This window comes from Numenius arquata, chromosome 4 (genome assembly GCF_964106895.1).
Source record: "Numenius arquata chromosome 4, bNumArq3.hap1.1, whole genome shotgun sequence".
NCBI classification, from domain to species: Eukaryota; Metazoa; Chordata; class Aves; order Charadriiformes; family Scolopacidae; genus Numenius; species Numenius arquata.
Genome location: NC_133579.1, coordinates 356,349 through 498,829, shown reverse-complemented (window position 1 = coordinate 498,829; position 142,481 = coordinate 356,349). Strand labels below are relative to the sequence as shown.

General features: G+C 46.4%; 3 protein-coding genes across 4 annotated transcripts; 2 read left to right on the top strand and 1 right to left on the bottom strand.

The window, feature by feature from the left end:
- Positions 1 to 45,893: 45,893 nt before the first annotated feature.
- PKIA (cAMP-dependent protein kinase inhibitor alpha) lies at positions 45,894 to 54,876 on the top strand. Its single transcript, XM_074146548.1, has 2 exons — positions 45,894 to 46,065; positions 52,483 to 54,876. Exons 1-2 carry the CDS (start codon positions 45,915 to 45,917, stop codon positions 52,560 to 52,562), a joined length of 231 nt encoding a protein of 76 aa, XP_074002649.1. The 5' UTR covers positions 45,894 to 45,914; the 3' UTR covers positions 52,563 to 54,876.
- A 23,358-nt stretch (positions 54,877 to 78,234) lies between these two features.
- Positions 78,235 to 112,524, top strand: ZC2HC1A (zinc finger C2HC-type containing 1A). 2 transcript variants are annotated; one of them, XM_074146427.1, is made up of 10 exons: positions 78,238 to 78,284; positions 88,884 to 88,957; positions 89,687 to 89,803; positions 90,009 to 90,144; positions 94,434 to 94,582; positions 95,780 to 95,882; positions 96,794 to 96,902; positions 103,406 to 103,528; positions 108,088 to 108,195; positions 108,873 to 112,524. In XM_074146427.1, exons 1-10 carry the CDS (start codon positions 78,269 to 78,271, stop codon positions 109,048 to 109,050), a joined length of 1,113 nt encoding a protein of 370 aa, XP_074002528.1. In that variant the 5' UTR covers positions 78,238 to 78,268; the 3' UTR covers positions 109,051 to 112,524. The 2 variants fall into 2 exon arrangements, with proteins under 2 accessions (XP_074002529.1, XP_074002528.1); XM_074146428.1 differs by lacking the exon at positions 103,406 to 103,528 and having other exon boundaries at positions 78,235 to 78,284.
- A 5,017-nt stretch (positions 112,525 to 117,541) lies between these two features.
- Positions 117,542 to 130,256, bottom strand: IL7 (interleukin 7). Its single transcript, XM_074146814.1, has 5 exons — positions 130,076 to 130,256; positions 126,606 to 126,748; positions 121,525 to 121,611; positions 120,588 to 120,740; positions 117,542 to 118,671 (listed from the first exon to the last, which is right to left on the bottom strand). The coding sequence occupies exons 1-5, from the start codon at positions 130,083 to 130,085 to the stop codon at positions 118,519 to 118,521; spliced, it is 546 nt and encodes a 181-aa protein (XP_074002915.1). The 5' UTR covers positions 130,086 to 130,256; the 3' UTR covers positions 117,542 to 118,518.
- Positions 130,257 to 142,481: the final 12,225 nt, after the last annotated feature.

Sequence of the window (142,481 nt, the reverse complement as noted above, 5' to 3'; positions counted from 1 at the left end):
CAAAAAGGGAAGAAATTTAGTTGAGCAGTAGCTCTTAAACTTAACATTCAAGTGTCAGCAACAAAACCCCCCAAAATAACCTCGAATATAATATAAACATTTTATTGAAAAAGTATTTGGTATTTATTTTACTTCTAACAAGCCTGTTAGAATTATTATAGGGCTGGAGCCTCACAAAAGACTTACTATTATGGGTTATTTGCATAAGGAATGTTTTAAAGGAGATTCAGTAGAGTATGCAAATTAGGAAATTAATATTTTTTCTCTTTAAATCAGATTTTCTTAAGTTCTTAACAAGTTTAAAATGTACTATGTCTGTTCCTACCTCAAAGGCAGGGCTCAAAATAACTATTTTCCTAGTAAATAGTCTTGGAAAAATTGCAGAAACTTCCTTAATATTAATTCTGTTAACACTGAACATCAAAATAATTTCAACTACATAGGTAAGTTATTAAATGTTTTAGGGTTTTAAAGGTTTGAAATATATTAAAACTGGAAACCATTTGTAACAGGAATTTGAGACATGTTTGTTTGTGTATATAGGAGTAAGAAAAAAATAGATATGAAAGATAAAGTCATAATACACTGGAGGAAATGGTGGGTTTTCCATAATTACCTTTGAAATATGATCTATTTTTCAGTTTTCCTTGTATCTCTTTGCTTTTTCCCATCCCTGGAAGTCTCCCTGAGACCTCTACAAGCCCCCGGCAGCTCTGGCAGCAATTCCTAATCAGGCAGACAGCGATTTTCAGTGTTCTGTGAATTAAGAGTCAACGACACCTCTTTACTGCCGTATTGTAACCTAGCAAAGTTAATTATGGACCAGGAATCTCATTTTACACCTTTTTTTCTTCTTTACCACCAGTGTCCCCCAGATTATAGGTGATAGGGATGAGGATTTTAGTCCATTGCTCCTTTTGGCCAACACAAACCCACCACTTTGAACCCAGTTTCTCCCAAGGTGCCCCCAGCGCTGGCTGCCGGCTCTGCCGCAGTGACCTGGCATGACAGGCCTCCGGGGCCACTGGGCATGGGACGTGCTAATGAACAAATAAAACCAATTAATACTATGGTGTATTAGCTTTAGAACGTTTATAAATGTTTATTTAGCACATTTACAACCTAACTACTAAGAATGTTTTAGCATCAGTTTTCTGTATCAGCGGAGCTTGGCTGTATGTTCTGTAGTTTCCCCAAGGTACATTTCTGAAGACACCCCATGCGCAGTGACAAGGCCGCGTAAAACTGCATTTATCAACAGATTATTAAACGTGGGGCAGGACACATAACCAGTGACTGCAGTTTACAAATATCTACAGCAAGGAATTGCCTGAGAATAAGTTGGTATTTTAAGGGGTTAGTCAGAGAAGAAGGCGGTTTAAAAAGAGGCATTTCAGGATATGCCTAACCCACCAGAGAAAAATCTTGTGGTAGAAGAGCTGCTACGGCTTTTGCTTTGTTAGAAAGTAAATTCTAGTACAATAGTAAAATATGTAGTATTTTACACCTTGTTGTTTTATTGTGCAAGCAAATATTACCTCCTAGAATAACTCAGGAATTGTTTTTGTGGCGAATGTTACAAAGAATCAGGGAGCCTGTCTCTCTCTGTCTGTATTTAGCCTTCTCAAGCTGTCCTGTTCGTGAGACAAAATAGAGGGTGCCGTATTTTCATTCTAAAAGCTGGATTTCTCTACTTCTCCCCATCACAGAACTTCTTCAGTAAGTTTTTGCCCTATATTTTGGATATTACATTTATGCATATATTTTATTTAAACACTCCAATAATAGGTGTAACTAACACAGTAACAGGCACGACTTCACCACAGGAAACTACAAACGTATCTGCGTTGTGTTGGGTTTTTTCTTTTCCCGCACACGTTCTATCTTTCTGAGGCAAATAGGATTTTTGTAGCAACAGAGGCCCATTCATTAAATAAAAAAAATTTTAAAGCTAGTCTTCTAATTGGGTTTTGGTGCACTGGTGCTATTGCTCCCAAGGCCTCTCCTGAGCTGTCAATTCTCTTTGGTCCATAGCACATCCATCCTCTGCCTCTCGCAGTGGGAGCCATCCTTTGATCATGGCACCATTTGACAGACATCAGCACTGGCCCATCTGATGCGGATTGCTGTGATTTTGGCAACACAGCACTCACGGACTCCAAATTTGAGCTTTGCTTCCCTGTTTTGTTTCAGATTCTCTTTCCTATTTTGGGATTGGATTTTTTTCTTCTTTTTCTTTTTTGTGTTCTGTGATACTCAACGCTATCCAAGAACTTAGTAAGTTTTCACGTGGGTTGATAAATTTCCTTTGCTTGGCAAATTTTAGTTCCTTCAACAAAATTAGTTCTTTGTGTTTGAGATCTGGGACAAGTCACAACCTGATCCTTTATAAAACCCCCAGCATTCCTGCATCATTAGGTCAGCTGTATCCTCTTTTGCTATCTATCTCGCTTTTATACAGACTTTAAAAAGGTTCGCTTTTATGTATACCAGTCTAGTTTTTCAATTTACTGGAAAAAAAAAAAACCCAACAAAATCCTGCAGGCTGGGTGAGGGCTGCACCCACCCACGCTGGGTTCCAGCATCACTGGCCAGTGGTCCTGGCTGACACCAGCCCTGCTGGGCACACTCCGAGAGCTGAGGGGGCCACATCCTCTCAGCAAGGAAGGACTCCAGGCCGTGGCTCTTCAGGAGCTAATGAGGTACTTTAAGAAGGTAGAACATACTTTTAAAAAGGTAAAATATATTTTAGAAGGTCGAATCTCTCACTAGGTAAGAATAAAGAGCTGTAAAAAGGTCGGAAGGCCCTGTGAAAGCAGACACTTGGGATAAACAATAAATGCCTCGCTAATGAATACACCCTTGGAGAAGAACAGGAGGCTGATAATAAGGAACGTCCCACCACAGGAGGCGGCAAAACTGGCTGAAGACCAGCCAGCTGCTGGGTAAGGTATGAAGTCAACAAAGATCGCAGTAACTGGGGGAAATGTAAAGGTGGCAGTGGGAGATGGTGACCCCCAACTCAACTGGAGACTGAACTGGACTGACCCCCCCCACGGTACTGGAGCACACACACATCAATTAAAGGACATTGTAACTTTAAATGAAAGCGAGAGACTGTACTGCATAATAGAAACTGTTAACATAAGGTACTAACCACTAATTATAATTAAGGGTGTGTATTTCTGTGTTTTGAACCATATAAATATTCCTAAGGGTTTGTGGGCCGGGGGGCTGGCTTTGTGGCTCACCACCCAGCGCTGCAGCACCCAGGTCTTTGCTGGCTAAATCATCGTCTAATCACCCTCTAAATTATCATTTCCATCATTTAAATCATTGCCAAATCATCCTCAAATCACTGTTAAATCACTGTTTAATTAACATCCAATTATTGCTTAATCACCATTTGATTACCATTTGATTTTCATAGCATCATCAATTAATTACCATTTGATCATCTTTTGATCATTAATAAAACCCTTTTAGTTAACGCTGTAACAATGACTTCTCTTAGTAATTCACCTGCAACAGTCAAGACATGTTTTTGGAACAGGCTGATAATTCAGCTTTTCTTCCTTTACTAGATCTCCCAGAAAAAAAAGAAAAAAAAAAAGAAAAAAAAAAACAATCCACAACAAACTTTAGCCAAAATCTGAATTTACAGTGCATGTTGCTAGCAGACAGCAAGGTCTAGTTTGAGGCTCACACATGAGGTTAGCAATAAAATGGAGATTCTGCTGCAAGTAAAACCTTCACAAGGATAAAGCACTGGATCTACAGAGTTCAAGACAGACAAGGCCCCCGTTGTAAAAATATTCATGGGAAGTGCTGAGACAATGCACATAGTGTAAATCAGAGAAGGGAGGGAAGCAGTAGAGCTGCCCAGTCCATTCCGAGAGAAAAAGCCCCGCTATTGTTTCTCTGGGCGCTGTCAGGGACAGGGAATGCTGAGCCAGTGATAAACTCGGCGGCTGTGTGATGGAGTGCACCAGCTGGGCTTCCCAACTGCAACAGCCAACTGCAAGGTCTTCAGTAACCTCTGAAATTAAACATTTGCCCTCATTCTTCAATGATGTTCTCTCACGTAACGCAGATTTGACCAGCTGCACACAGCAGCTCCCTATTCTGGAACAAATGGGAGGTTTTTAACGTCGTGCTGCTTCGAATTAACACCATTTGAGATATCAGGCATCACTGGAATGATGCCTATGTGATATGACACATCATAAATTGGTGCAAAACAAGCTAAAACATCCCAGTGTTCTGAGTCTCTTCATGGCATGTTACTGGCGTTACCAGACAGGCTAGGACTTTCCTGTAATATCAGGAGAAACAGCCCATCCCAAAGGATGATTTCACCGAGCAGTAACCAAACAGAGCAGACAGAAGGAGACAAACCTGGCCACGCAGGAGAAATGACACTGGCAGGGAACGTTCCCCACACCAATGGGGTGTACAGATTATCGGTACATACACGCACACAAACACTGCACAATGTTCATTCTATCAAGACTATTGGTTTGCTTGCTCAGTTTTAGTTTCTCCAGTTGAAGATACTCCCTGACAAAGGGGAGATGCCACAGAGCTCCTGGTATCTCACAGGGAGAAACAACCTCTCACCCAGGGGAAGAATGGCAGCATTTAATTAGCGTGAGCCGTTCTGGTGCCAGGGCCTCTTTACCCCCCCAGGATCAGGAGAGATCCCTCCCCATAGCCCCCTTACAGAAATGTTTCCTTCCTGGGGCTGGGGCTGTACCCGATTCACAACAGGAATAAGGGTCACTAGAGGCCTGACAGGGACAGGCACACACGGGTAAATTCCTGCCCTGTCATTATTTTATTTTTGGTGAAGCTTTGAGAAAATTTTAGGAAAAGCTTTAAATTCACCCCTAGCCACAGTACCTCCCTAGAAGGGCCCGCTGGAGCACAGCCTTCCAGCAGCTCCCAGGCTTCTGGGGGCTGAACCCCGACCAGGAACACAGACACCACACAAATGCCGCTCATCTTTCCCAAAACCAGCGATGGAGTCAGGCTTGTCCCTGCTCCCTGGGACCCTAAACATCTGTGCAACGCCAAAGGGATGCACTTGTTGAAAAAAATCTTTGAATTACAGAAGAGACTTCATTAGCAAACCCAACAATTTGGAGGGGTGAAGGGAGGACCTTCCTTCTGATTTGCTGTGCCTTGAAATAACACGGTCACATCGTGTTTTATTGGAAGTTCATAACTTTGAATAAAATCAGACAATTACCTAATTCTTAAGATTTACTAACTAAAACTAAAACACTTCAGACACAATTGGATGACATAAGCTAAATAAAATGAAATAGTTTGGCAGATATTCAGGGTTGGTTGTTCTTTCCTTAAAATCAAGTTGATACAAAGCTACTCTGCTATTTTATCACATGCTGCAAGAGGGGATCTTGTTCATAGCAAGTCTCACCAACAGAGCAATTCGATGTGTGTTGAAAAAAGGGATTACAGGAGCCACAAAATTTAGGTTTTTAGTAGAAGATAATACAGCTCATAATTCTTCCCTCTTTTTGTGAATTGTTTGAAATTTGAGATAAGATTGGTTCGATACAACGTAAATTTCCTCTGTAAACCCCCTCCCAAAGCCACCCTCTCTCTCAGGATGCGGTTTGAACAGCTTTGATTGTCAGAAGGAACAAGCGCTCAACAATCTTTTGAAAGCTGCTCCATCTGGAAATGAAGACCAGCTCCACAATATTGCTTTTCATTGCTGCAAAAACAGCAGCTGTTGAAAAACTCAAATTTAAACAGTGATGCAAACAGAATTTAGGGTGAAGAAAAAAAAAAAAACAACAACAAGGAAACAGTCATCTTCTGATAGGCAATAGAGTGGGGAAACCACCACACACTGAAGAGAAAATAGGGTGCTTAAGGCACTCTAAATTCTCAGTTCCATTTCCAGTTTTGTCGAGACTTCTTGTTTAGCCTTGTTCAAATGTTAACGTGTTCCAGCTCTCCCTTCCAGCAACGACAGGCTCCTCTTTCCTTTCTTCTGTCCCCTGTGCATTAACGACTCGGACTATGAGACAGCAGAGATACACCTACACACCTATATAGACACCAACATGGGCAACATCCAAGGCAGAGTGGGGCCCAGGCTTCTTCTGAGAACTCCTCACGCTGCAAGAGGTCCAGTCTCGCTACCAAAGGTTACCAAAGTCTCTTTGCTTTCTGGTGCGGATTTCACCTCGCAGCGTGAATGTGTGCGGGGGGTTCCTGCACACCAGGGAATGGGATTTACAGCCTTGATCCAACAGAGAGATTGCCTGCTCCGACTTTCAGCCAATATCTCAAAGTTTGCCCAACAGAGCTCTCTCCCAAAGAAGACTGTAGCAATAATGACAAATCTCTTGAGCTATCAATTTTATCTCTTTTCAGATTAAAAGCACACCTAACCACCTAGCTTAATGAACTTTGCTGTACCTGCAAAATTAACAAAAGGGCATTACCTCTGCATTTTCTTTAATGTCTTGTTTTCTGATAAATTGATTGACATTTCACAACTAAGTATCACAAAGCCCATACTACAAAGATGTGCTCCATTTGGATGTAGTTTTAATTTAGAAATTTTTTTCTACAATAATTAAATGGAAGATTGCAGCCCAGTCTCTTAGAGATATTTGAAATAAAGTAAGTATAAAAATTGAGAGTTTATCCCCCATCTTAGTGACATGGTTTAGTGATGGTTTTTATCAGAGTTGATGGTTGGACTAGATGATCTTAAAGGACCCTTCCAACCTAGACAATTCTATGATTCTATGATCTAAGGACAACTTCCAGCTGAAAAGCCCTGCAATATAGTGGCAATCTATCTGCTAAATCCCTGAAAATTCATATTCTAGAGCAAGCTAAAAATTGAATGGCATTATTGCTGTATGCAGTAGGTGTTTTAAGAAACCAAAGGAAGGCAATTTTGGGGGGGGAAAAAAAGCTAGGAAAGACTGAGCTTCTGCTTTGTCCTCCCACCACTCTACCAAAATCTCAGAACCAGGAGTATTCCCTATTCCCCACTGACTTTTAACCTGCTGCCTGTGCAATTTTGTCCTTTCTTAACTGTTGTGAAGCAGTGTTCTTGGTCTCTGCCCACTTCTATCAGGGTGGCCTTTAAAGTAGCTTTCTTAACTCCTGTCTTTAGCTTCCCAGAGTTCTGTCCTTACTTTCCTTCTGGTGTTCTTCTATGCCGTCTATAACTTATTTCAACCATGGCTCCATGGCCTCTCTTCAAAAAATTTCTAAAATATCTTTGCTTTTTTTTTCCTATTTTGCCATGCAAATTTGCCATGCAAATCTCATTTTAGTTTTTCTGAATTGCCACAATGTCCTTATTTGGCTTTGGCACATGCCCTGCTTGTACAAACTCCGAGCACTGTTACAACAATGAACTTTCTGCCCCGTCCCTTTGACTGCAGAATTCATTTCTGTGCATTCCTCTAACTCCGTTCTTTACATCAAGCTGCTTTACCCACCGACAGAACGATCTTCACCAAGCGCTGTTCCTTACTCAAGAGCATGAGGTCTGCTCTCGCTCCTGTTGTGGTTCCACATCCAAAGCTTCTAGATGTGAGATGGGACACCTTCACAAGTCATCTCATCACCAGATGAGAAGAACAGACTCAACATAACACATCTAAAAATCTGGAAAACCTAAGGTTGATAAGTCAAGCACTAAGAAAACATTATGGCTAATGCCAGAACTGAGAATGCTAGTACCATCTTAATTTCTCCTGTTATGGCATATGCATTATAACAGCATTACATTATTATACGCTATTTTTCCCACTTGGAAGGATGTTTTCTCTTACAATGTTAGTAATGTATTTTTAAGCACAGAAAATGCTACTATGGGACTATTTTTCCTACAAAGTTTAGAAAACGTAAAACAAGCAGTGAAGCTGACAGTGGAAAATGAGAAAACCCAAGCAGGTTGGTGTTAAAGCATTAGGACAATAAGACTCCTTTGTACTAAGACAATGCTGGAAGCCCCAAGGGCGGGGGGGAAGAAGAACCCATCTGTTCCTATTGGCGTCAGGAGGCTACAGCCCGGCTCTGCTCCTGCACACACCACTTCTACTGCCTTCAGCTGAAACAGCGTGTGGCACAGGGTACAACTGGGTCTTTGCATAAAAGTCAAAGCGTTGTATTAGAGACACAGGGCCATAAATTATCACCAGTGCATTCCACAGGTGCCTGACAATGCTGTACAACTGACAGCCCCTGCTTTGAAAACCTGAGTATCCTGGTGTAAGGAAATACGCAACCAGCACTAAGAGGGGGATACTGGGAAACACTGGTGGAGGCTGTCTGCACCCAGAGTTGGGTTATTCTAAACTCTTCACAGCCAGATCATACTACTCAAAAATTCCTGTTGCTGAAGATTAGAAACTAATGTACTGAACACAGCATGACCTCTTTGCTTTTTAATTCAGATTATTTTGATAGAGTTATGAAGTAATCCATCAAAATTTACTTAAATAATTATTCCCTCCCAAATGGTTTGGAAATTATAGCAGACATATATCACTACTTTAAGCATATATTTCCTGATGATGGTTTTAGTTATATGATTTGGGGATTGGTGACGTTGCAGTTCCTCTTGCAATGTTCTTTATCACCATACTGGGTTTGTGTCACCATACTGCTTCTGAGTCACTGTTTCTGCCATACACACTACACCTCATCAGTACAACCAACTGAACAAAAGGTGTTCACTTACTAAATTTACTTCAAGGCCTATCTGTATGTAACAAGCTACAATGGCAATGAAAGAAGAAAGAAAGAAAGAGTAACGAATTGAAACAGTGGCCACGAAGAGACAGCTTAGACTATTTGCTTTTGAAAAATACCTGCTGAAACAACACTTCCAACATTATCGGTTTTAAGTACTGTTTCTTCTGAGTAGAAAGCCTATAGCAATTTTTATTTTGTGCATAATTTTATTTATGGGATCTGAAATTATTTCATCTAAACAGTGTCAGAAGCATCAGACGGACATTAACTTATTCATAGGGATAACTAAGTGTTCTTATGATGCATTCTCACATTGCGTGTCAAGATCATTAAGATTGTTTTGATGTCCAGTAGGGATACTGGGATATACTGACTAGGGATACACTTACTGTATTCTCCATGGGAATTGTGAAGTAATGTTCAGTATCTTATGCTGCACTGCTGGTGACATGTGACAGCTGGTTTTTCTGTTGTTTTTTGAATGCTTATGTAAATTTTTTGCCCAGATCTGTTATAAAAACTGGCAAAACTTCTAAGAGCTGTTTATTCATTGCCTTGCTTTCATTTAAAGAGTCTGAAGAAATCCAGGAAAAACCTCTTATCACAGGTGTAAAAATACTTTCAGTGTAAAAATTTTTCCTAATATCCAATCTGAACCTCCCCTGAGGTGGTGATGATGATGATGAACATCATCATCATCATCATTCTATTTTGCACAGATCAAGGATTTTCTAGTACACTACTGATGTAGTGGGGTGTGTTAGGAGCTGCTGAACCATGTAGCCCAGCAGAAGAGTGGCTGCCATGGCTGCCTTTCCCTCGGGGCTGGTCAGCAGTGAGTCTGAGCACATTCTCCTGACAGGCACACAGGGTGTGTATGGATACACAAATAAATATATAAATATGCACAGGGCCAACCACACCAATCAACACAGACACAAACACTCAGGCAAACACAGATGGCATGAGTGATGCAATCCTGTCCTCCTCTCTGGCACGGGTCCCTGTGACCTGAGGTGTGAGTCTCGTTGCTGGCACTTACACCCCCCACACACTCACCCCCACAGAGAACAGGGAGTCCTCTCACCCACTAAAAGAGTTAGAAACAGAGTTCAGTGCCAAGACAGGAGAGGCTGTGCTGCCCAGGCACAGGGGGTAGCCAGACAAGCGTACTGACCACAGCCTGCTCACACAGGACTCCGCACCCTACTGTTCTCCCACGCTCGCTCATTCCTGCAGCACCTTGATCCCTTCTATTCCCTGCTTTTGGTTCTTGCCCTAAACAAATAACAAGCCTTGTACAATCCCAAAATGCTCTTCCTATTATGCATCCCACAATGCGTTCTGTAATCCTAGGCAGTAACCCCGTCCATAGGGCCCTGTGGGGCTGAAGCTTCCCTGGGAGAGCACTGGAAGGGGCTGGGCAGGGGTCCCTTTCTCTGACCCAGTTATTGGGGCTCCCCTGCCTGCCCACGTGCGCCAGAGCTCCTCTGTGTATGTGAAGATGAGCCTTTCATCACCCAACCTAACACACTGTAAACAGAGATTAGGTCTCACTGCTGACATACTGCCAGCGCCGCACGCTCAGCTCTGCAATGCCAATTCACAGGAGAGCTTCAGGGCAAGGAGTAAACAGCAGCAGCCCCAAACTAGTGCAACTGCGGGGCTGCACAGGCACAGGGAACCAAGTCAGAGACACTGGCACGCTTGAAAGCCTTACCATAACCACTATAAACAACGAATTTCCGAAAGGGAACTCTGGCTCAGAGCCATGTGGGGTGAGATGGTGAGAAGCTCAACATGAGCCAGCAATGTGCACTTGCAGCCCAGAAAGCCCCCCACACCCTGGGCTGCATCCCCAGCAGCGTGGCCAGCAGGGCGAGAGGGGGAATCTGCCCATCTGGGGAGACCCCCCCCAGTGCTGCCTCCAGCTCTGGGGCCACCAACATCAGAAGGACAGGGACCTGTTGGAGCAGGGCCAGAGGAGGCCACGGAGATGCTGGGAGGGCTGGAGCCCATCTGCTGTGAGGACAGGCTGAGAGAGTTGGGGGGGTTCAGCCTGGAGAAGAGAAGGCTCCAGGGAGACCTTCGAGCCCCTTCCAGTCCCTAAAGGGGCTCCAGGAGAGATGGGGAGGGACTCTGGATCAGGGAGGGGAGCCATAGGAGGAGGAGGAAGGGTTTGACACTGAAAGAGGGGAGATTGAGATGAGATGTGGGGAAGAAATTCTTTGCTGTGAGGGTGGTGAGAGCCTGGCCCAGGTTGCCCAGAGAAGCTGTGGCTGCCCCATCCCTGGGGGGGTTCAAGGCCAGGTTGGAGGGGGCTTTGAGCAACCTGGTCTGGTGGGAGGTGTCCCTGCCCAGGGCAGGGGGTGGCACTGGTTGGTCTTTAAGGTCCCTTCCAGCTCAAACCATTCTATGATTCTATGACTCTTACCTTAATGAGATTCCTATCCCCTTTTCTGCTTTCCTCTCCCACAACAGCCACCCTTCCCATGTGCACCCAGGCCAATGAAGCAGCTCTTCTCCTGTTCAACATTTCCAACACAGGTCTACCCCAAATCCTTGCTGAGGCACCACTTGACTACGGGGTCAACAGAGCAGGCACATCACCTTGGAAACGCCTGTACTCACATTGGTGTTTTCCTGGGAGCTCATCCGGCAGGACTTTTCTTGACCAGACACATCCCTCCCTCGCTCGTGAAATACGAAGAGCTGTTGGACTACGGCGACTTGGTGACACGCGTTATCTATCCGAACCAGCCTGCCTGGTGTTATTTATGCAGCGACGCCGCCGTGCTCGTCCTGCACACGGGATGGGCTCCTGGGATCATGAACTGTGACAGGAATCCAGCCTCCTTTATGAGCCTGTCAGCTACCCAGTACGTGCACAGCGCTCTGTAAGTAACAAAAATAGACATGCTGCCTACTGGTGGATCTTAAAAATACCAGGACGCCCTTGGTAAAGGAGAAGCGCGTCCCGGTGACCTTGAACGCGGTGCCTCTCCTCTGCTCTCCCCCTCAAGGCACAGAGTGAGGACCACCGGCAAAGACACCCCCCTCCGCCCCCGAAAGCGCTGCATTTTGAGGGGCGCAGGCCGCGGAGCGCTGGCGCGCCCTGAGGCCGGTGGGGAGGGAGGGGGCGAGCCGGGCGCCCACACACGGGCAGGAGGGATTGCAGCGGGTTTTCCTCCCACACGGACACGTACACACAGGGCTCTCCCTTGGCCTTGCGGCGCGGCGGGATCCTGCCCTGCCCCGCTCGCTCGCCGCCTCAGCCCGGTACGGCCGGGATGGGCCGAGAGGGGAGGCCTCGGCGCCGGGCACAGGCAACGGCGGTTGAAGGCTGCCCTGGGGCGGGAACGCCGCGCGCCCGCCGCGGGGGGACTCCCGTGAGGGGAGGCGGAGCGGACCATCCTGCCGCCGCGCCCGGGGAGGGACCCCCGACCCGCCTCCGCGCCGCCGGGGCATCCTGCCGCCCCTGGCCGCCCTCCCGGGCGGCGGGGTGCGTATAGTACGGCGGGAGCGGCGGTCCCTCGGACGGAGGGGGGGGGGGCGTTAGGGCCCCGCGGGGCTAGGGCGGGCGGGCGCAGGGGGCCGTCTCCCCCTCCGCGGCGGGAGCGGAGTGCGGCGGCCCGGGGAAGGGGGCGGGGAGGATGACTTCATGCCGCCGGAGCGCCGTGAATTTAGGAGCAGCAGCTGCCGCCGCCGGCGGCGCGATGTGGGGGTGAGGCGCGAGCGGGAGCTGCCGCCGGCTGAGGGAGGGGCAGCGCCGGGCACCCCCGCTCCGCCGGGCCGAGGGGCTCTGGGCCGCCGCCAGCCGCCGGGAGGGAGGGAGGAAGATGCGCTGAGCCGGTCGCTGGAAAGGTGAGCGGGGCTGCGGGAGGGGGCGAGCGGCGGGGGCTGCGGTGCTGCCCGGCGGGGGAGCCGCGGCGCTGTCAGCCGCCCGGCTCCCGGGCAAGGCCGGGCTGGCGGCCGGGGAACGGGCTCTGGAGCCGTGCTCGGGGACGTAGCTTCTCCCGCGGGCGGCTGCGGCAGCAGGAAGGCTGCCCTCTCCCAGGCGTTGCGGTTTTTATCTGTCCTGGCCGGGCTGCGCGGTGGCCGGCCGCCAGCTGAGCTGGGCGGCCCGGGGCGCTGGCGGTGCCCCTGCCGGCGGGCGCTGAGGGGCGGGGGGGGGCGCGGAGCCCCGCGGCAGGTGCCGGGCCGCGCCCCGGGCTGCCCCCGCTCTCCCCGTGCCGCCCTCCGGCCCCGGGGAACGCGTCCCGGGGCAGGGGGTTCTCCGGGAACAGAAGCGGAAAAAATAAAAGGATGTTGTCTCATTTACCTTCCTGGATTTGGAAGCCGCCTCCCGGGGAGCTGAAGGGAACGCGGATGAAGCTGGAGAACCAGCCCTTACGCCAAAATGGATTCCGTTGACTTTCGGGGGGACTTCTGTTTGTGGGCTTCCTCCTTTTTCTGTTTTTGTCATCTAGCACGAGGTTTGTGACAAACGAAATAGCAAAATTCAAATGCCTTTGCTCGTTAAATGGCAGAATTGGTGAGTTGCTCTTCCATCCTATCTCCTTCAGAAGTGAAAAAGCGAGTACGTGCAGCAGCGTGGGTCGGCCGCTGGCATTGCACGTTGTGTGTGGTACATGCACAGGTCTCGGCGTTACAGGAACGGCCTTCTGGAATTGAGCGGAAGGGAGAAAACTGCCTGGCCTTTGGCTCTGTTTGATGGGTCGGTGATTTTGGGGTTTGTTTTTCCTTTGTTCTGCTTTAGAAAAGGCTGCTCTGAAGCAGGCATGTGGATACAGGAGGCTTGGGTTGGCGTGCAGAGGCAGATCATTAGAATGAGCACTGTCTGCATGTAGGAATGGCTAATGGCCTGATGTGGTTTGGTTGGGAAGAGAAAACAGTGATTGTGCCTCTGGAAAGAAAAGGACAGGGTATTTATCTGTTCTTAGTGAAAAAAGGAAGCGGGATACTGGCAGCTGAAGGTGATTTTTTTCAATGTCTATTTACTTGTATGTTGATCTTGAAGGATGCAGATATCCTGTGTGTTCACAGAGCGGCTCCCGCAGCCGTGGAACCCCAGTTGTGGCAGAAGCCTCTGGTCATGGTGATGGTGTGACAGAAGTCGTACCTGGGGAGGTCTCCTAGCTTGAGGGCACGACAGGAGGTGACAGGCAGTTCCTTGGTCTGTTGTCGTTATTTCTGGGAAAATGTATAACCCCATGTATTTGCCCCCGTGCTGTTGCTGGGTACGCAGAAGGCGAACGATGGGTACAGAGATGGGAAATGTGTAAAAAAGACAATTGAGGCTTCACAAAGCTGTAACAAAGAGTGACTGCTGAATTGCAGGGTCAGAAATCCGTTCAACAGACAAATCTTTGCTCTGAAGAACAGTTGTTAACTGTGACCCTGTCTAAGCTCGGGTCCTTTAAAGTACTCCATGGCACATACAATGTACGCATTTCAAAACAGGAAAAAAAGCTCATTCCATCAAACCAGTACCTTCTGTCTACAGGCGTTTACTTTGTTCCTGTAAAACTCTCGGGAGTCTGAGTGATGACATCTCTACTGCTTTTTCCTTTTCTAGAAAGGAGCATGGCTGGCTGCCTCAGCCATTGCAATGCTGTAGTCATTTGCTGATTGCACTTCTAATTGCCTGTAGCTGGAAAAGGAAACTAGCTCAAGTAGCTGAATTCAAATACTTCTCATATGAGTCCACCCAGTCTATATAAAGTCAGTTACTTCACTGAAGAAAGCATCCGGTAATGGTCTCCCATTTAGTTGTTGTAAATACAGGGGAGTACTGACACCGTGTTAGCACAGTAGATTTAGCTGTTTGTGCTTCCTGGCAAACCTAAATAACGTTTCAGAAGGCTGTTAGTTAACTTTTTTTTATGGATGTGGTGGCAGGGATGAAGAAGCAGTTGACCAAGAGCCATATGTTATTGTAGATGGGAATGTACGTCTGACTGGTTTGACACTGAAAACCTGAATCGCTTTTGTTTTTATCTTGTGTGTGCTCCTAAGACAGTACATTTTACTCATGTAAAATGGACACATGCACTCTGGCAGAGAAAAAACGTATGTCTAATTATTGGTGTGGATTTAGTTCAGTAGCGTAACTGATGTAAATCTGCTTCCTACAGACTCCTCTCTCAGAACTCCCCTTCCTCCTCCTGTTGCAGGAACTTCCACACCTCTGCTGAGCAAAGCAAGGCATCGCTGTTGTGGTGAATGTGGGGCAGCAGCCCCCTGGCCAGAGAGCCGCCCGCTGGGTGATGCCGGACAGCCTGGGCAGCAGCTGAGACCTAGCTGCCTTCTCAGAGGCTCTGCTATTTTGGAACTCTCCGTCTGGGTTAGTTCTTTACGTTTGTGCGAGCGTAATTGTCTTTGAGATTTCTAGGCCGCGGTCAGCCTTGGAACCAGCAAGTTCCTTGCACTGAATTTGAGAGTGGGGGCTGGATGGGTCTGTCTGTGTAAGGCTGGGTTCCTGGGGAGAGCAAACTGGGAAACCCAGGAACGTGCTTGAACCTGTAGAGGTTTGATTCCATCTGAGGTCCTTTCCAGGTGAAATGAAACAGTTCAGTTAAACAGTCTCATAATAACACAAGATATATTAAAGCTGATGTTTCTAAGTGCTGTTTGAACTAACTGACACAGCCATGTTCCAGAGCAAGCATGTCATTTTTCAGTTCGGTTGTTACCAGGCTTTCAGTTGGATTATTTTCCCCAAATTAAGAATTCCTTAAAGGAAGGCTTGAGCAGCGTGTGAGCAGACAGATATTATACAGTGAACTTAAGACTATGTACTTTAGCATGTGCAATCAACAGTACTTTAACAGTGGTGATAACACTTTTTCTTCTGAAGAGCAAACGTATTGACACTTTTGCCAAGGCATGCCCTTTACGTGCAGTAGCTAACATTTCTAGGTGAGAAAAAAGTTCCATCTGAGAAATAAATGCCAGCCATAAACTTAAACTTTGTCTCCAGTATGCAAATGGATTTCATGTTGGACTCTCTAATTATTGTCAATAGAAGATCTGTATGTGAGTGGTCAGTCAACTGCAAAGGAGAACTAGGAGTTTTATCCATGTATAATATATTACGGTGGGAACAAGACAGGCATTAAGTATCATATTATCTTGAATTAGACCTAATGAAGTAAGTGAGTGCTTCCCAAACCGTGGTAGTGGGCTGCTGAGTTTCATATCTGAACTATGGGGACAGAAGTGCGGGGTTCATGTATGCTTCTCACAAAAGCAAGGCGATGGAAGCCCTTCTCGTGAAGAGACCGCGTGTGAGAGCAACACAAGCGTGAATCCGTTTGTATGTATCAGCTCCATGATGCACTCAGACTAGTTTCAAGGAAGTTTTCGTATTGGATGGTCTTACAAAATGACTCTATTAAACCAACATCCCGCCTGGATGCAGTCCTGAGTAACGTGCTCTGACATGCTCTGGGCAATCCTGCTTCGGCAGGGGAGTTGGACTAGATGATCTTTATGGTCCCTTCCAACTCTAAAAATTCAGTGAAATTCAGTGAAACATTATAAAAGAAAGGATCTGATTGTACAAGAACTGTACACCTCAGTATACGTCCCTAGCTTTACATATAAACAGATCGGAGGAGAAAGTAACACAAAGTGGATGCCCTCATAGCAGAGTTGGTGTGAATGTCCCAGCCAAACACCAGATCAAATAGTTTCATTTTTCTTCCTGTAATTCTTATGGTAGAACCAATAAGATATAATAGAGTTTCTTGCCCTCCCTACCGTACTGGAGATACACTGCATTTCCGGGCTGGTCACATTTCTGTGGTGGCGAAATGATTCCAGGATATCGCTGCCCTTCTTCCCTGGATAAACCACGTATAAAACATGAACTCTGCAGAAAAGCTGTCGTGGAAGAATTTCTGTGTCAGCCAGGGTTCAGTTCCCTCCAGTAGAATTTGTTTTGTTTTCTAACCTTTATTAAAATGAGTTTTAAAATTGGCTACGTTGGTGTTCTTTGCCTTTACAGGACTTGTGGTCAGTCTGACCTGCCCTGTGCTCAGTAGTACTTTACAGCCACTGGCTGGTCTCTGCACAGTTGTGCATCCCTTTCTTCACTAACGTCCCAGTGATTCCTCAGACGCAATAGGCAAATAGGTCTAACTCCAGCCTAGAATTTCAGTTGCTCTTACTCTGACTGCTTTTTTTTTGTGTCTCATCTTTGTTCTAGCAACTCTTCCAGAAGACCCAAAGGTACATCAAAGTCATCTTGGTAGCTGTTAGCCAGCCTGTAAAATGTGCTGCAGCTTTAATGAGATCATATACATCTTAATATATCTATATAATTATATATATTATATAATATATATATTTGCTAACTAATCACTCATTTGCCTTCTACCTCCCACAGAATTTCCACTTACACATATGGTGAGCACATAACTGTGGAGAAACGATCTCACCACCTGTTGTTTTAAAATAGCACAGATGCTTATTAATGGGCCTTCCATGATGCTGTTTATAGCACATGCTAAAACTCACTCAAAATACTGCGGATCATCTTGGTAAAGGATATTGTTACTTCACCACAGCCTCAGATTGGGTCCTGTTCAGCATCTCCACTGGCCTGCTGATTGCTGGTGGGTAGGAGAGGTAAGCACCCCAACTGGGGGAGCCAGCCATGGGTGACTCCTGTCCCAGATGCTTGGTGGCTGTGACCGCCACCGTGCGGATGGCTGAGCCACCCCAGGGACTGCAGAAAGGACCTGTGCGCAGATTCTCAGCGCTCGCAAGTCTTCAACTCGCCTGATGTCAACTCCTTCAGGCCAAAGCTCAAAAGCAGCGTTTCCACACTTCAAAGCCATAATAGCACAACTTGAGCCTTGATCAAGAGTGGAAAAGTCAGTTCTAAACTGACTAAACTGAATTTAGGTAAACAAATGTTCCGTCAGTTCCCTTTTTTCTTTGTCCAATCTAATAAGTGACTTGGAATCTCAACTTTGCTTTCAAAAAATTTCTACATTTCTGCCTAATATTTCTGGTCTGTAACTCTCTAGATTTGCCTTTGAGTTTTTTATTTTTTTTGTCTAACCTGGTCAAAGTAGAAATTAGAAATGTGTTTCTACTTTGAAATCATCTGTCCTCAAGTGGACCAAGAAAAATTCTTGATGTTAGGTGACAGTTCACTATCATTCTCACTTTACTGAAATGTGAATTTGAGGGCAGTTGGGATAAACAGACTCTGCTACTTTCAGACCTCCCAAGGGACTTACCTGAGGCACAGGAAAGTTCTTGATGTCTCCATGTTGCTAGTGAATTCCAAGAAAGCACTATTATACACTGCAAAGAACATATAACAAAAAAAAAAAAAAAAGGAATGAAAGATGTGTATTAAGTTTAGCAAAAACTCTTGGGAACTTAGGATGAGTGTCTTTTGTGTGTGTGTGATTTTTTTGTTTTTTTTTTTTCTCCCCCCCCCCCCCCCCCCTCGTGGTACATGGCAGATGGCATTAGCCGGGTTTAGTATAGCTAGTAAATTAAAAAGTAGGTGTTCCCACTGGAATGGTGTCTGTCAGATGCCTGTTCAAACTGTATGGAATGGGCAAACCCCTCTTTTTATTCAGAAAAGCTGTGTGGCATGTCACTATAGACCTAGCCTGTAAGAATATACATCTGCTATCGAAATCGGACCGCTGGCAGAATTCCAGTGAAGAACGCTTACAGTTGCAATGCATGAATTAAATGCAGAAATCCTGTAGCGGTGCAGTGCCCCGGTGCTCGGCATCCATGAGGGGCTGGGGAGCACGAGGTGGTGTCTGCGCAGTCGTGTTCAGCGGCAGCGGGCGTTGTGGCCTCGCGGAATGCGCCTGGTTGAGCCGAGTTATAGTCCCTGTTCCCACCGGGTCCCTTGGCAGTTACACGATTCGCTGCATGTGGAGTGGAAAGAAGTAAATCTCTTTGTTTTGCCTTGAAATTTGTTGCCTAATGATTTCATTGGGGGCCCTTTTAGGTGTCATGATGGAGAAGAGTTAAACAATTGTTCCCTTTTCAGTTTCTCACGAGTCACGATTTCATGGATCTCTCACATTCCCTTTTTCCTCAAGAACAGAGTTGTCCTGGTCTATTTGCTCTTTCTGCATATATAAATTCTGTTCCATAGCTGATTGAGTCTTTGTCGCTTCTTTTATACACTTCCTGCAAATTTATTGCTGATGTGCAATGGTCAGAACTTACGGAACTCTGTCCAGTAGCATAATTTCCATTTCTGTTCCATTCCTTTCCCAGTTTCTTTACTATGCGTGTTTTTTTCTAGTTACTAATTATGTGTTTCATTTGGGTTCTCTCTTGTATCATCTTGTGTCAGGTTTGTTTTCATTGTAGGACCAGAACAATGATATGTTTGCAGTGGGACTGGAAGGAACTGGTGCCATTAGCAGGAGACAAAAGCTGATAGCTGGATAGCAAAATGTGTATTTTAAATGTAAGAAAGAACAAACTCTAGTATTTAGCTTTATAGAGCAAGAGAGATTCAGCCATAAACCCTTCCTTTGTTTTGTGTTTTAAAACAGTGGGATGATGGCAGCTTTACTGGTTTGGACTAATGGTTGTGAGCTCAGACATGGCAAGCAGAAAATAAAAAATTTGTTAATGCACATAAGAATTGGAGCGTGTGAAAATATTTCAGACTCTGAAAGGCAGGCATAATGTGAAATACTTTATTTCCAGGTGGGTTGTTTTTTTTCAGTAGGGTGCTGCATTTTAAGTAACAGTTACTTGTGAGGTCTCCTGGAGTCCAGGCGTGGTAAGGGATGGGAATGGAGCGTGTGTGAATCCGGAGCTGTGTGACTGGAGAAAGGGACATGGTTTATCAAACTGAGTGCCGCCCAGGGAAACCGCAGCCTTCTGCCATGTATGTGTTCATACACCCGCTGCTAATGGTTACATTCAGTTCTTGGACAAACACCGAGACCTTTTCCGAGCAGAATGTTCACCCTGAGCAGGGGGTGCCGTAAGTTACCCCGGACAGCCGGAGGCCTTGCTCAGCGCTTCGTGTGACGTGTGTGTCCGCCTGCAGGAGCTCAGGTGCTGATGTGGGATGGCAGCTGTAATTAATAGCGTAGGGCAATAAAGAACTGTGTAATGCCAGCGTCAGTCACTCCGAGTGACAGTGTGCAAAACCAATGCCACCGCCGTTCTGTGTCCTTTTAGAGGGTACTCTTTTATCGATACCTAATGTGGTACTACTAGGGCCCGGCAGGGGCAACGTTCTCTTCAATTTTACAAAAGCAAAAGCACCGATAAATGGTAAAAACCAGGTGCAAAGCCTTTGCCTGTCTGCAGCACACACACAGGGCATCCCCAAACAAATACAGTGAGACTGGGTAGTTACAGCAGACGACCACGACAGCCATACAGCCGCAGGAGCACAGGTACTGTGTCAGAGATGTAAGCCTGTAACATCACCTCCTCACTGACGCTTCAGTGTTCAGTAGATGTCATGTAACAATAGGCTTCTAATATATAGAAAGCCCATAATGGGGAATGATTTCATTAGCGTGCAAGGAAGGAATTGCATGATGGCACTTTGCATGGGATGATGCATCAGCTCACTGTCGTTCTGAAGGCAGGTACTTCTCCGTTGCACGCTCTGCCCATCTGTGTAATTGCTCTGCAGACCAACGAGCAAGAGGAAGCATTTCTGTTACCCTCTTTTTCTCAGCTACTGGGGAAATGTATTATTTATGTAGCACCTTTCATCGTGGAAGCACTTCCATTGTCAGTGACAACATTTGCAAGTAGGGGATGAAAGCTGTTATTTAAACATTGTTTTCCCACAATTGTATCGCTGATAAGACTGCGGATCAGGGAGTTATTTATGCTAATCTCCAGAAAAGGTACTGATTCCTGATGACTGCTGCAGCACACTCAACCGTGCTATTTCCTTCCAAGCAGAAAATTCTCTTTCCTATCACTTTTGTGCCTCATAGAAGCAATTTTTGAAGGCCATTCATCCGTTACGGACTGCAGCTCTGCTTCTTAAGCAGCGTTTCTAGTGGGACCACACACTATGCAAATGCATTCCATGTAAGTTTACTGGATTCTCCAAGTGCACTCGCTGTCAGCATTTCTGTTCCTCCTTCTCCTCTAGCTGCCATGGTCTGGCCAAGCCAGGCACCGAGACTCGTTTTGCAAGCTTGGCTTTTATTACTGAATTTTTGTTAATAAGTAAAATTTTTGAGTTTATGTTTGGGTCTGTCTTGCTGGCCCCAGATTTTATAAATAAATGTTCTTCACTGCTCTCTCATACGTTTATTTGGAGATGAACAGATTGCAGACCTTAAACGCCTGTGACATCCTAAGTGAACTACAAGGGAGAATTGTAGAAAGAAGAGAACTTTAGCAGCGTTCTGGGGTCAGCAGCTCTCCTCTCAGGGCTGCTCTTCACCATCTTCCTTCATAATTCTGTCCTTGTATGAATTTTGGTGACAAGTATGGGGTTTTGGGGGGTGGTTTTTTTCTATGGCACAGGTACCAGCGGGATCGGAGTTGCAGTCTGTGCTTAACGCTAAGCAGTGTCTGTGAGTACTGCTGAGCACCAGAACAGTTTCATATACAACTGGTGACTGTTGTCAAGGATGTGGGTACGTCTTTGGCTTGTTTCAACTTTTTCTTCCAAATGAGTCCAAAACTTGGTCTGGGAATTGGTGTGGGTTAGGAGCTATTTCCCAGTAGGTAATTTGAATGTTGTTTAGAAAATAAATTATCCTGTTAGAAGCCTTGTAGTTTACCTGACTTTCCCTTGGTGTGGTTGCTGTTGAGGCAGGGCAGATTTTCAGCTAATTTGTCTGGGGTTTCTCTGTTCAGACTGAGGAAAACGGTAGCAGCTTTCCATGCATCTTGGGAGATCTGTCTTTCAACTGGTGTTCCTTCTGTCACGTTCTTCTTGAACACTTGATCAGAGCTGCTGTTTGTTCTGTTGGAGAAATTTCAATTCTCTGTGTCCCTTTCCAACGCATTCTTGTTCTGCTCAGAGAGCAGTAATTCCAGTGCAGTGTTCTAATTTATCTCTATTCTCTGAACACATTTGGAGGCCTCGTCAAGGAAGGCAGATATACAGAAATAATTTGGAGTTATCATGGCTTTCATAGTAACAGTTGTAGAGACTTTCAATAGCTTTACTCTCTACATGTGTTAATTTTGTGTTAAGGTGTGATGTGAAAATCCAAGAAAAGTCACAGTTTAGCATCCCCGTTTCCTTGATTCTCCCCATGTAGTGGTAATTTATAAAAGTAATTACCATTCTGATAACAGTGGCCAGGATACTGGGCTTTTATTTTGAGCAAGGGTTGTCTCTCTTAAGAGATTCTTGTGTGCGTAAGGACATAAGTACGGACAGGCTGGAGAGGATAACATAAATAGGAGTTAACTGTCACCAGAAGTGTGGATCTAGTGAGGGTCTTTCTGGGTAAGTCAAATATAGGATGTAAAACTAATTATTTGTGTACACTAATGTTGATGTGTCAGTTGTTTGTCCCATGGTTGAGTCTTTCCCTCCTCTTCCACGCAAAGTACCTTCTCTGTGGAACTAGTGAGGGTGAGACCCAATATGAGGGAAGAGGCAGTTCCTTTTATAAAGATCACTAGTAGCAAAATGTGAGTAACCGAAAGTAAAGGTAGCTCTGAGCTCTGCTCTGTGAGCTCTACTCTCAACTTTTCCTCTCCTTTTTTTTTTGTTTGTTTTTTTTTCCCGTGTTTATATGCATTGGGGTGGTAGTCAGGTGCTTCTGTCTTAGAGTTTAGGCATAAAGACTTCTTACAAACTAAGGAAAAAAGGCTTCTGGGCTGGGTTGGGTTTTTTGTTTGTTTTTCTTTCAGGTTCCTACTTTTCTCTCCAACTAACCAGCTGATTCAAAGCTAAAAATCTTACACTTGGCATGGGGGCTGTTCATATTCAACCCAGCTCATGTAACAATAAATGAGAAAGTATTCAGGGAAGCATGAAAAGATCAGTAGGATTAAAAAGCAAAGCATAAGGGTTTTTTCCATGCAGGAGCAGCCTTTGAAAGCTAAAAGCAAGCTAAAGAAAGTGGCATGAATTGTGGGAAGTTAACATGGAAAATGGGAATCAGAAGAGAAGATTCTTCAAATCCTTTCAGCTGCTGAAAGCATGGAATCGGAGGTCTTCCGTTTACAAGTGATCAAGTATAAAGAGAGAAAGAAAAGAAGCCTATTAAGGACAAAGAAGAATTGTTGAAGTGGCTGTTACGCACCTCCCTATAATCAGCTGTCTGTGAAAAGGGTCTCTTTCTCCTGCCCTTGAGTGTGGTTTTAGACAGGTTTGACAAGAATTGTTGGTTGTTGAAGGTGGCATGTGTGACATTGGAGAGTGAGGTGCAGCTGAAGTCAGTACCTGTGTCTTCCATAGATAAGAAGTTTGCAAGGCCTTGCTAAGTGCTGGCTGGGCTGTTAGCCGGAAGGGCCAGCTAGTCACAATCTCATTCAGGTCGTCTTCCTTCAAGCACTTTGCTGTTCCAAACCCACCCAAAGCAGAGCAGAGGTCGCTTTCTCTTTGTGACTTCCCTTCCCTATGTACTTCAAGAACTTCATCTGGAACTTCATAAAACATTCTGGCTTTTTGCTTGGCTTCACCTGGGAAATCTGCACACAACTCTATCTGACAATTACCAGTTACTCCTGAAGGATCGTTTCTTGGCCTCTGAAAATCCCTTTGTCTCTGAACACAAGAGGAATAAACCAAGACTGGAATAAGCTCTAAAATGCAGAGCTGAGTGGGTTGGCCACAGCACACCTCCTTGGATTGGGCACAATGTCCCTTCCACGGAGACTGGGATGGTGATGCAGAACATGGGAATATCTAGGTCTCATCTTGACATTTAACCATCAAAGTCTGCAAAGTACTTATGAAACATGCAACTTTTAACAGAACCAGGATCTCTCTTTGGGTCTCCCAGACTGGCATGTTTTGCTGCTTTTTCCACAGACAAGCTTTTTCGGCATTTCTTCTCCTCTCAAAATGACAAGCTACTCTACTGCCTGCACCGAGCAATACTAAAACCTTTTATTTGCTGGAGCAGCTCCAGCAGCATCTGTCAGACAGTATGGCTTAGCCCTAGCTTTCTGATGAAAATACCTGTTTTGGGAAGTAATTTGTTTCCACAGTTGCTTAGAAGGGGATGTCCTTGGTGCTTTCTCGTTTAGCTGAAGCAGAAGTAGTACATACGTACATGTGAGGCTTGTCTCAACACGCAAACGCTCTCCCAGGTGCTTTGAGGGACCTAAACTGGCTTTACATCAAATAACCCATTCCAGAAAGAAAGTAGTTTACCGAGTTGTCATTTGTGGTCTTTACTATTTGAAGTGCCTTTCTGACAAGGTAATAACTGAAATAATTTTGACTCCTTCCTCAAGCTTCTTAGAAGACATAGGCAAGATCCAAGGAAGACTTTTCTACAAGCCTTTGAAGTCCCATTTATTTCTGTAGAACTTCCATGGCATCCCTCTACTCTTCTAATGACATCTGTGACCAATTTGCCAGTCTGTTCCTGTAACTATACTTACTTAAGCTACCAAAAAGAGTGGAATTTTTTGTCCCACATTTTTGGGTAAAACTTGCTCAAAAAAAAAAAAAAAAAAAAATGGTGCCACCTAAATTCAAGTTAAACTGTCCACCATTCCTTCTTCCATGCTCCTGTACTCTTCTCTTGGGTCTTTTGGAATAGCAAGGAAATTACAAGAGTCAAAAGAAAGTTAATATAAGGCCTTTTATCAAAAAGGATAAATATAATTATTTGATTACCAAGGTCTATTGATCTGATATGACTCCCAGGCAAAACAGTAGAAAAAGCGATATTCTATTTACTTATAGCTTTGAAGGACAGGATTATAATTAATGGAAATCACTGATGGTTAATGAAAAAAGATCCTGTCAAAGAGCTCTTGACGTGCTGGCTTTATATATGTTGGAGGTTACAAGTCTGGCTAAAGGAGATAAGAGTAAAATGCACTATTAAGCCCGTGAAAGCTGCAGTTGATGCTATTTTGTGGCTGCCAGCTGACGTGTCCCCTGCTGGTGTTGCTGGTTGGTGGTAGTGGCCGGGCAGGACAGCAGTGTGGTTCCAGCAGAAGAGGGGATGTGCTAAACACCAGTGTGGTACCCACTGAACTCTTTCCCACCTGCCATACAGGTGTGATGTTCAGCGCTGCCCCAGGCTGAGAGCGGCTGCCTCTGGGCTCACTCTAAAAACATTCTGAAAAGATGGAGTAGCTACAATGTGCTCAGAAAATGCCCACTGGTATTTATATGGTGACGAATATCTGGTTTTCCCTTTCTTGCTCAGTCTCTGCAATATTTGTGGGTGTTCCTGTACCTTGCTCTCTCCTTCCTGACCTCCACCCACACCAAGAAAGAAAAGTAAGAGGGAAGTTTTTCCTACGGCAGAATGTAGAAGCAGGACTGAGAAGTGCTCTAATGGAGCTGTGGGTAGCTGGAGAGCTGCATGATTTCATGCAGCTGCCATGTTTTACCTGCAGAAAAATCTGTTTTCCTGTTGCTAACTTGGACACACAAACATTCAGTCTTTCTCTCAAAATAAAAATGAAGACCTGTATGACTGGTGCTTTTTTGGCTGTTTATGTACAATGCATCTGTCTTCATGTTTATTGCAAATTTGTGTATTAAATCCACCAAAATGATCACTTTCTTGCTGGAAAGCTATGAAACTGTTGAAACACTGAACCGGGGCATTTCTGTTTCTTTCCATGTGACTCATCACTTTGCCTCATTTAAACGTTTTACGCCTCATTAATTCCTTGTAATTACATTGTGTATCTTGGTTCTTTCTACTTTGTTTGTACTGGACAATATGAACTGGGTTTTTTTACTTGTCCTTCTGCATTTTGAACTTCTGGTACGGACTGTTCTCCTTTACAGCTTCTCCTTCCGTATACAGCAGGGCAGGATGCTTCCTAGACAGCCAGCGTGTTGCCTAAAAACCAAGGGGGTGCTGGATGTCCCATTGTCCTCCTGCTTCTCTTACAGTAGCTGTAATGAAGACTTGCCCGCCGTGCAGACAGAAGGCTCCCGGCTGTGCCATATGCGTGTTATCTAGTAGCCTGAGGAGAACCTCTGCTGTAAGTTGCAGTCAGAGGATGCTGACTGGGTCTTTCAAATTAATTATTGAAAATGGCATGAGAAACACAACATGAAGAAATTAAAGTCACCGATTATAATGAAGAAGATCTTTTGAGGAGACTCTGAGAAGCAGCTTTTAAAAATATCAAACCACTCCAAAACAGCCCTCTCCACCGCCCAACTTACAGACTAGGTGTTTTCCAGTGCTGTGGCTAGAACTGCCTGTCGCCTTTGTAGAATCCTTTGTCTTTTCCAGCTCACCCTGTTCCCGTACCCCTCCTGATACTGTGAGGCTTCTCTCCGAGGACAGCTATGAAGCTCAACTCTGTACCCTGGACCGTATGTCTGAGTGGTGGCTTCAGACTATGTACATCTATGGCTTTTTTCCCTAGCTGCTCCTATAAACTCATATTTTAAAAACAAGCTCACTCAAAGGCTCCAACAGCTCATAATTGAAGTACACCAATGAGGAAACCGTGCTGCAAAAAGGCATTGTGAGGTAATTTGTTATAAATGCTGCTAACAGATGGGAATTCTTACTACTTTTTTATTTTACTACTTCAAAAACTGATTTTAAAATAAGATCTCATTCCGATGCCTGCTTGCCCTGTGTATTCCCAAGGCTTTCTCTTGTGTGGCAGTTTGAGGGAGCTGACTGTTCCCCCTCCTGCGGCGTGCTGCCTGGCCGCGGGTACCGTCTACCTGTGATGCTCATTAGAATATATAGTTAGTTAGTGCAAAACACAGAGCAGCAGTTCTCCTGCGGCTGTCATCAAGCTCAAGGCCAAAGAATGTGTTCTTGCAAATTTAGAAGTTAAATATGCAAATCCTCATCTTCTCTTGAGAAATTAAATATTTTTGACTGTATGGGTAGAATCTGAGAATTCAACCAGTGAAAATTCTCCAGTAAAGTTAATTAAAGCTGGTATCCTGAGAATGCTTTGCAGTAATTTTGTATCAGATTATACTTCTACTTTCTGCAACCTTAATTAATCAAATCTTAATGGTTACTCAATCTGTAGCACTGTTCTGGGCTTAAAAAATATCCAGGGGCATGTTCCTAATTGAATATTGGGATTTGGGGAGGGGATGATTAGATGTTGGTCCCTTTTTCCAAAGGGGAAATAGACTCTGGCATCTGAGCAGGTGGAAGAGGAAGAGGCAAAGGGCGGGTTGTCCTTCAGGACAAGGAGTGGCAGCAGGAGGCATACAGCAAAGTAATTAACAGGTCTTTCTCCAGAAGAGAAGGTTGCCCTTACTGTGCCTAATTACACAGCCGGTAATTGAGAACATGCCGCCTTGCCGTGCCCGGTTGGTGCAGGCAGCCTGCCTGAGGCCCGCGGGCAGGTATCTCTGTAGTCTGGGAGCAGGGGTTGCCTTGGGCACTGCTAGAGCTCTCATCCTTTGGGATTAGTGCTGTAAATGAATGGCTCTGGCCTGTAATGTGACTTTTTTGAATTGTATCGGGACACAAAGGAGGATCAACTTGGGTCTGAACCTGGGCTGTTACCCTCCAGTAAGCAGAGAGAGGAAATCTGATTTTATAAACTCCGTGCAGGTGTGTAATTTGAAGGAAAATATGTGGTTACTTCTATTAGGTATCAGGACAAGCAAGTCTAGACTAGACCGAGACGGAGTTGTGTGTGTAAGTTGAGGGCTGTATGTCACCTATGGCATGGTGATAGTGACAGCTTTTTAATGTCACTGATCGTGTATTAAACAATGTTTCTGCCAACCAGTACTCTTTGCTTCTACAGTGCTTTTAACAAGGCTGGGCTCTTGAGCCAAGAAAATGTCTGGGAACTACGTTTACCTTTTAGGAGACTGAATTCAAGACTGGAATCCTTCCTATTTTACATCTAGAGCTGCTGGCCAGACTCCTCCCGTGTGCGTACCATCCATCTCACCTGCGACTGCTGATGAGCTGGTAACTGGGACTCTCACCCTAAACTCATCACAGTCCCTTGGACCCGTGGGTACAAAAGGTGTATTGACATCCCAGTTCAGAGTTTAGTGGGGGCTACGGAAACCCGTGGGGCCAGAATACACGGTGTACGAGCAGGGCTGAGGAATGGGGGTGGTTCAGTCTGCAGAAGATACTACGAGAAGATGTCACTGCGCTACCCAAGGAGGGATTACGGAGATGATGTAGACTTTTCTTGGAGGCGTACAACAAAGGGTAGGGGGCAATGGTCACAAGTTGCAATGACAGAAATTCCAAACACGTGAAAGGAAAATCTTTCCCTGCGAGAATGGTGTAGCATTGGTACGGGTTCTCTGAAGTGCCCGGGGAACCTTCGTCCTACTCAAAATTCATCAGCAGTGCCTGAGCAACCAGACCGAAGTTTGGAGTTAGCCTGGCTTTGAGCAAGCAGTTTTTCAACTTGATGGCCTCCAGACGTGCCTTCCAGCCAGAGCTTTTCTATCATTCAGAGAGATGTCTTGGTCTCCTGGGTGTGCCTCTCCAGACCTGTCAGTCCTGACTCAGCGGCTGAGTCTAATTTAGTATTTTCTGTGTGGAGATAGGGAAGAATAGTCTCAGTGCTCATCTTCCATATAATAACCTCATGTTCTCATAGCCTGAGAACAGACAATTCTCACCTTCAAGGAACCTGAACTCATGTCCAAGCAGAGGACAGAACCCCCAGTATAAACTGGTCAAAACTGGTTCATTGTGTACAAGCACAATTGCTTCCCTTCTGGTCCTGTGTGTTTGCAGACGAGAGGGTGCCTGCCTCTGTGGTCTTATCATTTGTGTGCTGAAAAACAAGCAGCCTTCACTTCTGAATCATGCTCCTTAGATTATTTTTGTTGTTTTTAATTGACTCTGGAGTAAAATTCATGAGAGGTTCTGGAAGTCCTTCTGGCTCTAGGTATTATGCACAAGACAGGCTTTTCTGTCACTGAGAAAAGTTTTTTCACAGAAATAAGCTGGTCTAAGATTATGCAAGAGGCAGGGTTTCAGCTGGACCTGCCCCACAGGAGGTGTCCAAACGCAGCAGAACAACACTCCAGTGCCAGGATGGTGTGGTCTTCAAACTCCCGCATGAGGAACAGAGCTCTGGCAAGCTGGGGTTCCCAGTCTGTAAGACATGGCCACAGTGGTCCTGGTGAAGAGATCACTTTTGTTTTCCTTCTGCTCCCACAGAGTGAAATTCTCACTGACACAATGAGACACAATCTAAATAAGCAATTCCATATTTAGGTGTTAATGAGCTTGTCATTGTTTAATGTATCTCGCTCTGTGCAGAAAAACACAGATATGTGACATTACAAACTAAACTTATCTTTCCATCAGATCCACCCACACAGAAGATACTCAAGAAAAGCTCCATCACATGCTGAAATCTGTTAAAGTTAAAGCAACCCCAGGAGGTAAATGAATTTAAATGAATAGCTGCGTATTATACAAACAGCAGTGGTGTGGGACAAGAAACAACTGAAATCAAGCAGAGTGGAGAAGTTCATGACTTCTGTTGGGGCTTTTTTTATTGTGTTGGGTTTTTTATTGTGAGAGTTGCCAATGCTGTTCTAGGAGACCTTGCAGCTTCCTCTCCTGAAGTGGATTCACTTTCAACACTTGCCAAAGTCTTTTTGCAGAGGCCTGTTAGGGACAGCTAGTGGCAAATACTTGTTCTGGGTAGAGGAAACACTTTTTTTTTTTCCCTAAGAATCAGAAAAGATGATGTATTTGCCAATATGGTTCCTGGTGTAATAATATGAAATGATCATTTTATATAGAGCACAGGTTATTTTGTCCAGTTGTCGTGCACTATTATAGTTTATACTTGGCTTTTACCTATTTATAATTCTTGCTTTCTTATAACAAAACTAGCATAGGATTATAGCTACAAAATTCTGTGCTGATCTATTTGGTGTTAACCATGATCAACACAGTATTTTCAAGGCTTCTTCCCAGCAAATAGAAATAGCCTTGCAACAGGCATGGGTTTGTCTCTGGGCATTTTAAGGAAAAAAATACTCAGCCTTATAATAGTGTATTAAGAGTAATTTTCTTAATGAAGCACATGAGCTGACTTAAAGCTACTTACTCTTCTAGATGTGCCTACTCAGTCCTGTGCTAAGGGAGAACCTTCTCTCTGTCTGGTATCAGGCGGGGTTCTGTCTGAGCTCCTTTGCCCTGTGCTTGTTGGGTTAGAGTGCCCAGGATTGACAGGAAGGTAGGGGAAAGAGCCTAATGGGAAGCTGAACACAGCAAAAATTGTCTGAGTGGTAAGGTTTAGCTCTGAAATACTTGATTCCTGCTGTTGAGGCATCTGGAAGACCTAATGGTGTGCAGCTTCATGAAACCTTTATGTGGTAGCATTGGAGCTCACTGCAGTATTTGATTACAGGCTTAATAATCAGGCTAAACCAGCTTGCTCGTGTTGGCAACCTAATCCCCATCTCTGTTTAATCAAGTTAGAGGTGCTGGTTTGTGGTGGTGAGCTTGTCTGGTTTTGGAGGCGTTTTGTGGTGGTCTTTTTGGTTTTGTTTCTTTTTCCTTAAGTTACCACTTCACTGGAAGGTCCACTGGAAATGCTTCAAATAAGCTTGGCTGGGTAAGAAGCGTTTGCCTGGTGCTGTGTGCACGGAGGGGGACAGGGGTGGGTTGGTTGGTTTGTTTTTAAAACTAAACAACCCCCCTTCTTTCTGCTTGTATCCCTAAGGTGAATATGGTCCCTGCCTGTTTCTGTTGTGAGGATGGCATAGCTCTTCATTTTAGTCCTGTCTTCAAATAATACCCTCTTTCAGTTGTCAGACTTGGAGAATCTGCATACCTTTGCACTTTCTGCAGTCCAGTTGTATGGGGTTTTTTAAGAAAAGAAAAGAAAAATCCTTCTGTATTTATTTTGTGGGGAAAATTTGATTGTTTAGTTTTGCTTTCTGTTGAGCCCAGTAGCTTTGGTAGTCCCTTAAATGCTATAGAGAGGTATGCCATACAGGAGAATAATTTACTTAAAAATAGCTTTAATAGACCCCCATGTGATCCGGGGAAGGAGTTGTCCAGTACAATCAGCCTTCCAGGCATTTCAGTACTTTTTTTCCTTTCATTGTTTTGCATGTAAAAGTTTAATAATTAACAATTGAATTAAATCTGTAACGTTTTCCTTGATTTCAATATTTGAGTAGTAATACTTGAATAATCCCTGTAGGGGGTTAAGCAAGAAGAGTAGCAGAATAAAAAAGGGGGAAAATATTGCTTGATTCTGGAAGTCACACTTAAAAGATATTCCTGACCAAGCGTCACCATCCCTGGAGGTATTTAAGGAACATGTAGACGTGGCACTTCAGGGCATGCTCCAGTGCCCGAGGTTGTTGGTTTGTGTCTGTTTGTGGGGGGGTGTGGGGTGTGGTTGTGGGTGTTTGGTTTGGTTTTAGTGTTTGGTGTTGTGTGGTGGGTTTTTTTGTTTTGGTTTGGTTTTTTTTTGTTTTTGTTGGTTGGACTCAATGATCTCAAAGGTCCCTTCCAACCAAGAAGATTCTGTGATTCTCTTAATGAGCAAATTGCTTGGAGGAGGGGCATTTTGGGAAGAAAGATTTAAAAGAGGAAGACCCTGAGGCTGAGCAGGGTATACTTAATGTCTCTCTCATCCGAATGTTATTTCACTCGGACTGTGCTGAAAAGCTTCTCTGAAATGAAGGTACATCTCGTCTCTCCGTGTGTAGTTCAGCTCTGATTTCACTGGAGTCTGTGATGGGAACAAACATGGGCTATTATCTGTCACGCAAACGTCAGCACTATTTGTCTGAAAACACCGTGGCTGTTTCTGTTGAACCATGCGGAGACGGTAGGTATAAAGTAGCAATGGAAAACTTTGTTCAAGGGAAGGGTAGAAAAGGTAATTTTTGGTGGTCGGGATGGCAAATTTCAAAGACATGACGCTGAAAGTTAAAACTTCCTGCAGTGTTGCCTGTGAAGCACGTGTGAAGCCTTTAATCCAGTGCAAACAGTCCTGTTAGAAAATGCAGGCATTAATTACCGAGTAGTAGAAAGAAAAATGTCTTTTCTTCCCCACACACCCCCCCCTTCTTCCCTGAATGTTTTTTCCAGTATGGGTGAATTTCTGACTCGCCTGGAATCAAAGCAGCTTTTTCTTCTTCAGGTCTTGAAGTTTGCACCGTATCTTCAGATTTCATGGGGGTGTCCTTCATTTCAACAGTCCATGAAGTCACATTTTCAGAAGTGAGAAGATGGGTTCACTAGTTATTTCACTCCTTATTCCAAGATGCCTTTTAAAAAGTTTGGTTCTTACTAATTTCTGAAGCATCAGGTCCTTTGTACAATCTGGTGTTGGTCGTCTGAAACTGAAAGTAGGAGTCTCTACAGACTGTGCTCACTCACCCCGGTCTGGTGTGTCACTTGCACGTGGGAAAGTGGCCTCTTTTTACCTGGAGTTCTTGTGGAGCAGTTTTTAGACAAGCCGATCAATGCTTCAAGTTAACCTACAAGCAAACGTGTCACCACCTGCAACGTGCTTGCATCCTTGATGCTTCTTGGTCTTCTGAGAGGCATTGATTCAGCTGAACAATGCGGTGTGATCTGGAGAAAACTCGGAATTGTGTTTCTGTAGTGAATGCTTTCTTGGAAGTAACCTAAAGGCTTGAAAATCCAGTACATACTCTTCCTCTACCCTTCTTGGTACAGAAACCTAAAAATGTCAAAGCTAATCTCATATTTAAGTTACTTTAATAAAGAGAGAAAAGATTCCTTGTCCTGCCTTATGTAAAACAAGGACTCCAGTCTTGGGGAAAAGCACACTGCTTCTGGTGGCTATAAACACCATGGCTACAATCATCATGATCTTCTAGAGCGCTGGGATTTTCTTGGTCTCTGCGGGTAAGGACTGGCAAGTAGAGAACAGAGGTTTATTACCTCTCTCGTAGGGTATTAGCGTACTGGCCACGTGGCTTGGGAAGGGGCTGCCTCCTGTCAGCAGTGAGACACCAGGAGGTGGGACGGGTGAGATTGTCACCTGCCTCTGGTTTCCCAGCCTGAAGTGAAGTTGGAGGCAGACACTGGAAAGCACAGCAAGTACTTCTCATGGCCATTTATGTCCACTTAGGACAGGGAGTGGGAGAGCAGCTGGGGGGGCACCTGGTAGTCGGCCAAGGTCAGCCCACCCCAGGTGAGGCTCTACAGCTAATTATTGTAGGCACTAAAAAATAATATTTTAAAATAGACAAAGATTTGGAATATGAGGCAGTTCGTGTACAGCTTACAGAAAATCTACTCAGCTCACACAGACTCTACTGGTAAGTCCATCTAGATATAAGTACTTGTGCCAATGGAATGAGTATGTGACAGTACCCGTCTCGGCAGGTGTATCTAGGTATATTTACATGGATAGATGAGGTCACTTTCAAAGTTCCCTGAACACTCAAACTGCTGTATAGGAAGCATTCCTGGTATCTACTAATTCTCTCTAATGTTATGGTCCTTCCCACGTTCATCTAGGTCCAAAGGTGCCAGTTCTGGAGGCTCACAGCTAGTTGTCAGCAGCCCAAGGCCTTTGCCAGGAGGAATAATGGCTGTAGAGGAGGAGTCTTCCTCCCCTTTGCCAGGAGGCACTTGATGTTGATTGTTTCTTCCTGCTCAGTCTTAGAGTCCACTTGGGTTTATTTTTATGCACTTTCTTACCATGGTTTGCCTGTTATGTCTCTTCTCTTCATTGCTTCTCAATTACTCAATTCTTTTATTCTCTGTATTTCTAGTTTAGTTCTTACTAAAACTAAACCTTGCTGTAGATTTGGAGCAACATCTTTTATACTGTTATCTTCTTCCTCTTTGAAGTCTTACCTGCAGCTGCCTTTTATGGAGAAAATGATATCCAGAAACTCGCATCTGTGGGTGATTCTTACCCTTTAAGTGTTTTTTTCCCTTTTCGGGGGTTTCAGAAATGGAGGTCTTAGGGAATACTCTGCCCGCGTAGGCACTCCCACTGTAAACAGAGAGCCGGGGGTTCCCTTGCTGCCGGCAGAGGAAAGGAGTAGAAGGGACTGGGGGCTCTGCCCAGCCCCTCAGGGCTCAGGCCAAGCATGGCCCTACTGGTGGGGTCTCACAACAGGAATGCCCCCCAGGAACTGGGCACAGCAGTACGGGTTTCAGGGAGCTCTTATGTTTCCGCTCGTACCTGCGTGGTTATGCTCGTATCCAGAGAACACGGCTTGTACTTGATTGCATTTTGGTTTTACACGTGTAGGAAGGACTGTACGTTCAGATGAGTCTCAGGCTCTTTACCCATTTCTCGGTGCTCAGAGCTGCTGTGAGAGGTGTGACTGAATGAAGAGCCTGGGCTGCAGGAGATGGGGGAGTCTGGTGGGGTTACTCTTCCTGGCATGGGTGTAAAATGCCTGCTGTATGCGTTTGTAACAGGCCATCTCTTGAAGGGATTGAGCAATTGGTTATGGTTGGCTGAAACCAATGAGCTCTGCCAGAGGAAACACTACTGTCTTTATATGCTCCACCACCTCTCTCCTAAGTGATCTTAGGGAAGATAGGAATGGGAAGATACCCTGTTATCTTCCTCCATTTGGCCCTTTCTTTTAGGGGAATAATTCAGACATTAGAGGGATAAGAATTAAGTATTTGAGCTTTAGTTTGGCTTGCAATTGGGGATTCAAAGCTGTAACTCGCAGTGATGTTAAGTAGCTGAGCATGTGCAGGGCCTGGGTTGCTGCTGGTTACCATATTCCTCAGGGTACCTGGGTCTGCAGCTAGAAATGCATCTTAAAGCTGGCTTGAACAGATTGTGTAATGCAGCACAACTGCTAATTAAATATCGGTGTTTGCAGGCCATTTTGTAGTTTCCGTCTGGTACCAGCACATGGACGCTTGTCAGCATTGCCAAGGACAGCTCTCCAAAGTGCAGATTATTCCATCCCAAGTGTTCAGAATGATCCTAGGTCACAAAGGGTTATTCGGGAAGTAAGGGTTGTTGTTTGTTTTGCTTTTTTCCTCTTTGCTTAATTAGATTCTTTTTTTAAACATGGACGTGCAAAAGAGGTCGGTGAGGTTCCCGTCTCCAAACTGATGGCAAACACGAAGGCTTTCTGTTCTTTTCTTTTATGTTAGAAATTATTTGACCCGTCTTTTAAATGCCCATAAATGCAACATGTAAAATGCAAACTGAACGTACTGAAGGATTTCCCCGTTATAAAGGATTTCCTTATTCCTGCTTTTCTCTCCTCCAGCGGTTCATGCCTCACTCCCGGGTTTCAGACTGGTTGGTTACTGTCCCGCTCTGAGGTGAAGCAGAACCAACTTGCTGTTCAGTAATTTTACTTCTGGGCCAGGCCTCTTCTAACTCTCCGAAATTAACAGCGTATTGTGGAGAAAACTGGTTGCTTTTTGAGTGCTAAGACCGGTGTTTGTAGTTCCCTGGCGAGGAGCGGCCTGCAGAGAGGCCCCTGCCATACCGTGCTGTTGTTGCTGTAGCACCCGGGGTCAGGTCACTTCATCTGCCCCGCTGCAGGGCTGGGAATGGCGGAGCCGGGAGAGGGGACCCCAAACTGACCAAGGGGGTGTTCCGTCCCCTCTGCCCCACGCTCAGTGCAAAAGCCGAGGGATCGAAGGGGCAGCCTCTTTGCTTCGAAACCAGTATTGATACTGGTTTGAGACTAAGCTGAGCTTTTATGTGGTTTTAAAGAGTAGAGACTTGAATGCAATCCTGAGTAACATGCTCTAACATGCTCCGGGCAATCCTGCTTCAGCAGGGGAGTTGGACTAGATGATCTTTATGGTCCCTTCCAACTCTAAAAATTCAGTGAAATTCAGTGAAGTGCATCGCTGTGGGGGAGTCCCACTCGCTGAACCTTGGTAAGGCATGTTCTGGGCCAGCCTGGCCGCTCTGCGTGTGTACGGCTGTGCGGCTGGAGATGGAAAAGAACCCTTTGCACCACGTGTTTGGGTTTGGGAACCCATTCCTGTGTCTGCCACAGCCTGCTCTTTTTAAGAAAAGGTCATCTTTAAGACTTCAGATCTTGTAAACAGTATGAAATTGCTACTCTCTGCCCCCTCTCCCATTAAAAGACTGCAGGTCTCTGCAAGGGCCTTAACTTAAACCTGGTCCCTATCTCCCCTGGGTCCTTCCTCTCTCTCCCTCAGTTCTGGGCTGGCACACCGTTGCTCTCCACAGACAGAGCTGCTGCTGAGCATGTCCAGGGGGACAAGGAAAAGAAAAGAATGAGGTAAAACCTTTCCTTTCATTAAAATACCTTTTGTACGATTAGACCTCCTTCCTCTGGTCCCTCGGCCTGGTGCAGGGTAAGGCGTTTGGCCTCTGGAGCTGATCGATGCTGTAACAAGAGTTCCAGTGTTTATATTGCTCTACCTACTGTTAGAGAAATGAATTAACGTAAGATTCCCAAATAAGCCAGCGATAAGGAAGCAGGACGCTTGGGTCCAGCCTTGCAGCAGCAGCACTGCAGGGCTGCGACACGAAAAACGTGGTGCGAGGCTGGAGATGGTGAGTGTGTCACAGGACAGGTCCTCAAGGGCTGGCACAGGTACCTCAAAAAGCAAACGCAGCCCCAGTTCATGGCATCTGTAATGGGATTTTTAAAGCTTGGAACTTTGTCTTAACGAGGTCTGAAATCAAATTATTTTATAATGAATTTCAACATGGAATATTTGCGTATGTGTTCATTCTGTTGAGTTGATTAAACTTACAATAGACTTGATAGAAAGAGGGCTTGGGTTTTTTCTGACTGGTGACTTATTTTACGTTAAATAGGGAACTTTTTTTTTTCTTCCATGAATGAAATAAAGACAAACAACATCTAAGATTTATTTTTATTCTTTATAAATATACAGCTTTCACATACCTGGAGAACACAGGCACGCACACAGCAAGATGTGAGGTGTGTACCTCGCTGTGCCAGCGCAGGAGGTATGTCCTGGGTTTTGTAAGGAGTAACATTGGGGCTTTGTCATCGTAGAGAGCTGCCAGAGCTTCCCAGGTGACCACTGCCTCGTATTGTGGCAATAACATCAGTGGTCCATTATAAAGAACCAGTGCAGTATTCCTGCTGGAAACCAGTCTAAAAAAAGCAGGTTGGCAGGGATTATTTCGGGAAGGGCTAAGTAGGCTGAGCTGTTGCCTGGCGACGGAGCCGGAGCCCTTCCCTGCAGCCTGCGCACGGGGACGGGATGCAGAAAGGACGGGAACCTCTAGAAATGTAAGGCTGGGACTGAGGGGAAACTGAAGTGAAATGACAGGCGATATAAAACCTGAATTTATCGCCTGAGATATAATAAATGGAACTGCTTTTAAGTTGCAAAAGCTGAAACGCTGTCAGCCCCATTGTGCCTTTTTTGTGTAGCTTCTAGATAGTAATTAAAAGAACGGCAGAATGTCTGGTGGCTGGGGAAACTGATTCAAATGTAAAGTAGATGTTAAATGCCTGCCACAGGAAAAAAATTGCATGGAAAAGTTAATTTATTATTGATGAGCCAAAAAGTTGCCCAAATATGCCATGAATGAAATACAGATTAATGTATTGTGGCACAAAGAGGTTCCAATACTTGCACTATTAAAAAGCTGCGTCTCGTGTTCGTGGGTCGGCAGGCTGGCCCAGTGGTATTTATCTTTGCAAATACTGAAAAGGATGGTGTCACTGGGTAGATTCTTGGCAAGCTCCAAGCTTGCATGTGAAATGTGAGATCTTGGCAGAAGCAGATTATGCTACAGCAGCGTTGTTTTTGCAAGAGGTAATCTGATTTTAATCAAATCAAACACAGGAGCCAATAGTTAATATTTGGCAACATACAGTTGTGGACGATCTTGCTATCAAAAAAGGCAGATCCCTTCCTTCCAGTGCTGTTTGTGCCGCTGCCCAGGAAGCAGCTGTGATAAGATCCATCTCTTCTGCTGTGGATGCTGCAGGACGCACGTCCGTGGTGAGTCCCCAGATGTCACAGGGCAGTCACGCAGAGGGCTGTTGCACCAGAGCCTGCTGAGATGGTACGGGATACAGCAAATGCTGCATCTCCCTCAGAGCTTACAACGTCCTAAAGGTGTGAGGAGAGTGCCTTGGAGGGGGACGGTTGTGCCTTAAGTATTAAGGAAGAGTTCAAGGATCGGTAAGCGGTGGAGTATTGAGATATCTTGAACACTCGGTCGCTAGAGCTCATGTTGTACTGAAACACTGAAGAACCCTAGCAGATAGGTCTGGAAGCAATCTTAGGGAAGTGCTGGTGCATCCTGCTGTCCGCACAGGATAACGAATAGCCTGAGTTTCAAGTGCTGTCACAGTACTGTTACCTAGACATTTTCTTCTTGCTGTTCTGCCCGCACGCTTTGCCTTTGACATGCTTTGTTACCAGCACGCTGCTGCTGGAGATGCTGTAAACACATCCATCAAATGGGCAGAACGGCACAAAGTGCAGGCTTCAGTTAGCTTGGGAAGGGCAGCAGTGTCATCGGAAGGATAACTCTGTTAAGCCAAATCTCTTGCACCGAGATAAGAAGAAAGAAGGTCTTCTAAGAAAACTTCAGCTATTGCAACTTCAGGGGAAAATGGGTATTGTCATGATAGGAGCGTTGCCTGGAAACTAAGCATGCACCGTAATTGTATTAGGTCTTGGTCCAGCAGTAAGTAGTGGAAGTGGTGGAAACACTGTGCGTTCCAAGGATGAATAATTAAAATATTTAAGATGGAATCCTCCAGAAAGAGGAAAGTGCTATCCGTGTTCTTAGTAAATAGGATCCACAATGTTAAAAGCAGTCTTTTTGGTGATAGTAAATACAAGGATGCCATACAAAGAATTAGCATGAAATACTGAGCAACCTTGTCTGGTGGGAGGTGTCCCTGCCCAGGGCAGGGGGTTGGAACTGGATGATCTTTAAGGTCCCTTCCAACCCAAACCATTCTATGGTTCTGTGGTTGTTACACACCTGGCCAGGTTATCTGTCTATTGGAAAATGTCTGAGGCTTTCCTTACCTCCTATAAAATGTGTTTTCAGTGATCCAAACCCCTCACTCAAATCCATGGTCCTGTGTGAGGTCCTTGAGTCAGGTTAGCCCAGGGGCACCTCTTGGCAGAGCAGCTGGAGGGGTCCACCCCAGTGGGAGCTGCCTATCTGGTTGTACAGGTGGAACTGGTTTCTCTGAGCTCAGAGTTCTCTGTGGCAATTCCTGCTTCCTCCCCGTTCCCATCTGCTTTGCTTCCTTCCTGGTCTTGTCCTCCAGACAGAATACCTTGTTGGATATGTTCCCACCTCAAATCGGATTCTTCACACCTTGTTGTGGTTTTGCAGTTCCATGGCTCTCCTCTAACCCAGAAGATGAGCAGATGAGCCTGGGCAGCACTGGCTCGTACCTTCCTGCCAACCATTGCTTTACTGAAACAGTGAAGAGCAGAGCTCACATCAGCCCTCACCCCAGCACAACAAAGCCGTGGCTTACCAGATGGGGTGTACGTTAATATGGAAGGGATGGTCTAGGTTTCTTGGCTTGTAACTGGCTAAAGATCATTAACCTTGGCGGTTTCATGGTTCACTATTAGGAATTGCAGCAGCTGTAATAAATCCCTTAGAGCTGCTTAGCCATTCCAGTCTGTAGCGCAGCTGCGTATTTCAGCCCTTAGACATGAACGGAGGTTGCCTTGCACTGTGGAGCTGTTTCTTAAAAAACACAGCTGGTTCCCATTGAACTGGAGAAGTGCACAGCAATGTACTGCATGCTCTCTGTCTGCCACTTCTTGTGTGTTCTGGTTTGATTTTAATGACAATTAAGTCTGTCTTTTTTTTTTTTTTTTCCGCTTTGACCTCGAAAGCATTAGTGCAAGTAAAGAAATACCTAGCAAGATGTGTATCTGCAGGGGAAAAAAGATAGGTCTTACGTGGATAATCATTTTATAGATGCTAAATTTAAAAATGTAATGGACCGGAATCCTTTTAGGCCATCTAGAGTATGATTAATGTCACCCAACTCAACGCATGTATAATGAAGATCTCTGCTCTCCTTCTAGACTTTTTTTCCCTCCTCAGTAGGAAGAGATAAGCACAGTGAAGGTGCGAGCTGTCTTCATTCTGAAACAGATCCTTCGTATGGATCAGATGAATCACCTCATGTAGGTACCTACCTACATATGTGTACACAGGCATTTAAAATTAGTCTAACGAATCTCAGCCTCAGCCGCTTCCATAGTATTAAGCTTCTGCCCAGAACTGGAAATCTGTTTGATAGAAAATCCTTTATCTGAGTGGGTTCCACATTACAGCCTTTGCACTACTGCCACAGCATGAGAGGGCTCTCTGCTCCGTGGGTAGATCACACAACTATTTTGCTATCAGACCTTCGGGTGAAAGTTGGCTAAACCTGTCATTTTTTCAGCTGAAAGTTGTCTGTAAGGCTTAGAGGGCTCGCAGCAGCTGGGCCCAGAACACAGGCAGACTGACTGCCGATCCTGCCTCTGCAGTGGGTTGTGCTCTCTGTTGGGGTTTGCCCCCATGAAGCCCTACGTGGGCTGTTGTACCTAGAGTGCATAGAGGAGCCGTGGCTGCCGCAAAATCAGTCCCTGTAGTGCTTATAGCAAGTTCTCTAAAGAATAGACCTTGGAGACTCAGCTGTGTTCCCTAATGAGAAGCTTTATGGTGACAAGGTGCTATAGGAATGGTTTGGCTGTCCATAGAGACTGTGGGAGCATCCTGAGAAGTGATGCTTTAACGGCCTCCTTCCCTTCTGGAGCCGAGAGGTCCATTCACCAGCTGCAAGTGACGGTCACACGGCAAGAGGTGCCCTTTTCCCAAACACCTTCTGTTGGCCATCCAGTGCTCTCCTCGGGTGGGGAAGGGACTGGTGATGGTAGATGGCAGCTCGCCCGGTCCCATTCCCTGATGCAGAGGCCCCCTGTGGATACTGAAATGTTGGGGGTTGTTTGCTGCGTGGGGGGTGAATTTCAAAATACCAAAACATTTCTTGTTATTTATAATTACTTCCTATAACCTCAGTAGTGGTCTGTGGGACTGACGCTCCTGTACTGTATTCTCCCGTAGAGCCAGGGTCTCCGTAGTATTGCTTCACTCATTATATTTGGGGGTTTATTTGCTGCCGTTATTCAACTGCCCAATTTATGGAATAGTGCAAGATAAAGCTGAATTTGTAAACTGAAATTAAGTGGTAGATGAGAGACCAAGTCCTTCTGGTCATGGGCATCAGGAAATTTGCCTGAGAAAGGACACAGTAAGAATTTAACTATTTGGCTTTTAGTTCTGTATATCTCCTTAGGTAAAATATAACTTAGATAACGTAGAAGTAAAACCTATTGACTGTCTTAGGGAATGATCTCTTTGTACAGGTTAGGAGCTGCAGGATATCCAACTTCATAGTGTTTTTTTAATGCAGATTTAAAACAGCTGCTTCATTTTTTTTTCTGGTTATTTCCTTTCATTGGCTTTCCAGAGTTAGTGCTATTTTCTTGCTCACCTCTGTCTGTGCAAAAGCGATATTACTGTATAGCACGACAGATCCAATCTCTTGTGGAAGAAGTGTGCTCTTGTGAGATTGTCCCTCTGTTGCTGCTTCCAACACAGCAGCCCAAGCACGAGGTGGGAATCTGCGTCCAGGTTCCTGGGGAACAGAGCTGTCTCCTCCCTGGAAAGAGCCCTGTCTCTAAGCTAAGGCTGGATTTGGAACCAAAATTTATTTTAAAAGCATAATTATACACCTTCTCTAAAACAGACAAGCTATTAAATGACAAGTTATCTCTCTTTTTCTTTTTTTTTTTGTTCCCTTTTGAAAGCTGAATATAGATAATTATATTTAAATAATGTGCTGATCGTGATACAACATTTAGCAGCCAAAGCCTGGGAGAGTTTTATGTGAAAATCCCTTATTCAAGGCCATCATTAAGCATATCTGAAGGAAGAGGGGGATTAACTGATGAAGGGTTATATATGTGTATATATATATGTGTATATATGTATATATATGTGTGTGTGTGTATATATATATATGTATGTATATCTCTAGGGTCTCGGTCTTACACAGTGCTGGTTTGCCAGGAGCACGGCAGCTCCATGTGCCAGATCCCACGGACAAGCCATGCCTCAAGTGCCCCTTCTTACTCTGTCTGCCTTTCAAAATGGTAATAAATACAAATTAGTGAAGGTGCTTTAAATGTGTTTGGACTTCTTGTAGGTAGCTAGTCCCTTGAACAGGCTAAATTCAACAGCCCTGGGTACTTCTAGACCCCAAACTGTACAGACAGAGGTATTTAATTCATGCCGGTGTGCCCTGTGACTGCTGCGCTTTCCCCTCCAGCCTCCCGAGAACAGCGGCTCCGCGTAGCACTTGCTTTCACTGGATGGTTATGGAATGCCATCAAGTTGGGATTTCATTTGTGAAGCCATCGCCAACTTTTGAGGGATTTTTTTTAAAGAATTATTTCAATAAAACCAAAGTACGTACAAGAAGAAAAACGGTTGTAGAAATTTGACAGTTACCTTCAGAAACTTGGGGGATAAGATTCGTTATATATAGCGTGGGGATGGAAAATTTAACACAGAATTGGGTTGTGGAGATCAAGAAGTATTCTGGGAACCTCCTGAAAACACAAAGACTATTCTTTCTGTACCTATTAAATGACACTGCTCTTGTCATCCTTCTTTTCTCCCCTGGCATTCTCTGGATACTGGTTCTGCTCCTTATGGTGCTTACCCCTAAAACCTTCATCGGCACAGGGTATAGATGTAAGCTTTCTGCAGGTGTAGCAGTGTGTGTTATCCAGAATATTCATCAGTAGCTCTGAGATGTCTTGTTATGCTGGCTAAAGCTCCAAGAGAACAGCTCTGCCTGCCTACCTTCCTCAGCCTCCGGAATTCTTTAAGGACTTTCAACTGATTTTCAGCACACCTTTCTTTGGGAGGAAGGAGTTGGAGGGGGAAGAGACACAAGTCTCGGATACCCACATTCCTAAAGTTTTATGGAAGGAAGAAGCCGAGGAAAGGAACCCTGCCACCTGAAAACCCCCAGGGCTGTACTGCAAGCTCTAACCTGTGCTCAGGCAAAGTGATTTGGGGGGGAGGGAGCCAAAGCAGAGCTGGGGGGACCTCCGATGGGATATATCTTACAGCTGCCGAGGGATCCATCCTGCGTCAGCCTTGTGCTCACGGAAGGCTGTGCTTTGGTTGGAAGAAGTGAGGTGTGCAGCCTTGTTTCGGTCCCATACCCTGTCGCAGAGTACGGCCTTTGCTGCAACTCAAAAAGAAATTAAAAAAAAATAAATAATAAACAAAAAAGTACTAGAACTAGTGGGACTGTGACCACAATCTTTAATGCAGGAATGTCTGTTAATGCAAGTAGTTAGGAAATTCAAATTATGCTTCACAGAATTATTAGCCAATTCCACTCCTTCCACAGAGACTGAAGGAAAAAAGAAAGGGTTTTTGGAGTGAATGGTAATTCCTTAATGACTGGTTCAGTGAATAATTGCAGACTGCTGGGCATTGAGCCATTCACTGGAAGGGGAGCTCTTGGGTGATGTCAGTGGAGTGCCATATTTATGCAGTAATGTCTCAAGATAATGCCAATACAAAACAGAATGGTGTTTGACATTTAGGAGAAGACACAGGCAGGAAAACTTGGATGTGTTAATAAATGTATGTTTGGTAACATTCATTTTTGATCAGAATGTTGTTAGTAATGCCATATTGAGCCTATAGAAAATATACCTTTAAAATGAAGTTCTCCACGAGCACATTTTCCTTTCTAGCTTGTTTCATAGCTAAAATAAAACGAGCTTGAGATTTCCGCCAGTGCTCTCCGTGGCTTATGGGATGTTTCAAGAAGAATACAGTCTTAGAGAAGAGTGTTCTGTGGAGCGGGGTTTGTACGGTGCAGCCCTGCAGCCCCCTCCCTTGTCCTTCTCTGCCCACCCTCTTCCCCAGGCACTGAGAGGCAGCTTCCAAAGCAGCAAGAGGAGATGCTTTCCCGTGCTGTTTATTCTAGGCTAAAATGAGATGAGTGTCATGGCAGGAGCGATGGCTTTGGTGCCACACTAGTGACAGAACCCGAGCCTCTGCATCCATTGCGTTCGGGCTTTGCCCTCCCTCCCCACAGGCAGGAACAGACATCGCTCGTGTAGGTTACACTTAAAGTCTTTTATCTTCTGACCTTGCTGGGTGATACTCTGCAGTGAACAGGTCTGGCAAGGCTGGAAATTTATGCCGTTTTCTTACCTTATGGCAACTGTCCCGGCTGCTTCTCTTCCCCTTTGCACGTTACATGCTTTGTTAGTTTGTGGTGGTATTGGGTTTTTGGTTAGTTTAGGTTTTGGGGGCTTTTTTATTTGTTTGTTTGGATTGGGGTTTGGTTTTGGGTTTTTTTTAAGCAGTTTCCTGTTTCTTAGTGGTTGATCATGGGAGTAAAATTACCCTGTCAGCCCTTCAGCATTTGGCAGGGGACACCAAAGCCCGATAGCAACGCACTTCTTTTTAAGTCAGTCCGTCCTGCAGTGGCACTCGATACAGGTATATTAGAGTAAGTAAAATAGGGTGTGGAACCCTTTTCCGGCTGTGCAGACCCATGGTGTGTACCCCCCCGCAGCGCTGGCTGGGGCTGGGGGGGAGGGCGGAGGGGGTTTGTGCAGTTATTGGGAGCGGAAGGTGGGGAAGGGTCGGCCGATGGCTTCTCTGTGTCTATTTTTAAAATGAAAAGTGTTTATGAAAATGAGGTTTTTTTCTTTTTATTTAAAGAGAGAAAGCTGAATCTCGTGCTGCTGTTAGAGATGCCGTCAGGGGCTCTCCAGCCCCCAGCACCTCGGTGGGCACTGACTGTGGAGATGTGTGTCCTCTGCGGAGGTGACGTTGGGGATCCCTTGGTGACCAAAGCCTGAGCTGTCCCCGTGCGGGGACGGTGCTGCCGTGTCCCCTCCACGCAAACACCCCTCAGAAATTAAACTGGGGCTGGGGGTGCTGGGGCTGGCTAGCGGTTCCTTCCTCCGGACTACTGCTCTGGCAGAAGCCGGCCCCGGTTCCCGTCCAACACGAACCGTCAGGGAAGCCACACGTGAAGCAGGGCAGCCCAGCTCCCTGCAGAAAACCTTACAGATTGCAAGTGGGAGCTCTCTCTGTGATCAGCAAGAGAAAGTGCCTTCTCCACCCCCCTCCCCAGGCTCTGGTTACCATTATTTTACTAATTTTTTTTATAACGTATAGAATTGTAAGAGGTTGGGTCTATAGCGGATAGGGCAGATTCTCCAGCAGGGATGCAGATCTCTCTCTCACTGAGGTTGAACTGGGAGTTCCCTTGTGTGTTTGGCAGGTCTTACATTCACGCACATCGTCACGGTGTTCCGTAAGAACACGAGAAGTAATTCTTTTTGAAAGAAAAGGAGTTTCTGGGTTTATCTCCAGGTTCCCGAGCATAGTTTCTAAGCTGTGTTTAGAGTTTAGCTCTTCTCCTCGCTCTGTTGGCATGTCCCGGCTCCGTTTGGTGACTTTCCGGCGGTGCGCTCCCTTTGCTGCAGCTGCCGCAGGGAGAGATGAGGTGAGCTGGAGCGGTCTGTGCCCGGCGCCCCGACCCAGCCTGCTGCCAGAGGACGGCACACACCATAGCCGTGCCTGGGCGTCAGCATCAGCCGTTTGTTACTCCTTACACTCGGCTTTCTGTGCAGAAAAGAGCTTTCTGCCACCCCCTACCTACCTCCTACTTCCCAGCTAATATTAAAAGCAGAGACAGCTCTATAAAGAAATTATGTTGCTGAGGTCATTGCTTTTATAAAGTACTTACTAGCACTTTATGAAGTATGAAAAATGAAGTTGTTTAAAATACTGTTGAATAGAGATTGCATATAATCCACACACCTTTCTCACTTTCTCTTTCTTCTCCAGTTTCTCCAAATTTTGAGATTGAAGCGTCTCCTTTTGCTGCTTACTGCAGAGCCGATCTGCTCCATAAGGAGAACCCTCCAGTTCTCCTCTTCCCATTCCATAACATCATCTGGTTTTCTGGTGTTCTAAGCGTTGTTCTTGTTCCTCCGCTCCAGGTACTGCTATGTGGATATTTGTTAGCAATGACTGATGTGGAATCTACATATGCAGACTTTATTGCTTCGGGAAGAACGGGTAGAAGAAATGCGTTACATGACATCCTCGTGTCCTCTCCGGGTGGGAACTCCAGTGAACTAGCCTTAAAGTTATCAGAGCTTGACATCAACAAAGCGGGTGAGTACCTTTGGGGCTTTTATTATCTGTATTTAAAACCAAGGGTAGCACACCAAACGCACAGAACACGGTGTATGTGTGTGCGTTATTCCCTTGGCCCTCAGCAACAAAAGTAAGATGGGGGTTGCCTGCAGTATAACCCCCCCTTCCCATTGATGAAATCGGGGCTATTTGCAAGCACAGCAGATTACCGGAAAAAGGAAAATCATTCTGCAGTGAGCGCCGAGTGGCAGGGTCCACATCACGATGAATTTTACAGAAAATTGAGCATAAGGAAGAAAATAAGGAAGTCTTTATTGAAACCCAACTCTTAATAGCATGCTCTAAAGGAGACCTTTCTCGTTTGGAGCCTGTAGGAGAAGCCGCGTGTCTGCTTGAAGGTCATTGTGGAGATTGCTTTTGTTTCAGCTGCCGAGGGACAGAGTAATAGCAGCGCGTTGTTGTTTGCTTTGCTCGGGTCCCGCTTTCTGGGAAAATTGTCCCTTTCCCCTCCCTGCTGATGCTTTGTCTGTCTTTTGAGGTGATCAGTACTAACGCAATCCCCAACCTCACCTCACCACTAATGTTACCAGCGTTTCATCTGGGTGCGTGCCCGCAGTTGAGAGGCAGGAGGGACCGTGTGCGGTGAAGGCCATACATTAAATAAATATAGTAACCTGGCTGTGTCATTATTGGCGTGTTACGTGGGTGGGGGTTAACCAATGGATCGTGCAGATACTTGAAAGCCCTTTTCGGATCTTAGAAAAGAGGCCTCATGCTTGTTTTAATAACACTCTTTGTCACGTGCTTCTCTGCGAGACACCGGCCAGGGCTCTGGGGGCAGCCTCGTCCCTGGGAAAGGGGACATGGCAGCCTGACGTCTCGGGGGGCAGTGCTGTTTGGATGGGGGGGGACCTTTTCTTGGCTTTCAGACTAATGTACATCCTTAGTCATTCCTTCTGCAGCTGCCAGTCTGGGGCCTGTAGCTTCTAGATACACGCAGCTCTAGCTGGGCAGGGCCTTTCGTTTTTTTTCTATTTGAAAAGACAAGCTTGATTAGTCTGTGTGTAGGTGTGTCTACTTATTTTAATGTGGGGATACGTGCAAAATGTTGGAAAAATAGAAAGTAGGTGGCATTTGAAATGCATAATACCAGCCTTCCTGCTTGCTTTAATTTTTTTTCGGTCTCAAATTTACATTTATCAAAATTGATGTATCAAATCTTTGGTCTTGTCCATTTAGAAGATATAAGCGATCCCTGTTTTGAAGTGAAGCTGCTGGAGCAATCGTGAGCCAGAACTGTGTTCCTTTGTGGGTTACAGAAACCTGACTTAGTGCCTGTAGTGTATGTTGGTGTGCATGTGGTACATGCAGTTAGCTCTGTAGTGATGAGAACGGTTTAAATAACTGTTAGCCTAATTTTAATACAAAATTCAGCAGTCTGGTTTTTCTTGCAGGCTTTTTTTGCAGCTTAGGTAACCTAATCATTGCAGCAAAGTGTGTGCAGCTGCTCAGGAACCTGCCTGAGGGAGCAGATGCAGAACTGCCTGCAGGCTTCTGCAGCGGGCTCTGCACTTTGAATGGCATACAATGAAAATAAAGCTAAACTTAGTATTATTAGTACACTTAGATGCCGATAAAAGCCTCCAGACCACAAATATTGGAAAATGCATTGTATTGTCATTCATACAAGTATTAGTGTGTCATCCAGCATGTCTTTCCCAACCAAGGAGAGGCTCAAAAATACATTGCACCCCACATCCCAGATCAGACTGTCCCAGTGCTCGCCGGGGGGGATGTACATCCCACCGGACAGGATTCTGGGAAGAACACAGGCGTGGGGGTTACATCTGGTTGCTGTCAAGGTGTGTGTCAAACCATTTATGCTACATCTTACCTGGTTATGCAAATACAGACATACAGGTTTGATTCTTTTATCCTTATGACAGCGGTACGCGTTTGCGTGCGATAGTGCAATCCATTTGCTCTCAGCTGCAGGGAGCAACGGCAGAGTAGGGTAATGCAGGTTTAAAAAAAAAAAAAGGTTATTATAAACCCTATGTAAATGAAGCCACCCAAGCATATTTAGTGCACTCGCTTTGCAAAGCCTGTAGATATGTTTCTAGGAACAGCTTTGAGCAGCACTAGGCAGGGAGGCTTCGGTCAAGCCCACAACAGACAACCAAGAGTTTACTGCATAATTATTTAGAATACATATAATTCCTGTGTAGTACTCTCCCTTCAAAACAACTGTCCCAGTGTTCTGTGTCCATGATAAGCTAACAGCCTGCAAAGAGCTGTGGAAAGGACATATTTGCCAGATTTCAAAATAGAGGTTTCAGGTATCGGGCAAGCGAAAGCCCAGGCAGAACTAAATCTAGCCAGGGACATAAAAAACAATAAGAAAAGCTTCTACATATATGTCAGGGACAAAGGCAAGACTAGGGAAGTTGTGGGCCCAATCCGGAAGGAAACGGGAGATCTGGCCTCCCAGGATATGGACAAGGCTGAGCTACTGAACAACTTTTTTGCCTCAGTGTTCACCAGCAAGGGCTCTAACTACAGTGCCCAAGTCACGGAAGGCAAAAACAAGGGCTCTGCAAATGAACTGCCCACAGTAGGAGAAGATCAGGTTCGAGACCTATTAAGGAACCTGAAGGTGCATAAGTCCATGGGACCTGATGAAATCCACCCACGGGTCCTGAGGGAGCTGGCGGACAAAGTTGCTAAGCCGCTTTCCATCATATTTGAGAAATCGTGGCAATCTGGCAAAGTTCCCGCTGACTGGAAAAAGGGGAACATAACCCCAATATTCAAAAAAAGGAAAAAAGGAAGACCCAGGGAACTATAGGCCAGTCAGCTTCACCTCTGTGCCTGGCAAGATCATGGAGCAGATCCTCCTGGAATCTCTGCTAAGGCACATGGAAAATAAAGAGGTGATTGGAGACAGCCAGCATGGCTTCACCAAGGGCAACTCGTGCCTGACAAATTTGGTGGCCTTTTACGATACTGCCACAGGCTTGGTGGACAAGGGCAGAGCAACAGACGTCACCTACCTGGACTTATGCAAAGCGTTTGACACTGTCCCGCATGACATCCTGGTCTCAAAATTGGAAAGTCATGGCTTCGATGGATGGACCACTCGGTGGATCAGGAACTGGCTGAATGGCCGCACTCAAAGGGTTGTGGTCAACGGTTCAATGTCCAATTGGTGGCCAGTGACGAGTGGAGTTCCTCAGGGGTCGGTACTGGGACCGGTGCTGTTCAACATCTTTGTCGGAGACATGGACAATGGGATAGAGTGCACCCTCAGCAAGTTTGCCGACGACACCAAGCTCGGTGGCGCGGTCGACACGCTGGAGGGAAGGGATGCCATCCAGAGGGACCTGGACAGGCTTGAGAGGTGGGCTCGTGCAAATCGCATCAAGTTCAGCCAGGCCAAGAGCAGGGTCCTGCACCTGGGACGTGGCAATCCCAGGCACAAATACAGGTTGGGCGGAGAATGGCTGGAGAGAAGCCCTGAGGAGAAGGACTTGGAGGTGTTGGTGGATGAGAAGCTCAACGTGACCTGGCAATGTGCACTGGCAGCCCAGAAAGCCAACCGCATCCTGGGCTGCATCAAGAGAAGTGTGGCCAGCAGGTCGCGGGAGGTGATTCTACCCGCCTCTACTCTGCGCTCGTGAGACCCCACCTGGGATACTGTGTCCAGCTTTGGAGTCCTCAGCACAGGAAGGACGTGGACCTGTTGGAATGGGTCCAGCGGAGGGCCACGAAGATGATCAGAGGGATGGAGCACCTCCCCTATGAAGACAGGCTGAGAGAGCTGGGGTTGTTCAGCCTGGAGAAGAGAAGGCTCCGGGGAGACCTCATAGCAGCCTTCCAATATCTGAAGGGAGCCTACAGGAGAGCTGGAGAGGGACTCTTTGTCAGGAGATGTAGTGACAGGACAAGGGGCAATGGTTTTAAATTGGAAGAGGGGAGATTCAGACTAGATATTAGGAGGAAATTCTTTACCGTGAGGGTGGTGAGGCACTGGAACAGGTTGCCCGGGGAAGCTGTGGATGCCCCATCCCTGGAAGTGTTTAAGGCCAGGCTGGATGGGGCTTTGAGCAACCTGCTCTAGTGGAGGCGTCCCTGCCCAAGGCAGGGGGGCTGCAACACGATGATCTTGAAGGTCCCTTCCAATTCTAACCATTCTGTGATTCTGTGGTTCTGCTCTGTGGCAAGGCATTTCATCCCAGGTCAGTAAAAGCAACCCTGTGTGCATCTGGTAAGTAGGGAAGTGCCGCAGACATCACAGGAGAGAAGGCAAAAGGAAGCCGTTGGCAGGGAAATCGGGAGGTAGCTCACCCGCTCAGCGCTCCCTCAAGGGAGCCAGTGCAATTCCGAGAAACTTTATGGTCAGTCCATCTTACAGGAGAAAGACCAGTGAAGAACAAGGACCAGTCTCATCTCTAAACCAAAGAGCTGGGCATACAGGTGTCTGCGGATACGCCACGGAACACAAATCCAGTGCAGAAGTGGAGAGGAGACTTCTTGTGAACGTGGCAGTGTCCGACCATCCCGGCCATCTGCAGTAAACTCACACGGAGCTGGGAATGCTGCCGGAGTCTCAGCTCTGAAGAGTCGGTAGCCATCGCGTTCCCAAGGAAGGACAGTGCAGGGGTGTGCCTGGCCAACGCGGGGCCCCTGGAACCCAGGGCGCAGCTATTTCCTGCCGGTGTTGGAAGGCCCTGGGCAGAGAGCGCTGCCAGCAGCGAGGCAGAGGCCGTGGTACCAAGGCAGCTCGTTTTTATAGAGAGCTGAGAAAAATCTTTTAAGAAGTGGTATTTTAGAACCTTTGTGCTCTTTCTCTGACTGTGCTCTGTGTTCAACACTTAGGTAGTGAAGTGTTTGGACTTTGTGTCCGGGGTGATTTTTCTTTTAAAAACAAATACCTTGCAAGGCTTTTTCTCTCTTAAGTTTTGTCAGATTTGTTTGTTTTGTTTTTAAATAGGAATTCTTTCAGGAAGCATGGCTTGCCCAGATAGCATGAGGGATATTAAGACTCCCTAGTAGTCACAATGAATGGGGTACAGAGCAGGCAAAAAATGAATTACAGAAATCAGATTCCACTCGTCTGGATTTTGCAGTGTGGGAACCGAGGCAGGAGGCTTTGCAGAAAGTGGCCAGAGAACTTAGGCCAAAAGGGTTTCTGTCCCATAGGAAATAGTCGTGTGAGATCCATCCCGACGGAATCCTCGGTAACGTGGGAGATAAGACTGGGAAATAACGAGTTTTCTGAGACAGTGCCTCGCACAACAAGTTCTTATTTATTACTCAACCCATAATGAGCAGAACAAACCTCGCTGTTTAACAGGTTAATCAGCCTTTCGTACACCTTTTCATCAGGCCGAATTTGGTAATTACCAGTGCTCTCTGCAATGCAAAGAGCTTTTTTTCGCCATTAGCGATGTGCCATTTCTTCGGTATAGAAAAGAGAAGGTGTTTATGGTGCTTATTTCTATAAACAGAACTAAAGCTGCAGATGTACAGTGTGATTTGCAGTGGGGAAACAGTGACTATCCGTACTGAGAACCCTGCCTTTATTCTAAAGGCCCGTAGATTAGAGGCACTAGTACCTCTGCTTAGACCTCGGTACGGCTCAGTCCGTGGAATGGTTAACTACTGGATGGAGCCGGTTCCGTACAAATTACTCGGAATCCTGGCAAGATACAAGAGGCGACTTCCATCTTACCATTATTCCTTACCGTGTACCTGTAGCTAATTAGGGCAGCGTGCAGGGACTTCTGTCTGTCCCGCGCTCAGCTGCCGGCTCTCTGACCCCGCCAGGCCTGGAGCTGTTGGGGGAATCCAGCATTTGCATGTGCCTGCTGACGGCCCGCGGTCACTGCCCTTCTCGGCCTTCCTCAGGCGGGGGAGAGCTGCCTTACACCGTGCCCCACGAGGTGTTCCCCGAGCCGCAGAGGCCGGCCGTGGGACAGCCGGACCCGACACCATGGCTGTGGTACGGAAAATGGGCGCACGGAACCAGCACAGCCTTAACAAACTGTTGCTTTGATCGAAGGTGCAGCTCTTTGTAGCGAGCTCTGTTCAGGCTCAGTGCAACGAGGCTTTTTATCTTACGCTGTCATAGTATCACAGTGAATAAATTGTCAAAGATACCCTACTATTTCTGTTGAATTCTTTCACTTCTAGCTACTTTATGTCTATACTTAAAATGGTGGTGGTGGTTGCAGGTGTTTGGCTTTGAAGGTGTCTCTTGAGGTGCAAAGTAGGGCTCTCTTAGTAGTAAAAGGTTTCCTATTTAATGCGCGATTTCCGTTCCGGTTTCTTTTTCCTTTGCTTTTGACACGGGTGGATGGACAGTTGGGGTTGTGGGAGCAAACCCCCTTTGTTTCGGGGTGGATTCACTCATCCTGCTCTTGTCTGTTGCAGAGGGAGAAGGAGATGCGCAGCGCAAGCCCAGCGAGCAGAGCGGGGAGGCGCAGGGGGAGGCAGCCAAGCAGGAGAGCTGACGGCCGGCCCTGAGCGCCACCGTCCAGCCCGCGGGGACCGCTCCGTGCCCCTGAGCGAGCCGGGGGGAAGCACCCGCACGTGTCCTCGCTGCTGGAACCCCCGACGCAGCGCTAGCCATGGGGGCGGGAGCTGCGGCGGGAGCCAGGATGCCCTCTACCTCTGTCATCGGCAACGGCTGAACACGTAGAGACCCTTTGGGATGGCGTCACGGATCCCCTCCTGATGGCTACTTGATGGGAACGCTTTTAGAAAGCAGAACAGGTAAATCGTGTAGCAAATGGCCTGTGAGACGCCGGAGGATGTAGTTGTGTATCTTAAGAGAAGGCTCGTGTGATCCTCAGAGTTTAAGGTTCTCTGGCCAGAGTGTTCTCCCATGAAAGGACTGTAAGGAAAGCACTGTTTTTAGAACTCTGCCTGTTTTACAGCTCTGTTACTTACAACGGGGTTTGTATTGTCCCACTCCAGCGCTCCACACTGCCCCTTCTCGACTGCTTCTGAAGAATAGTTCTGGTACTGTGAATTTTTCTACCGCGCGTTTTGAAAGGGCTGGTTTTTTGCATAATGTGGTGATGTGCACACGATAGATTTACAACGTCAACCGCTAAATTGATTATGCCTAAACCTAACTGACTCAGCAACACCCTAATTTGTTACTAGATGAGCCTTCAAAACGATGTTAATGTGAATACTTGGGCGTGTTTTGTGTCCTTGGTAGGGTTCTGCCACTTGCCTGTAGTTAGTTGCGTATCAGAGACTCAAATTGAATCTTTTACGTTATTCTTCCCCATTTTTCTAATTTTGCTCCCAATTTCTTAATCTTTCTCTGAGATATTTTTTTAAAATGTTAGTCCAAGTATTTTATTGTTACGGTAGTTTTAAGAAAGCATTTATAACCTTACATGGGTTAAAATTCAAACAAATCCCGTGGTGCTAGAGGTGTTGCTGGTTCACGTTGTTGAGGACGGGCCTCGTTTGCCCCCGGCAGGGCAGCTGGCGTGGGTCAGTGCCACGTGTGTGCCCTGGAAGGAGGTTTGGGTGGCGGGAGGGTCCCGCTGGTGGGTCGTGGGCCAGGTCCAGCCAGGGGGGCTGGTTTTCCCATGTCTCGCCGTGTCCCCAGCGGCTGGGGCTGCTGGGTTGGCACAGCCAGGAGCCCGTTGCTGATGCCACAGCCTGGCGCCTCCCGGCGGGACGTTGGGAGGGACGTGGGACTTGGCATCTCGCACCTGAAGGACGGGGCTGTTCCAAAACAACCGTCCAACCCGGGCCCTCGCTGGAACAGCGGGATGGCTTGTGCGTCCATTAGTCACCAGTAGCCCTGCCGGGTGAGTTCCTTGCCCCATCCCGCCCCCCACTCCAGGCTGGACCCTGCAGAGCCCCCCCGTGCCCGCGGGGCGTGACTGGCCCTAGCCCACGGCAGTCACGTCAGCACCCATCACACAGCCAGGAGAGCCCTTTGCTTTTATTAACGGGAGGTGAGGTCACTTTCTTTATATATAGTATATATAGTATATATATTTTTGTGTTGTTGTTGGTTTCAAATGTTATGCACTTTTTAATGTTTGTAAACTTTTACTAATGAATAGTGTGATTGCTTCCTGGATATATTAATCATCAGTTAAGGAAACATCTTTGTGGCCACAGCTGTTTGTTTCTACCATATGTATCATAGTACTTGTCACCTGGAATTTTTTTGTGAGATGTGTGGAGAAAAAAACCCCCACTTCTGATGAGTATTACGAGCTCATTTATTAGTGTTAATAAAACCCAAGGCAGCAGTATGCTTGTGGCTCCTTAGTGGAATATTAACTCTCCCCCTTCATTGTTTGGAAGCGGAATGCCTTGCTGTCTCACTAGCTGTCAGAAGCCCTGTCCTACTGGTAACAGAGGTATCCATTTGCTTTGAAAATACTATTACCCTTAAACTAATTATTTATTCATTTGTTTCACTCGTGTTCCTTTCACAGTTAACACCTTATTATTGATCTGTTTGTAGTTTTCCCCCCTCGCTCTTCCATCAGGCCTTCAAGCTGAAACGGGTGCCCCTTTGCCAGGGACTAGTTACTGTCACCGCCGCACAGCCACCAGGAGGGAAGCAGATTCTAGGGCTTTTTATAGTGTCACTTTATTGATGATCCACGAAGCATCATCAATAAAATGTTGCGGAAAAAGGCATTAGTGGAATAAGTAATCACAGTACATTAAAGCGTTGGGTTTCCTTATTTTCCTTCAGAGCTTTTCTTTATTTCGATACATTTTCCTCCTCCTTAATTCTTCTGTGTTGTGAAATAAAACTCATTTCAGCCTTTCCTCTCTATTTTGTACCTGTTTCTTCTATTTCTCCTCTTGTTTTCTTTTGTTTTTAAAGCGGTTACGGAGGCCTCTGCTGGTTTTTGACCCCGTCTGCGTGTGGTGGAGCACGGCGCTGCTCGTTTTAGCCGGTTGAAGGGCTGTGTGTGTTCCTCCTTGCCCAGAAGCGCGGGCGCTGCTGTCTCACCCCAGCGCTGCCGGCGCTCCGCGTCCGGGGGGTCTCTGTAGCCCCTCAGAGCAGCCTGACCTCAGGTGAACGGGGGGTTCCTCTGTGCCACGGCGCAGCGCTCTGCCGTGGGTTCTCTTACTGCCCGGGCAGCTACGGCAGAGCTGGGTCAGGGCTCGTCACACCTTCGCTGCCGTGTAGCTGCGTCCCCTGACAGGGACAGGCGGCAGTCGGGCTGTAACTGGGGCGTTTGTTCTCAGCGAGCCTGACGCTCTGCTGTCCGGCCCAGTGTCTGCTTTAGATTTCACTGTTCTCAGGATAGGCAAAATGTTTAAATGTTCGTTTATTCCAGGATTATTTTAGAAAAATCTCTCCAAGAACTCCATAAACTCAGCAAAGTTGGGTCTGGACTGTGGGCTCAATCGAACACCCCTTGAAGGTTCGGTGGTTTTGGTGGCGGTGGGTTTTTGTTTGTTTTGCCGTCTCTTTAGTTGCGTGTTTCCAGAGCTTCCCTCGCCCTGCCAGCCCCAGCCCTTCAGAAGGCAGTCTCTGCACTCCTGTCCCGGTCGCCCCTAACGAAGCCTAGGGCTGCGTTTGCCAGCCTCGCGCTCCCAGGGGGTAGATTCTCCATTTCCCTCAAACACAAAGAATATAGAGCTAGAACCGGTGGGGATATTGGCGTTTCTTTCTTCCGCTTATTTCCATTAACGTTGTCCGTGTGCTTCAGAAAGCTGCTACGAACAGACAGCAGCGAGTGTGCGCATCCCATCATTTCATCAAACGCTCGGTTTAAGACAGAAGTTCGCCATGACCTTCCAAACAACAATTATTAAATAAATATGGAAAAAAAAGTCTCTACCTGCTGCTTGTCCCTGCTATTTCCCTTGCCGTGTTTTTTCCACAATTTTGAAGTGGGAAGAATTGCATCCCGGTACGAGTGGCAGGTCCCGAGAGCTTAAATTCCACGGAAAGGGGTAACCGGGCGCGCAGAGGGAGGGAGCGCGGGAGGCGGCCGTGCTGGGACCCGTGCGGCACCAACACCTCCCGCAGCCCCAGCGCGGGTCCCAGCACCCTGAGGGTTTACGGTTTGTTCCAGGATCGGTGAAGGGGCTGCAAAGGCAGGAGGCAGAGCTGCTGGAGAGGCTGGGAGCGCTCACCGACCCTCAGGTGCGGGACGGTTTCCCGCACCCCAGCGGGGTTCCCTGTTAAACTGCTGTGCTTGTGCCCTGACTCGTTCCTTGGCTTTGCTCTGCCTCCCCTCCGGCCGCCTCGCTTTCTGTCCCCGGCTCCCGCCTGTCGATAACGCCCTGGAGATGCACTGGTAGGGAGCGCGCTGTGGCGTTCCCTGGGCGTCTGGCCGACTGAAGTCTTGGAGGGGAAAGGCTGTTTCTCTTGGTCCGTTCAGTCAATGGCAGAGGGGAATGCGCTCGGGAGCTGTGGGAGGAGGGAAGCCGTGGGGCCGGGGGAAGGCGTGAGCTGAGACAGGCCCCCGGCAGCAGGAGGGGTCTGGTGGTGAGGCAGGGGGCAGAGCAGGACGCGGCTGAATTGTCCCATGGGGTGATGCCTTGGCTTCGGACCCAGCTGCAGGTTTCCAGCAGTGCTCTGGAGCAGAGGCACAAACCTGGCCCTTACCCTTGAGACAAACGGGAATCACCAGGTTGTGATGACAGAAGGAGACCCATAGTGAGGTAACAGCTCGGGTACAGGGACGGTACCTGTCTGCTGCTTTAACCCTCCCCCTTACCAGCAGAAGAGGGTGTACGTGACTCCCGGGGCCAGGGACTGCTCAGCAGCGTCCTGGGGCTGCCGTCACCCGGGGGAATCCAGTAACTGCCCTTGGAGGAGACCGAGCCGGTGCTTCGGTGGAAGGGTGTTACAGCCCAATACGAAAGAGGAAGACTACGGGTACATGTGGGGGGAAAGGGGCTGGGGTGGGGGCAGGCTTGCAGCCTGAAAATCATCCTTGGTGAAACGTGACTACTAAATTAGATTGGGCAAACTCGCAGATCTCATAGTGCCTGAAGGAGTTTCCCCGTGACCCACACAACACGCCGTCCTATTTAGAAACCTTCTCCAGGCGAATGATTCCTCCTCGAGGGCGTCACCCGCTTCATCAAAGCACACGCTGGTTGCAAGGTGCCAGGGGGAGCAGAAACGCTGGATCTGACCTTACGGCCGGGACAACAGCCTCGGGGCAGCGCCCCCCTCGCCTCACAGCGGCTGCAGGTTGTGCTCGTGGCTCTTGTCACACACCGAGCCGTAACGGGCCGGGAACGGGGTTTTCGGGAGACTCCGTGGAACACACCTGAGCCGGGCCGTCTATCATCAGGCAGGGCCGGGCGTATTTTATCAACTAATTATTTCTTCCTTCCGGTGTTCAAACGAAATCAGATTCCCTCTTCGCTCTGATGCGTGCGTCCGAGCATCCCTGTGGTAATAAACAGGGCACCGCTTCGGGCTGGAGAGCGGGGATGTCTTGTAGCCGTTCCTCGTGTCCTGTGGGTCACTGTGAGTCCGTACGTACTTTATACCCACGTCGACACTGAAAATACACCAGGTACTTTCCAATTAAATATCACGCTCCAAATGGGAATATGCAGCATAAAAATACCGTGTGATATTTAGCTTTCGGTAGTCTGCGCTCGTCCCTTCTTGCTAATCCTGGAAGTTACACCCAAGTGCAAATAGGACACGACCGTGTGTTCCAGTAGAGGATGCGGGTTTCCGCAGCTCCTGCGTGATCCTGCAATGCAGGCAAAGTGCAGCCCCTGAAACACCTCCCTACAGTCGTCATTTCCCTGGCAACGGCCTGGTATCCCCCATCCCTTACTCCCTGGGCTGCGGAGCGGGGCATGCTGCAGGGGGGGCGGCTGGGGGGAGTCACGGGTCTTTTCCGTGACTGTAATTCTTCTCATCCAGGGAAAGAATGAGGAACTCTCCCTGGACACAAGCACAACGTCCTCATTTGTCGGGAAGGGCAAACACCAAGGCTCTGTGATGCTGCTGCAGTAACTGCCGTGGCTGTGGGGGTGGTGTAGAGCCCTCCCCCAGAAACACAGACACGCAAAGTAAGGGAGAGCGAGCGCAGGGACACCGCCTGGTGGCACCTCCTGGTGGCATCCTTCTCAACAGAAGGATTAGAGCTGTAACCGGCCTGTAGAGACAAAGGTCCAAGGAGCCGCGGTGGGTTGGGGTCATTGAGGTGCTGAGAAATTCCTTTGGAAATCGTGAGGCAAAGGATCATCAGTGCATCTCGTACGTGATTGAATATGGCCTTGGCTTTTCTCCTGTCTCTCATACGTGTCAGAAAGCTTTTCTTCTGCAGATTACCGACACCGTGCAGGAATCGGAGCCCTGCCACCCCTTCCACCCCACCCCCAGACCGTGTCCTGCTGCTGACACCGTCACACCGAGCCTTTGGATTTCTCTTTCTTCAACGAAATGTAACTTTTCAACATGTTTTTCCCAAAGGCCAGAAGAGTCCCGAGACAGGATGTTAATCTCAGGTGCCGAAAACAGATCAGACACTTAAAAAATTCTCAGGGAGAACCTTCTTCACCAGCACTGGTGCCTGGTAGATACGTACAGCTAAAAAGACGGAAGTTTTCTGCCGTCTGCCGTCCAACGCAGCTCTCTAGGGCATCACTCAATCCGCTTGTTCTTGCTGCTTCTCTCTCTGCTTCAGTGTTCATTCTGCCGCCTTTCAAGAAGGTTTGGCAGGTGTTAGAAGCTCTGGAAAAGTCCCCACTCAAAAATACTTGTCTTTCTAAAGGCAACACTTGCCAACATAAAGGATTGCCCGCTGCCCTCCACCCCATAGCCTTTGGGTCACAGGGAACCCATGCTGCCACAGCGCGGGGGAGTGAACCCGGTTCCTGCCTTCTTTCCTGATGCCTGGGGGGTGACCCAGTGCCGCGGCGGGTTCCAGTTCACATCAGCAAACGCCTCCTTGCGCTGTCTATCATGGGTTCTGTTCCTTCTTCAAAGTCGAGTCTTTGGTTTTGGAGCAGGCATTTTTAGGATCATGAAGCAGTTCTGCGTGAGACAAAGCCCCGGGGAAACCACAGTCCCTGCAGAGCAGCCTGGCTGCGCTTCCACCGAGGGGGGGCCCACAGACAGCTGTAATACTGTGCATTATGACAGTGGTGGTAAGCTCGTCTGCAGTGGTGCTCCCAAACATAGCAAAAGCGTTATGCCTGTATCGCTGAAACCCCAGAAATTGCTATTTAACCATTCCAGACCCAGCGCTGCCGGTGCCCAGCTCTCCCCAGCGCAGTTCCTGACGCGCCGCTGGGCATGGAGCCGCTGCACACCGTGTCCGGGTTCTGCTGCTTCTGCTGGGAACACCTTCTTCCCTAAACCTTCCCTGGTGCTGGAAGCTGAAAATGATAAATCTCCCTGATGAAAGCCGTGTACGATCCTGATATATATGTATATACGTGTGTATATATATCTGTGTATGTGAATGTTCGAGGACTGGAAGAAAATAGGCAGCCTTTCCTTTCTTTGCTGTGCCTTGTGCTCGTTACTGGCCTGTGAGAGTCAAAGCAAAGCAAGTTCCCATGTTTAATATTACACAAAAATCCACGCCCTTTACTAAATCGCATTCTTTCCTGAATTTTGCCCGTACAGTATCTGATGTTGATGTCAGCTCCGTGTATTGTCACCGTATTGCCCTGCAAACGCTGTTGTTCCAAACGACAAAGTACCTCTTTTACTCTGCCGAGGCGGTTTTACCACCAGTTCTGCTGATGCAGAGCCCGTGCACAGATGCCCTCAACACCCCGCTTCCATGGGCGTTTGGGGCGCAGGAGCCCCCCTGTCCATCAGCTCCCTGCGAGGCACCGCCTTCCCGAGAGCCCTCTCCTGCCTCCCGCTGCCTCCCGTCAGACAGGCGCTGCTCTCCAGCCACGGCTCCGCTTCCATCCCTCGCTGCAGCTTCTGCAGCCCTTCGGTAAGCGCTGCGCGCCTGTTGTGCAGCCAGGAAACACGACTTGATACTTTTATCTCCCACACTAAAACTGATGGTTAGTTTTTCTCTGCTGTTTTTATTTCCTTAGGGCAAGTTTTTATTTCTTTAGGCAAAATTCAGGATTTTATTCCAGTTTTCTAAACATTTTCACAGTGACAGTGAATGCAGGTGAATGTAAAGAACTGAGCAGTTCATTTCAGGCTAGAGTCGCAGGCACTTGGAAGGACCAAGCAGGAAAGAAGCGAGTCACTACTTTGAGTCCTACTCCACACTGCCTCTGTGCCAATTGTAAGTACTCTGCGCGCAGTACATTCGGAAAAAAAAAAAGTTTTTGAAAGAGCAGGATATGATTTATACAGATTATAAAGCAACCTGATAAAAACTCCCTTCTCTGAAGAGAAGAGACTGGGACGAGTACAGAGCTCGCGTGGGCTACGCTCCGACTGCCAGAAGCAGGTTCAGCTGATGATACATTTTTGGTGAGGGTTTCGGTCCCAGGGAGAATTAATGGAATATTTTTTCCCCCGAGGTTTCACTGAATAAATTGCCCCAATTTAAAACCAATGATTATCCCTCATGTGACGGAGTGCAGTGGTTTGGGCTGAGCCGGAGGTAATTTTCTACGTGCAGAGTCAGCAGAGAGAGAAGCTTCTCCAGGGGATGACTAAGGAGCGCGATCCAGGTCAGGTTCTTTGCCTTGCCCCCTCCCTAAAGTGCCTGGGGGCACTCGGTTCCACAGAGCTCCCTTCGGTTTTGGAGTGAGTCTCTCCTTACGCTGTGCTCCAGAGTCAGGACTCACAAACTTGTCTTTCATCTTCGTTTCCTGTTCCTTTTGCCCGTTCCCACGGGACGAGACAGCGAGGGCTCGTAGCCAGAGTGGAACAGCTCTTCCAGAAACACGCACCCTTTTCACTGCCGTCATCCTTACGCTGTGGGGAGCACTTTAACTGGTTAAATATTTAAAGTGGGGCTCCTGTATTTTCTCCCTGCGTGAGGGAGGAAATTTTTATATTGCATATAAAATTGCGTGACTGAGCTGAAAATTTAGTGCCTTCAGTGGGAACAGACAACTACAAGTCCCCACTTTAAAGCTTTGGTGATATTTGATATGAATTTGAAAATTGTTCTTACACAAGAAATGGAAAATATTTTCATACCTGAAAAAGCCGTGGCTTGGGTTGTGATCTGATCGTGAAGGGACACGATGAGACTGTATTGTCCTATTTCTTCACACTTACACGGCAAAAGGAAGAGGGAGATACATGTCACTTCCAAACATAATGCTTTCCATCTACTACCGTGTTCTTTTCTATTTTAAGATTTGAATGGTGCTGCAAAGTGACTGGGACCGAGGAACTGCCATAAGGAATTACACCAGTGGTGGTGTCTGGACTGAACACGCTGTTTAATAGAATTGAGTATCGTTACATAGAGCCCATTGCTTTGTGACAAATTCCTGCCTTGTTCCTATTAGTGAACTGATCTCATACTGGTGAGCTGATTCCCTTCTTTACTGGTCACGTACCACACACTGACATGTCTCTGCACTCTGCTTTGCCACTTCCTGAAGACTGGATACAATCCTTGTTTGAGCCTGAGGCATCTGCTTTTAATACTTTAAAGATTGGCCCATTTTGGTCCCTTTGAGTAAAATAAAAAGGCTTTTAAAACATTTTTCCATAGGAGACGTGCAGGCTCAGAGAAGCGTGTGCCCTCTGACAGCTTCAAGGTGAACATTCAGGGGGTTTTATTTTGCTGTTTTGTCTACAGCCCAGAGAACATTTAGGAAGGTTTCAGAAAGATCCTGATGAGTTTTGTTCATAATTTGGAGACGAACCGACTAAGGAAATCAATCTCTTTCTTCTGCTGCTCTTCCACGAGTGATGGATTTTCCCCGCCTGAGATGTGAGTTCAGATCAGTGAAAGGCTCCCTTCCTTACCACTTGGTTCTTGACCCACACGGTTCATCAATAAAATATCTGTATCTGTCTATATATCTCCATCTATGTCTCCATCAAACCATACAGATTAGATATAGCTATATGGGGGTAGACTAACTGCGCTTACATAGACATAATCATGTAGATACTGTATCTCTATGATCTATAATGAGGAGAACAGTACAATTTCTCCAAGCAGAGAAATTGCTTTTCTCAGCAGCTGCAACCCCGTGAGGAGTCACTCAGCATTGCTTCGGTTTCAGCAGTAAGGGAAGCAGAGCACATTTTAACGAGCATTAACTCACCAGCCCAGGCAGGCTGGGGTTATTTGTGTCTGTTGGAAGAGATGAGCTGCTCGGTCCCAGGCTGTTCGGCTGATGACACGTGCCGTGCGGGGGTGTAACGGCACGTTAGCGCTTATATTCCAGCACAGAGTGCAGCCAGCCTTTTGCAGATACGCTGCAGGGAAAGTACACGGCTCTATCTGAAAAGCTTTCTGCTGTAGTTTGGCAGCTTGGGCTGTGGTTTCTGCGATGTCTGTGATCGGGTCTGTCCGGCTGCACCACCAAAGGCACTGCCCGAGGGGTGAGGGGGCAGCACGTCACCTCGGAGCTTCACACAGGAGAGAGGGGAGCCCTTTCCGGCAGTTCCTGTCCTTTAGCTGAAGCTCATACGCTTCCTCATCCCAGAAACCTGAAATAAACGTGGGAGGGAAGGGCTCTCCCGCAGAGATTGTGTTCGACTCGGCTCGTTCAGTGGTTCTGAGCGTGGCAGCCACTGAGTATGGGACTGCCAAGGCAAGAACTGCCTCCTGAGACCTTCGTTCTTCCAGAAGGTTGGGTTCCCTCTCTTTTAGACAGCTCTTCACCACTTCTGCCAGATGAGCTTTTAAAGTCAAAGCTCAAAGTCGTATATAAGGATCTAAATGTACCTCAAGTTGTAGATGCTGCGTCCCTCTGTGGCTGACGGTGAGATCTCTTCCCCTTCCCTGTGGAAAGGCACAGAAACTTTGGGACTTTTTACTCTTTAAAGAAAGCACCTGGAACGTATTTGAAACAAAACAAGGGCGGGATGACCATGACAGTACCCTGTGTCTCAGCCTGACGTTCTGTGGTTCAGGAATACTGGTTTTCCTAGGACACCGGTTTATCCACGGATGGAGCAGCAGTTCCTGTTTCCCCATCCTTTCCTCAACAGACTAAAGCTTTGATCCGTGACATCAAAGGTTCAGAATAAATCCCATCCTTTGTCTGAGGCTTTGAATCTCCACCATCTACCTTCTGGGCAAGAAAGGATTCTGGCGCTGGCACTCTCAGGCCTTCCCTTCAGCGCGTTTCCCCGCTGCGTACAAAGACATTACAGGCCTTGCCTTCTCCCGGGCAAGTGCTCCAACCACTACCTGACAGCAGCCCCAAAACTTCGCTGATTGTTCTCCTTGAGGAAAAGGATCAGGATTGATAAGCTCATCTTCAAAGGGAACTACTCAAAGGGATTTACACGCTTAGTAAGAGCAGTCAAGCCAAAGAGGGGAAAAGCAGCCCCGAACCCAAAGGCAGAGATTTGCGTTCCTGACAAGCGGGTCTTGAACACCACCTTCTGCTCTTCCCCACAGGCTTGTGGAGCTCAGTCCCCAGCACAGGACCTCCACAGACCCCATCACCCAGAGCCAGCCCAGGCTTCCCCAGAGGAGGGAGAACTGCGGTAGCTGCATCCTCCTGGTGAGCGCAGCCCGGCGTCCATGAGCCCTTCAGCTCCTGGAGGCGAGATCACCGTCCACCGCTGATCCGACACCTGGATACAACCAGCATCTTCCCTCCAACAACAGCGATGATAAAACCTCCTTCACCACAACACTTCAACTGGTCCCAGCAGGGGACTGGTCTCGGGGCAGGTTTCATCCTGGCATTAACATTCCAGCCTGATCTTGGGAGAGGTCAGTGACAAACAGATACATTTGAAGTTGTCACACGCCATGTTTCTGGTTCCATTCCTGGTTTACAGCAGTATTCTTAGAAGTAGAGTGGGACACAATTTTTTTTTTTTTGCAAGGACTTGTCTTATTCACTGCTTCTGTGAATGTGAGTGCCTTTACTCAGGCTTTCCCAGCCCGTTTCTGCTCTTTGGAGAGTCTCTTGTTGTAGAACTCCAGTGGTGGAAACGTTGAGCTTTGTCGCCAGCCCTGCTGGTCGCAGGACGTGTCCCCTTTCTGCTGCAGCAGGGGTCAGGCCCCCCCGACAGCAGCCAGGCTTCGGGCTTTCCGCTGCAGCCCCGCGGCGGGCATGGAGCAGCCGGACGTCCTCACCTGGAGGGCCTTCCGAGAGCTGTAGGGTCCAGCTGGACTTGGCTTTCCCAAATAATTGCAGGTGACTTTGCCTTTTTCACACGTCACCTGGTCCCGTGTCCTGTCTGAAGCCCTGCACGGCCCGGCTGCGCAGCCAGGCACCGTCCTCAGGAGGCTTGGAAAGACACCTGGGGTCATCTCTTGTGGGGTCACACAGCAGATGGGTGCAGCATAGCATCTAGAGCACAGCATCTATAGGATAGTATCTATAGCATAGCACAGCATCTATAGGCTAGCATCTACAGCATTGCATCTACAGCATCGCATCTATAGCACAGCATCTACAGCATAGCATCTATAGGATAGCATCTATAGCATAGCATCTATAGCGCAGCATCTACAGCATAGCATCTCTAGGACAGCATCTATAGCATAGCACAGCATCTATAGCACAGCATCTATAAGATAGCACGCCATGAAGTGACGGAGCAGGTGGGTGCCTAGTGGTGCAGTCACAGACCATGCCAGTCTCTTCTTCCTCTTTCCCAAGCCAAACCTTTCTTTTCCGGGTTTTCCATCCCTTTGGCCGTGTTGCTGAGACTGACCCAGCTGTCCCGTGAGCGGCACCCTGCACCCAAAGCCATGGCCACTTGTGGGCCCTGAGGGGCCAGCAGAGGTACCGCTGCTGGGGTGGCAGAGGCTCTCGGGCTCCTCTGCCCTCACTTTGGTCAAGTCCCACTGGGACTCAGCAGAGAGATCTGAGCTCCGCATGCTCCCGACAGCTCATGGGCCAATGGATTTGGGAGGATGGCACAATGGCAAAGCTGTAATAACTTGATTACAGTTATAATAACTGTAATTGGTGATATATGCTTTCCAGCACCCTTTAGTGAGATTTTGATAGAGAATGATAAACCTTAGTAAGTAATTAAGTCTTACTGGTTAATTAAACCGTGCAGGAAGAGGAGAAGACTCTGCAGCCATCCCGTCCTGCATTGCCGAGGAGCTGCGGGAGCGATGCCGTTGCTGTCTCACACGACATGACAGTAGCTCGCAGGAGAAGGACCTGCTGTCCTCTATCCGCCCAGAGTTTCAGGAGGGCCGTCAGGAAAACAACACTGACATTTTTGAAATGGCGTTAGGCCACATCCCTGCGTCTCACTCTGCTCCTACTCACAGGATTCCTAACCCAGCTGAACCTGCACAGCTTCAGGAATTAACCTGTGAATAAAGCACAGGGGCACTTTTGCACAACTCCTTCAGGCAAAATCCTCTTTGCAACGAAGGAGAGGTTTGCATAGTGACTGTAAGAAGAATAATGTGAGAAACTTTAAGAATGTGGGGTCAGGTCTCAGACCGGTGGTTTTGGAAGCACACGCTGAACCCACGGAAGGATAAAACGGAGCTATAGCATCTACTAATAACAAAGGGTCACATTCTTTCTACGCCAGTTCTGGGGCTGTAACCTCCTTCAGTCGGAAAGTCGAGCACTGAGGTCAACAACTTTTAAAAACCAACCTGCTCCTTCAGTTATTATTAAGAAAGGAAAATGCAAAATGAAAGGCAGAGCCAAATAATAGATCAATGCTCTCATTCACCTCTTTAGAAAGTGAAATAAATAAAATTAACTATACATTTAGCAAACTCCACAGCATTTCTGCATGTCACAATATGTATATTATATACATATATATGTATGTATGTAACATATTTGGTTCTTTTCTACAGAGCTAACGTAATGCCATTAAAAGAGAGAGCTATCTTCATGAAAATAAAGATTTCTGCCTGTTTCCCTGCCCGGTAGCAGGCAGATGAATAGCCATAAACAGCGATCCAAACACATTCAGCTGATACTCTCGGCACCTCTCGGCACAGAGGACAGCCCGCACCCCGCTGTTATTGCTGTGCCTGGCCTGGTGGCGCTGCTGTGAGAAGAGGGCCCAGTCGGCCTGGTTTATTGTCCTGCTGCTCGGTGACGGTGCCCACGCCGAGCCTCCTGGTTCTGCCTCCTGGCTGGACAGGACTTGTCAGTCTTTGTCATGTAGCATCCGGCCGGACCAGGGAGTTTTTCCTTACCTTTAAGGGTGTCCCAGTCACAAAAAGGCTTTCTGCTGGTCATTTGAGAGAACTGAAGCTAAAAATGAGTCCTGGCAGAGGAAGAATGAAGCCGAAGTAGTTTCCTGGCCAGGCCCAGCGATCACTTCCATGGTTCCTGCGCTGGCAGAATCCTTCCTCCTGCCAGCATCCCCCCCCAAGAGCTACCGACGGCAGGGTAAGGACAGGAGTCGTCTGTGCCACAGCAGCACACAGTCCCGCCTCTCTGCTCTTTCCTGGTGTTTTAATGATCCACAGGAGTAACGGGGATGTTTCATAACAATGTTTGCTATTAAAACGGTGTTTCCTCAAACTGGGAACGGCTGGTGTTTTAGAGCTGTAACCACAAACCACGGGATGGGAGCTGGGATAAACACTTTCTTCTAAGCAAGCAAAGAGGGGGGGATTTGCCTTGCTGTCCTGGCAGCAGGCGCATCCCAGCACAGAGAGGAGCAGCGCAGAGCTGCTGTACATCCCTGTGCCCGGCGGGATTCTGCACCTTGGGCCGTGGCTCCTCGGATACGAGATGGGAACCACAGCCCCTCCACTGGAACTGGGAAATCTGTTATGCACAGGAATAGCTACACAGGATTGTGTGTCATTGGCAAGAGAAAACCAATTGCCTCAGAGAATGTCAGAGACAGCATTCGCTTCTAATTTTTGTTTCTGTTAAACGGCAAAAATAATAATCATTTTGTTAGCAATTACCACATGTTTGTGCACGGAGCACATTAACTGAACTGGCACAGACAGCGATAGGGTAACGCACACAAACGAGGGCTGATTGAGATAATGGATGATTAAACACATCAGCTGATGGGAATGACAGTTGAGATTTCGGTGGAGGACTTGCAGGGAAGCGCAGATCGGGGAAGAGCCAAAGTGGTAGCTCAAATCCAAGGTCCAAAAGCCTGGGGTAGGGAAACGGAATGACCAAAGAGAAACCTGCTCATCCGTAACACGTTGCAAGGGCAAATGCAGCGAGGCCTGAGGCGGGCGATGCTGCGGGACTGCTCAGCAGGGGGGGCCCGGGCTGAGAGCTGAATTCCGTGGGTGCAGAGTGCCGGCTCCTGAATCGCCCACGGGCCTTGCTGCACAGCGACTCGGCCACGAGGCCCCAGGCAAAGCCACGTTTCTCTGATGCACCGGATGCACTTCAAAGCCCGTTTCGTCCCACGTCCATCTGAAGTGCAAACAGCCTTAGCTCCCAACGCCTGGCCGAAGAGCCGCCCTCTGTCCCAGCCGCCTGCGGTGACTTTGTGTCTGGCACTGGACAGACATGAGAAGCTGGGGTGCTCTGAGGCGCCCAGGAATCTCCCTTTACAAGGTTAAATCACGTTTGAATGCAACTTCAGCTCGAGTTAGCTTGCGGGGGAAAGTAGGTACGAGTAGCCAAGTCTCTTCTGACTCAGCTGTCCCCCATTTTGTTCTGGTGTATGAACTGTCTCCAAGGGATAATACGGCCATAGCCGTCAGGGTGAGAGCAGAGCTGGAAATGAGGAGCTGGCTCCTTTGGCTCTGCAGTACAGAAACCAGCGCGGGGACAAGAGCCGGAGGGAAGCCACAACCAGGGAGAGAGACGGAGGGGGCAGGAGAAATTCTTCTTGTAAGCACAGCTTTGGAGAGAAGAGCCTGAAAGTTCAGACAGAGGAGGAAGGAAATGGCAGTCTGAAAGATTCAGAGTCGTGCCAAGAAAGAAACACACGTGACTGACTCTAAGTTATTCAGAGGAGTAACACAATTCAGTGGGGTTTGTACCTGAACCGCCGGCTGCAAGGCACTGCTGAGCAGTGTCATTCTGTTCTACTCTAATGATTGAGGTCCACAAAAAGCAGGAATGTCGTACTGGTGGGAAGTGGGTGATGTGCTCCCTGGAACAGCTCGGGCTGCAGGAAAGAGGGTACTGCACTGTGAATTTTTCAGGAGCTGTAAGAGTCAGTGTATTAGGGCCGTACAAGATCTGGGCTGGCTTAGTGGCAGTGAGATGCACACAAAGAGCATATACAAAAAATGTACATTTGGGCTTGAAGCTCAGTTTTACTTCCTTGTTTCTCCTCTTCAGTTTAACCAGACTTTCAAAGAATCAGTTCTCCAAAAGTATTTAAAGAAAAATGAAAGGAACGAATCAATAAGGAGGGGGAAACCAACAGTGCCCAACAGCAAAACACCCATTTTTCCTCTCATTACTGCCTCCGGCTGACCTCAGAGTAACTCCTTTGCATTTTAATTGACAATATTTGGCACCATCTGATACATTTAAGATCTAAATGGCCTTCCCAAATGGGTATAAAAATCTACTAAACAGAGCACTTAAAACATGTTCATAGGTTAAAGGCTAAGAAGAGGCACGTGAGATGGGGATGTACATACACACAAAATTTAAAAATATTTATTTGAGGAATTTTTCCATGCCTATTTTATCTTGAACTTATTTTATATATTGTCTATTGAGAAAATAAAATTGAATCCCATTTAAAATCAACAGACTTCTCAAGAATAACATTAAAGTGGTATAAGGGGGAAAAAAAACCCAACCCTGCTGCAATCATGACCAGTGTTATAATCAGCACGGGATATTGTCTTCTTAACATCTCCCTTGGCACCCAGTATGAAATAAAAGCCAAACTCGGATATTTAATTTTTCATTTTGCAAGTATTTGACATTCTTCCTGCAAAGGAAAGGTGGTTGTGAGTAGGGTCAGGGCACATAATTTCAACCCTTCATTCTGCGTGTGGTGTTTTGTGTGATTTCCCTTCCCCTTCCCACGCCTTACACGGCCGGCACCGGGAACAGTTGGAGACCACAGACTCCCTTAGTTACCGGCCGTCGTCTTCCTCAGTCATAGCTTCTGTAGCCAAACAGGTTTTGTTAGTCTGAGTATCTTAGCGCAACGATCAGCTTAATTCAGGTTCTGAGTTCAAAGCATGTCTCAAAGTATTGGACAGAAGTGGAAACCTTCACTCAATTTGAGGTTTGAGACCAACGTAGGCAGATCTTTTCAATCAACACGAAACTTCCCAGTTAAGCACAGAAGAGATGGGAACATTCAGCTACGTCTAATCAAATGCTCTCCAGCTAATCAAATAATCAAAGATTTTTGAACTTCCAAATTCTACAGTTTGATCAAATAATACAAATAATTTAAGAATATATTATGAAAATAACTCTGTGCCAGTGTGTGTCCCCCCACCCCTGATTTCTGTGATTAAAATGGTATGGTAGCACGCCACAGCCTGAATGAGGTCAGTGGGATGCCATCAGTGTGACGGGCTCACTGCCCAACATGGAAGCATTGACTGTGCTTCTTGATGGATCCCGTGTATATTTGGTGGCTTTTTATACAGATGTGGAAAAGAAGACTTCATGCCAGATGGTAAATCCACATTGAAGTGGAACATTGTATGAGTTCTTTGTATCATAAAGTCACTCAGGAGCAACTACTCACCATCATGAGCAATGTTTTACAATCTCGACTGTGCCAAGTGTGTCAAGACTCTTCAGTGAGTGTTCACATGAACCTGGAAGCAGCAGTGGAGTTGTACCATATGGTGAAATGATATTTCTATCCACCATCTAACGGCATAGCAAAGAGACACAGAGACAGCTCTCCCAGAGCAGCTCTGACCGAGAGCCACCCCATTCACCTTAATAACCTGTTGTTTGTTGGTAACTTTCAGTACATTGACCTATACCTAAAAAGCCATACATTGCAATACTCGAGTTGGCCGTTAGAGAGGCTGAAGAGCCAATTTTCACAACCCACCATAAGTAGATATAATCCCTGATATCTCTTAATACTGGAAAACAACACGGGGCATGCAGATAGCTGACATTTGGGAAAAAACAATCACAAATCACTATTAAACAGAGGGAATTTTCCCCATGGCCATGCACCAAATGCTACTGGTAAGAGGAGACAGAGGGAGAAAGAGCAAAGACACATCTGGAGTGAGGTTGTGGCTCTGAAAGGAAAAACACTCCAAGACAATCCCTGGGAGATGCGCTGCACTAACACAGGCTGGGAGAACTCACTGGTTGGGCTCCTTATGCATAACTTAAGGAAAGCCTATCCAATTTAAAGGCACATGGATTAGATGAAACTAAATGTACACCTAAAACTAGACGAAACTTTAATGCTTTCCTTCCTTGCTATGTAAAATATGCACTGCACTATGTAAAAATGCTTTAAGAAGGATTTTCCCACCATATCCATGACTACATATTCCTAAAGAGAAGGACTGCAAATGTGCAACCTTTAGTCACATATAGCAAGGTGATAAGGGATGATATGCACTGCATAAGCTGTCTAGGGTTTTGTCTAAGAATAGAAGAATCACGAGATCACGTTCTGGGACAGAAAATGGCAAGAAGCTGAGTATCTCAAGTGGTAAATAAAAAAAGAAACCAATATGTCAACATATCCTATTCTGAAACAAAATCTAAGTTCAGTCAATAAACTCTACTCTGACTACATGTATATTACTAATATATCTGACTACCATATATGTATTTTAGACTACAATATATATGACCTTTTCCTGTGAATAGTGAAGAAAAACACTATAAAATTACAAGTTACTATAAATACAGATTAAATTGTAGTGCCATTTTAATTTCTCAATTAAAGAAAACATCTCCTCACCCCACCCACAGGAGCACAGGACACACGTATAATTTTAATTGCCAGTAGAATATCTCACCAGCTGTGCGGTCCATTTGTACAATACATAGATGCAGCAGATTTCTACACGGCTACCCAGCAAAGTCCATCCTCTGAGCAAGTCCGTAGGGAACAGAAACACGTAAAGTGCTTTGTGGAACTCCCTCACACAGCACAGCTTCGCCAAATCAGCTTTGCAGCACTGCTTTGCTCCTCCATAATCTCTGAGCTCTGCTTTGTGCTGTGCCTCAGGGAACAAGCTGGTGCCCCAAACCACCAGGCTGGGGAGCGGAAGTGTGCTGGAAAGGGAACCCAAACAGTGCAGGGGATTTACTAAAAGTCCATCGGTTTGGCTTACACAGAGTGTACCCTCATTTTCCCACTCAGCTGTTAAGAACTACCCTGCTAGTAGAACTGTGAGGACTAACACCCCAATGTCTGGAGGCTGTTACACAGGTTGCAAATGCCAACACATGGCAGTAAGGAAACAGCAGAGGTCCTACAGGGCATGAAACTGTGACTATGTCTCTAATCAGGGCGGACTTGAAAGCACATTACATAGAAAAACTGTGTGCATTGTGTAATTTGAATGCTCAGCATAAAAATGCAGAGTCATGAAAGACCAGGATTTTATGATCAATGCATAAATTTGGAGTTACCAAATTAGTCTTGCAGAGTAAATACAAAGCTGCTTGGGACAGAAAGGTGCAGCGGGGGCTGCGAGGGGGTGGTACGTAGGCAATCCTGCTTTAAAAGAGAAAATGTAAGCAAATATGTAAAATGTAAGGAACAAGTAAGCAAAGAACTTCATAATCCTCCTGTTTTTTCAACCCTGAAACTTCAGCTTCTCAGCCCCAGCTTTGCAGACACCCCAAACATACCTTGGCAGCAGAAGAGAGCCCTTATCCTAATTAGAGGAGACTGCCACCTTGCCCTGACCGAGACGGGTGTTGTCTCCCTCTCTTCTGGAGCTCTGGTTCCTCCCTCTGCTCCGGGCACCACGGGGCACTTTGAGGAGTGGAGAAAGGCCGATGGCAGAAGCACAGACAATTGGGGAAACCAGCTTCTCCAGAAGTTCCTACAGCTCTAACAGTTCAGCGTTTCCCACGACTGCTATTTTGATCCGGTCTCTAAATAGTCATTTATTTCCAGGAGCAAAATGTCAGAATTTCTTGAAAAGACAAGGAAGAAAAAAATTGCAACAGTTCACGTTTCAGCCACAAGCAGGAATGGCTGCTTTCTGCAGTTTGCCCCTTCTGCTTTTGAAATGGCTGATACAAAGCCATGCCAGGATTTGAGCTCATTTAAATAATGAAAATAAAATGGCTCCTGTGAGACTTGTATAATGGATCCGTTAGCGTTCCGTATAGCACCTTAGCGACAACACAGCCCAGTCCCACACACAGCGCTGGATTTTAAGTGCTCGGGGGTTTGTGCTTCTGGATCAGAAAAAACATTTTAATGGGCACGGGATATTAAAAAAAAAGCAACCAACCAACCAAACAACAAAATCAGAGCTCGGGAAGGATACTTAACATCAGAGAGACAAGTCCCCAAACCACCCAAGCACACGAACCTCTTCTGGGCCAGCACAACCAAGAGGAGAGAGATGTCAGAGTGAAGAGCTGAGAAACGGTGGTGGTCAGAGAAGGACAGCCAGCTCCGTGGCAATGACGCTTTACTGACCAAGAAGGTAGAGCATTACTCCAGCGGGAGAGTGACCCATAGAAAAAAATGTCTTTATTTTGTTGTTTGCTGTTCAACTGCAGAACCACAGCCCTGGACCAAGTCACAGCCCCTGGCCTCCTCCTGTTACTGGCTGCTCGGCTTGAGATAATCTATCTACCAGTATGGCATCCTAGAATTTCAGCTGTTCCTTTATCTGTGTTTGGGGCATTATTACATCTCATTTGCTCTAATACCAGTTTATACTCAAGTTTATCAATTCAGCAATTCCTGTTTGGAGAGAACAAACCTACTCGCTCCAGCACTGCTCACCAGTTTTCATTGTGGCCTCTGGTCTTGCTCCGTCTAATCCGGGAGTCCCACAGCAAACAAAACTCCAGAAGTGCACTGAAAAAACCCTGGGCTGCTGAAAAGATTGGTAGCAAACTCACAATACTCCAATCCTGAATATAAATCGGGACTATAACCCACAAAAGAACAAAAGGCGCTCTTGTAGTAATTCAATTGAGGAATTATTTTAGTAGGAGAGTAATCATTCTTGTCTGTAGTCCTCAATTAGGGTTAATTGTAAGAAAAAGCTTATTAGGAATATTTAAATTTTAAAGTCTCCCTGTGCAAGCATATCTGAATTCCCAGAAGGTAGTTACAGTGCAAAGTGTATTAATTAAAATGCCACTGTGGGAAATCCTTTATCCAATGTTCATTATTAACATGAAAGATAGTGAACGGGTTTTGATTTTCTGTAAGGATTTTAGTCATTGTGACAGGAATTCAAATGGTGAAAAGCATTTGAAATGTTAATGAAATTCTGATCATTTTACGGGACTTGGTCCTTCTATGACACTTGTGCCCCAAATGCAGGATTTGCACAGCTTTGCAAGGATCCAGAGCAACGTACTGTCAAACTCCGGATCCCAGAGTCCCTTCCTAAAGTGGCTAAAGATTTGGAGCATGTCAATTTAGGGATTTTTGTATATCGATATATCCAGTAAGCCATATTCATCCCACAGCCCCGCTGTTTCTAGGACTCAGCCCGTTTCCCGCAGCCGCCCTCCCTGCCCGGGGTGACTGTCATGGCTATATGTGTACTTCTAAATGCCAGTCCTCTCCCTCTTGCCTTTCACACAATATATCCTCTGATCAATACCTACCTTTCAGACGATCCAGGTGTGGCTGTCACATGAGGAGCTGGGTGACAAGCAGGGCCTACATGTGGGAGATGGCTGGAGTTTGTTGTGTGACCAGGCAGGATCTGCCGGTCACGAGCATCACACCCAGGGAAAGAGACAACCCATAACTCACAAAATCATCACTCATCACTTATCCCTGGGCAGAGTCCTCTTTCTCACCAACTGTAAGTGAGAAACCGCCTCCTTGCTGGCCAGCAGAGAGGGACCTGAGTCTTTTTGGAAACTGTCTGAACCTGAGGTGGCACCTCTACACTCCTGCTAATGCCTGAGCTTACTGCAGATTGCCTTTTGCCTCTCTCCTCTGGAATTCCCTCTGGAATCTGGTCACGGACAGTCGTGCCTGTGTTAGTTCTGTGTTTCAATTCTTTAAAATAAGTGTGAATAAAGAAGATGTGACTTTTGCATTTAGGGCCATATTTACTTCGTCCTCCTCAGAGTTACTGAGGATTCTGAACAGAAGGTGTTCAGATTGTATTACTCTTTAGAGGCAAAAATTCCTATCGTTGTTGCTGCCTCTGCGAAACAACTGATATGGAAAAGGAGCTAAATATATACGTGGTGCCTACAAGCTTCCCATAGCATACCAGATGTAACCTAAGAGGCAGCAGTAGAAATAGTCCCAGCAGAGGCAAAGGACTCCAAGCAATGCGGCGAGATCCCATCTGAGGGACAGTTTCAGATTTTGGTCATGTATGAAATATGAACTGAGGTGGAGAAGGTGCAAAGGCTGCCACGGTGACTGTGGAAATGGGCAGCAGAGTTTCTGAGGATAGTTTAGAAGAGCTCTGCTTTGTTTAACAAGTCAACTACTGAAACAGAATGTGTGCTAATTGCCTGAAATACATCAGAGAGATAGACACTAAGGACAATATTTAAGTCAGAAACCAATGTTGGCACAAACTAGTAATTCATAAATTTAGCATAGAAACTGGGGGAGGGGAGGGGAAATCCCAAATGTTATAGGACTGTCATTGCAGAACAGACATGTGCTTGGAGCAGTAGGTGACAGCAGAATAAGTATGGAGATCAGGTAAGTTTATGAAGGGATTCATGTGGCACAGTGGCTGTGATAACAGAGGGGTAGTCCTCTGTTCCCCACATGGACACCACAATTAAAAGACAGACACTTTTCAGCATTGGGACTTTTTTAAAGCATGCTGTCCATATGCACAGTTACACAAGGAGCGTTCATCCACCAGAGCCAGAAGAACCTTCTGTCTTGGCAGCAGACCGGCCACTTGCCCATTCATTCTATCAGCCAGTTCTTTCTTTCACTTCTCAGATGACTAATAGGATGCCGAAGTCAATCAGTGGCACTTTTGCAGAGCAAAACTAAGCATTAAGTCTGCTTTCAGTACAAGATTCAGTCTGAGGAAACCTGGAGTAGGATTTGACTGCTGACTATTTACTGGTCTAATCCTGAGACGGGTGTTCCACTTGGCAGCGGATCGTCCCCTCAGTCCTGTATTACCTGCAGAGACAAGGCTCTGTAGGGGACACTTGATGGGTAGCTCAAGGGTGAGCACCACATCATAGACACCTAAAGACGGGTGAGCTGAAGTCATCTCCTGCCCCTGTTTTTAACAAAAATAACCACAAATTTCAAAGAGAAACAACAAACTGAACAAAAAAAAAAAAAAATGCTCCTCTAATATGAAATCCTTCACTAAATTGAGAACACAAGATAAAAAATCTGTTTCTGTTTTCATTATAAAGGATTTGCCTGCTGAGAAGTGAAATTACCCTAGGCCTCTGTTGCTGAGTTTGCAGTCCAAGAGCAGAAATAGCACACGAGGAAGCGCATTTCTGATACGCTGCCCTAATGGCTGGTTCCCCAGCAAATGCTTGCGAGCTACGGGCTCCTTTGGGTTTTACCTCAAAGATTTAAGGGATAATTTGCAAAGTCCAGGACTCTGCAACATGGTGGCAAACTGGTTCCTTCTGGCACGGCCTGTAATTTCATAAGCATAAGCTCTATAGAACAAAGGAAAACCTGAAACGTATTTTTAGTATGGTTCTAAACTACCTAGAAAAATTGCAGCTAAAATTACCACATGTATTCAAGCGTTTGGTCTCAAAGGATCATTTTAATCATATATTAATCCTGGTTTGCATGCAGCTGTTTGGGATGCAGCATCTGCATCTATTTGTCCCATGCTAAGGGGATGCAGAGAAGACAACATGATAGAATCATAGAATCATTCAGGTTGGAAAAGACCATTGGGATCATTGAGTCCAACCATCAGCTCCACTCTACAAAGTTCTCCCCTACACCATGTCCCCCAACACCACATCTAAACGGCTCTTAAACACGTTCAGGGATGGTGACTCAACCACCTCCCTGGGCAGCCTGTTCCAGTGTCTGACCACTCCCTCTGTGAAGAATTGTTTCCTAATGTCCAGTCTAAACCTACCCTGTTGGAGCTTGAAGCCATTCCCTCTCGTTCTAAGAGGGAATGGATTGATCATAACCTCCGATTTAATGAGGTTTTATGTACTGGGTTTGCTTTCTTTGCGTTGCATTCCCAGATGTACCATGGTTGGGACAGTAACTGGGATTCTATGGACAAGCAATTTTGTATCAACTTGTCTAGAATAAGAAGAGAAATGACTTGCATGTGCCTTTAAAGACAGTGGTAATTTCTATGACGTAGTTTACACAGAAAAACTTCAGTAGAAGCTCATAGCATATTGCCACAAGAAAGATAAAGAAAAGATCTTAAGAATTCTAAAATGCCTTGAAGAAAAAAATCTTGAAATGCTTTTGTTGCTAAAAATGTGCAGAGCTCTTGTAAAAGGAACAGAAGGATTTCAATACGTATCAGGCATTATTCACGTTCATTAGTCAGCAGCAATTTAGTAGTGCTGCTTTCCAAAAACATCCATTCCTCAAATGTTATCCTGTAGCAGGAGATACCCTCGCATATTAATTTAATATTAGCATCTCTCTCACTTAAGAAAATAGCAGGAGGGCAAAAAAGGGGTAGGAATCCATTGCCTGCAATTATTTTCAGGGCACAAACCTGAAAACCAATTTTTGTGTTTTTCCTGTGGTTGTCCATACCCGCCCCCACAAGCAAGGGGGGCTCTTCCAGCCTCCCGCGGCTGCACCCCAGCAGCCCTCGGTTGGGCTCATGGGTGCTGGGGGCGATGGGCCCCTGGCACCACCTCGGCTGCTCCCCATGTCTCCCTGGGGCTGAGGCTCTGTTGCTCTTTCCACAGCACAGTTATTTCCACTTACTTACTTTACTTTGGCCTTCATACACAAGTGAAGAGAAGGACTTGGGGCTCCTGGTGGACAGCGAGTTGCCTGTGAACCAGCAATGTGTCCTGGTGGCCAAGGCGGCCAATGGTCTCCTGGGGAACATTAAGAAGAGCATGGCCACAGGCCGAGGGAGGTCGTCCTCCCCCTGGTGAGGCCACATCTGGAGTTCTGTGTCCAGTTCTGGGGCCCCCAGTTCCAGAAGGACAGGGAACTGCTGGAGAGGGAACAGTGGAGGCTGCGAGGATGATGAGGGACTGGAGCATCTATGTGCTGAGGAAAGGCTGAGGGACTCGGGCTGTTCAGCTGGAGAAGAGCAGACTGAGAGCGGATCTCATTGATGCTGAGCAACAGCTAAAGGGTGGGTGGTCAGGAGGATGGGGCCAGCCTGTTCCCAGTGGTGCCTGGTGACAGGACACGGGGCAACGGGCACAAACTGGAACATGGGAAATTCCATCTCAACATGAGGAAAACCTTCTTTCCTGTGAGGGTGGCAGAGCCCTGGAGGAGGCTGCCCAGAGAGGTGGTGGAGTCTCCGTCTCTGGAGACGTTCAAAGCCCCCCTGGACAAGTTCCTGTGGGACCTGCTCTGGCAGTGGTTGGACTGGGGGGCCTCCAGAGGTCCCTTCCAACCCCGTATCAGCCTGTGATTCTGCTGCTCTTGGAAGAAGAAGATCCTGATCATCGATAACGTCAGCGTACGGACTCGACGGCACGCCAGACTGTCCCAGAGTCGGCCTAAGACCGGTTTTTCCAGGAGGATGCTCAGACGCGGTGCCCCGCTCCCTCAGGAAACCCAGGGGAGGCCGGGCGGCACCACCCGGGCCTGGCGGGGCGGGGCGGAGTGGGGTGGGGGGCGGAGGCTCTCCGCGGGGACAGCGGGGGCCGGGGCGAGCCGGGGGCCGTGGCTCTGAGGCCGACGGGGCCGGTAGGCAGGCGGGGAGCGGAGCGGAGCGGGGCGGCAGCGGCAGGCGGTGCCCGCGGGGAAGGCCGTTCCCCCCTCCCGCCCGTCCCGGGGCTGTGGCCGTGAGGGGCCGCCCGGGCCCGCCCGCTCGCGCCGCCCGGCCAATGGGAGCGGCCGTTGTTAGCGGGCCGGGAGGTGGCGGCGTTGCCACAGCAGCGGCGGGGCCGGCGGTCGGGGCGCGCCATGGAGGGGCTGGAAGGTGAGGGGCGGCGGCGCCTTCCATTCACCGGGAGCGGCCGGAGCGAGCCGGGGCCGGGCCTTTGTGCTGTGGCGGGGCGTACTTGGGGGGCGGCGGCGGCCCGAGCGCCGCATTCCCCGCTCTCGGAGCCCCCTGAGGCGGCGCGGCGGCCTCGCCTGGGGAGTGCCGCCGAAGGGGGGACGGGAGGCGGCGGGGCCCGGCGGGCTGGGGGAGGCAGGGCCGGGCGGGCTGGGCTTTGTCTGGGGCCGTGCCCCCACCGATGCCGCCCCGTAAGGCCGAGCTGGGAGCGGGGGGAGGCCGCTCGGTGCCCCGCCGCAGCGGCCGCTGCGGCGGGGCACCGAGCGGCCTCCCCCCGCTCCCAGCTCGGCCTTGCGGGGCGGTTCGGTGTCGAGTCCTGCGGGCGTCTCGTCCAGGCACTTTTCTCTGGCAAGCAGATGGCTTAGGTGGGCGTTGGGGTACCCTGCGGCGCCGTGAGGAGCAGGTATGTGTTTGCTGACAGAGCAGTTGGCAACTTTGCCCCCTGCTAGTGGTGTTAATGAAGATATCATCGCCTTCCGCAGTATGCATCCATCCATCCATCCATCCATCCATCCATCCACCCTGGCGTAGAAGCCGGCTTGGAGTCTGTGGGGTTACAGCCTGCTGTCTGAGCGTGTCGGGAGGCCTGTCGTTTACTGCGTTTTGCAAGCTGCTTTAACCGTATTACTTAAGAAAAAGCACAGAGCTGTTCCGAGCAACTATCGCAAAACAGTCATTAGGGCTTCCATGCTCTGCTTCGCTGGAGGTAACTGAGCGCATAAATAGGGGTGAGCACAAAACAGCCTTTGTTCTTTATCCCTTCTAGCACAGTTGGAGAAGGGAAGTGATTCTCACTGAGTACCTGTCTTTGGTCTTTAGTAGATTTTACAGTCAGCAGGCTGTTCTTGTGCCTAGTGACTTCATCGAGACTCTAAATTCGGACAATGTGGTTTGGCATTGAAATCCCAAGAGATTCGCTTTTATTTGAATTACTCTTTATGCTTTGATGACTACTTAAATAGTCACTACCCTTTAAATTTGAGAGGTGGTTTGTCCAGTGGTTTATCCAATAATGCTTTGTCAGGCACTCCACCTCTGACAATCCCATGACAATCATGTCACCTGTTCAGAGGGGAAGGCTTGCTGTAATTGTGAGTGGGTGATGTGTTTGACTGCAGTTGGGACGGCATATCATCTGCAGCCCGTCCGTCCGTTGATTTGGCTGTGAGCTGACTGAGCAAGGCCAGCAATGCCAGTTGTGTTGTACAAGCTCCAGCACCTTCATAGCAGAGGGTGGGAGGAAAGCAGAGGCCTGAAAAAACATGTCATTCTTGCAGTAGAGTTTGTCCAACTTCTGACTTTGCTGGGAATTATTTACATTTTGGTTGTATTTCAGTAGGTACTGGGCGTGTGGGGGGGAAGAATTGCTAAATCTCATGTTTACTCTGTGAACCGTTTCTTGAAAGTACTTTCCAAAGCTAGAGCTTATAAAAGTGTTTTTCCATGATGTGAAATATTCCTTCTGGACACAGGAGATTAATTTGAGAATAGCACAGGTAATAATCTGTTTCTAAAACTTCGGATGCCCTTCCCACACAGTTATCCAGCATCCTTTGATGCTAAAAGTTCTTGAAACTGAAGAATATAGTATTTTGCATTTTTGTGGGTCACTTTGTGCTATGTTTTTCTTTCTCTAAACAAATTGCCTCAACATAAAATACAAAACATTTGAAGCAAGTGCTTTTGCTTTTATTTAGTTTTTCAGTTTAAGCTGTCTCTCTCAATGCACGTTAGGTTAGGCTCAGGTGAAGTTTCTGTAGAAAGGTGGCCCTAAGACAGGAAAAACGTAGGCAAACCCAGTAACAAATTATTTCATTGGGTATTAATCCTTTTTACAGTTACTGATTCACTGGCAACTCAGAAGAATGTTTCTAGTTGCCATTTTAGATGGAAGCTGTGTTTGGAAGCACATTTGCAAAGTCATATCCATCTGACGTGGAAGCGTGGCTGCTTTGGAGCTCTGGCTCAGCTCCCTCTCTCCATGAGAGCCCAGTGAAGTCGGGTCTCAGCTCTGGGGAGGGGATGGACAGACATGGAGATGGGGGGGCAGGACCTTGTCCCTTGGTAGCGGGCTGCTGCTGTGACTGCAGGAGACCCCCACCTGCCCAGGATGCTCAGCCTGGACTTTCCGCCCTCAGAACCTGGTGCTTTGCTTTGCTGAAGCTCAGAATTATAGATGGAAGATCTGGTCGGTTTCTGTTTACTTAAGTATGCTATTAATGAGAAAGAGCCCTACCCAGCTTGTGATTCCTTCCACAATGTGGAGAGCTGAATGTGTATTAATTGGCTTATGGAGCTGTGTTAGTGACATTTAAAAAGCTAAATCTTATGTACAGTATTGTGGTTGCATTTTCTCACTGTGTGCAAGTTTAAACGTTCAGTGAAATGGCAAAGTAGGTTCCTGTGTGACTTAAATGTTTCTTCTGAAATTTACTTTTGTAAATTTCTTTTGTTGCTTTATTACTTCATTTGTATATCAGTGTTGTTGTATTAGTAGATTGATACTGAAAGTCAAATTTGCAACTTCAAGTTGTGCAGGAGGAATCAGTGCCCACTTGTCACTACAAGTGATGAATTTAATGTGAAATCTAAAGCCCTGAGCTCAGCGTTGTTACTCTGTAGCCTGGGGGCACTTTGGCTGTTTCTCAATTTTCATTTAACTTACTGGAGAAAATACTTGGAGCAATAGACTGTGCCTGAAAACGCAGTGATCTCCAAGATGAGCTTACAAGTCCTCTCCTGAGTAGCCCACCATGTGCGGAATGCCAGGACTATTTTCAGTGGGTTGACATGGGCTTGTTGCGTTTCCTGCTGGGTGGCAAGAGCAGAGCTGGCACCTTGGCAGTTCATTGCTCTCTTTTGTTTGAAGGAAATGGAGGAGGGATCCAAGCACTGAGTTCCTGACTCCATTTCAGCCGGCACGGTCCAATGGTGGCATTTGGTCGGCATCTCCCCAGTCTGTTGTTTGTTCTGGGAGGATGCTGGCAGCAGCTGCCTGAGCCCAGCAAACGCCACTTCCCACACTGGTTCCCAGCCCGTCCCAGTGGGTCGGGGCTGCCGCTGCCCGGGGAGCGAAGGGCAGGGGGGCAGCTGTGTTTGAGGGCAGAGGTCCGGCTCTCGGTGGCAGGTACCGGCAGTGCTTGCGCAGCCCCGTGCTCCTGCAGCCGGGAAGGCTGGCTGTGGCTGGAAGGGGAGGGGTGGCTGCTTGCCCAGGAGCCAGCCTGCAGTCTCACACCCAGAGTTGTCCCTCGAGATGCCAAGGAGGGATGGCTATGATTGAGTGTTCAGACTCTGGGCAGCCCGGCTGTGTCCGCGAGGTCTCACAGGAGCATGGCCCACTGTGTGGCATCTTCTGCCCAGAGCCGAGGTCTGTGCTGTGACAGCGTGTGTTCCTACACCCTTCCCACGCACTGATGGTGTGGGAGATGCCTCGCTCCACCCCAGGCAGTGCTAGCGTCCCAGTTTGGGGGTTTATATCCCTAATGTGACTGGTGAAAGCAACTGCTCGTGTTTGCTTTGAGAGAATTGCTGAACAAGCTAATGCCAAGCCTTGTTTTTTTTCCCCTAATAGTGTAGAAAATTATTTCTGTTTTGCAAACAAACAATAGTATTAATGTGAGTCTTTTCCCTTTGGCGTTCCTCATTGTGCTGCCTCCCGGGATGCGTGCAGCAGCTCCCTTACCTTGGCAGCCATTTCCTCAAGCTCTGTCTGAGAGAGGCTCCTGCCTCTTTAGGACACTGAAGCTTTTTTAAATTTTTCTTAGGTATCTTATCAGTCCAACAGAAGGAAGAATTAATTTCACGGTACCGAAGCTATTAAAGATTGAAATGTAAAACTAATATTAATATATATTGTTTCTAAGAATTTACTTGTCTCCAGTAGCCATTAAAGCACAAGGGTAACTGTGACTCTGCGTAGGGCTGCTGTGTTTCACCAGGCGAGCTTGTGCTTCTGTGAGATGATCTAATTTTGACATTGACCGCAATTATACAGTGTATTCAATGTATTTACCTTTTCTAAGGCAATTATGTCTTTATTTTTTGACTAATGTTTAAGTTTTGGGGAAGAAATTGACATAAAATGTTTTACTTCAGGAAAAGTTCTGAAAGCAAAGTTTAGGCCCGTACTCTGGGGGAAGTGTGCTATCAGAGAGTGTTTCTCCTTAAAGGAAGGGAAGTAATCAGTGTAGACAGGAATTGGGGTGTTTCAGATTAGTTTCTTCAGCATCTTAGAACTGTGCAGAAAGTCCTGTAGCCAGAGGTCGATGTTCACAAAGGAGACAGAGGAGTCCTGCAAAGACTTTATTTGAATAAAGGGAGAGTCCACGGGGGCATTCGCCTGTGGGGTCTCTTGATTTTCTGGAGGATGCAGCCTCCATTTATCCTAATTCCCCGGCCGCATGTAACCCTCTTCCTTTCCCCTTTGGCTGAGTTACTTGGAAGGTACAGACTTCTCGAGCCGCCTATTACATAAAAGTTTAACTTTTGCAGTTTTATCATTGTCTAACTTTTGCATTTCCAGTTAATTCCCATATTTTTTGGTTATCTCAGTCCTGCGGCTTCAATTAACTCTCCTATTAACTCCGGTAATTTCATTTAACTTCCCTGTTTGTGGAGACACTCTTATCCCTATCTTATTAGAACTAATAGATTTTACACCCTTTTCTATAGTTTTTTGTAGAATTCTTGCATTTTTAACTTAAATTGCAGAAACAAGATTGATCAAGTAATTGAATTCAATTGGTTGAACATAGTGGGCAGATGGATGTATTTTACCTGCACAGGGACGTGGTGCGGTTGTTATCCAAAGCAGTGGTTGCATTTCAGTAAGGTGTAGTTCCCGGGGTGTGCTAGGCAGTTGGCTGCAGGTGGAGAGCAGTGGGCTTGCTTGGTAAAGAAATTTCAGGGGGTGAGCAAACTAGGAATCAATATATTATAAATGAATTTTATTATCTAAATTTTTTTTTAAGACATTATTTTATTGTTAGCCGAGTAATATCCTGGTAAGCAAGCCCTGCTCTGTGCAGGCACGTGTGGGCAGCAGTCCGTGAATGCAGAATTGCCATGGGGCTGACTTGGTTTATGACTGGCCTGAGAAGCTGGTCGTCCCTTAACTGCTCACAGTCACCGTGGTGCTGGTGGCCTCGCACTGGAGAACAGGGAATTTCTGGTGCCAAAGCAGAATTGTGTAATGGACATAGATTTTGCAGGTCATGTGCTTTCGAGTGGCTTTAGTCGATCTTGGAGCTCATTAATAGAAGACCAGATAAGTGTATCTGGAAGTCAGATTGATCGAATTGTGCCGCTTATTTGCTTTTGGTTCTGGTATGTGTGTTTCCATATGCATTACAGGGAAAGCTCTCATGGATTTTTCCGAATGATCATCACACCCGAGTGCCTCTCTAAAGCGCCTGTACATGAACACTTACGGTATGGGAACAAAGGGAGAAATGGGAGATATGCATGCCGTGTCAGGACTAGGATCCTGTTGGGATCACGCGTGGGTGGCAGGATGGGTCACGGGACAGCGGTGTCATGGTGGATGAGTACAGGCTCTGAATACAGGAAGAACCAGCTGGACAGCAAGGGGGGAGAGCTGCGGGAATGCACGGAGCTCTGCTGTGGAGCCTCCTGGAGCTTATGGATCATGGCAGACCGATGTGGGAAATGTTGCTGTGGGTGTGCTACAAACCACCTGATGAGGAAGAAGATGAAGCCTACTTCAGATAATTAGGAAGAGCCTCATATTCACAGGCCCTCCTCCTTGTAAGGGACTTTAACCACCTGATATGTGCTGGAGGGACAAATCAGCACAGCCCAAGCAATCTGGGAGGCTTCTGGTACACAGGGATAATGAATTCCTGACCCGGGTGATGGGGGAGCTGACAAGGGGAGGCACTCCTGCTGGATGTCGTACCCAACAAGGTGTGAGATGGGGAGGTCAGGGTAGCCGCACCTGCAGTGACCGTGGTATGATTGAATTCAGAATCCCGGGAGGAGGGAGCTGGGCAAATAGCACAATCTCACCCTGGGCTTCAGGAGAGCAGGCTTTGACTTGTTCAGGGATCTGCTCGGAAGAATTCCATGGCATGTGGCCCTAGAGAAGAGTCCAGGACAGCTGGCTATTTTTAAGGATGTGTAGTGTGACATTGGCATGGTTTCCCATTAAAAGTTCTGCCTCATATGGGGAAGGTCGGAAAGAAAGACAGACACTTACAGAGAAGGGGAGGACACCGTGGTGTGAGCTCTGTGTGTGCCGCTGTTACAGCCATTCTCAACTGCATGCAAGTAATTTCTCAGTCATAAAAACCCCAAACTTCACAGAATCCTCCTCCAGGTTGTCACTCCAGGCAATGGGACTCTCCTTAAGATGTTATTTTCAAGGAAGTGATACCAAACTCACCATCGTCGCTCATGTTCAATGCAATAACAGTAATTGTGACAACTCTAATGCACTTGCATTGTCAGGCTGAAGAGCTGATATAAAAACGTACAGAGGTACTATGAAAGTCTTACTCAGGCTTTTCAGTTTGGAGGAATGGAAGTTATACTGATTTTTGTTATCTTTTGGAAACAGGAGTGACAGGTTTATACAAGATCAGACTGCGTTGTCAATACAGAAGTAGAAGAGAATTCATGAGGCTTTCCTCTAAAATTAGGGGTAGATAGATAAAAGTAGGTGGGTTTGGTGTTTGTTACGCAGTTGTGAATAAGCTAATTGCATAAAAATGTCAAAGTATGCGAGCAGTTGAATATTAAGAGCCAGAGCTTGCTGTGATTTCCTCTCCCTTTCTCTAACTGTGCCGAGCGGCAGGGGCGGGCAGGGGTTGCTTGGTGGGGGACATCCCGCACGCCCTCCCCTCGGGTGCTGAGGAGCAGGGAGGGCCTGCCGTCCAGCACTGCCACGTTTGCCTGCCTGCCTTTGCCATTTCACAGTGCTTTCTGGCAAAATTATCAAAACTTGCGAAATTGACACAGGTATTGGTGTACTTTTTTTCTACTTTTGTACATTGATCTTTTCATTATTTTATTTAATGCTCTTTAAAAACTAATGCCCTAAATTGTATTTGGCTGTTCAGAGGAGTGTTCCCTACCTATGTCACTGCATTTAGGTGACTCTTGGTTGTAGTATTTGTCATTAGTCTTTTCAGACTATTGTTAATTAGTGTGTTAATTAAAAAACTATAACCCGGTCCGTACTGATTAGCGGACATGTGCTGGAGACTGACAGTCCCTGAAGAACTAGCTGCTGTGGCTTGATGATAGAGATTCCAATTAATGTGGGGAATGCGCTGCGGGTTTTTTTCGTACCTGAGGTATATGGAACTCTTAACTGGAAACTACCTTGCTTTTGGAGACGAGAGGAGAGTTATGCTAAAAGCAATACATACAATTTTGCAGAAGAATTTGGCAAGCACTCTTCTGGTAGTAATTCTCAACAGCTGTAGATGAATTGCTGGTTTCAAATAGGTACCTGGTCTCAAAGCTGGAGCTTGTACCCGAGTGCTGCTGCACATGTGAATTCAGTGAGGCTTGATGATTCTGATTAGCACAGCTCTCTGGCTCAGTCATTTGGCACTGTCGCTGCTGCGGAGAAATGAAAAGGGTTTGAAGGGCAGTCGGACAGATTTTACAACGTGACAACGTATCGTTACTGAGACTAAGTGCAGTCGTCTTTCTTTGAAGCCTTCTGCACTGAATATCTGAGAGCAGGCACGTACCTGGGTATACAAAGCTCACCAAAAGAGAAAACTGTACAACACGTGTGTACTGATGGCTCCACACCTTGTCCTGGGAAAGAACAACCTCAGAACTGGCAGCTTGTGCTTTCCACTGTGAATCACTTGCTGTGTTAGAACATGAGAAGAGAGAAAGGAAAAACCAGTCATTCCCTGGAAGTGTAGGTTTCCGGGAGGTGTAACCCCATGGGTGAGAGCACGGGAAGCACAGTGCTGCGTCTGAGGGACTGGCCGTACTGCCACGGGGCGGGCTGCGCAACTGGCCTCCCCATCTCGCCGTGGGAGCTCTGGGTAACTGGGCTGTGACCGTGTTCAAAAGGAGTGTGTGCAACAGCTTATGTGTAGGTAGGACAAAAAATAATTTGGAAGGTGGTTGTACTCTGGAAGTAGCCGGAGGGGGGGAGAGTTCTGACGGGGACAGTGTAGAAACAGTGCTGAGGTTATTGCAGTGCTGCTGATAAACCTTCCAGCCTGGTGCTTTAATTCAGAAACCCAGTGTCTCATTAGGTTGAACTCTGTGGTTTTCATTTGAGACCTGCTCTCTGGCAGACAGTAGGAGAGTAGGCTGTAAGGCTGTATATCATAGTCTTGGCATCGCTTAAACTGAAATACTGTTTTATTTGGTATTCACATAACCATTTTGAATGTATTTCTCTTTTCCCTAAGTGTGTTTAGATTAGATAAACAGTAATAATTATGTCTGTCCTTTTCTAAGTTAGCTATATTCATTCATGTTTAATGCAAGGATGTAAACTGATGGTGATTAGTGGTATTAAAGATAGTATTAAAGAAAAAAAGAAGTGTAGCTGCTGGATCTTGGGGATTCTGTGGTTGTGTAACCAGAATGATGGTAATCCCTGCATTGTTCCTAGACTGAAAAAAAACTGAAGACAATTGCCATGATGCTATCTTACTACCGACTGCAATTCTCAGACTCATTTGCCAAGCAAATCCTTCTTCTGTTTCTTCTTTTGAGTGTTCCCCTCTTTTTTTTTTTTTTTTTTTTTTTTTTTAACACCCCCTCTCCCTCCCTCTCCCAATACATCCCAATTTAACAACCATTTCTGTGAACTTCTGTTCAGGAAACAAATTCAGTCAGTCCATGAGTGACGGCATTAGATCATAGAATCACAGTATAGTTTGTGTTGGAAGGGACCTTAAAGCCCCCCCAGTGCCACCCCCTGCCCTGGGCAGGGACATCTCCCACCAGACCAGGTTGCCCAAAGCCCCATCCAGCCTGGCCTTGAACCCCTCCAGGGATGGGGCAGCCACAGCTTCTCTGGGCAACCTGGGCCAGGCTCTCACCACCCTCACAGCAAAGAATTTCTTCCCCAGAACTCATCTAAATCTCTCCTCTGTCAGTGTCAAACCCTTCCCCCTCGTCCTATGGCTCCCCTCCCTGATCAAGAGTCCCTCCCCAGCTTTCCTGGAGCCCCTTGAGGGACTGGAAGGGGCTCGAAGGTCTCCCCGGAGCCTTCTCTTCTCCAGGCTGAACACCCCCATCTCTCTCAGCCTGTCCTCACAGCAGAGGGGCTCCAGCCCTCCCAGCATCTCCGTGGCCTCCTCTGGCCCCGCTCCAACAGGTCCATGTCCTTCCTGTGCTGAGGGCCCCAGAGCTGGAGGCAGTGCTCCAGGTGGGGTGAATATCATGCATGAATGCCTTAATAAATAAATAAATATTAAAAGAAACCCAACCACAACAATGATAAAAACTCCCTTTTTATCCAACTTTCACAATTTTTTTCCTATGTTTTATTTTTAAATGACCAGATTTCATGTTGATGGCGTTGCTCCTAGAGAGAAATGTTAAGGCTTTGTGGTTTTGTTTTGGTGGTTTTTTGCTTTGTTTTGTTTTTTATTAACTACAAAGGTTAGGAATGATTAAGAAATGGAAGAGAGAACTGTGCGGATCTGAAGGACAGCATGCTTTCCATTTTCAACAAAACTTAAGGAGCTTTCAGGTTTTGAAATAACTTCCTGTTGTGTTTTGGGTCAGTGATGTGTGTGACAGGGAGGAGGTGCTGGCAGCAGTAGCTCTCAGCAGAAGTGGCCAAGTCCCTGCCAGCAGCAGAGGGGGCAGGAATGCTGTAGGGAAATCAGCTCGGGCCCTGTAGCTGCAGTGAGCACTCATTGGCATTCCTTATTCATTGGTATGTCGTATGCAAATACTGCTCCGGCAGGTGAACTTCTATCAACTCTACTTCTTTGAATGGGGAATTTAAACACGGGCTGGAATTCCAGACTATCAACTGTACTTCTTTGAATGGGGAATTTAAACACGGGCTCGAATTCCAGAGTTCAGTGAATAGGAGAAAAAGCTGGAAACTGTAGCTTTTCTTCTTTTACTAAGGCAGATATTTGAAAGAATTCTTCTCTCAGTCAAATCCTTAATCTTATACTTTACATCTGATTTCAAGATCACTAATTCTGATTTATTTCGAGTAATTTCTTAAAGACAGTGTCACTTTGTATTTCCATGAAATGCCTCTCTCACTTATTTCTGCAAAGCTGTTAAAGGTGTATAGTTTTGCACTGTAAATTATCAGAATTGATGGGGACATGTTGCTGGCCCTGACCGCTTCCCAAAGGGATAAGGACTTGAGTATCATCTCTTCCTTTCTGATCCACATAGTCTGCACTATTCCCAGAACATACACTTGTACAGCAACAACTGTTGTTATTGCTAAGTATGGGGTTAGCAATCTAGGAAGAAACTTTTATCACAAATTTAAAAAAAATCTCTTACAGAAGTTTGTGGTTGTTTTTTGTTTTTTTTTTTAAGGTGAGGTTGCAGTGCAAACTGGAGACCTGTTGCCATGTAAGATTTGTGGGAGGACGTTCTTTCCAGCAGCACTGGTAAGTTGTATGACCACGTGTTGGCTTTTAACTCTGACAAGTTGGGATGAGAGTTAAGCAATGGTCACTATAGCTAAATAAAGTAGATGTAGATACTTGATTTTGGTGGGTTTTTTAATGTTTGGGTTTTTTCCAAATAATTATTGATTCCAGTTGTCTTAGATTTCAAGCTCCTTAGAAGGAGGTTAATTTTATTTCAGCATCCCATAACTTTCTGAAAATATATACTTATAAAAGTATCTTCTCTCAGGTCAGAGAATCCTTTCTTGCCTCTGCAGATGGAAGCCCTAGCGTTAAGCATTCTCAGCTAGTAAATGAATGGCTTTGATGGCCATCTTCAACGTACTGTGCTCTCCAGTCTTAATAGACATTGGTCTGTCCTTAAATATGAATATGGATTTCAAACACCTCTGATCTGTCTTGCCACTCGGTGCAAATGCTGCCTGCCTTCCACCAATTTATTTGCAAGGAGCAAATACAGATGCCTCCTGTTTTTATTCTTCATCGCCTAAGTTCTGGTGACCATGTGTATGCGTTTATGAATTCCTGTAGTTCTGTTTTAAAAGCTATGGCTGGCATAACTGTTTGAGTGAAAGCAGTCCCATCTTATTCATCGAGAGCTGGGCCTTGATTGCTGATTGGCATATTGAGAAAGAGGGAAATAACATGTTAATAACCTATGTTTTCAGAACTAAGTTCTATGTTCTCCTTTTGTTTTTCTACTTGTAGAAAAAGCATGGACCCATTTGCCAAAAAACTTCTGCCAAGAAAAGGAAGACATTTGATTCCAGCCGACAGAGAGCAGAAGGAACTGACATTCCCACAGTCAAACCTCTTAAGCCACGGGTATGCCAGCATTTACTGTGCAGAGGAACATTCTAGGCAAACTTGTATGCATTATAATAAGGCTTCTTTCTGCTGGCAATTTGTGATAATTAGATCAGCCAGGATCTGGAAGAAATCTATAATGTTCTTTACTAAAATAAAGCACGTACTTAGCTTGAAGTAAAAGCTTCAAACTTACAAAGCTCTTTCTCTTTTGGCTCCTTAGCCAGAACCACCCAAAAAACCATCCAACTGGAGGCGAAAGCACGAGGAGTTTATAGCAACTATACGAGCAGCCAAAGGACTTAATCTTAAAGACGGTGGAAAACTCCCTCCACCACGTCCACCATCATATGACCCTGGTATGTAAAACAAACGTTCTCTAGAAATTTATTTATTTTTTTTTTTTAGCCGAATTTGTAAAAATCTGAGTTGGGGAGAGATTTGTTGGAATACAATATTCACAAGTTGTCGAGGATGGCTATGTGATGATCCCTGTGCAGATGCTGGTTTGTGGCTGGGGCTGGCTGGCTAGACTCCTCTGTAGCTTTCCAAGCCCACGGCTTTGTTTTTAACACATGGAAAGGCAATCGTGGCCAGCTTGCACCTTGCTACTGTCTTAGAAACCACAGGATGGACAGACTGTTCCAACACCTGGTTTCTGTGCAGTTTGAGTCTGTGAGACGTGGGGTTTCTGTTCACAAGGGAGTGACAGTCCTCGGGTGCCCTTACAGCTGAAGCTGGGGAAAGCACTGAAGCAGCCTGATGTGAGGGAGCAGAAAATAGACTTTTCAGTTAACTTCTGTGATGTGATAATAGGTTGGAGAAGGTATTCCTTCCTCTTCTCCTAAAAGCTAAACCATTTGATCTAGCTCAATGGTTATTTTCAGAAAGATTGGGAAAAACAGAAAAAATCATCTGTTTGCTTCTGTCTGATCGTGGCCAAGTGGGGATGTGAGCATTCCCTACCTCGTTTCTGTAGGGGAAATGTGCTAGTCCAGTACTAGGATTGTGACTGTAAGAGGTGAGGTTGTGTTATTCAGCAGTCAGTACACACTCTCCTGAAATGCCATATGCATTTCAGAGTAAACCACAGCTAATGGATAAGAGACGTTAACACTCAATCATGGAAAGGATCATTAATAATGTAGTTGTATAGATTCTGAATTACGAGCAGAAGAGCCCAAACTTAATTGAGCTTGGAAAAACTACTCAAATGGTGCTCCCATGGTTCCAGAGGCCACAAATGGGTTTCAGGGTGACTATTCAGCTCGCTTGGAAGCGGACAGGAGGTGAAGGGGAGAGAAAGCCATTACGCCTCTGTTTCTCTCCTGTCAGTTCTTTACTTTTCCAAATTGAATCTTGCTGTCTGTAGTCTCCTGGCTCCTCTGCAGTGTGTGAGACCTAGGAGGAGGGAACCAGGAATAAAGAGAAGATGCACAGGCTTGGTAGACAAGGGCAGAGCAACAGACGTCATCTACCTGTACTTATGCAAAGCGTTTGACACTGTTCTGCACGACATCCTGGTCTCAAAATTGGAAAGTCATGGGTTCGATGGATGGACCACTCGGTGGATCAGGAACTGGCTGAATGGCCTCACTCAAAGGGTTGTGGTCAACGGTTCAATGTCCAATTGGCGGCCAGTGACGAGTGGAGTTCCTCAGGGGTCGGTACTGGGACCGGTGCTGTTCAACATCTTTGTCAGAGACATGGACAGTGGGATAGAGCGCATCCTCAGCAAGTTTGCCGACGACACCAAGCTCGGTGGCGCGGTCGACGCGCTGGAGGGAAGGGATGCCATCCAGAGGGACCTGGACAGGCTTGAGAGGTGGGCTCGTGCAAATCGCATGAAGTTCAACCAGGCCAAGAGCAGGGTCCTGCACCTGGGAGGTGGCAATCCCAGGCACAAATACAGGTTGGGCGGAGAATGGCTGGAGAGAAGCCCTGAGGAGAAGGACTTGGAGGTGTTGGTGGATGAGAAGCTCAACATGAGCCGGCAGCGCGCACTGGCAGCCCAGAAAGCCAACCCCATCCTGGGCTGCATCAAGAGAAGTGTGGCCAGCAGGTCGCGGGAGGTGATTCTACCCGCCTCTACTCTGCGCTTGTGAGACCCCACCTGGGATACTGTGTCCAGCTTTGGAGTCCTCGACACAGGAAGGACATGGACCTGTTGGAACGGGCCCAGCGGAGGGCCATGAAGATGATCAGAGGGACAGAGCACCTCCCCTATGAAGACAGGCTGAGAGAGCTGGGGTTGTTCAGCCTGGAGAAGAGAAGGCTCCGGGGAGACCTCAGAGCAGCCTTCCAATATCTGAAGGGAGCCTACAGGAGAGCCGGAGAGGGACTCTTTGTCAGGAGATGTAGTGACAAGACAAGGGGTAATGGTTTTAAATTGGAAGAGGGGAGATTCAGACTAGATATTAGGAGGAAATTCTTTACTGTGAGGGTGGTGAAGCACTGGAACAGGTTGCCTGGGGAAGCTGTGGATGCCCCATCCCTGGAAGTGTTTAAGGCCAGGCTGGATGGGGCTTTGAGCAACCCGCTCTAGTGGAGGTGTCCCTGCCCAAGGCAGGGGGGTTGGAACTTGATGATCTTTAAGGTCCCTTCCAACTCTAACCATTCTATGATTCTGTGAAATTGATCAGTGGGTTCTCTTCTCACAAACAGAACAAAAACAGAGCAGGGGCAACTTTTCCACCATCCATGTCAGAGAGACGTAGAATTCCGGATGGTGTCATGGAGTGTATCCATCCCCTCCTACTCAGCTCTCTCTTTGGCACTTTGAGTTCTAACTAGCTACTATTCTTCTTCCTTTAAAGAAAAAGAGTTCTCTGTTAATATTGCATGCTTTGGGTTTGTAAATAAGCAGTGTGCCTGGTTCTTCCACCTTCTGTTCTGCTTCTCCTTACGAGTGTGGAATAGCCTCATGGTATTAAGAAGGACCTTAAGTCACCCTGTTTGCGTTGAACTGGGTGGCACATGTGTACTGCCACCTGCTGTGGTTAGTTTGTGTTCTATAAAGCTTACATCGAGGCCTCGCAGTTCTTTGGGACAGTGTGGGCAAGTACTTCCAGAGAGCTAGGTGGCTGACGGGTGCCAAGCATTTTACAGAAGGAGAAGGGACAATCACTCAATTCTGAAAAGAGTGTATGTTAATCCTCTGCAATCTGGTCCTTTTACTTTAGTGGGCTCGGAAAGTGTTCTGTGGGAGTCGAGCTGTGCCCCAGCTAGAAATGTCGATTATCTAGGGGCTTCCAGAGCTGTTTTATTACTTAGCTTTTTATTTTTTTATTTTTTTTTAACTTTGTTTGGGCCTATCTTGGCTTGACCATACAGGTATTATAGTTCTTTTTCTTCTGAGTTTGTATGTGCTACAATATAGTTTATGTTTGAGTATTTTGACAGTGGTGGAGCTTATGTAAAATAAATAACAGCAATGGACTTTTATTTATCACATGAGATTCCCACGCTGTCACTTCTCGAAGGGATTCCTGTGCTGCTCTTGTGTCCTTTGTTCACACGTCTTGGGTTGCAGTTCATGCTTTGGTGGCCGCTGCATCATTTGACATACTCAAAGTTGTTTGTTAATTTAAAGGGATAACTGTTTAAGACAGATCTGCTGCATTTGGAGTAACATGTAATCCAGATCTCACTGTGGGTTGTATAATATCTAATGGGAGTCCTGGAGGCGGTGACTGTTCAATCTCTCCTCTTTTTCTTCAAAACATTTCTAAAATCACCCAGGAACACACGAATGTAACCTGCTTTGCCAGTGCCCAGCCCTTCTGAAGTCGGTGTTTACATGGCTTTGAATACTGCAATCCGGGGAATTCAGCATCCGTATCTCCAGACACTAAATGTCTGTCTGAAACTGCATCCAAACACTTTGCTTCCTAAGGGCAGTGGATTTTACGGAGTATATGTCCAGCATACAGATGAGGGATCTCTTAGTATTCTGAACACCTCCATAGCCTTTCTGGGTTTTCCCCAATGTTAGTAATAATATTTCCTGCAAGTAGTACTGTTTGTAATGTGCCTAAATTAATCTTGAAAAATAATACAGCCTGTTTCGCATGTCCCTAAAGATATCTCCTAATTTTGGCTGGATTTCCGCTGATATTTTTTTTTTTTTCTGTTAAATTTCCAATTCTTTATTATTTTTTTTTTTCAGTGATCAGTTGTGGTTAGTATTTCCCAGTCCTTTCAAAATTTCCAGAGGAAACAGATTTTGAGGTATTTTGCTATTTGTATGGGGAAAGGATTTAATGCATTTTCGTATCCTGAACAAACTGAACTGTGTTTGTAATTTCTGTTTAGCCTCTTTTCTGCATCCTCCCAGCTGATAGCCCTGCTGTGTCCATACACCTCTTTGGCCACCTTCTCTGCTGAACAGCACCTCTCAAAGTGTTTCTGGTTGCACTTAGGTTACTTCTAATCCTCAACCACTCTTCTCATTCTTAGCCATCAAACAGGAAACGTCTTTTGCCCTACATGTGGACAAGGTTCTTTTCCCCAGCAATCTGTATTTCATTTCCAGATTCAAGAGGCCTTAATTTTCTCTAAGGGTGGGGCTGGGGCTGGTCTTTAAAAGACTTTAAGACACTTTATTTTTTAAAACCCATTATTAATGTTAGATTTTTATGTTTTTAAGATTACATTCAGTGTCCCTATTGTCAGAGGAGGTTCAATGAAAACGCAGCGGACAGACATATCAATTTCTGTAAGGAGCAAGCAGCCCGTATTACCAACAAGGGGAAGTTGGCAGCTGATACCAAAGGGAAGCTTCCTACTCGAACACAGGTGAACTACAGTGTTTTTCTTAACTTGGAACTTGCATTCGACATCAAACCAAGCTTGTTAACTAGTGTGTTGCCCTTAAATGGATTTAACTATTTTATTCTGTAATTGTGTTATTTGTGCTAAACTGAAGTCAGACACTAAGCACGGGAGAGGGTTTTCCTCTCTTAAGAGAGTAGCTGAGATCCGTAGATCAGATGGCAGCAGCTGCAAAGCCAGAACCAGTCCTAAATGTCATTCAGAGAGTTGTGAAAATGACAAGTAAGGGTGGCAGCAGGAAACAGAGATGCGGTGTTTGTAAAGAAAGTTGGATTTAAGTTGTGTAAGTCTTCTGAAGCCAATTCAAGACTGTTCCTTAGGGGGACAAATAAAGGTGATGACCGCAGGAGAACTGACAGCAATATTTTGGCTAATTAGAGGAATTCAGGCATGTTAAAGTAAGAGCTGAAGCAGTTAACTTATGATGGAAACAAATGAACGATTAAAGTATATGTGTGGGTTTTTTTTCTTTTCGTTTGGTGGTAATGCTCTTTTTTTCTGGAAGCTGTGAAGAGTTAAACAGCCAAAAGCAGTTCCTTAGTGATTCTTGCACTGTGTTCCGGCTCGGTGCTGGGACTGGTCCAGAGCGCACAGGTGAAAGTAAGATTTGAAAGACAAAAATAATTCCGTCCTTGAGCCTGGAACAGGCTGCCCAGGGAGATGGTTGAGTCACCATTCCTGAACGTGTTTAAGAGTTGTTTAGATGTGGTGTTGGGGGATATAGTGTAGGGAAAAACTGTGTAGAGTAGGGTTGATGGTTGGACTCAATGATCCCAAGGGTCTTTTCCAACCTGAATGATTCTATGATTCTATTCTATGAATGTTCTTTTTAAAATTAACTGGTAATGAGGTGATAATGTTAATTTCGTGAGACAGCCATGGGAAAAGATGAGAAAAGCTGTAGAAAAGTGGAAAACACACCAAGACATACAGTTAAACGAAAAAACAAATCCACAGAGCAAAGTTAGAGAATCTTTCTTCCTGGTCTGTGTGTGTGAGAAAGCAGACTGGGGGAAACAGTCTGCCTGAGCCCGTACCAGAAACAGTTTCCCTTCTTGGTAATCACAGGCTGTTCTCCCACAGGCCTGAGTTAACTACCTACCGTGTTATAGAGATAGTTTGATTTAATTGCTTAAATTTCTAGGTTGTATTTTGTTACAGTACAAACCTGCTGCAGTTAAGAAGATGCCTTCTGTAGGATCAACACCACCATCATCATCATCACGCTTACCCCAGCCAAGTGGTGTTACCAAAACTGTTGTAGGTAGGAAATGAATGTTACGAATTTGCCATTTCCTTTCTAAATATTAGATCTCAAACTATGCAGTAAAAGCAGTATAATTTTAATAGCTGGAAGAAATTCTACATCATTGTCCAGTGGTCTAAGCTGACAAAGTACAAATACTCACAGGAGGAGCTCAGTGTTATACGAGTGGGTAAGACGGGGTTTGGTTTTCATAATACAACCTTTTTTGGTCAGTGTTTTCGTGACCTGATTTTTTTTCCGACTTACACCTTTGATGGCTGTATACTTCATCGTTGAAATTGATATAGTGGTTTGTAAGAACTTATTTAAAGTAAAGTTGGAAGGGGAATTGATTAGCATTTATCCAGCAAGACTCTTGAGCACATAGGAGTCTCTTCTATTTTATATATCTGGTCAAACTAGTTTTTTTTCTGAACTGAACCTGCAAAATCATTCTGTAGTAATGCATAATGGTAGCCAATACTGATTTCTCACCTGAGATTTTTCTGTTGCTTAATTCTGTAACTAATTTGTATGCTGAACATGATCATGAATTGGTGAAAATACATAGTCAAGCATGTATATTATAATTATGCAAACACTGGTCTTATTCTGAAGTCAGAATAGCAAACAGGTTCTATTTGTACATACTTTGACGTTCTAGACTTCTTTCCTTTTTCTTTCTGAAGAAAGTAATTGAGATCCAACATTTTTTATTAGAATACAACATTATGTCTTAATTGCATATTTTCTGTAAATTTCTGGAAATGTACTTGCTTTTTCCTGTTATCTTGACACTTGTTCACATCTTGATATTTCTAAAAGTCTTGTTTTGAATTTTACAATTAGAAAGTGTATAATGAATTGTATTATTCCAGCAGCAAAATCTTACATTTTCTCATAGTTTCATGTTTGCTTTCAACTGCAAGGTGCCTCTTCAGGTAAAGCCCTCTCTTCCTCTGGATCCAGTGGCAGCAAAATTCAGACGTTGTCACCAGCTCATAAGAACTCCCTGGGAATGGTGAACCCACAAGCAGGGTAAGTTTCCGTTTCCTGGTATCATTTATGCTTTATTTCATATTTGTGTTGTGCTAGTTCTAGAAGTGTCTGTGGTCTGTTTCACTGGCGTTTTTCTTTTCCTGTAAACCTAGGAAGTACGGTGTTTGGAATTTATCCTTTATTTATAAGGATATGTTTAACACAATGTTTAAGGAACATTGGAGTAGGCAAAGATGCATTTTCTAATGTTAATATAACAGCAAAGGGGTCAAGAGATAAAAATACATATAAGGTAGATAAAAAAGTTATAGACTATGCAGAAGTGGTTGGAGCTATAGTTTTTTTCCTTTGTAAGAGGGAAGAGACTTCATGCCTAATGTTTTCTCATTTTTAATTTCCTGCAATTTGTGGGAATAAAAGAAAGACACCTCTGTCACAGGTCCCAAGCCTGTTGTGAGAGGATCTTCCCTCTTACCACAAAAGGGTGGATACTTTCCCTCCTGCCTTTCCTGTCTTACAATACGCAAGAGACAAGAAATGAATGAGCACAAATAAGGCAATGGAGACCGGTGCTCTCCACTAGCAACACCAGTGGTAAATGTAGATTGCTGGAGTTCAGTGGAAGTGCTGGTGGGATAATGCTGCTACTGATGTTTTGCTGGGAGCTGTCAGCACACACTGTCTCAGGGAAGAAATGTATGGAAGGGACTGAAGAAAAGTAGTGCAATTGTACAGAAGTTTGAGGAGCATCAAGGAGCACTGAGTGAAAACATAAAACGTACAACAAAGTGACTGCAGTTATAACACTGGTGATAGATATTCCCATAAAAATGAGTATCAGATTGGGGAAGGCTGTATAAGGTGGAGAAAAACAACAGCTTGAGCTTGTGAGGAAGAAGGAGGACATTCTGAAAGATCTCTGGAGAACTTTATTTATGACACAAAACTAGTGTTTTTTAGTTTATCGCTCTTAAGTCTTACACGCAAGTGTGAATTGCAGCTCTGTCACACCTCCCTCCTAATGCCACGTAGCACAAGGATGCAGTTTGTCCCTCCCTGCCCTACCCGCTCCTCTGGAAACTCTCAGGCAGACCCAAGGCAGAGTCTGTGAGGTAGTCAGAAAATGTATTCCCTGCACCACACCACCCACCCTGATCCGTCCCGCGTCCCAGTAGGCTGTCCCGCGTCCCAGTAGGCTGTCCCGCGTCCCAGTAGGCTGTCCCGCGTCCCAGTAGGCTGTCCCGCGTCCCAGTAGGCTGTCCCGCGTCCCAGTAGGCTGTCCCGCGTCCCAGTAGGCTGTCCCGCGTCCCAGTAGTCCCTGGTCTGCAGGTCAGCTTCACTACTGCTTGTAGGCATCTGCTGCGAGTGTCAGGAAACCCCAGGCTCTGTTAGTCACTGACTGGTTTTTATATTGCATTTCTCCACTTTCAGAAGTTGAATTAACACCCGCTGATGAGCGGCAAACAAGTAGGTCTGCAAGCCACAGTACAGAAAGTCAGCTGAGATGATTGGAAGGCGTGTTTCTGACCACGGTGGTGAATCGTAGACTCATGGAATGGTTTGAGTTGGAAGGGACCTTAAAGATCATCGGGTTCCAACCCCCCAGCGGTTGGGCAAGGCTTTTTCCTGTTAACGAGTCTCTAATTGCAGTCTGTACTGGTTTGTGAGGGAGCACAGGTTTTGGCCTTTACTTCTTAACAGGGAGGTTCTATTTAATTTTACCACTGGGTTGCTCACTGAACTCACTGCTTCATATTCTGTAGTCTTCTGTTTCGCCTTCTGAAGCTTGGAGGAGGAATTGTGGCAGACCCAAGCAGCAGCTGGTGTTCTGAGAGGTGTTTGCACAGGTTCCCTCTGCTCACACGCGCTGTAGCTGCCAGTAGGTGACTCCTGGTTGGCATGGCTCTCGGATAATGGTCTCTGAGAGGCAGTGGATGTTAGCTGGGTGTATACCCTCACTTCATTGTCTGCACAATTTTTAGGAGTATGGATGTGCTGAGTGTGTTTCCTGCAGTCCTTCTCACTTCTCTGTCCCACAACGCTTCTGCTCCCTTCTGGTGTTTGCCAGCCAGTCCTTGTGATTTCTTGCTGGCTGTGCTAACCAGTCTTCTCACAGGGGGCTGTGAAACGTGCCTCTTTCCGAAGCGTTACACGTGAGACCTGGCCATTCTTCCTTTGTCTTTTGGCTACTTTGTGTTCGCTTCTGAGGAGTTTGCCAGGAGTTCTGTCGAGGCACAGAGGTGTAGGAGCAGTCACAACATGGAACAGTTCTGTGCCGCACATTGGTCACTAGGGACAATTTTGGCCTTCATAATCTTGGCCTTAGTGTTGGGGTGTGAGGGGGAAATCCGTAGGGTTCTGTTGAAATACCTACATAGTTCTATTGGAGCAGGGACTGAGACACTAACAGTTGACACATCCGAAGTCACAGAGTGAAAATAGCTAATACTGTAGTGACAAAGATTTTAAATATGAAAACGTCTTATGATTCAGGCTGTAGCTAATTGCAGCTAGAATTATTTTATAAAATAAAAGGGCTTTTAAAATTTTATAAAAATAACCTTCATTAGGCTGAAACAAGATGTATTTCTTTTGCTCCGTTTAGGATTTGACCAGCCAAATGCCAAGGCGGAGCATGAGACGTGGGGTTCTGTTGTACCCGAGTCAGGCAGAGCTCCTGCTGTCAGGTGTCACCTCCTCTTTCCGAGTGATTAGTGCATGACTTACTGAGCACAGCATGGCACAGGGATTGTGTTAAGGGCACTCTTTCAAATGCAATGTTAAGAGATCACATCATATATTTATTTTTTTCCTTGTCAAATATTTAAGGGCCTACACGCTTCTTTCAACCAGGTTAAATTCCAGGTTTTGCTGTAAGAAGCTCCTCTGGTTTGCCGTAAGGCAAACTGTAGTTTTGGGGGTTTTTTTTATATATATTAAAGTGAAACCTTCTATTTTTGCCTAGGTGTTTGTAATTCCAGATTTGGCAAAGAGGTAGTGAGGCTTAATGGTAGAATTGCAATTAAGTTGTGCAATGTCAAGGATGGGTTATATGGATACTGGGTGGGACACTGCTGCTCCCTGTGGAGTCGTGGTGCCTGTTCTCTGGGGTGAATGCCATGGGGCGAGAAGTGACTGTGTGCTGGGGAATGTGATCACAGCGCAGAGGGGTGCAGTGTCCCCCGTGCTCTTTAGGTGGCACCCTTGGCCTGGGACTGGTGAGGGAGCCCCTGGCGCTGACGCGGGCCTCCGTGTTAAAGGAGAAGGCTGAAATGAGCCGGGTCTCCGGGGTGTTCGGTTCTGTAAAGGAAAGGTTCTTGAGCTTCATTTCATATCAAGTTCAATATTGCACTATACATTTTTATTTTGTGTAAGAAGAAATGCAACCAAATGTTATGAACTCCGTTATTTTAAGTCACTTTTGCTATACTATTTCCTTTTTTTTTCATTTTAATTCTGCTCCCCAAGTAAAGGACTGCTGAGAGAGCAGCCCACAGCATCAACAGGAGCTGGGTTGGGGTTGGTGGGGCTCGCGCTGCAGCCGCAGAGTGGGCCGTGTCGGCAGAGCTCTGCTGTGAGGGATGTCTCTGCGGGGACAGAGGGCCAGCCCAGCAGCAGTAAGCACTGCGGGTACCGTCTGAGCCCTGCAGGAGCAAGGCAGAGTGCCGGAGCAGCACAGGACTCTGCATCGTGGTCGGTAGGAAAACCTTCCTTCGCTTGCCTGAAAATGGGATTTCATCTTTTTGATTTTGAAGAACTGGGAAAAGGAAAATTAATTCTAACGAAATTGTAGTTAGGCTTAGATTTTGATAGTGAATCACATTAAGACCTAAGTGTGATACATACTCTGTAAGAGTACAGAGTTCAGTGCTATCTTATATTTCTTGAGGGGCAGGGCAGTTCTGGTAAGCTGTCAGCAGTAACCAGCTCTTCAGGAGACAGCATTGGGTAGGTGGTTGTTCTTCCTGCCCTCCGGCCAAGCAAACAGGGTAACTCCACCCCAGCAGGCCAACTGGTTTGCTCGGCAGAACCCGGCACCGCTGCCTGTGCCCAGCCAGAGCTCTTGCCCCTACAGACCGATTGCCCACGCCTGTTCCATGGCTGAACAGGAGTTACTTAATTTTTTTTTACTGAGACTTGATGTTTTTCGGTATGGCAAATGAACCCTTAAAGATTACTTTGTCATTTCTATTTTATTTTGGGGTTAAAACATACTGTTTAGTGTTAGGCTGATCAAAGTTATGGCTCCTGGGACCCATGTCTGTTAGTGACATATCCAGGACTGTCTTACAGCCGAAATGCAATACGAATGGTGCACCTAACCAGTATCAGTAAACCTTAAATTCCACTTACATATTTGCCATACAGCATGTGGAGCCTTTAAAAACGTTTTATTTTTTAAATAGCTTGTTCCTTTCACTAAGACTATAAATTACACAGCTTTGTGCAATGAAATCAAGGTCTTGGTGGTCTTTGCATTTCAGAAGATTCTTAGAATTGTGCTCTTTTTTTTTTGTTAGTACATGAAAAGGCTCTCAGCTTTGGGTTTTTTAGTTTTGTGAAATGTGGAAGAACCCTGTAGTTCTTTATATGGGCAGTGTCGTGACTGCTTCTAGGTTATTGTCTTCTGTTTTCTACAAAGGTCTGGAGTTCACAGATGATGTTGATAAATTGTTAAAGGTTCAGTCAGCAGAGAGCTGAGAAAATCGTGATAGGCTGCAGTATGTGTCTTGTGGTGTCAAAGACCTCAGTCTCGCTTCTCGGTCCTTGGGAAAGACAGAAAAAATATGTATGTGGTCAAACAGGAGTTGATTAAGCATTTCCCGAGTTAATTAGTTTGAATTAGAACATCTGTTTGGGAGGAGGAGTGGGAAGAGGAACTCAAGGGGAACTTATCTCACAGCCTGCATTATCTGGGGCTGAATTGTCAAGACTGAAATCTTAGTGTTCCTGCTGACTTCATGATGAGTGACTATCATTTAGCATTGCTGAATGTCTGTTCCTTACGGGGAGATTTCCTCTGATGCTTTACAGATGTAATGTGGATTTTGAGCTTTACATCAGAGCTTTACACCAGAAGTTATGTTGCAAACTTTATAGGTTTTGTGCCTTTTAACACAATGTTATTTTAAAAGGAGTAGGTAAAGGAGTAGTATGATATGTGTATGTGTAAAAGGAATAGTATGATATGTGTGTTGGAGATATACCAGAGCCTTTTATATATATATATTTAAAAGCTATATTGAAAATACTATGCTTCCTTGACAGCAATTAGCTGTGTAGTAATTTTCCAGGCACTGTGGTTTATTAAGGTTATATGACAAGAACCAGAAAACTGCACAGTAATTTTAAGAAATAATTTCTCTCAGCGTGAGGGTGTGTTTTGTTGGGTTTGCTTGGTTGGTTTTTCCTGATGACATCCCTTTAGGGGTGGGAAACAGAGAGCTAAGCTTCAGCTACACACCCATTTCCATCAGTCTGGCTTGGTTTCTTTCTTCTTGAATTTCAGAAAGATCAATAAAAATACTCCAAGTGTCATAATTTTCCAGTGAAGGCTTAAGTTACTAGCCTTTTTTTGAAAATAAGAAGAAACTTGTGTTACATCATTGAGGTGGGGTTGGGGATATATTGGGCTTTTTGCAGGTTTCACTCTATAGATTAGGATGATAAAAATGCGGAACTTTACTTGAAGACCTAATTTTCCTAATAAAAGTTGTGATTTTTCAAAAGCTACAATTCTCCTTATGATGATCTGTGGGAGGGAGGGATGGTGGTGTGTTTTATTTTTTAAGGGTTTCATTTAATTAATATTTTTAAAATTTGATTTTGGGTTTATTCTTTTTGGTTTTAATATCCATAATAGTAAAAAAGTATTAAAGCGTTGCCTGTGTGTATAGTACTGTCTGTATGGGAGCTCAGGGGGGTTTGATATTATAACAAAATTGTTTTTCTTTCAGGCTTTCCTCTGTTCTTTTCTCCTCTCCATAAAAGAAAAGAACGGAAGGCATGTTATTCTCTCTGTGCACAATGTTCAGCATATACTGGAAAAAATAAAAAGTGAAAGAGGAAAACTTTTTTCCTTCTTGCAAATTCTGAAGCTAAGGAGGCTTGTACTTACATCTCTGTTATTTTCTAACATCTTAATGAAGTGACTTGTAATTATGAGCCCCCTTTTCTAGATGTGATGAGTTTGACATTATGAAAGCTGTTCTTAAAAGAAAAAAGGGGCAAATGCCTTACATTGTGCAGCTGGTGAGGATAACTGGCATTAGGGGATTTCTTGTTTTGTCTAAAAAAGAATAAAACAATGCATTGGAAGCCTAATCCAAATATAAGTTTATGAAATCCTTTCCTCTTAAAGTAAGAACCACCCTTTTGTTTGCTGGATTATTATTATTATTTGTACATTTTTTTTAAGTCAATGGGAATTCTTTGGGAATCTAAGTATTTAATTATTAGTATGTTAATTTTATAATTTTTTTTGCAATAACTTAAATAGCAATCTAGCAATCTCCTTATGAGTACCCCTTTGTATATTTTAGTAGTAAGATGGACAAGTTAGGCCCACCACTGCGAACTGGAAGAGATGTGCAAAGGTTTTATGACACTGATACAAAAACAGACAGTACCATCAAAAGACCAAATGAGTTGTTGCCTATGAAGAAGTAAGTATTACAAACCAGCGTGGCTTATCTCTCTCGCAGAAATGTTCCTCCAAAGCATTGGAATAGTAAAAGTGTGACCTTGACAGACACCTACCTGCTGCCCAGTATGTCTTCACTATAAATGCTATGGGAGAAGAGTGTTTAATATAATTAGTATAAGTACCTGGCACGAAACAGATAACCAGCTGCATGGTGGGACAGGAAAGGTGAAGACTTTTCTCAGGTTTGATTTCTTCTGTCAGTGACTGATTATGGAGTAAGAGCTATTGAACTTTTATCTTTGTAAAACTGAGATAAATCTGAATTTGCATTATATAAAGCTGAAGTAAGCATTTAAGCCTGATACTGTGCAAATATCTGCCTTACAGGCAAATGTTCTATGACAAAGTAATTTTATTCTCTTAAAGTCAAATATTTATCTATCTCCTGCTTCTGGAATGTAGCTGTGGTGGTCCAGGGATGTAAGCAAGGCTGGCTTGGTAAAGAGAGGTGAAGCCTTGAAGTCCAACTTACCTGATATAAAGACTTGTGAATATTCAGCAAGTTTAAGTTCTAAGTTTGGAAGAAAGGGTATTCCAATCTCTTAGAAATGAACAGATCCTATATTGTAGTTAACCCTTTGATGTCATTTGGAAGATGCCAAATTCAAATGGACTGATTCATAAACAATATCTTAAAGCATATTGCAAAAGAGAAAATAGTAATGAATTATATGGCACATGCATGGAATGTAAGGTTTTAAATAGTAGAAATGTGTCTAAACCTCTTACTGCTATTGTAGTGGTGTAACTGGAGTTGAAGTATCTTTGAGACAGGGCCAGAACATTTGAACTTGGGTTTCTATTTGAAGAAGCAGAAGAGGGGGAACTCTTTTTTAGACAGAGTTTTTTGTTGTTGTTCCCCTGCATGTTCAGTTAGAGCTATAAATCCTGGGAACCATCAAAATTAGGTCAGCTTTTCATTTTATAATACATTACTAAAATGTTGAGAATTTGGCATAGCGAGTTACTAGACGTGCTTACAATAGCCCCTCTCCATAGAGCAGGGATTTGGTCTTTCTTCTCCAGAACCCCTTTAGGAGAGTGGGTGCTCTGCTCTTGATAATTCGTGAATTAACTCTGCCTTCCCTGTGGGAGGTTATTCGGTGTGTTACGTGCCAGCAGCACTGGCCAAACACAAACAGCTCCTAGCCATGGTTCAATGCAGCACAGCAGCGTGGATGGGCACAGTTTATGGCAGAGGTGGCTGGACTTTGGCATGCCTACCATTAGTCATAGGGAACTTTTTATGATTTTGCACAGAACTATGAGCTGCTGTGGGTGAGAGTGATAGCTGTCAAGGACATCTGAAAACGCCCTGTCTAGGAACCAAGTTTGATATTTCAGTATTGTATAGCCAAATCCAACCACGTTGTGAATGCGTAAATAGAAAAAGGCAAGCTGCTTTTACAAATTTCTTTCCGTTTTTCATTTTGCAAGTAGTGGTAATTCAACTAGATGTACAACGTGAGCTGCTTTAGGAGGGGAGGTCCCCTTCAATCTTACTTTGTTTGAAATCGAGAATGGATACTAAATGTCTTTAAAGGTATGTCCAGATTTTAAGAGTTCAAGGTGGTGTTGGTGCACAACCTCATCTGCTGCCTTCATTAATACCTCATACGATACAACTTAGAACAGGGATTTATATGCCTTTGCAAGGATAAAACAAATAAAATCCAACCAAACAGGAAAACCAACAGAAGTGGACAAGTAGGTAGGAATGGCAGAGGTCGGACAGAGCAGGAGAGACCAAGATGTGGTGACAAAAGTTGAGATAATGAAGGTGGTCTGACTTTGTTGGAAGACATCTGTCTCCAGAGATCAGACCGCAATGTAAGGATGCGATTTCAAGATTTGTCATCAAATACACATGAAACCTGATGCTAATTACGTGTCCAGATCTGGGATGGATGAAGGTATAGATAGTGGGTGCCTGCTGCTCCTGTTGATTTACTCATCCAAATGGCAGAAATCATTGCACGTAATTATTTAAAGTTTCTAGTCTGAAAATAGATAATTTTTTTTCTGTATTTTTAGAAAATTAATGGGGGGGAGGGGGGGAAGAAGCTACAGAAATTATGCAGAAAGCTGTGTTTAAACTCTTCAGAATTAAGATGTCCTGTTAAACCTTTAATGAATTATGTTTTATCTGTTCATGGGAATCTGCCTCCCTCAATACACAGGGCAGACAGTGCACTTTCAATGGGGCTTTTCAGTGGTTTGATTTATTTTTTCCCTGGTTCAGTCGGTGGCCTGTATGCTGTCCCAGGCACCATACCAGTCATGGGTTTAAGGCACTGATTTCTGGAAAATTTCTCTAGTATACACCTTGTATTAAAGCACCGGGTGAATTTTCAAAGTACCTAGTGGGATGAGGATATATTACACATATTTTAGAGAACCGAACAGGTGAAATACAGGAAAAAATAGTGGATATTTTTTCGTGTTAATTGCTTCCAAATATCTGTGATTCCTAGCATTGTGTTCAAAAATGATTGATTCAAACTACACCCTAAAGAGACTTTAGTTTTAGAAATTAATGCTGTTAGTTTTGAAAAAGTAATATGTTGGTCCCAAGTTGAAAATTCGGAAAAAACTAAATCAATAATGCTTTTGAAAAATTTATTTTAAATTACTTGGAGTTGTCTAATCAGGAATTGAGACATAATTCTGTTCTTTGCATCGTTGTCTGATCCCCCCATGCTCCAGGACGATCCACACCATTTCTGGGGCTACAGATGAGTTTTTCTGTATGTGCTTTTCTAGCTTCCATAACAACTAAAGGAGCAGTCCGGTATGTTTTTTCCACTCTTGAGCTCTGACTTTTACTCAATTGTTAGGAAAGGTCTCTCTTCAGTGTAGAGCGAGCTGGGGGAGATAACACAAGAGGAGTGTTTGGCATCTGTGCTGGTGTGAGTACTTGGAACAGTGTCATTTAGATTACGCTTAGAACTTTTATTCAAGTATTCTGTAACTTTTAAAAGACTGACATAACATTTAATAGGTTTTAATTTTGATGTAATTTATGTAGTGCTTCTCAGTCTGCAGGCTATTTTTTTTTTTTAAAAAAGGAAACCATCTTTAGAATCTCCTTGCTAAGAAAGAGGGCAGGCAGGAAAACTAACAGAGAAGGCTGGTGTCCTGCCCAGTGAGCCAGAATCTTTGGTGGTTACTCTCTACCTGTTGCATGTAGAAGCCACTCTTGTTAAACTTGAATACTTTAGTTAGATATAATTTCACTTAATTTTAATCTTAAATTTAGGTCCTGACTTCCACTTTTGTGCTCATTTGATCGCTTTTCCACTGATGTATTATAGGTGGTGGGGAGAGCTGAAAGGCCATCTTTAGCCTATGCTCGGAACACGAAGGAAGAAGGGCTTTATGCAACAAATCTAAAACTCGGGAGTTACTACATTGTTCCTCAGTTGCGTCAGTGTTGCCGTTGAAGTCAATGAAGTTGAATGCGTTTCCTCATATATACTTTGAAAACCAAACCAAGACTAAGTTGTTTATAATTCTGAAAGGAGCTGTTAAGTTCATCTGAAGGGAAGAAAAAAAAAAAAATATCACTCTTGGGTTTTTGTTGCTGATTGGGCTCTTGGTGACTAATTGTTTTAATGGAGTCTTGCTCTAATTTTTTTTTACTGCCCATGAGCCACTCCCAACTTAAATTCCATTTATGCATCGGTGTTCAAGAGTGAGAATAGAAAAACTTGGTGTGTTATGCACAAGATGTGACAGTCACTGAAGTATTGCCAAAGAAGAAGAAATCCCAGGGAATGGTAATTCTTTTGAGCGATGATGAAAAACTCTATCCTCGGTGACGGATGATAAAAGGATGCCCCTTTCTACCTCTTTCTCTTAGTGCTACTCACAATGCTGTGACAGGCTAGAAACAAAATTAGGCTTTAATGCCTAGCTGGATAGACTTTCTTTCCTCTCCTCCTTTTATTTATATTTATAAATATAATACTTATGCTTTGAAGAAAGAGGATCTATAGCATTATCTTAGAAGTATGCATCCTAAACAAAGTCTGTGGCTATGAGGAAAAAAGTCTTGTGGCTCACTTCATATTGGCTATAAAGTATTGAGAATGTTATTCTTTCTATGTGGTTTTAAACTCTGAATACCTGCAGTCAGCAGTTCAGTTTCTCTGTTTCTTCAGTTTCTCTGAAATCCCTGCCAGTCCTAAAAGGTGACGTGTAGGCTGTCCAGGTAGACATTAGAACATACTAAAGACCAGTGATACAGGATCTGCCCGTGTTTCGGTGTGAGAGCAGGTGAAACTCATGGACAGGAAGGGACCTGCTGGTCCATTTCGCTTGTCACTCTAAGATTCAAGTTGTATCCAGTCCAAAGCAGGCGAGTTCATGCCAAAGCTCTTCTGGCTGCTCTTGGTAGGAAATAAGTTATACTTTTCATAAATTAATTGATGTGTAGATTGTTGAACTCATTGTATGCATATCATTTGTAAATACCTATTCTTGTCTGTAATTCTTCAAATGTTTATTCTGTTTTAGAGGTGCAACAAAAACACGGACGTCAACCCCTCCCAGTGTGTCAAGGACCATGAGCACGGGTGCTCTAATAAACAAAAGGAAAACCAGCAACTCAGATAGTTACTCAAGGTAGCTCTAACCTAGTGGATTTTGTTAGCAATACAGCCTTCAGTAAAGGGGAGTACTCATTGCAAAAGAAGTTGGGGAAAATACGGTCCTCTGCAGTTAATGGATAACTCATGGTCAACGTTATTTGGCATGTTTAAGATATACAATATATTTTGCATATTTCTCGTCGAACAGAACACCTTTGTCATCAGCTGTTTCAGATGTGCACAGAAGAGTGTTAAAGTGTCAAAAACCTCTTAGAAGCTGTTGGGGGAAAAAAGTGGATGATCTTTCAAATGGGACAAATGGGAAGTGAGGGGTTCAGCTGAATGACACGCGCATGCTGAGCACACAAAGAAATGGAGAAAAAATATATTGCTGTTCTAGCCTTTCTTGTTTTGACAAGCTAAATTTTAAGTTTTCGAACACTAGGTAATCAAGGTAGTGAATCAAATATTTGATTCTGCTCCTAAAATTTTGGGTTTTTTTGTTTTCTTGCAGGGAGGGAAAGGTGGATGTCTGGAGATGGGTAGGGGAGCCTAGGTAGAGTTATAAAGTATAACACTAAATAAACAGGAAGTGTAAGCATGAAAATGACAGTAGCAATAGTAGTAATTCACTGCAAGGATTATAATAATTTTGCATCAAGTTATACTGAACTGAGTTACAGAGAATGTTCTTTATCTGGGGATTTTCAGATCTGACGGTAAAATTGGTTATGACCACCCGTCCTCGGTCAATGGAGGCAATGCCAAAGGCAGCGAGGGGAACTCTCCTATCCAGTTATCAAAGTTCTGCCATGAGTGTGGAACCAGGTATCCCGTGGAATGGGCCAAGTTCTGCTGCGAGTGTGGAATTCGAAGGATGGTTGTGTGAACACACTCTTAAAAGCGGAAAGAAAATGCGCAATGAGAAGCATCTGCTTTGTACTGCTGCATGGAAAGCTAGAGCGCTCCTTCAGTTACACCTCATGCTGCAAACCTGTCGAGACATCACATTGTCATCTTCTGAGTGCAATCTTCTGGTTACACAGTTATTTATAAACAAATATATATACTGTATATAAAAATAGCAGGTACCTAAAACTGTGCCATTCAATGAAATACTGTTTAATCTCTGATGGAAATATTTAAAGTTATGGTAAAAATGTGTTAAGTAACTTTGGTAGCAGAAGTGGTTCAATGTTATTTTTCTTGTAAATCCTACTAGATAAATGATTATTTAAATCACTTAGCAGGATAATATTTACCCACAGGGAAATAGCCATGAAGAACTTGGCCTTCAAAAGTTTCTCTGTGGAGGCATTTCCTTCATATGTGACAGTAAGTCGGATACTGTGTTCTAAGGGGAAACAGCACAAGGAACTTAGAAAAGTGCAAAAAGTCTGAATCCCTTAAACTCTCCAGCAGTAATATCCAAACTGGACTTTCCAGTTACGTCCTAGGATTTTTTTAAAGAACCAGTTTGAAAAACTACATGAGAATTCTGTTCACATGTAAGAAGAAAAGCAAGTTTTTTTTTTTTGTGGCTTTCCATGTTCCGTTTTCCAATAAGAACATGTTAATCTTTTTATGTATTTATAAGAAAAAACATGCTATCCTGTTTTATTAAGTTCCCTTTGTTCAGAAATACTTGTCATCTTCCTCCTCTGCTCCACGGATCTAAAAGTGTTGTGCTTTTTGTCTTTAAAGGTTTCCAAAGGTCCCGCTCCTTTTTTCTCTTCCCTCATTTCCTGAAGGAGAGCCAAAGTCTATGCTTGTCCTGCCGAAACGTTGAGCTCTTATTTTGAAAACAGCCTTCTTGATGTATCCAATACAAAAAAAAAAAAAAAAAAAAAAAAAAAAAGTTGCATAAAAATGTATGTTCTTAGAGCATTAGAACTTGTTGTAAGTAGTGACTGGTTTTTATTCTGGTTGCTGTGCAAATAGCAGAGTTAGAGATGAGCGCGTACGGAGCTGCTCCACAGCTTTATAGGTTATTACCCTACACGGGGTTTGCAACCTTTTGTAATCTTGGGCTCTGAACAGCAGCCTTTTGGAATTAGTAACGGACTTCACGTTCTCTCGGTGTGAAGAAGGGTCAGGCCCTGGAAGGTGTTGTTGGTTTTTATATAAATTATGCAGTATATTAAAGCCATTCACAGGCCCAATCACTTAACTTGTAGGTGAATGTAGTGATGTGTTTGGTGAAGTTTCGCTTTGAAGTACTGGCACCCTCGTAGTTATGTGTGACAGAACAATCGGAAAGAACTGAATTGTGCCTTTCCCACAATAAACAGACTCTTTCTGTCAGGAATGGTTACTTTCAGCTCACAAACACCACTGGTGTCAATTTGTATAACTTCTCTGTAGCGTATGGCACGTACCCTGTAGTGCTCCGTGGCAGGGTTGTGATCACTGTTCGCATTCCCAGCGCTTGGGATTACTGTCAACGGGGCCAGTTCTGAAGAAAGCGTGACTGAAGAAAAGCATCTCCAGAGCAGGTACCAGTCTTGGGGGGTAAGAGACTGAAGAGACTTGATGCAGTCATGTCACAGACCACAAACTATTGATGGTTTGGAATTAGTTCACTGGTGTGCAATCATCTTACGCTTTTTAGTCACAATTGTTTTTAGAAATTATCCTTCATTCAGTGTAGTCTTGTCTTACTATAATTTGCCTGAGCTGGCCACTGAGCTCGGTGGGACGGGTGACTGGTAATTATAGTTAGAGCTGACAAATCTTAGCCAAATCATGTTTAGGTGGTTTAGGTTCTAGGAGCCATATTTTGGCATATTCATATCAGTAGTTGAAGAATCAGAATCCCGCATCCCTTGCACAGAGGAGCCTGGTTTAGGATTATGGGAAGTGGAGCGCCCTTCAGCACAGATCCGAGCCCAGAGTGGGTCTGAGCAGTTCCTGATCTGCTGAGTCATCAGTTCCTTCCTCTGACTCATGAATTGCCAGTTCTTGTTTCTGCTGGGAAAACGCATTTTACCGTTTACTGAAACTGCTTTTTACAAAGGGAAAGTTTAGTAAGAAAATAAATCTGGTTCAGGATTGCTGTAAAACACGTATTGGCCATTTCTGCTTTGAATTGTAGGTGGCAGGTTCCCTGGTTTCCAATCCCCATCCAGTTACCGTGATACCTGCTTTTTGAGCAGCATTTAGTTAATTACCGGAGTGACACATCATTTACCTTGTTTACATGTCTGGGATCTATACGAGGACTGGACAGGACATTAACCTGAGTGGAAAGAAGAATTTTTAAAAGATTTTCTGAACTTTTTATTTGGCCTTACCAGAAGGTCTATTGAAACACAAATGGCTGTTGATAGTAATATTGGATAATGTGCGTTTGAACCTACAATAAATACAAGCAGACGATGAAAACACACTAGGCTGTGCAGTTCAGTGCTGTGCAGAGGGACTGTCAGAGGTCGGGAACGTTTCCTCTCCATCAGCTGGTTTTGTTAGTGAAGGGCAGAGGTTCCGCAACTCTTCTGATGCTCCAGCCCACAGGCTGTGTGTGACACACGGGCCATCAGCCCTGATCCCTGGGATTGCATGTCAGTGGAACGTCTGTTAGAAATAGCTGCTTGTTTTCATAGTGCCCCTGCAGAACTGAAGGTGGGAGACAAATCCGTCACATTTAGAGAAAAAATAAAACTGTTAAGGGAGGTGATTTTTTTTTTTTTCTTTTTAAATCTTTAGGTATATTACACCCAGTTTTAATTTATTAATGACCTAGGTCCAAACCCTCTTGCCCTAGCCCTCCCCCTCGCCTTTATGCCTTGGATTTCGTGGGAGGGAAAAACATGGATATATATATCCTGAAAGGGGAGTGTTCCAAAATGGCTCAAGAATGAGGATATTGGTAGCTGTGAAGATAAACCCCCTAGATGAACCGTGCACCACTCATGCACTTCCCTGGTGAGTCTGAACTGAGCGAGTGTCGTTCTCACTTGGTATCCTGACAGGTATTTAACTTAAAAGCCTAAATTCCTTACAGTTCATGTGTAAAGTTAGGAGGATGTGATTACTCTATTCCCCATCTGTCTTCCCAGTTCTCTGTGTGTGTGTGTATATGTAGGGTGTGCGCATGAGCACACTCGTGTGTTTTGTGACAACTCATCAGTTATACAAATGTGAAAAGGTGTTTGGCTAACGCAGGGTTGGACAAAGCGGCAGTAAATGCGGCTGGTGCATCTGAGGCCCCAGACAGCAGAGATGTACTTACTGCCCCGTTAAAGTGACATTTATTGATGTGCTTGCTTTAGTCATTTCTGTGCCAGTGTCTGACACTAAAACAGACTCTGTTTCACCTTGTGCCACTGTGTCTTCCTAATGTGCTTACTAAGGTTCTTCCATTCAATTTAAAAAAGAAAAAAAAAAAAAAAAGTCAAAGGTAAAATTCCATCTAAAGATGAAAGCTGGGTTTGATGTCTGGCCTGGGGGAGTTCTGCGTTCCCCTTACGCCTGTGTGAATCTCTGCCATACAAGGGGTATCTCTGTGCCAGCCAGGAGTGCGGGATTGTCGGAACTATACTGACAGAAGTGCAGGGGCGGTATGAAAAATACCGTTTTCAGCCGTAAAAGCAGCCTGGCGTAAGGCTTAATGTCTATAGGATGCGTCTCTGCTGGCGCACGGTGCGGGCACCCCAGGGTGGTTCCGGGGCTGGAGTCCCGGAGCCCAGCGCTGCCGCGTGGGGTTACACGGATAACCCTGCCTGCGCCGTAAGCCCCGCTGCCGGGAGGTGGGCAGGGGCCGCTTCACCACCCCGGGCACCCGTGGTCGGGGGTGCGGGCAGGGCCGGTGGGGTTCCGGGACCCGGGGGAGCCGCCGAAGCCCCGCCCCCTCCCCGGCCGTGCCGCGCGGGAGCTCTCCATGGTGCTCGGGATGGAGCCGCCTTCCAGCCGCCCGCCGGGCGGGAACCCCCGAGCCCCACCCCGGCTTCCAGCCTGGCGGGAGGTCCCCGACATCCCGGGGACGGACGAGCTCCTAATTCCCCACGGCAGCTGAGGGCTAGTGCCTGGAATGCAAAGAGAGGGGTTTCCCGGTGCGTGCTGGTCAGATCCGTGGGAGGCGGGAGGAGCACAGGAGTTGAAGCGCTAACAAGGCATGTGGCAGCACGCGCTGATGCAGGCTGTGTAATTAATTAGTCTGAGTATACAACCAAATGGTATTGTCTATGTGTTGCAAAGTTCTCAAGAAGTGCTAGTTTCCATCACATAGACTTTGTATATATGCAAAGAACAAACTTGTTTTGTGTTTTCTTTAACCTCGGCTGACAAAATGATGTTTTGTAGGAGCGCTTTTTGCAACTTTAATTCTTTTCAGTTTGTCTAAGCTATGAAAACTCATGGGTTGTATGACGGGGTAGAATATTCCTTGGTGAAATTTGTTTTGGTGACTCTGGTGAAAATAGTTTTGTTGCCTTTCACGTACAGCTCATTCCAATTTGTGATGGTTTTGTTGCTGGGTTGTTTTTTTTTAATTCACTGAGTAAGGTTTGAGTTCCCCGACTGGTTGGAACAAATGTTAGGTAAAAGATTGTCTAGCTATATTCAGCAGTTGGTTGGTATTTTCTTTCCAATATTCACAATATAAGAGATTATTCTTGCGTACTATTTTGGTGGGTTGGGTTTTCTTTCTTTGTTATGTCATTCCAGAATACACATTTCTGGAGGATCCTGTTTAGCCCCATTCCATTTCATGTTGCCAGAAAACAGCTTATTCTGATTTTCTCTTAATTAGTGTTTCTTCTTTACAAAAATAGTCAATAGGGAAATTGTATTTCTCCAATGTGAACATCAGCTGTTGAGTCAGCAAATCCAATATTCAGTTTAATACAGCTGAATACTGAACTTCAGTTCTAAATCATAGCACATGCTTTACCATAGTCCCATAGTTGTGTTTGGGTTTCTGGCAGAAGCGTGAATGGATCTGGGTCTGATCTGTAAAGTCCTGACTATTCTACAACTGTCACCGTACCTACCTTATATTATCGTTTTAACTCTTGGTGTCCATCCTTCATATGATACTTAATATTGTATCTTCATAAGTTTATTTATTGATGTTCCACATTTTAAAATGAAGTGTTCGTTCGTGTGTTTGAGGTGATTATTTTGTCGGCATTGCATTTATGACGTTTGCCTTGCCCCTCAGTACATTGAATATTTGTGTTTGTGATCATCCGGTATTTTTTTGCAGGATTTCTGGGTTTGTTTCCTTCTTATTTGGTATATTATGTTTATTTTAAAATGTCAGTTATGTTTTAATTAATAAATGTAAATCACCACCTAATGCTAATTTGCCACTTGTTAATAATAAAGCAAATATGCCAGTAAAACTTTCTGTGATGCACACGTTTTTGTAGCCAAATGTGAAATTGTCTTAAATAAAATAGCATAGGGGTAGGTAACAGCATTTCAACCCCATGAATATTGTGATGTCTTCAGTCTCTGGTACCCCAGACCTGGTGTGAGCACCATCCACTGTCTTCTCCTAGAGGCTGGGAGAGAACCGCTTAATTGTTCTTTTCAAAGGACAGGGTTTTTAACTGACTTGCGAAATGAGATTTGGATTCCTCAGTCACCTTGAACAATACTCTGTGCCAGATATTTAAATCAGCGTGATCTATTTGTATGAATTTAACTCTGTATCTCTTCTTTTTCCCAACTACACGGAGAGTTTAGTTTATATAGAGCCTATCACCGTCATACCTGTAGTAAACAATTCTTTTCTTAATAAGGCCGTAAGGTGTAATATATAACCTAAGCTTGATCTGGGTTTGTTTTCCTTCATGAGGCTAGAACTCTGTTTTGTTGATGAAATGATTAAGCAGGAAAAAAAGCAGAAGTTACATTTTTCCTGTGAAGTTCACTTTCGTAAGCAGAAACCCTAAGAAGGGCTTGGGTTCCTGATTTTTTTTTTTCTTTTTTTTTTTTTTGCTAAATATGAATGAGTAGAGAACAATTCCTCTCTTTTTTAGGGGGAAGTTCCTCCTGCTGGGCTCTTTTGTTCACCACACCCTCTTCAGAGGAAGGCAGACACCTCTCTCCTTTGCTCTGGATGAAATTCATTTCTGTGCCAAGAGTCTGCAAAACCTGTTGTCTCTCCCGAGTCTCCATGATATCCCTCCTGCTGAGTCCCTCGCTGTTCTAGTTCACAAGTCCAATCAGATAGCAAGAGGAAAAAGAAAACAAAGCAAGCAATGAAAAAAGGCCCAACAAAAACCTAAGCGGCTGCTGAATGGAACTCACCGTGAAGTCAACTTCTCTTTGCTCAGCACGAAGCTGAAAATGGCCTGGAAGGAAACACAGAACCAGCCGGGCGAGGTTCACTCCTGCACCTTTCGCTACAGAACCACCGCTGCCAACTCCTCTTGGGTGGTGGAAAGTGATATTGGAACATTCTCTTCCAGTAGCCTTCCTTGACCTGGCTTCCTCCAGGAAGGAGGAACAGAAATTCCTCCTTCGCAGTATAAGCCACAGAGCATGGAACTCATTCTTGCCCTCAGAGGTGTGCAGCGCTCTCTTGCTCACAGGGTCACTCACCCCTTTCTGCTTTCTCCTAATCCCCTGCAGCCACAGTGCCAAAGTTCTTCCTCGTAATTTAAATGCCCAAGTCATTTTCCCTTGACACCTTCTCATAAATCCCATGTATTTCTAAATCATGGGCTTGAGCCACTCCTCTCCCTTCTTTGCTGTGGCCAAATACATAAATACCTCAATGGAAGCGGCAGGGAGGCAGGCATGGCGGTGACAGCCCGGGGGCAGGCACGGCGGTGACACCCTGCAAGGTTCCCATCCCTTCGCCCCTTCCTGCAGAACGCTTTAATGTTGCCACATCTGTCATTTCAGGAGAGACCAGAGCAGGTTCTCAAATGGAAGGAGTCAATCAACGGGCACAAGTCATCGCGTTGAGCAGCTCGTCTCTGCATGTAAGGGTTGACTCAGGAAACTGGCAGTAAGAATCAGGCAGGCAGGGTATTTATTAGAAGCAATCATAAAAACCCCGCAATTTCATAATCACTGTTTAAAATTCTGCTCTGGATCTAACCTTGGTCTTCTCCCCAGGATGGGCCTGGAACTGCTTGATTTGCCTCGGGATTGAGGTTGTGGGCTGCTGCTTAAGTCATTTAAGCTGACTGAACTTGAGTTCTGCTCCATGTGTCTTTCTTTTACTTCCCACTGACCTTTGCTTGCCAAGCAGTTATTAGGAAATAAATCCTGGCATTCAAACTGTTCCTAAATTTCCAAAAAAGGCAACTGTACTTCACAGGAAAATTTAATGCCCAAGTCTCCAGGGATTTCTTTCAGCAGAACGAGTTTCCAGGGAAGTCCGTGCAATAGTGGTTCCATTCTCCACCTCCCATCTGCAGGACATTAGGAAATCCGTTTCCCTTTCCTGTGACATAAGAGTTACAGGTCGGGTTGGTTGGGTTTTCCCACCTTTTGGAGTTTCACTCTCTTCCATCCGAAGCTGAAGAGAACACAGAATCATAGAATGGTTAGAATTGGAAGGGACCTTAAAGATCATCGAGTTCCAACCCCCCTGCCATGGGCAGGGACACCTCCACTAGAGCAGGTTGCTCAAAGCCCCATCCAGCCTGGCCTTGAACATTTCCAGGGATGGGGCATCCACAGCTTCTCCGGGCAACCTGTTCCAGTGCTTCACCACCCTCACGGTAAAGAATTTCCTCCTAATATCTAGTCTGAATCTCCCCTCTTCCGATTTAAAACCGTTACCCCTTGTCTTGTCACTACATCTCCTGACAAAGAGTCCCTCTCCGGCTCTGCTGGAGGCTCCCTTCAGATATTGGAAGGCTGTATGTGAGCGTCTCAGTCACAGTTTTACGGAGGTTCTATCCCTGCCTCAAGTCTCCTCACCACAAATGATGGGGGGAAGGGCAGCAGAACATTTGCTTGGCCCTTAACCTCCTCCTCGCCGGGAGCCGCGGGGCACACGGGGCGTCCCAGGCTCAGGGCAGCAGAACTTCGAGAGATCTCTCGCAGGAGATCCCTGCAGGTCTTTGAAGCGTATCCCAGCAGCTCTTCGTTCTGAAAACCAAAAACTTCTTCAGAGTGGTTCCATGGAAAATTTATTTTGGCACAGATAAACCAATATATGTTACTTCACTCTGAACCAGGGAACAACAAACTGACTTAACTAAAGGTTTCCCAAAATATTTACTCCAAGGAGGATACCTGGGATGGAAGTCTCCACTGAAACTGGCCATGTTACAAACAACCAAGAAACAGGTATTTTGTGATGGGAAGTCCCAAGCAGCTGGAGGTTACGTTACCAGCTGCGCTTCCAATGACTACCTGGGAAACAATGCTAAAAAAGGAGTAATGACACCCAAAAAGTCAACAGCCCAATTCCATAGAAGACAAATATTTTATTACCAAAGGAGTTATAATATCAAAGTAAGAAACTGCGAAAGAGTTAAAAACAACTATAAAAATACTTCTATTTATCCAAAATTAAATATGAACACTTTATTAGTTAAATGCCAATATATTATTCTCTGAAAATATTCACACATTTGAAGTCATGTTTGTCTAACACGTTATATAAAATAATTGCATATAAGAAATCACAATCCGAAGGTAAGGAATTCTAGCTCCTCCTGCAGCGGCCTCGAGGATACCCAGAGACGTGACACCGCTCCGCTCGGCCGAACAAACCCACGTTCAGGCCTCTCCTTCTGTGCCTTCCATGGTTCTGGCTGTCCTGCCTCTGCCCCAGCCAGCAGAAGTGTGCTACATTGCCCAAAAATCAGTTCCCTTCCAAAGGTTCTCAAAGAGTTAACCTTTTCCCTGTTTTTCCGAACCTAAACCAGTTTGCAGACCCGTTAGATGCCCCCAGCGTTACTGCATCCGCAGAAGGGACCCGAGATCAACGGCTCGTCTGTACGTTGTTCCTTTGGGGCCTTGATGTGTTTTATACAGATAGAAAGAAACCAGCTACTTTTCCATGTTTTCTTCACCTGCAGCTTCTAAGATGGTTTTGGAAATTGCAGGAGAAGTAAGCAGATCGCTCTCGTGTGACGGTATTATGAAGTTACTCCAAAGAGCAGAGAATTCAAAGTAGTTTCTAGAGCATGAAAGTGGGACAGAGTCTTCTGCAGTTCTTTGCTTCAAATGCTGGGCTTTTACTCCCACTTCTTGGACTTCAGCAGCTTGGTTTAGCCGTTTCTGTTCATTCCATCTCAGGAACAAGGTACCGTAGCTTTCCATCAGGATTCTGGCATAAAGTGTTCATACAAGCGAGCAGAGTTACTCGAAGAATGCACATAAAATGCAAAGATACCAAGTAATGCCACTTCAAAAGGAAAGAGCAAGGATGCACCTGGAATCACCTGGAAATTATTTTTTCAAATTTATTCCAGCAGGATCGAAGGCTAGATATATTTTCTTTCAGTTCACAAAATTCCTGGTTACATTTCTTTTTGGACTGTTCACCTGTTTCTATATCTTCTTTATTATGTGTATTCACCTTCATGCACACCTGAAAAAGAACAGTTTGTGCTGTCAGTTGAGAAGTGCTTGTTCTTTCCATGTAGAACATCTTTTAAAACAACCTGAGTCCCTTATATCTCAGTAAATAAGGGAGGTGCCTTCCATGGTAATTAAGGTAGCAAGCCGGGCTACTCACAAAACGTGCCGTGGTGGCCCACGGCCTGCATCCCTCTCATTCCTCGCTCTGAGCACAGCCCCGCTGCCCCCTGCCCACCCCACCGGGAGAAGGCGGCTTTAGCATGGGCAGCTGGAACCAGCCTGTGCAGCTGAGAACGTGTCCGTGGCTTAGAATTTATCCTCCACTGTTGGAAGGACTGGCAAAACAAAGCCAATTAAACTGTGAGCCAAACTTCAAAAGGTATGCTACATATGTGGTGCCTTGAGTCTGGTGGGACAAGGCAGACCTGTCCCCAGGGGCTGGAGCTGTGGCCTCGTGTCTGGGATCTCACCCAGTGACAAGAAGACCACGGTTCTTGTCCATAGTCAATGACTGTTCGTAATTTTTACCAAATGACTTTAATTGATCTCTGAATAAAACCAGGCACCCACGAGGCAAGGCAGGAGTTTCAGGGGTGACACTGACTTCTATGACTTAACTGGGCGCCCTGGTTTTGGCTGGGAAAGAGTTAATTTTCTTTCTAGTGATTGCTCCGAGAAGAATGCCAATAAAACCTGTTGGGTTTAGTTGTTGCTAAGTGATATTGACATCACCCAAGGACTTTTTTCAGCTTCCCACAGAAGCACAGACAGAAGGATGGAACGGCCGATGAAATGTCCCGTGCCCTGGGCGTCCCACTCACTACAGAAACGGGGGCTGCCTGGGGGGGATCTGTCATCGCTGCTCGGGACAGTGACCCATGGCATTATTATTCTTGTTATTATTACTGTTATTTTTCCTTTTCTGTTATAATTTCTATTAAACTATCTTTATCTCAACTCACAAGGTGTTTTTTCCCTCCCTTTCCCCTCCTTTTTTCCCTCTTCTCCCCCCCACCCTCCTTGCGGGGGGATGCGTGGGGGGTGAGCGAGTGGTTGCGTGGTTCCACTTGCTGATGGGGTTAAACCACGGCACTGGGACACCTTTATGGAAAGGCAAATGTTGGATTCATCACAAGTGGCCAAGCAAAATACAGACACCAACACCACTTTGAGGATCTGCTCCTAGTTTATAAGAGTCTCTCCATTTCAAAGGGAAAAAGAATTAGTTAAATACAGCCTTCAATCCAATTACTTAAGCTGATCATAAAGAACTCTATCCTTTGGTGCCTATGGGGAGTTGATGCATAGTTTTGTGTTCCATAGATAACTTAGAAGAACACACAGAAGGTGGCTCTTCCTTTGCTATGGTAGTCTGTAGATCATTGCGCTAGATTTGGGTGACATCAAAGAACAGATTCTGCCAATAACTAAATATCCAACTATTTTCCTAACTAACCATTGTTGTTGAGTCTGCGATATTGCGGTTAAAATAAAGATCAAAGGGATTATGGAAAGGAGAGAAGCTCCCACTATTTGTTTGTTGAAACAAGCCAAAATACACATTATTTTCAGGGTAGAACCCCCACGAGAAGTAACAACTATGACTTTGTACACTAGAGAAGTTAAAGGCCTTCTTCACATGAGTGTGGTCTCTGTCTTGTACTGGAGCATTAACTCAGGTGTTTCAGGACTGAACCAGAGGATATCTATCTTCACTACAGCCTCCCAGATCATTGAATTACTTTGTCTTTGCACTGGGCTTAACGCCTCTGGCAAGACAGGCGCTGTACAGAGCAAATCCATCCCATGTGTAAGACGTGCGTGGTAACTGAACCCCTGAGAGGTGGGTCTGGCAGTCTGTGTGGGGGAGCTCTACGGAGTAAGTCACCTGCTTCCAGGAACCTGGAGCCCATCGCCAACACTCACCTTTTCTTTTCTAAGTCGTTCACACCTGCACTGTAGAACCTGTAACGTCCCGCAGGAGACTAACGCCGCTTTCCATCTCAACTCCCTGCTGATCTTTTGCTTATGGAAGAATCTGAGCATGTTGCACGCCATGGTCTGTAGTGATTCTACTTCCTGTAAAGGAGCAAGGAAAACACGCCCTGAGACGCCTGTGCACCGGTCGCTCTTTATAATGTTGGTCTGTCCTTTAACAAAAGCTCCATCATTTACCATTAGTTTCTTTTGCTTTCATAGTGCCCATCTTTTCCAATAAAACACGAGTAATCTGACCTACCTGCCATCCCTTCAAAATATTTAACGTATCAATTTGTAGTAGTAATAACAGTAGCGTAAGGGTGTTAGGGAGAAACCACAGCCGTCGGGACATCAGCCCATGCAGTCAGGAAACCAGGGAATGGGTTTTGGAGTCAGTCCTTTCATCGAGTCCTGACAGAATTTGCAGCAACAGCTGACAGTTGTGCAAAAAAGACAGAAAGTATTTCCAGATCTGCCCAAACTATTACTTTAAAGCTCTCAGATCTGAAGTGAAAAGCTCAGCCAGTCTGAGTTCCTGAAGAAAAATGAGAACAGATGCTGGGAAATTATCTTCACTTCCATTGGCAAAACAAAGTAGGTTTTCTGGATGGTTTGGATTAAAAATATAAAAGAGTCTTTATAGTAGGGGAAAAAAATATTCTTGCATATGGGATTGCTTAATATTTTAATTTTAAAAATATCAATTTATGTGATAAGTTGTTTGATTCCAAATTCTAAAAAGGAGCAATGCTGAATATCATGATTTGACTATTAAAAGGTAATATTACTCTCTATCACAGTCTGTTATTCAGGGACTGGACTGTACAAAGAACCCACCTGAGTTTTTATTCTCTAAAGTAAAATCTGAGAAGTTAAATTTTACCTGAGTATCATTGCAGAAGAACACTTTGCTATTTTCATGTTTTTTATTCTTGCAGCACCTGTCGCGATACTCTGCAGACATATTTACCTGTAAAACAGCATACGTGTTTAGACATGGAAGCACTTCTCATCGATGGAGCCAGGTTCCTCACTAACATCTGGAGACGTCAACACTAAATTGTTGTGTAGCACCTCCTTGGGTGTAGCAGGGTCGGGGTATAATTCTGAGCTTTTCCTCGGCAAACAGGCAAAGCCAGCCCCAATCCAGCTGCAGTTTCTAAAGGCATTCACAGAAACATGCAGAATCGCAGCAGGGCTGAGGTGGGACGGGACCTCTGGAGCTGATCTGGTCCAAGCCCTTGCTCAAGCAGGGTCACCTGCAGCCAAGGTTGCCCAGGACCATCTCCAGGCAGCTTTTGAGTATCTCCAAGGATGGAGACTCCACAACTTCCCCGGGCACCCTGTCCCAGTGCTCGGTCACCCTCACAGTGACAAAGTGTTTCCTGGTGTTCAGAGGGACCCTCCTGTGTTTCAGGGTGTGCCCATTGCCCCTTGTCCTGTCACTGGGCACCACTGGAAGGACCCGGCTCTGTCCTCTTCACCCTCCCCTCAAGTATTTATAGACATTGATGAGATCCCCTGGAGCCTTCTCTTCTCCAGGCTGAACAGTCCCAGCCCTCAGTCTGTCCTCTAAGGAGAGATGCTCCAGTCCCTTCATCACCTTCATGGCCCCTTGCTGGACTCTCTCCAGCAGTTCCGTATTTCTCTCATATGGGGGAGCCCAGAACTGAACACAAATCTATTCATTTTAAACCTTCACATTCTATCAAATTACTTCATTCTTTGGCATTTTAATACATGCAGGAATATTTAAATCTTACAGAGACATCAAATACAATGTTTGTCAATGTTTGTCTCAGTAACTACATGCCCCCCACACCTAAGCAGATCCTGGCGGTCCCTTTGCAGATGGACTAATAGAGCATGTCCTAAGCAACACCACTTCCTCCCTTTGCGTCACCATAATCCTTTATCAGTGGTTTATTCTCTGGGTTTTTTTTCCTTCTACTTTCATGCTTGTCGTCGAGATGAAGCTGAATCCAACTCAAAAAAATTCCTTCGCTTTCTTCTTCAGCCTGTATCCAGATAACCCACTAAAATGAAAAGGGCTTTAAGAAAGACAGCTCATGGTAATATTATTGTTGAAAGCCTCTGGGTAAGAACTAGAGACTGAGGCAACAAAGGGAACCTTGTGGTTGGTGTCTACTACAGGCTGCCTGATCAAGGGGAGTCTATTAATGAAGCCCACTCACTCCAGCTCCAAGACACATCAGGCTCCCAGGTTCTTGTCCTGCTGGGGGACTTCAACCACCCCAACATCTGCTGGGAAGGCCGCATGGCGAGCTGTAGGCCATCCAGGAGGTTCCTGGAGTGCATCGAGGATAACTTCTTAAGGCAGGTAATAGACAGCCCCACCAGAGGGGATGCGATACTGGGCCTGTTGGTCATGGCACAAGAGAGCTCATCACTGACGTCAAGACTGGAGGGAGCCTGGGCTGCAGTGATCATGCACTGGTGGAGTTCTCAGTCCTGACGGATGTGGGCCAGGGGAAGAGTAAAGTCAGGACCCTGAATTTTAGGAAAGCAAACCTGCAGCTGTTCTAGGAGTTAGTCCATAGGATCCCCTGGGAAACTGCCCTCGGGAGCAGAACAGAGCTGGCAGATCTTTACGGACGCTTTCCACGGAGTGCAAGAGCTCTCAATCCCCAGGTGTAAGAGATCAGGAAAGGAAGGCAAGAGACCAGCATGGCTGAGTTGAGACCTGCTGGTCAAACCAAAGGGCCAGAAGGACCTGCACAGGCCATGGAGGCAGGGACAGGCATCCTGGGGAGAGTACAGGGATGATGCCTGGTTGTGCAGGGGTGGGGTGGGGAAGGCCAAGGCACAGCAGAGGGACCTGGACAAGCACGAGAAGTGGGCTCATGTGAACAACATGAAGTTCAACAAGGCCAAGTGCAGGGTCCTGCACCTCTATCAGTGCAATCCCCAATATCAGCACAGGCTGGGGATGAAGGGACTAAGAGCAGCCCTGCTGAGAAGGGCTTGGGGGTACTGGTGGGTGAAAAGCTGGACATGAGCTGACCTTGCACACTCACAGCCCAGAAATTCCCCCGCATCCTGGGTTGCATCCCCAGCAGCATGGCCAGCAGCTTGATGGCGGTGACTCTGCCCCTGTGCTCTGCTCTGGTGAGACCCCACCTGGAGCACTGAGTCCAGCTCCGGAGTCCTCAGCACAAGAAGAACATGGGCCTGTTGCGATAGGACAAGGGCTAATGGCTTTAAACTGAAAGAGGGAAGATGTAGACTAGATATATGGAAGAGATTCTTTATGCTGAGGGTGGTGAGACACTGGCTCAGGTTGCCAGAGAGGTGGCGGATGCCCCATCCCTGGAGACATTCAAGGTCAGGTTGGACAGGGGTCTGAGCAACCTGATGGAGTTGAAGATGTCCCTGCTCATGGCAGGTGGGAGGTTGGACTAGATGGGCTTTAAAGGTCCCTTCCAACCCAAACTATTCTATGATTGTGTTAGATCTCCTTACTTAGGCATGCCTATGGACACATTAGACAACTTAAGTCTTACAGTTTTTCTTCAGATTTTTGTGTAACATTGCCTGTATTTCAGAATTTCACCCCCCCCAAAAAAGACATTTGCTTGTACTACAGCAGAATGAAGTTTTGCTGCAGTCGCACAGCACCAAGATGTAAAAATAAATAAATAAATAATCACCCTAAACTCTATAATCTGTGGCTTTGTTCCCTGCTAAGGGATTTACCCATTCTCACTGACTTCCTCAGATTAGCTGAGGTTGCCCACGGAAATTATAGGTTGCCCAGAGAAGCTGTGGCTGCCCCATCCCTGGAGGGGTTCAAGGCCAGGCTGGATGGGGCTTTGAGCAACCTGGTCTGGTGGGAGGTGTCCCTGCCCAGGGCAGGGGGTGGCACTGGATGGGCTTTAAGGTCCCTCCCAACCCAAACCATTCTACAATTCTATGATCTTTAGTACAATGCACAGTAACCACTTCTGAGGGCAGTTTATTGGCTGCGACTAAAGGAACCTAAGGGAAATCCTGGCCTCAGAAAAGGCATTAATGAAAATCAAACTAACTTCTGGAGGTCTAGTGTATAACACACTAGTCATCTCCATAGCTGCCTCCAGACATCAGGTTGAGGGACTGGAAGTTTTTGACTTTGGCTCTGCAATCGCAGGGAAGTGCCTGTGACCCAACCACCACCGTCCATAACATTTGCTGTTAAGTTACAGTGACAAGACACTGATTTTACATAGAAGACAAATATCTCTTGAGCTGGGAAAAATAAAGACAGGACAACGAAGGAACTTGCACGGTAGTTACTTGCGTATGCCCGCTCTAGGCAGCAAAGGCCTCAGAGTTCAGTACATTCCCACTGCCTTTCACAAACATTAATTCATTAAGGTTTTATTTATGTATTTGTTTATTTAATTGGATACCAGTTTTAGTTCTCATAAAGTCTTCTAAAAAACCTCTATCTCCTAAAAACCTCTGTAATATTTATTACAATAAAAAAGATAAAGTCTTTCAGAAAGCATCTGGAAGAATGGCTTTGCTCCACTGGTGCCCTCGATGGCACCCTGGGGCACCGCGTGCATCAACCTTCATCCCGTGACGGGGCAGCGCAAGGCATCGCCAGCCCCAGCCCGGGACAGCCCCCGGATCCCCTGGCCCTGCGGCTCCAGCGGAGCTGGGACACGCGGGGTGGATCTCCACCACGGGGGAGCCCAGAGGCTGCTGCTCCTGTCGCTCTGCTCTCCCTTACAGCTCGGCTACCCCCACGGCTGCTCGCTGGGAGGGTTTACTTTTGTTCTCTGGGAAACACTTGTCTTTGTCAGAAACACAACAACGAACTGAAGGGGCTACTTAGCTGCTCTAATACGGCCACGAGGATTTCCCCCCCAGCTTTGGTGCCTTGCTCAGGAGGTGGTCAGTTATCTATGGAGAAGTACCTTCCTTCCTTCATAACCTCAACAAACACAACATGATCAGGATGGTTCTGAAGATCAAAGGGCCCTTCCCTGACCCTAAAGGTATTTTGCTTCCAGATGAGGGCTGACGGGTCTCGGTCGAGAACGACTGGAAACCACTGGCGTGATGCTCTGAAGGATCCTAAGTGTGAAGAAATACGACGGCTGCTGATGTCGCCTTTGGAAAAGCACTGTCTATCACTTGCATTTCATGCAAATAGATCTTAGGACTGCAACAGAATGGCGGGTTCTCGTTTAGTGACAAACTGCCCCACTTCTGTAGAAATGCCTCTGCTAATCCAACTGTGGAAAGTGCCTTCTCCCATGAAAGTCTTCTTGACAGATGAATTTAATGGTTAATAATTCATGATGATGAGTTGGAAGGTAGGTTTTGGGCGTGGATCGGTAAACTATTATGATACTTTTTTGCCAAACTGTAATAAATCTGGCTGATAAAGCCGTAAGGGAGGAGATTTACAACTGTGAAAGTTAAGTTTTACTCTGCTGCCATCTAGAAAAGTTGGTTCTTTGTTGGCGAAACAAGATATATTAATAGGTAAAATACAAAGACACTTTTATTGTTGGATGAATGTTGTGCCTCTGTGCATTTGTATTCAATGGACAACATAAAACTTCAGTCAAGAAGTCTGCAATTAGCAGAACAAATTACAATGCTATCTGCCCTTGATAAGAAGATATAAATGGAAGTAGTAATGAAATGACTTCAGAAGAGAGTGCTTTTAAGTGTAACATACTATTTAGGATGTGTCACTACGTGATGCACAGGGACAAACTCCTGTATCTCAGTGTTTGTACGTGCACACAGGCAGCACCCGCAGACTTCAGATTTTAGAGAGACTGAATTGTTGCACCCCCTCAAATAAAGCCACCATTCCAGGATAACGTGTGATTTTTAAATTGGTCTCTTATCATATGTTAACATTAGAGCTTTTAATTACTATTATTTGCCATCATCTAAAAATAACCAACATTTTCTGAAAGCCCAAGAGCTATTACTTACCAGCTCATCGATGTCGTGGCTCAGTATGTTCTCATACTTCACACGGATCTCAGCTGTTTTATTTCCCATTGCGCAACCAGATGAGTTCACTGGAGACAGAACAAGGAGCAGTGGCAGAACCCGAAAGATAGATCTAAAAAGGGCTGGATTACAACAAGAGCAGCTAAGTACATATTAAATGCCACAGAGCGCACGCTGTACTAACAAATGCATCCTGTAATCCTTTTAAACGATTTCAAAGGGATCTTTGTAAAACCAAATGACTCGTACCCCAAGGGAAGGACTCGGATCCAGGTTAAGACACCGTTTGGGTGTCTAACTCCCTCACGCAGGGGCGGTTCAGCCAGCGTGGTTAAGAGCCCACAGCTCGTCAGCCCACCAGGTGCCTGGTGTCTGCTTGGGCTGAATGGATGCCCGGGCTCCCCTGCAAGCCTTGACGGGGTCTCCCAGTGACCATAACCTGACCATAACTGGGGTCTCCCAGTGACCATAACCTGACCATAACTGGAGTCTCCCAGTGACCATAACCTGACCATAACTGGGGTCTCCCACTGACCATAACCTGACCATAACTGGACCACAACCCCCAGTACATCTGTAGACAAACAAGTGTCTCAGATAGGTGTAGACATTCGAGTGTCTCAATCTACAGCCGAATCCCATCCTAACTATCAATTTTTCATACGATAAATTCCACAAATGCCCACGAACACGGCTTTACATCGAAAGTGTGTTTAAATAAATTTTTGGGCTGAGCAAATGTACAAATCCACACCAGTGGCCGTAACACCAGATAAAGCAGCAATACACCCTTCTCTGCAAGATTTTTGCAATCTTTCTGAGCAAATCTCACTGCCCCTTTACTTTGTTTCTCCCTTCATCTTGCTTTGCTCAGACCCCTGATCTGTCTTTGCATGACATCAGGAAAATATGAATTCTGTGAGGGTGGGCAGAGAGACAAGACCGAAATATCAAAAGAGCATGAAGGCAGCAAGAGGGTAACTGGAGGCTGCAGGTGACTGGCCTGATGCTGGGAATGAGGGAGACTGGGTACGGGACAGTATCGGGATTAGGAAGCTCATAACTGGACTCTGGGCTATAGCCAGACTGGCTGGGATGATGCTTAAACGGAAGGTTTTGGAAAAACACAAAGCTAGAAATGTAGGTTGGAGGATTAGCAAAAATCACAGCAGCTTCCTGGACCCGTATGAGCTGTTTGTGCCCATCTCTGCGACTCAGGAGGAGCCCCAGCCCCATGCAGAGCAGCCGTGGGGCTGCAGCCAGGAGAGGCAGAGGGATGCCCTGACCCCGGCAGGGCGGGAGCGCCGCGCACAGCCGGCCCAGCACCCCTGGAGGGGCGTCTCCAGTAAACCCCAGCCTCAGGGGACAACTCATAACTCCGAGTAACTAAGAAGAAAGCAGTGAAATCATCTTTCCTGAGCCAACCCAACCTCTGTGACGCAAGAACCGCAGCCACGCCACGCGCCGTTCACAGAACCACGGTCCCTCACCGCCCACCCCACCGCTCGCTGCTGTGTCCAAGCCGAGCGCGCACCCCTTGCCCTGGCTACCAACGCCTTTTCTTCCCCATGGATTGCCTGTGAACACGCTGTGATGTGTCTCTGTCCTACAAACAGCACCGGAAATATTCTACCTGTACAAGCTGGATTCCCAAATTCTTCTTGTGGCAAGCTGCCCGCCAAATTTTAATGGGAAATTTGATGGCCCGAAAACCAGACCTTCTAACCTTTTCATATACTGACCAACAGATGTCTATTAGTATCTCAAAAAACCTAACCTGAAGAGCTAAACGGATCCTACATGTATTAAGTATGAAAACCAGGTAAGGCAAATCTATTACCATCTTCAAGATCCAAGTGACCACCTGCACTCCACAGAGCTTTACCTTTGTAAATCTCTCCGCTAACTATATCTACGCCAAGCGAATTGCCAATTTGTAGGACTGAGATTTAATATTTTAAAAGAAGTTCACAAAAAAATGCAAGAACTCAATTACAGGACAACGTTTCTCCAATATACCATTTCACCTCTCGATTCCAGTGCAAAAAAAAAAAAAAAAAAAAGAACTGCAATGCTTGTTTCCAAATAACAGTGACACAAGCAACAGATATGCTACACCAAAAATATGCTTCAAAAGATACGAATAACAATCTTCTAAAAATCAATCCTACAGATTCTATCACTTAAAAGTTGCTTTGTCGAGCAACAAGTGGAGACAAGAGGTGAAAACTGCAAAGTCTCTTCTATTTCTTTATTTTTACTTTTCTCTGTACTGGACAGATTGTGAATCTTTTTTAAATGAGGAAACTACAGAATCAAAGCAGATCATTCTGCGAGAGATGCCACACGCTCAGGAAGTCCCTTGACCCGTCGCGGGACCGCGGTGAAACCTGCTCAGCCATTCCTAAACGAGTTCTCTGGAACGTTAGACGAATGTCCTAAAACGTTTCAGCAGCTTTGGACTGAGAACTGAAAGGATTTTTCTTAAAATGAGTAATTTCAAGAGAAGCAGAACTGATAGTGCTCCATCCAACCAGCGCTCCGTCTGTTACTGATAATACCCCATCCTTCAGTAAACTCCCAAAAACCCGTACGCGGAAAGCCCCAAAAAATTCTCAGAGAAAAGCCGGGAAGAGTCAGCATTCCAGTATTTCCCAACGCAAAAAAGCCCCTCTCGGCTTTTTTTTAATTACACCCCCCCACCCCCCGTCTGTGCGCTCAGCCCGGCAGCAGCACCCCCGGCCCGCCGCCGCCCGAGGCGTCCCCGCGGAGTCCCCGCAGACCCCCGCAAACCGCCCGGTGCCCCCCACACCACCCGCGCCCCGGCCGCCCGGCCCCGCTCCGCAGCGCGCAACCCCCGCGGGCAGCGCCGAAGAGCCCCCTCCTCTCCCTCTGCCCGGCTGAACCCCCGGCAAAGGCGCGGACGAGCCGCCGCCGCCGCCCCGCGGGCGCGGAGAAGGGGCTCCGCCGGCGGGAGGGGCGGGCGCGGCGTCCGCGGCACCTGCGCCGGGCGCGCCCCGCGGAGCGCGGTTCCCCCGCGGCTCCCCCGCCCCGCGCAGCCTCCCGCTGCCTCCGCCGCGCCCCGGCCCCGCTTCCCGGCAGCGGGCGGGATGGGCACCGGCCGCTTTTGCTTTCATTCTGAGGGGGAAAAGGGAAAAAAAAAAACCCCAAAGCCGCCAACAAACCAAAACCGAAAAGCCAAAGCGGGAATTTCCCCGCTCGTCACCGCGGGTTTAAAAGGGCGCCGGGCGGCAGCGGGCAGCCGGCGGGGCCGGGAGCGCGGAGACCGCGGAGCCGGTGAGGAAGCGGCGCGGCCGGGGCTGCGGGGCTGCGGAGCGGGGCGGCGCGGGGCGGCGGAGCCCGGGCGCGGGTGGAGCGGGGCGCCCCGCGCGGCTCTGCCCGCCGCCGCCCGCGGAGGGGCGCGGAGCGGGGCGGCGGGCGCTCCTTACCATGGAACATGGTCCGCGGGGAGGGTGTCGGGGCGCTGCGCCGGCGGCTCCGCCGTCATGGTGGCGGCGCCGTCTCGCCCATGGCGCCCGCGGAGCGCCGCGCGAGGTGGGGGCGAGAGCAGCCGGCCGGGGCTCAGCAGCCCCCCGGCGCCCGCCTGCCCGGGGGGGACCCGGCGCGGTCGGAGGCGGCTGCGGGGCGGGCGGGCCGTGCCCGTCCCATGGGGCTTCCGCCGACCGATGGCACTTTCGCTTTCTGCTGCGCCGGCGGCCGCGGTGCTCCCCGCCGCCTCAGCGCGGCTGGCCGGGCGCCGGGGGAGGTGGCATCCCCCCGCCCCGCCACCGGGGGGGGGGGGTGGGTTGGGGGGGTGTCGGCGAGAGAGAGAGGGTCCCGGAGCCGGCGGAGGGCGAGAGCGGCGGGACGGTCCCCGCGCGCGCCCCGGGGCGGCTGTGGCGGGGCCGGTCCCGCCGGCGGGGGTTACATAGAGCCCCGGCTACACGCCCAGCGCCGGCTGCGCGGCCGGGGAGGGAAGGATGGACCTTGGCAGTGCGTGTGGAAAGAGCCGCTCATCCGCGGGGAGGAAATCCTTAAAAAAAAAAAAAAAAAAAAGAGGGTGAAAAAACCCAACAACCTCTGGAGGAGAGAGACTCGGTGTCCCCGCTGCTCCGCGGCGCCCTGGCACTCGCTCGCCCGGTCCCTGGGCGGGCGGCGGGAGGCGGGGCTGCCCCCAGCGCTCCCCCCCGGCTGCCGGCAGCGGCTCTGCAGCGGGGGGCACGCGTTTCTGCAGGCTTCCCCCCCCCAGCTCCATCCCAGCGGCTCATCCTGAGAAACCTGAGAGAATTAAGGAAAGACGGTGAATGGTTTAGGAAGGCGTTTCAGTGTAGAAGAAGCTCAAGTTCTAAAAGACAGAGCTGTAGCCAGATGTGCTTTTCCTACGTAAATTCACAATGCGAAAATTGATGCTTTGGCGCAGGTGAAAAGGAATGGAGTAGGGTATGAAATGTCTTTGTAGCACCCCCTTCCCATCTCTAACATACTTCTGGAGTCCGGCGTCACTTTTCGTGCTCTGCCTGAGCACAGAGAGCCGATTCTGTCACCCCTCCTGAGGGTGCTTATCTGAGGGGGGATAAATACCGGGGTGTGAACATCAAGGAGCAGAGACATGGCGTTGGCTGAGGCGCAGAGCGCTCAGGATGGTTTCCTCCCGTTCTCTTCAATTGTGCCACCGCGTTCACACACGAGGAGGTACTTAGCTCTCCTGTCTCTGGACTACGCTCTGCTGTGGGCTGGGTGTACATTTCATATGAGTTTTTCTCTGGAAACAGTTGAATCGGTCCTTCTTCGGAAGTATCCTGACAGGATTGAGGAGTGAGGGTGTTTCCCACCCCTTCAGCCTGGAGCAGGCTGACTTTGGTAATAACTGCACGTGGCTGCTGTGCTGCTCGGGCCAGGGGCACAGTGATCGGCCCCCACATCACAGCCCCACGCAAAGAGCAAGCACAAGCTACTTCTTAGATGTGTCTCGAGCAGTCACTCTTTTCTTTCATTCATTGTCTTCTCTTCTCTCTTCTGCCAAATATTGTCTGAAAAGATCCCTCGGTGCGCGTTTGAATGGGCTGGCGTGGGCTGGCCAGGGAATGCCCCGGACTCTTCCTTTGCCCGGTGCAAGGCGAGCACATCTGTGAGTGGCTGTTTCTCGGGTCTGGCACTCAGAGACTGGCATCGTCAAAAGCCAGAGGTTTTGAAGAAGCTGCACTGTAACGCTCCCCTCAGGCAAACCTTATCCACAAGATGAAGTTTTCTTCTGGGCAAGTAGTTCTTCCAGTTTCTCATGACAGTACATGTGTGCTCACAAAATGAGGTGCTTTATGCAAATGCCGGTCGATTGTCAGGGTGTAAAATAAAAAGGAGCACTTCTTTAGCTGCTGGTTAACTGCTGGTTATGCTAGTTTTCTGGCTGAAACATCCAGGATACTGATAACTATAAATCAACATAAATTTTTGGGAGGGGGTGCGGTTGCTGGAGGAGGCGCCGAGGGGAGCGGGACTCTGAGGGTGATGCTGGAGCCCGAGCCGCAGGGTTGCTCCCCTCTCCGGCAGCGGCAGGGGCTTGCCAGCTCGTTTTTGAGAAGATGGAGCCTCTGTCCATTGAGTGTACGTGGAACTTTTTCCTTAGTCAAAGTGACAAATAGATGGTGCGATCTGTACTTTGACTGTAATCCTGTATTTAGATCCCAGTCAATCCCGGTTCCGTGACCTAGCCCTGGACTGGGGCACGCACTCACCATATAGATGTTACTCTATGTATATGTGTGTGGAGAGGGCTTAAATATTCAAGCCTCGTCTGTAACTTTCACATGCTTCTTAAAATATTATGAGTCATTATGTGCACTTTGTTTTCAAAGTACTTTTTTTAGTGACTTAGCAATGATTTTTTACGAAAAGATTACCTGCAGAAAGATCAAACGCAAGTCTTCAGAGGAGCACGTTCAGCAGACGTAGTTGCCTGGTTTTTAGAGAAAGAGCAGGCACCAACCAGTTGAAATATTAGAATTTAAGACTGATTTTATGAATATCGTCCTCGTAGCCCATTTTACTCAAGGACTCATGGGAGGAGTCTTGAAGGACTGTTAGAAAAGTCTCACCCCACTGTGAATGACTGGTACCAGTTTGCCTCCGTGCGAGGTGCCGCTGGTGCGGGGCCGTAAGCAGCGGGCTCTCCCCGGAGCTGCGCCGTGGCCGTGGGTGAAACCTTTGGGCAGAGGGTACAACCAGATGTTTCTGTGGAGTTTCTCAGGTGTTAACTGCCCCACTTCTTTCTAATGCCTTGACAATGTATAGGGCTGGCTGTGTTAATAAGAGATACATTAGCTGTACTGTGTAAATAATTTGACTAAGTAAAATTACAAGTAAGTGACTTCTGGAAAGCTGTGTTCTAATGCAGGGCACGAGGGCAAGCGTGTGCAGTTCCCTCTGTCACCCTGCTTTCGAAAATAACTTTTAAAAACATAAAAGAAGGTGCTGCGAATTGCATAGCTGATAGCTGGAAGGCACCAGTGACTGTGGCTGCTCACGGATGAACGTACCCCGTGGTTCTGCTCAGTCTGGTTTCTGAGGAGAGTTTCTCTAAACAAGTTTAAATTTAAAGATCCGGTTGTCTCCCGACCTGGTCAAATTTACCATTAGAAAAGCAGCTATTTTGGCACGAGGTATTAACCTCCACAGGGATGCAGTATTCCTGGGTAGCTACAGGATTGCAAAGCACGTGATTTCTTGTCAGGGATGGGTTCTGGACAGCCCAAGCACTTCTGGGAAGGTTCCTCTGCAGCTGCTGCTCCTCAGCTTGAGAGGATCTTGTGCTCACGACTGGAGATTTGACTTCAGGTTGTTTGCAAACTTACACCACCACGAGCGAGTGATTGTGTCATTGGATAAAATCACTTGAAAAGTTATACATTTTTAATTTTATTTTGGAGTAAAACACTTAACTGAGATTCTGAGTTCAGTTTATTGTGCACCCAGACCTCCCGTTGGTGCTCAGGTCTGGGAAGCTCTAATCTTCTATCGTGTTCAAGCAAGACCAAGGGACCTAATTTTGTCACTGCGCCAGAACCCCCGCTTGTCGAATTACTGTTGCTACTATTTCTGCACAAATCATTTGTCCTGTCACTGGGGTGTGCGCTGGAAAAAACACGAACTGACTGATACTCTGTTTTTTAATGCAGATTTATATCTTGTATTCACTCAAATGTGTATGTCTCTTTTTTTTTTTGGTGAGAATTGAAGGTAATTTTCCCAATGGAGGTTAGGAAATTAAAAAAAAAAATATTTATGGAAATCTATTAAGAATTGTGGAAGTGTGAGAAGCTCACAGGAAATTTTTATTATCAAGCTGTTGAAAAGAAAGCAGTAATGATTCCTTCAATAGAAAGCAGTAATGATTTTATTTTCCCATCTTGCCGTACAGGAAGATGCTAATAAAGATCTTATCAAGACCAACATGCCAAATAAAGGGATTCTGATAAACCCCCGCTGGGAAGGGAGCGTTTCCTACGAGCAGCACGGATGCAGGAGTGGGGTTGTCCTCTCCACCCGGCGGAGGTTCTCCAGCCCGTTGCCGTCCGTGCCTGTGCCTCGGACGAGGCTCTCCAGTGTGGGAGAAAGGAATATTTCAGCCGGGACAAAGGATGAAAATCCTGCTTCTGCTTTAGTGACCCACAGCAGAAAGGAGGGGTTGGGGGAGAGGGGTTTCTCTCCACGTGTTTTTCTCTTGCTTTTCCGACTTTAAAACGTGCGGTTTCAGGGAGGGGGGAGGTTTGGTGGCAGCAGTGGTCTCTGCAGACACTCACCCATATGGAAATTATGACAATTTCATTGCTTTTCAGGGTCTTGGAGGTTCATTTGGTTTTGGTGTTGGGCTTTTAGAAATGTTTTTCCAAAATTATAATCAACTATATTTTATGATTTGTGTGAACTTACCTGTCTTTTAGTGGTGGCTCTTTTTTACAACTTTACATATACAAGTACAAAAAGGCATTTATTGAACTTTTCTTTTTTTATTTTCTCCTCTCCTGCCCATTATTTATTTTAAGAAAATGTGTTTGCTGACTAATACCCATGGCAAACTCTCCCTAAAATATTACTCCATTTCTTTGTTTTACTCTTTCCTTTTCCTTGTTTTTTAATTTCCTTTTTTTAATTTCCTTTTTTTTTAATTCCTTTTTTTATTTCCTTTTTTTTATTTCCTTTTTTTTTTTTTTTTTTTTTTAAGAGAGCTGGTTTTTAAAAGCAGGCAGAGGGTCACACTGGGAAGTGACACCGATTTCCATGGAGCCACTGTGCCAGGGAGTAAATTAAATATCTGCAATTTTGTAGAACCAGAGTCTCCTGGAGGAATAAGTTTCAGGTCTTAAATCCTAGAGATATATTGCAAGGCGCTAATGGTTATTTTCTCTTTGCTTTGGATGTGTATTCATAATGTATGTGTCCCATTACACCCATTCTGATGAAGGATTTAGGTGTGTTAGTAAATTAATAGAAAGACTTTTTTTTTATCAGTTTTTTTTTTTTTTAAATCCCTTCTCTGAAAAAATGATTGTTTTAGGGAAGGATATTCTGTGTCTTTCATACATGAAAAAACCTGACTGGTTTCTCCAAGTGTGAAAACAAACTTATACGTGGTGACTTCTGTGAACTTCAGGGCTTTTTCTGGTGCTAACGGTGCCTTCCCAGTCTTGACAACTTTTACTCGACTTATTTAGTCCAGCAACATGTTTAAATCCAAGCACATGAAAAAACCTTATGAAATGCACTTTTACTACCAAGGAGCTGCATTTCTTGCATTGCAGTAAACTCTCTTGGGGAGGAAGTCTGTTCTTAGCATTGATTTTTTTAAAAAAAAAATTAAAAAAAAAAAAATCGCTACAAAGAAATTGTTTAAAAGGGGGATCACTTACTGTACACGTGGACTTTGGGGCTCTCACCCTGCAAGCGTGTGCCCGCACAGCCCTGGCTGCAGCGTGCCCAGCTGTTTTGAAGGGAAAAGCGAGTTTGCAGACTTGAAGCTCAGCTGCAAATAGAGCATCTCCACTTTGGGGCTTTGACTTCTTTCTGAGGGCTATTTTGGCTGCTGCCTGGAGTTACCCTGAAACATTTGCAAGCACTTCTCTCTCATTGAAGATCCCTGTGACAAACGTTCTGTTCTCCCTCCTTTGCTGCGAGGGGGGGATCCCTGCGGGGTCAGGCTGGGAGGAAGAAAAGGTACAGCCACAGTAATGTGCTGTACAGTCCCAGTGTGCTGTACAGTCCCAGTGTGGTGTACACTCACAGTAATGTGCTGTACAGTCCCTGTGTGGTGTACACTCACAATAATGTGCTGTACAGTCCCAGTGTGGTGTACAGTCCCAGTGTGGTGTACACTCACAATAACGTGCTGTACAGTCCCAGTGTGCTGTACAGTCCCAGTGTGCTGTACAGTCCCAGTGTGCTGTACACTCACAATAATGTGCTGTACAGTCCCAGTGTGGTGTACAGTCCCAGTGTGGTGTACACTCACAGTAATGTGCTGTACAGTCCCTGTGTGGTGTACAGTCCCAGTGTGGTGTACACTCACAGTAATGTGCTGTACAGTCCCTGTGTGGTGTACAGTCCCAGTGTGGTGTACACTCACAGTAATGTGCTGTACAGTCCCTGTGTGGTGTACAGTCCCAGTGTGCTGTACACTCACAATAACGTGCTGTACAGTCCCAGTGTGCTGTACAGTCCCAGTGTGGTGTACACTCACAGTAATGTGCTGTACAGTCCCTGTGTGGTGTACAGTCCCAGTGTGCTGTACACTCACAATAACGTGCTGTACAGTCCCAGTGTGCTGTACAGTCCCAGTGTGGTGTACACTCACAATAATGTGCTGTACAGTCCCAGTGTGGTGTGCCAATTGCCCATGCGATTTATTTGATAAACGTCACTTGGCAAACGCACAGAGCTGGTGCATGCTGAGACCTGAATTTCTTTTTTCACAGAGCAAGTACACTTAAATAAGAAAGGCAGACCTAGCCAATAGCCAGTGTGTTTCCCAAGAGCAGGGCGCAGGTACTGTGCTTTTTGTTTTGTCGCAAGCATTTTAAAGGGCTGACTTTGAAGCAGCGAATGGATACCCGTGTGTTTGTTCTGTGCTGCCTGAGACTTCCTTCAGCTCGTCTCTGCTTTGTGTTCTCTCCTTCAGCTGAGGGAACAGCGTCATCTCTCAACGATGGCAAGGCACCTGAGATGAACATTTGGGAAGAGCCGTAAATTGTCCTAACCTACAAAAATGGATCAAATAATAGTGTAAACTCTAAGAGGAAGAAATGAGTGAGGGATCAATAGCAGCCTTTTTGTTTTAAATGATATGTTTAGTTTGGGCATGTTTAGTTTGGAGAAGAGGAGGCTGAGGGGGGACCTCATTGCCCTCTACAACTCCCTGAAAGGAGGGTGTAGAGAGGTGGGTGTTGGCCTCTTCTCCCAAGGGGATAAAGACAGGACCAGAGGAAATGGTCTGAAGTTGGGGCAGGGGAGGTTTAGATTAGGTATTAGGAAGAATTACTTCACTGCGAGAGTGGTCAGGCACTGGCACAGCCTGCCCGGGGAGGTGGTGGAGTCACCATCCCTGGAGGTATTTAAGGAACGTGTAGACGTGGCACTTCAGGGCATGCTCTAGTGCCCGGGATTGTTGGTTTGTGTCTGTTTGTGGGGGGTGTGGGGTGTGGTTGTGGGTGTTTGGTTTGTGTGGTTTTTGTTTTTGTTTTGTTTTTGGTGTTTGGTGTTTGTTGTTGTTTTTTGAGTTGTTTGGGTTTTTTTGTTGGTTGGACTGGATGATCTCAAAGGTCCCTTCCAACCAAGAAGATTCTGTGATTCTGTGATATTCAGAAATTGTTCTCAAAATATTCAACAGTCACATTTTTAAAATGATGGTGAGGGAAAAAGCTGAACGTAGTTCTTCAGACTCTCTTTCCCTCACACCACAATTACTTCTGTCTAGATTAATTGCTCTTTAATACGCTGTTGTGATTTCAGAAACAAGTTCTAGAATGCCCCACTTCTCATTGAACGTTTGAGCCCCTTTCAAGGTAGATGCCTATAAAAAGGCATTTCATTTTGAGGGAGCAACAGCAGAAGCAGCTAATGAAAATTAGTAAATCGATAGTAAAGGTTTCTCAAGTCAGCAGTTTTTCGCCCCTTTCTCTCTAGAGGTGTTGAAGTAATATACTGTACATCTCTTCTTTCTTTCCCTGGCTTATTTGTTTGGTTTCTGGACCCTGCAGTTTTGGGAGGAATAATAACTTGGGAGTAATTCCCAGGCCATTTCACAGGCAGAGTTCCATTTTTTGCCACCTGTTTTATTTGGTGGTTTTTTATACGGGTGGTGAGAAGCTGTGGCACTTGTGTGTCACACCCAGCCTTGTCTGTTATCTTGCCTGACCCAGATGATGCAATTCAGTGCCTTTTTCTGTGTGTGGTGGAGATTAGGGCATGGCTGCGAGCAGGGCAGCTGAAGATGTGTCTAGATAGGGCTGTGGGACTGGGACATGGAGGGAGAGGGGTGGGAGTTGCAGGAGGGAGACACCGGCATCCTTGGCAGAGCTGGTCCATTGCTGGCAACCTGGTCTCCTGCACGTGGAGTGGGTTTATAAGGTGGTGGAACTGCCGCATCTTCTCACACGGAGGCAGAGTCCTGCAGATGTCGTGGCGTCATGTACACCGTCTTCAGTGGCTTCTGAGGAACACCCTGGAAGGGAAGCCCTGTGCCGTAGTCTCCTCACGTTTCTGTTAGGATCCCGTCAGGCGCTTCTGGTACCGCTGGTGCACCCGTACAGGGAGTGCTCCTGGGCAAAACGTGAGTCTCAAATCCACGTGGCATCCTTCTTGCACTTCTCCGGCCCTGGCTCAATATTGCTTGTCCCTGCTCTGCTTGTAAGTGTCTTGTTTGAATGTGAATGTTGCCCAGCGGTGCTCGTCATGCAGCTTGTGAAACTGGGCAAAAAGTCTTCCCCAGTGCTTACTGGTGTATATACTGCAGGTCAAAAGCTCAAGCGTTTGCTTCCATGGGTTTGGGGTGGAGTGCTCAGGAGCTCATAGAATCACAGAATGGTTTGGGTGGAAAGGGACCTTAGAGCCCATCCAGTGCCACCCCCTGCCCTGGGCAGGGACACCTCCCACCAGACCAGGTTGCTCCAAGCCCCCTCCAACCTGGCCTTGGACCCCTCCAGGGATGGGGCAGCCACAGCTTCTCTGGGCAACCTGGGCCAGGGTCTCAACCAGCTTCCTCTACCCACAGATCCTGGGGCACAAGCTAAAGCTGCTGCTGCCTCAGTTTCCCTGGCACGTGAACCTCTCCTCCTCATGGAAACTGCCTCTAGGCTACAATCAGAGCTCACCATTGCTCGGTTTGGCAAGCGGAAGACATGGGTTTATGTGTTTTTAGGGAAAGAGGCTCTAGGGAAGTGAGTCTCTAGGAGGCAAGACACAAAGAAAATACCAAATGGTCTAATTCTGGTGAAAGATAAAACATATTTACTGTTGTGTAAACCAGGACACCTTGGCTCTGAGCACTTGTAGATGGTAAACAGAGAATGTACCCATAAAAAGTAGGACTCAAGGTCTCCATGTGGTACGGAGAACTCCTGTGGGTCCACGGCAGGCGGTGACCGTGAGCCCCTCGACAGCAGCAGCCTCTTCTGCCGCCTCACCAGGAACACCTGCTGCCTCACCTTTCTCAAACAGCAGAAATAAGCCTGTGCTACGTGAGCAGGCTGCAAAATTGTTAAAAAGCCAAGTCTGTCTCACAAGCAGCGTTTTACATGATACAGCAGCGCGTGTGGAACTGCAGAGCTAACATTATAAAGAGTTTGGACTGAAATATCAGGCGTATTTTCCTTTGAAACTGGACTCCGTAAAGGGCAACGTGAAGCTATAACGGTGCGTGAGCATCACTGCCATCACCACCAGCTGGACTCCACCTACCAAGGGCTGGTCTTTCTTGGGCTGGGTTCTAGATGCGCTGCAGCATGTCGGTGTTAGAGTATAAGTTACCGACGGCTGGGAAGTGCTAGCAATTTGCAGGTTTTTTTTCACTTTTGCTCATTGAAAGATTATAAGCTTCTTCCAGTTCTGTCCTTCCTGTCCACCCTGTCACAAGGCCGTGTTCCTCATGTAGCAAGTGTCCCCTATTCATCTAGAAGCCACCTGAGAAAGGATCTTGGAATAACCTGAAACAAGGTGCTGGGATCAGGCTTAAGCTGCTGGAAACCTGCCTCCCATTGAGTCTGTCAAAAGATATCTCCTCAGCCATTGTTCTGCAAAGCAGCCCTCCATTGTCAGTAACTTTTGTAGGCAAATTACCTAGGAACTCGCCAAGGAAACCTGCATCCTACAGTGACCTTCCAAGCTTGCCAAGATGGGGATGCTACCCAGGCGGTCAAGAAATTGCTGTCGGCAGAACAAGACAGGGCAGGCCCGTTAGGGAGGGGGAAGAGGAGGTCACCCAGGAGGTGTTTCCAACATGAGCTTTGGAAAGGGATCAAGGCATTTGCCCCGAGGCACATCTGGAGAGAATGACAGGGGATGCCTGCTTCCATCCCTTGGCTCTCTGAATTCAGTGGGATACCTGCCTCCCGGGTCCTTCTGGTGCCAATTAAATTATTCTTCCCCCTTTTCTAGAAGCATTTCAAAAAGCTTCCGGGTCGAGAAAAATAAGAAGTGCTCAGGATTGTCAAGGCTGGAGTCCCTGCTGCGAGCCCTGGGGCGTCGCTTGGTGAGAGCCTTAGGGAACGGGGGGTGTGCAAAGGCGGGAGGAGGACAGAGCAGGTGATTAACAGACGAGGTTCCTTCCCTCCCGTTAGCCCTGCACCCCGCGTGTGCAGGGGACGCACGCGTGGGGGTGCCGAGGAGGAGCCCGCTCCAGGGGGGTGACAAGGTGGCGGGTGTGCGCGGGGGGCTGGGGGGCGACAGCCAGGCTGTCTGTGTCACCCACAGGCACGGGGCAGGAGAAGGCCACAGCATTTTGCTGTTCACTCCAGAAGCACTTTGTGAGAGTGCTTTGTGGCTGACTTGCCTCACCACAGACAGGAGCCGAGGGTCATCAATGTGGAAGATTGATTTTTTTTTTTTTTTCTTTTTTCAAATTGTGTTTAAAAAGAATAACAAGAAGGCGAAGTAGGTGGGACTTTTCCTACACTAATGGTGAAAGCATAGGAGATTCTCTGTGAATAACTCAAGGGCTCGCCTGTTTCTCTTTCCCTAGCCAGCTCTCCTGGCTGTCCCCCAGCAGCCTGCCAGACACGGTCAGCCTGGCAGAGGTGGCCTGGGACGTGAGCGAGAGCCCGGCTGTGGTGGCAGGGGATGGGCTGGTGGGACACAGCTGGGGGTCCATTCGTGACTTGCCTGCGCTGACAGGGCCGGGGTGGCAGCGGGGATGAAGCTCTGCCCACATCTGGCCCACGTGTGTCTGTCCGGGGCTGAGCCGCTGCCTCTCGCGGGCAGTTGGCATCAGAGCCCCCAGAGCAAACCAGGGAAGCAGTTGTTTAGGAATAAAATGACAAACCCGTGCACACGTGAGCAGGGCTGGCTGGCACCATGGGTGTCAGCCGCAGCCAGCTCCCATGTCAGGTTTTGCTTGTTAAATTACATCACCACATCTGCCTGGTCCTGTTTGAACAGGGGCACCAGGGAGACGGGAGGAGGGAGAAAAGCGGGCGGGATGGAAATCACCCTCGTCTTCATAGAATAGAATCGTAGAATGGTTAGAATTGGAAGGGACCTTAAAGATCATCGTGTTGCAGCCCCCCTGCCTTGGGCAGGGACACCTCCACTAGAGCGGGTTGCTCAAAGCCCCATCCAGCCTGGCCTTAAACACTTCCAGGGATGGGGCATCCACAGCTTCCCCGGGCAACCTGTTCCAGTGCCTCACCACCCTCACGGTAAAGAATTTCCTCCTAACATCTAGTCTGAATCTCCCCTCTTCCGATTTAAAACCGTTACCCCTTGTCCTGTCGCTACCTTTCCCGACAGAGAGTCCCTCTCCGGCTCTCCCGTAGGCTCCCTTCAGATATTGGAAGGCTGCTCTGAGGTCTCCCCGGAGCCTTCTCTTCTCCAGGCTGAACAACCCCAGCTCTCTCAGCCTGTCTTCATAGGGGAGGTGCTCCGTCCCTCCGATCATCTTCATGGCCCTCCGCTGGGCCCATTCCAACAGGTCCACGTCCTTCCCGTGTCGAGGACTCCAAAGCTGGACACCGTACGCCAGGTGGGGTCTCGCGTGCGCAGAGTAGAGGGGGGTAGAATCGCCTCCCGTGACCCGCTGGCCACGCTTCTCTTGATGCAGCCCAGGGTGGGGTTGGCTTTCTGGGCTGCCAGCGCACGTTGCCGGCTCATGTCTTTCACCTGGGCAGCCCTCAGCACGTTGGTTTGGGGGTGAGACGGGCTCTGGGGGTGCCACATGTGAAAGGAGTGCCCCAGGCTGCGGCTGCGTCCAGCAGAGCCAGCAGCAAAATGCTAGGTCAGGTGTGAGATGGACCCAAAGAAGGGGCAGGCATGTGTGACATGAGAAGGTGTCGCTTTTGCTGCACCATTTTATGGACAACATGGAGACTTCTGGCTCAAGGCTATGAGCTAGACAGTCTGGGGGAGCTAACGGTGCAACCAGGAATGCAGGATGCTCTGGCCCCAAGAGAGTGACACTGCTTACATGGTGCTTGCTCGCTAGGGGAGATCTGGCTGCTGGTGCTCCCCACAGTGTTCGTGCTTTTTAAAATCAAATTGTCCATTTCTTACAATTTGGAAGTTCTCCTGGAAGTGAGGAAGTGAGGACAGCTTTTATTCTCACTATCTCTGTAATAAGTGCTGAAGAGTTGGGAGGTTAGAGAGATGTGCACAATA

Excerpts from the sequence above, each read along its gene's own strand:
- PKIA (XM_074146548.1), top strand. The coding sequence starts at position 45,915 with ATGACTGATGTGGAATCTACATATGCAGACTTTATTGCTTCGGGAAGA. Across the intron at positions 46,066-52,482 it reads GCTTGACATCAACAAAGCGG|AGGGAGAAGGAGATGCGCAG; the intron begins GTGAGTACCTTT and ends TGTCTGTTGCAG.
- ZC2HC1A (XM_074146427.1), top strand. Across the intron at positions 88,958-89,686 it reads CGTTCTTTCCAGCAGCACTG|AAAAAGCATGGACCCATTTG; the intron begins GTAAGTTGTATG and ends TTCTACTTGTAG. Across the intron at positions 95,883-96,793 it reads TGTTACCAAAACTGTTGTAG|GTGCCTCTTCAGGTAAAGCC; the intron begins GTAGGAAATGAA and ends TTCAACTGCAAG.
- IL7 (XM_074146814.1), bottom strand. Across the intron at positions 121,612-126,605 it reads GCCACGACATCGATGAGCTG|GTAAATATGTCTGCAGAGTA; the intron begins GTAAGTAATAGC and ends GCTGTTTTACAG. Across the intron at positions 118,672-120,587 it reads AACGACTTAGAAAAGAAAAG|GTGTGCATGAAGGTGAATAC; the intron begins GTGAGTGTTGGC and ends GTTCTTTTTCAG.